At 39.8% G+C, this 121,896-nt stretch overlaps 7 protein-coding genes across 9 annotated transcripts; 2 read left to right on the forward strand and 5 right to left on the reverse strand.

The window, feature by feature from the left end:
* Positions 1–4,214: 4,214 nt before the first annotated feature.
* Positions 4,215–30,029, reverse strand: LOC139459698 (tyramine beta-hydroxylase-like). The gene is made up of 10 exons (XM_071241334.1): positions 29,835–30,029; positions 25,635–25,821; positions 23,911–24,040; positions 23,340–23,438; positions 22,639–22,827; positions 22,262–22,419; positions 21,190–21,433; positions 18,155–18,251; positions 17,179–17,461; positions 4,215–4,539 (listed from the first exon to the last, which is right to left on the reverse strand). The coding sequence occupies exons 1-10, from the start codon at positions 29,846–29,848 to the stop codon at positions 4,243–4,245; spliced, it is 1,698 nt and encodes a 565-aa protein (XP_071097435.1). The 5' UTR covers positions 29,849–30,029; the 3' UTR covers positions 4,215–4,242.
* Positions 30,030–42,016: 11,987 nt separating this feature from the next.
* LOC139459033 (beta-lactamase domain-containing protein 2-like) lies at positions 42,017–57,347 on the forward strand. The gene is made up of 8 exons (XM_071240474.1): positions 42,017–42,172; positions 47,020–47,211; positions 47,719–47,818; positions 50,611–50,719; positions 51,597–51,719; positions 54,585–54,769; positions 55,911–56,159; positions 57,127–57,347. Exons 1-8 carry the CDS (start codon positions 42,030–42,032, stop codon positions 57,301–57,303), a joined length of 1,278 nt encoding a protein of 425 aa, XP_071096575.1. The 5' UTR covers positions 42,017–42,029; the 3' UTR covers positions 57,304–57,347.
* Positions 57,348–63,615: 6,268 nt separating this feature from the next.
* Positions 63,616–64,230, forward strand: LOC139458502 (uncharacterized). The gene has a single exon (XM_071239939.1). It carries the CDS (start codon positions 63,616–63,618, stop codon positions 64,228–64,230), a length of 615 nt encoding a protein of 204 aa, XP_071096040.1.
* A 4,676-nt stretch (positions 64,231–68,906) lies between these two features.
* LOC139459034 (uncharacterized) lies at positions 68,907–73,896 on the reverse strand. The gene is made up of 8 exons (XM_071240475.1): positions 73,656–73,896; positions 73,210–73,257; positions 72,845–72,911; positions 72,386–72,444; positions 71,782–71,845; positions 70,782–70,930; positions 69,672–69,727; positions 68,907–68,965 (listed from the first exon to the last, which is right to left on the reverse strand). Exons 1-8 carry the CDS (start codon positions 73,854–73,856, stop codon positions 68,956–68,958), a joined length of 654 nt encoding a protein of 217 aa, XP_071096576.1. The 5' UTR covers positions 73,857–73,896; the 3' UTR covers positions 68,907–68,955.
* A 13,779-nt stretch (positions 73,897–87,675) lies between these two features.
* LOC139458503 (uncharacterized) lies at positions 87,676–93,325 on the reverse strand. The gene is made up of 4 exons (XM_071239940.1): positions 93,273–93,325; positions 90,897–91,043; positions 87,875–89,010; positions 87,676–87,689 (listed from the first exon to the last, which is right to left on the reverse strand). The coding sequence occupies exons 1-4, from the start codon at positions 93,323–93,325 to the stop codon at positions 87,676–87,678; spliced, it is 1,350 nt and encodes a 449-aa protein (XP_071096041.1).
* A 1,715-nt stretch (positions 93,326–95,040) lies between these two features.
* On the reverse strand, positions 95,041–105,498 carry LOC139459035 (beta-lactamase domain-containing protein 2-like). 3 transcript variants are annotated; one of them, XM_071240477.1, is made up of 8 exons: positions 105,343–105,498; positions 102,566–102,757; positions 101,938–102,037; positions 100,820–100,928; positions 99,703–99,825; positions 98,747–98,931; positions 97,397–97,642; positions 95,041–95,334 (listed from the first exon to the last, which is right to left on the reverse strand). In XM_071240477.1, exons 1-8 carry the CDS (start codon positions 105,483–105,485, stop codon positions 95,152–95,154), a joined length of 1,281 nt encoding a protein of 426 aa, XP_071096578.1. In that variant the 5' UTR covers positions 105,486–105,498; the 3' UTR covers positions 95,041–95,151. The 3 variants fall into 3 exon arrangements, with proteins under 3 accessions (XP_071096578.1, XP_071096577.1, XP_071096579.1); XM_071240476.1 differs by having other exon boundaries at positions 97,394–97,642; XM_071240478.1 differs by lacking the exon at positions 97,397–97,642.
* An 11,185-nt stretch (positions 105,499–116,683) lies between these two features.
* Positions 116,684–121,585, reverse strand: LOC139459037 (uncharacterized). Its single transcript, XM_071240479.1, has 4 exons — positions 121,306–121,585; positions 120,134–120,811; positions 118,659–118,780; positions 116,684–116,992 (listed from the first exon to the last, which is right to left on the reverse strand). The coding sequence occupies exons 1-4, from the start codon at positions 121,583–121,585 to the stop codon at positions 116,756–116,758; spliced, it is 1,317 nt and encodes a 438-aa protein (XP_071096580.1). The 3' UTR covers positions 116,684–116,755.
* Between the last annotated feature and the right edge of the window lie 311 nt (positions 121,586–121,896).

Here is a 121,896-nt window from a genome sequence, read left to right on the forward strand (position 1 = left end):
CCTTACATAACTACGGGACGGAACTCTACACAGCAAAATACGGTGAATTAAACCACTTTGCAAACCATGCCCATAGCCCACTTAAACATGTAGCGGATATATGGATGTAAAACAGAGCTCAGATCAAGGTATATTAAGTTGCTCTGCTCCACACAAGATCAAGCGTTCGCTCCTCATGCCGAATGCCCGGATTCGATTCTCAAAATGGGTAAAATGGGTAAAACCCCATTTGGGGTTGTGTAACACGCCGTTTTAGTCGATGGGCATTGTGACCTTGACCAATATTGATGGGTACCCGAGAGGATGAACTGATATTATCATGTTGGTGATGACAGGATGAAATTATTTTAACAAGAAGTTCATGAGCATCATCATTGAAATCATTATAATTATACTAACTGAAGAAAAAATATTGTTTTGGCCTTGTATTAGCTATCACACTGAAACGATCCTCATCTTTTCTACTTTTCATAAGAATCACCTTTTCTAACGTGATCGTATTCTAAACTGCGAGTACATTTTCCCATTTCATTCTTAATATCAAAGGTTCTTGACAACTGCAAAGCTAATGGAGGCTGTCGCTCGTAGTGTTCCGCGGCTATAGCGGAAGTACGTCAACATCCCTGCTTATGAGGAAGTATGGAAGCGTATATTGGAGACTTAAAACAAAATGGCGTGACAAGCCTGGAAGTGTTCAAGTTCTTCTCTGCCATGGAGTCCTGTGAGTGTGTGGACAAGCCCTATACATCCACCTGGAGGTACCATGTCAGCGGGGCGGGAAACACACAGCAGTAGTCTCCATCAGTATTCCCTTGGCGGCGTTCACAATTCTTGTACAATAATGCTGCCTGAATTAAAGAAAAGTTGTCATCGTTCAAACCACGAACTTTGTTTGTTACTGTAATGTTGCTATTAGGTAGCCTCGTGGTTGAAACGTTGGTCTCATCAAGCCGAAAACTCGGGTTCCATTCCCAACAATGGTACATATAACAATAAAATCGATGTAACTATATTCATAACTATACTCATTCAAACTGTAAGACTTAATACTATATACTTAATGACGCTGGTCTCTAATAAACGCCGGATCAACCTCAGCCATCATTATTCATAGTTCTAGGATTACTGCTTCTGTTAAATCATGACCATAGATCTTGTAGTTTGGCTGCCGTCACACCATAACAATCTTGATATTTTCAAAATACATCTTCCCTGTCAGCTGTTTAGGGAAAAATATTTAATGGTCTGCAAAGTATGTACATTTACAAAGACTGACAAATTCCAGAGGTGTAGGACAGGGGTGTATTTTGCGTCCGGATCTGTCAGTTCATTTTCTTTATGAACATGTTATTGGAAATTATAACCAATGCAATTATGGTGTATTTGTGCACCAAGGTATTGTTGATATTATGATGTGTGCTTTTCATATTGTAATGCTTTCATTTGGAGTGGTTTACAAAACAATTAAGTCTATTGATTACAGTCCTATGGTTTTAAATTGGGCTTGGTAAATTTTACTAAAACAAAAATATTTTGTCTAGAAATTGCGGTATACATGTAGTTGAAAAGATGGACCTACGGAAATGCTTCGGCCAAGGTTAAAACCTACTGTAAATATTTGGGTATCATGTTTTCTTCTAACATGTCAGTAGCTTGTAAATATCTTGCTATTCAAAGACATGCAAAGGCACGGCAATTGGTCAACCTAAAACCAATCGTTTCAAACCAAGCACATTTTCAGGTGATTTTCATATGTGATTCTATTTGTATTTTCAAGATAGTAGGCTAAGAAGCAAAGTACTGCAAACAATATGGCATAGCATTCAGAATTGTTTGCTTATATTATGTGGCTTCCTCTATAATACATATATGTATAATCCCAGAAAACACCAGACCTAGGGAGCATCATATAACCACCAATTCAGTAAGGTAATCCTAAATTGTATACGGATTCCATCCTCTTTTGTATTATGTCCTGGAGCAACTTGGGAATCCTCTCTTCCCTAGCATATGCATTCAACGGTGGATGGCAATGTCAGGGTCTGGCGAAGGAGGGGCGAACAATATGCTGATGCTTGTGTTATGGAACGAGACCCATGGGGCGGTCCAAGCATCATGTTTTGGGGTGGAATCGGACTGAACCAGAGAGTGGGACCTGTGGTCTTTCAGAATATTTGTACAGGCAGGGGTAATGGCATCACAGCTCTCTGCTACGTTGACCAAGTCCTCAACCCAATTTCGTGCCTTTTTTGCCCGTCAACAAAACTGCACCTTTCAGCAAGACAACGCCCGTTCCCACATTGCCAGAGTCACCAGGGACTTCCTCCACAACATCCAAATCATGCCTTGGCCTGCCCTAGTCCGCATTTGAATCCCATTGAACACTCGTGGGATGAGATCCAAAGCCGACTCAACGACGTACGCCCAAGGCCGACAACTGCAGCAGAACTGCGTGTAGCGTTCCTGGGCATATGGGCCCATATCCCAATGGCCTTCAACAGGCTAGTCCACTCCATGTACAGGAGATGTGTGGCTGTAGTCAACGCCCGTGGTGGCCACACCAGGTACTGATTTTGAACCCCCCAGCTGTGATGTCATCTGGTGCCTCCCCAAATTCACAATTCGCAAAAACATTCCCCAGACTGTTAATTTCATGTGGGTCAAACACTGACTTTCTCCGATGTCTTTACTTACATATATAAGCATTTGAAAATAAAGATATTTCTATGATACATCCACATGACGTTTCTTTTGCCTTTCAGTGTATATAAAAGTATAATTGAGGATCATAGTGAGGAATCACTTATCGCGCCGATACACTGCTACTGTTACGGGTACCTTTTCAAGGTGATCGAACCTGACCTTTTATTGTCACATGTCATAATACATTAATTTGATTTGTTAAAACTAAATCTGACCATGAACTCAATTGTGTCGTTATCGGAAAAATCCCATGTGCCCAAATGAACATGTCTTTATTGATTTTCTGAATCACTCTTTTTGATTTTTCATGATGAAAGTGTATTCTCTCTGCAAATCAATTTGAATGGCACACGACAGGATGCGAACTATCACACCAATAACATGTCTCTCGATTCCCTTCACTTCAGTTCTCTTTTGGTCTATCTGGAAGCTAATGCTTTTATTCAATCAATGACGCTATCACAAATATAACCATACATTAACAGGTTTAATTTGTTACAATCTTTCTCATGTTTTTGGGATGCATTTTTACCTAATAACAGATATAACCCTGTGTGTGAGCCTGAATGTCCGGGGTATATAAGGTACATCACACCATACACCCCTCGCGATTGGTGGACCAGACAATCCAGTGATTGATATCATGAGCATTGATCCACGCAATTTGGACATAATGACATCCATCAGCTGAAGACCTGTTCTAACCCGGATCTTCACGGATTAAAAACATGTGAAGTAATATATGTATTAATCATTATACCATTTGTTACAATTTGTTACAAATTGGCTTCAAATGTGCTGAACTAGTGCCTTTAATATTCGATATGATTTAAGTTTTAGATTTGCGTTTTTAAAGCAAATACACTAAATCGTATCTCAGATGTTGGTAGGGTTCCTTTGGGGGAAAATACCTTGTGAACAAATAATTAGTTTTCATAAAACTTCGTGTCAGGCAACTGATGAACTGGCTCTTTTTGCTTTTCCAGTTTTTACGCTTCCCTGGAAGAAATTTCAACTGAGGTTATCGGAGCCTCCAGTGCCAAGCTGACAAACTTTTCAGTATTTCTCTAAGAAGTGTGACATTATTTATCTAGCACCTTCACACAGTGTACTCGGCTTAAGTTTAAATGTGGTTAGGTTTTGTCTCAAAGAGTATAGCTCTCATAACCTGGGCTGCTTTAGGCCGATTTGCACATATCAAGCCCAGTTGCAATTGCGTTTACATCAAACATGTAAGGTGCCTATTAGTATTTGACCAACTCACTCCACGCTTTCCACGGATTTATATGAAGGTCAAACATTATTGAGTGAGTTGAGAGTAGAACGTGGTCCAAAAGGAAGGGACTTTGTATGTCTTACAGTTAGAGTAAGTATAGTTTATGTCGCTCTTAGCAATATCCAATCCGCATCAATGTATCCATGTTGGGAAACGAACCCGAATCTTCGGCGTGACGAGACAAACGTTTCAACTAACAGGTTCCCTACAACCCTCTAAAAAGTAACAAACAAAGTTCAGGTTTTGCATGATGACAACTTTAATTAAGGCAGCATCATTGTGAACGCAGCCAAGAGAATACTGATGGAGACTACTGCTGTGTGTCCCCCCGCCCCGCTCACAGGGTACCTCCAGGTGGATGTGTGGGGCTTGTCCACACAGTCACAGGACTCCAAGGCAGAGAAGAACTTAAACACTTCCAGACTTGACACGCCATTTTGTTTTAAGTCTCCAATATACGCTTCCATACTTCCTCTTAAGCAGGGATGTTGACGTACTTCCTCTACAGCCGCGGGGCACTCCGAGCGACAGCCTCCGTAAACATTGCAGTTGTCAAGAACCTTTGAAATTAAGAATGAGATAGGAAAATGTACATGCAGTTTAGAAAACGATCACTTAAGTAAAATTGATTTTCATTGAAAAGTGGAAAAAATGTTTTGGACACATACTCGTCATTTGATGATCGTTTCAAAGTGGTAAATATGAATACAAGGCCAAATCCATAATATTAACATCAGTTATCATAATTATAATGCTTTAATTATGATGTTGATCATTACCATCATGTGAATACAAATCCAACCTATCATCACCTTCATGATAACACAATTCCATCCTATCATCACCATCATGATAATACCATTTCATCCTGCCATCACCATCATAATAATACCATTTCATCCTATCATCACCTTCATGGTATTACAATTCCATCCTGTCATCACCATCATGATAATACCACTCCATCCTATCATCATCACCATGATAATACCATTTCATCCTATCATCACATTCATGATAATACCATTCAACCCTATCATCACCATCATGATAATACCATTTCATCATCTCTGGTACCTAGGGACAGCAGAAGAAAGGTCGCATTGTACATTTACAACGCAAAATGGGATTTCAGAACATTGTACCTATTTTGAGAATCCGGATATTCGGCATGAGGAGTAAACGCTGGAGCCACTAAGCTAACAGTTCGTGTTTGAATGAGCGGTTGAGTGAAACCAAGAGACTTAACACAGCAAACACGAAAACGTCGTTTTTTTCCGTATATGGTCATTGGACGGAAAAACGACGTTATTTGGACGTTTTCAAACCATCGTTTTTCCGTCCAAATAACGTCGTTATTTGACATCGGAATTTACTGGGAGAGAACGATAGCGTTAAGCTCCTCCCTTTCCTGATTGACATTGTCAATCAAGCAACAGCGTCTACCGGTATTTCTACTTCTCAGTTTTCATTGGTCAGTCCCCGCGTGTTAGATTACAGGCCCGCGTTTGACGCTGCACTCGAAGCGCTTAGCGGGAGTACTGAAATCTATCGTTCTGCGCATGCGGATTACTTAATGCCTTGACCAAATTTTCCGTTCTGTGCATGCGCGATTTCGCGTATTGTTTCCTAGAATTAATGTCACCACTATTTTTACAATGGTTCATAAACACAGTCACGTGAAGGTTCGGAATCGTAACGAGTAACTCCATTTAAATTGAAGAGTATCCCCAGTGATATGGGAGATTCCAAGATGAAACTATTCTATGGCTATCTAGGCTGCCACCCAAACCGATCTAAACGGGACCCGATAGCTTATTGTATGCTATATAGTCATATGGAAGTGGACAAGAACTATACATTGTATTCCGGCCGATTGTTCTTGCATTTACTTATAAGTCAGGAAAATGGACTTAAAAGGGGAGTTGTTTTATGTAATTTTTTTAATTATTAAATGTTGCCTATACACTAATCTGGACGAACTTCTCATTGTTCTGTTTATGTCATCCTATATACTATTAGTATGTTACCGTTCTAAAGTCATCCTCTCACATAACATTATATTGTTCATAGTATCAAAGTTTAATCAACAATATCAAGAGCAGCGATTTAAACCACTGAAACACCCAAACACAAGGCTGTTATCAAGCGCTAGTGCAGACGGGATGCATCGTAGAACTGTATCGTGATGTCTTCAGAAATACAATTATACTACGAGAAAGTACGGCTAACGCGTGACTCACCGGTGGAACAAAGACAATATCGCTAATACAGATATAACGTATTTGAATGTTAATACTAAAGACAAACAATCATTATTTTTGCAGTGACGATATAACACGTATACACGTTTATTGTTAACTTTCATCAGTTTTGCTCTTCATTTTAATAACTTTGTTTTCACATATATATGTAGCAATACCCGACAAGCATGTCATACATAATTATGGGGCAGTTTTCAATCTTGCACTGACTTACTCTGGTGTTAATGAGCGAAGTTTATTGCCTTGTGTGTAAAACCCCGTTTTTCTGGTAATCCTATTATTACTTAGTTTATTTCTATCTAATGACACCCTGTTCTCTGGATCATGGCTCCGTGACTATCCATAACAATTAAGATGAACATTCAGTTCAAGTAAATGAATGAGTTTGTTTTGACGCTACAGTCAGTCAAAAAACCAATGCTGTGAGGTTTGATAACACACTTCCACCAGGTCGAACATCGTGGATCCTCATTTTCTGCCTAAAGAGAATCATAGTTCATATGCTAATCCATCTGCGAATACCCTCCCACTCAAGATGACCTTACTTGTTGCTGAATCTATCATCTATCCCCCCCCCCCCCCCCCAATCTCACCCCCACGCCTCCCCCCCCCCCGCACGCACGCACGCACACACGCACACGCGCACGCACACACACACACACAAACAACTGACCTAAATAACCTGCACACGAAATACTGCTGATAGCCTCTGGTCAACTCAGCCGCGCCACCGCAGAATGTCCGTCCGACTCTGCAGGGGGCATTCTCAGTGGCTTCAAACGCGCTGAAATGTTTTCGCCTTGCATCCACGATGGTGGACAAGTGAAATCGTATGAAATTTGGCTATTTTAGGTCTTATCTCTTTTTTGAATACCCAATAAAGTCAATTCATAGTTACACGGTTGTGAAGCTTACAACTTTATAAGACTTATTCATCTCATTCCAAAAAAGCTACTCGCGCTCACATAAAGTTGTAGTTATTATGTCACTGTTTTATTTCTTTAAAAATATATTACATGTTCAACAATAACAATTAAGATGAACATTAAATTTCCGATATTAGTAAATGAATAAGACATTAGTGTGTTTTACGCCACAATCAGTCAAAGACCAACGTTGTCCGGTCTGATGACACACAATCTACCAGGTAGCACATTGTGTACACCCTATCCCCATTGAAGTCTCCACTGTGGGTATTCCTGGGGACGAAAAGGTCCCATGTACCTAGGAATTTCATCAATACATTCATGCTCGGCATTCTCTGCCTAAAGAAGATCATATAGTTAACATGCTAATCCAACTCGAACTACCATCCCGCTCAAGATGAATGTTTTATGTAACATCCAACAGGCCCACATTTACGCACGCACGCACGCACGCACGCGCACACACATATTTGGATTTACCAATCCCTGAATTGAGAAGACGTGCGTTACGAAGCTCCTCCAAGTCATCATCAATATCCGTATATGTCTGTGATATCATTACCCATCCAAAGCCGAATATACATTTATTGTGTTTTCTTGACAACAAATGTTATAATTGGGATAACACTTTCTGAGTAAAGTACAGATTCTCGTACTTTCTTTGGTTGAGTCCCGTCCGGGATTTGAACCCACACTGTGAGTGAGGCACCCAATCGCCAGAACACAGTGTTGGCGATCTAACCCAGCCACCGAACCAAAAATGTTAGTCCAGATGACGTATACTTTGTGTACTCCTCTGACAAGAGAAAAATGGCACGGCTTCTATGACCGAAAGCTTTGAACCAACAATGCCTTTAAGAAAGTGGTCAACAGTAACACACATTATATTTGGATACCACTTTCTCAGTAAACTACATATTTTTAGGGTGGAGATAATAGACGTTGATGGTTGATTATCAATGGACAAATTAAAGCCAAAACTTAACTTATGAATGATTGGTAATGGGAAATGGACAATGGGCAAACGGGAGGCGGGGTAATCAGCGCCATGCCAGTTATCTGTTGGCTTCCCTTGTTGCGTTCCCATCTTTGATATCTTTTTACTTTTGTTGTTCTTACAGGTATAAATATATGTTCTCTGCCTCATAGCATTTAATAATATGCACCTGATGAAGGAGAAAGTATATATTCCGAAACGCAGTGTTCCTCCGTTGACATCCATAAATATTTTTCCTTGTGTGTATCAGTTCTTAATGCCCTTCAAAGACTCAATCTAGCTTTGTTTTTAAATGTGGTGATATTTGCGTAGAATATAATATGGTCATGCCTATATACATTTGGGTCTTTGTCTACATAAGCATTTAGACATACAATTTAAAGCTAAGGACATTGCTAATTCTGCAGGCATGAAGTACACGCCATAGCAAGCTGTGATCTTTATTCATACTTTAGATATTCGTAATGGAGATCTGTAACTGAAGTTTACCGTAATCTTCCGCAACTCTCACCTCCTGACCAGTTGAACGTCTTAGTGCATTCAGATGCCATTGTAAAATTCCAGGCTGCCCCTCTTTCTGTGATGTTTTGACGGATGAAATCTATTGCGTTATAATAATCTCTGTTTGCTGATATATAATATGTACATGTTGTAAAATATTTACGATATTTTAAACGTGTAATTCGATGCATATGCAATGCAGTGTGAACATAAGTGCGGATGCACGAAGGCGGTTATAGTCATAGTTATACTGCGATGGATGTAGGGGAATGGTAGGGGGGTGTATGTATGTATGAAAGCACGAATACCGATACATGAGGGCGGATATAGTTATAGTTCGATGGATGTTGGGGAATGGTGGGAGGATGGATTATGTATGAAAGCATGCGCATGGATCCATGATGGCTGACGTAGACATAATGGTGGGTAAAGAAGAATGTGATATGTGTGTGTGTGTGTGTGTGTGTGTGTGTGTGTGTGTGTGTGTGTGTGTGTGTGTGTGTGTGTGTGTGTGTGTGTGTGTGTGTGTGTGTGTGCATGCGTGCATGCGTTGTGATACGAGGGTTGGCGAACATGTTGTCAGATGATTGTGTGAGTAAGTTAAGTGGTTGAGGATGTGGCGGGTATGAGTATTCGTACATGCAGACTTGGGGTTGGGGGACTGGGTGTGCATGTACTGAGGTCTTTTGTTTCACTCACTTATAGTGTTTTCTTTCACTCAAATACTGTTTTACGCATTTTAATGACTGAAACTGTAGTGACTCAAAGGTACATACTGGCCGGGCATTCAACATATCTACCCCAACTACATACGTAGCCATTTTTATGGTGTACAATTCTTCTTCTACCTCTCTCTCTCACACACACACACTCACACACACTCACACACACTCACACACACACACACACGCACACGCACACGCACACGCACACGCACACACACAAACACGCATTAATTGTTTTATTAAATGTATCTTCGAGAGTCAGTAAGAAACTAGAAATAACTGCCTTTGTTCTGTAAACCTCACCAAGTTTCAGCTTTCGCCTCTTCTTTTGTGGACTGAGGTTTCACATTTGTAAAATGATCTCTCTTATCTGTCTGTACCATCAACTTAACTGCCCTCACCCCCTGCAGTTTTCCCGTCCCATATTGCCAAGCAGGTGACCCACAAGGAGGAATACCGCCCTCCCTCAGTCCAGTGATACTGTTCCTAGCACAATATGTTGGGGATACGTAGCCTTGCTGTGGGCAAACATTTTGTAACAATTTGGCAAACTTTGATATGTAAATAGCAAATATTATTCAGTTTTATTTCAACAAAAACGGAAAAAATCGGATCCTACTTATTTTGTGGATACCATAACAATAAATCAAGCCAATAGATCGTTTGAGCTGGCATGAATATAAAAAATAATTAGCAAGTCGATAGTCATAATTCCCTCTGTTGGTCCCACGTGAAATGTTCTTCACGAATAGAATAGATGGCTGATAGACGTTCGACCGAATAATATCATTTGCTAACTTCAACTGTTCATCTAATTTCCATGAATGTATGTTACATTGTTCATATGTTCATGGGCTTCTACACTGAATGTATAATGTGGAGGACTACTTCGCTTGAGGATAAGTAACATAAATAATGATGATAATTATGATAGTATTGCCATTATTATTCCTTCAGATTATTAAAAAAAAAGTTATTATGTTTTCATAGAGAGAAAGAGGTATGGAGATTGTGAGATTATTTTTAGCATCGGAATTGTTAACATAATTCTTAAAGATATTATGTTTTGTTTGTTTGTTGTTAAATGCTGCACTCAGCAACGTAAGGATATTAAAACATTACATTTAGTTTCAGTTGTATTTTTATATTTGTATCATTTTGCAAATGTTACAGAGACCTGATAAGGGATATATAATAATGTATAGTCGCTATTCTTAAAGTAAGAATATGTTAGATTTATCAACCAGAAATATTGCACACAAGAGGATAATCATATTTCATGACACTATTCAACGTCGAAGTCAACGATATTTGTGTATGTTATTGCTACATGACACGGATACGTCATGATAAAGCAATTAGAAATTGGCATTTGATGATATAAGATAGCTACGCGATAAATCACAAAGAACAAAGAAGGAAGCGATATTTATTTCACGATAAAAATTGTTCTATCATGACGTCATTTATTGAGATTCGAACATGCACTCGCAACTTGAAAAGTAAAATTTGTAAATTTGACCTTATTTTTGAGAGGTATGAGTCTAGTGAGTTGTTCCCAATAAATGTTGCTGGAGAATCCGAAAGTGAGAGTGATATGACAATCGGTATTGGGAGAAAAGGTACAGATGATTGACGAGAAAATTGTGAGAATATGCGGGACCAAACTCAAATCCTAAAATGGATTTATCTAGCATGGCCGCTGTCGGATTCTATTCAAGGAATCATCATTATTTAAGTACGGGTAAATATTGTAAAGCGTGTATTTTTTCCTAATTTAACACCCTAAAAGAGGCTGTACGTAATGTTGATATCTCATATAGAAATAAACGAGTCTCGGTCGTTGTTTATCGTACAATAAACAACTCCCACTCGTCGTTTGTTTCTTAATTACATGACCATATACACTAACTTTATATCTTTTCATGTTTATCGGTCAACAAAAGCGACATAAGCATTTCCATTATCATGAGAAACCCTTGCCAAAAGTAGCGCCAACTGCACCATTGCGACAACATCAGGAGCATGTTTCATGATTCACCATAATAAATGATGACATTGGATGCTCGCAAAAACGCGAGCTCATTCCGATCCACTAGTGGCACCCGCCACAAACACATCCAAAGGCAAGCCAATTGTTCACCCGAAAAGGCAGAGAATTGCATCTGACATCATTTTTGTCATTGATACGTCAAACCTGGAAATGCCGTCTACACGTCCAACACAAAGCCCAAGCCAGGACCCAAATCCTTCAAACCGGGCCAAAGTTTAATTAATTACATACATTTCCCCCTAACCTTAAATAATCTCTACTAGTTCTGAAGTAAATCGTATTTACCCGTATGAATCGTCTTATGTTATTTATTGCCGATAAACAGAATATGCACACTTTCTGAAAGTACTGTGTGATAAGTCACGCACCAAACCTATACTCTCGATATACATGCTCCTCTTACTTAAAAAAGAATAACAAGGGTTAACAGGATACGTATATTAAAGTACCATGCTTTCCTGATGTGCTCTCATTCTAATTTGAAATAATGGCATAAATAGTTACCACTCATCTTTCAATATTTTTCAAGGTTGGGTTAATCACGAACATATTTGAATATGTACCACATCTATACTTACTTATCTTTATACTTAAAGGCATCAGGTTTGTCTGTCATAAGACCCCGAAACAAATATGTCCAACACAGCCCAATATTTGGCTCTTGGCTCCTTGTTCTTATATTTTATAAGTATTGTTTAAACAACTGTTTTTTTCTGTAAAATATGTTCATTTCAGAAATTAGATGTTATTCTAGCATCAGGTCTGTGGTACGTTTACTGCATCAGCATTACATTAAAACGATATTACATTATATACATTCATACAGAGGAAATGCTTAACATTTATCTTTTAGGGAAGAGTGCAGGACGACTTGCTTTATACATATAAATGTGGACATATATGTATGGACATTTGGATGATACAGATATACCTCCTTAAAGATAGTACAGTGTTCGTAGAAGACTGTAGACAATGGAATAATTATGTGAGTAATCGGGTTAATACCACGTTCAGCAATATTTAGCCATATTGCGATATTGGTTTCCAACATACAAGACGGACCATGAAATTATGACTTGAATTTGGACCTGGCTTTCTGGTGTGATGTAACACCCCAGAATCTCCGGTAGAAAAAGGGCTCAAAGCACGAATTAAGATCACGAGATGATACTGATGTATGCATCTGGATACATATTTGCGTAGTATTACTACCTTAATTCATCAGTATATATGTATTTTGCATAAAAAGGATATTATAGGATCGACGCTGACGCTGACGCGCATATAACCTATTCACCAGTGCTGTAATATTTCATTTCTTCTGACACATATCGACACGAGAAATTATATTTAAATTTAAAAGGAGCCCAAGTGGGATAGAAATTTGAGTCTGAACCTGTTGAACTAGGCTTGTTTCATTTTGGGCTATAGCATTGCCGCAAGGCCTGGGCGGAAGGGAACACCTGTTTGCACCCATCAGATACCAATCACAACTTCTCTCTCCAAACGAAAACAAAATACGAAAAATGTCGGAAGTGTATCCTTCTAATTTTCTATTTAGATACATGTTTTAACTTTAAAGTAATTATATGTATCTCATGTATTATTGGTATCTGTGATGCTGGTACCGTTTTGTTGCCATTGTGTAGCTTTTGTGGAGTTATTATGAATAACAAATACATGCTTTGAAATATGGACTTCCATGACGAAAGAATACAGAGTATACATAACTCGCAATTCTATATATTCAGCAAACAGCCCAAAACCGAAACTCCACAACATATTTGATTACACTGATTAAGGCTGTCCCAGTTCTCCATGCGATACTGACGCCTGTTCGTCTCCCAGACCATACAGAATAAATTTAAAAGGAATCCAGCTCAAGTCTAGAACGATTTGGCAAGCCTAGATTGCCTTAATTCTATCCATGAAAGTAAGCATTAATAAAAAAATATTGTTCTTGTCTGCTTCAGATTATATTTTGTAGATACTTATTTTAACTAGGAAAATTGTACTGACACCGGCGCTGTCCCTATTGAAGCTATCCATAAGAATTTCGAATTGCCGTCCATTGTTCGATGTCAATACATCGATGACAAGTGAGGATATCATAAAGTAATCGTTGATGCCGCGCTACACTTTGATAAAAATTATAATCAAGTTGACTGGTGTGTACATTACTACAGTGAACATGTACATGATCATGCCCTAATAATCAAATGCCGTAATGTCAAATACTAATTTATTATTGTGTGATGAATTTAACTGGATCAGTGGTAACATGTGATATTAATATTCCATCATTTCTTTCCTGGTTGGTCCATCCATGTCTACAAAATGAAAATAATACAATTAAAATGGAGCATAGAACAATCCTTAATTTCAGGCTAGAGCTGTGGAAATCTAGACTTTCCCAATCATTATAGACTTGAGTTGGTCTCATGTTTTACATTATTCTCTTGGGTCAACGTCACAGCTCATACCATACACTAACAAGACCAGCTTGCCCCCCGCCGGAGCTCCCGGATTTTGGTTATATCATCTAACATGGCCAACTCTGCTCTTAAGTAAACAAGAACCTAATCAGCGAGGGGTCCTTTATCATCCCTATGTGGCTGCTTATGAAAATCTGATATCTTTTCCCAAAGACCTGGTTAATAATATATTTTCTGCTGAATATTCGAAACAAATAGAGTGAGTTGGTACTACATGTACATATGTATACGGTTCTATTTTAAATGACTGCAGCGCTCCATTATGAAAACAATTTGTTTTAACGCCGCTCTCAGCAGTATTCCAGTGATATATGACGGCGGTCTGTTGTATATGAAATATATGCAAATTGAATCTTGAATCTTGAAAGTTGTAACATTTCCGCAAATAAGTATCACATGCAGTATACAGTATATCAACTGCAATATACTGTATACATCAGTTTACAGTGTGTCGCGAGCTCTGCGCTGGGCTGGAGCACACATTTCCTACACCTCTCCCTTCGGAAAACACCTCATGAGGGTTGCAACGAGGTCACAGGTCAGGCGTGCACTCGTCAGTTGTCTAATACGGTCAAGAGTAAGATCTTCCGGAAGACCACTGCACTGGAGGTATGTGGATTATTGAGGAGGTACTACGTGTTTGGAACTGGGAACACTAAGCACTTTTAGAGAAGAGCTCATAATAAAACGTTATGGACTCGCGGACGGACTTGTGTTTTCATTTCAAGACGTACATTTTTCAGGTTGAACTTCCTAACTGTAACAATAACTGAACTTTACGCCTTTTATACACATTTGTGATGGGGCGACAATGCGACAACGAGACATATTTTGACCTTGAAAATGTCGCGTTACGGCATCGTCGCCCTTTTGTAAAATAAAGAAAAGGATTATCAAAGAGCGACAATGCGAACACGCGACAATGCGACAAATGGCCAATTGTCGCGCTTTTGTTAATTTTGACAGGTTTTGCTTGTTGTTGTAAAGGCGTCAATGCGACAACGAGACAATGTCCCTTCCATAGTAATCCGTGCAAATAAAACTGAGTAATGAAATAGAAGTCTGACATGCCAGTTAAAAGATAGAGTGTTGCAGCTTCTGATTTCATAGATCTTCAAGAAGGGGTTATCAATAATGGGATGGGTGATGAGTTCAACTGCATACTCTGTGATTAACAATAATGCTCCGAGTCAATACATTTTGTCAAATGTATGACATGTATTACGTGAATGAACATATTGTTTATACTCGTCCATGTTTTTGACGGACAAAATAATTTACATGCTCGGTAAAACTGAGGACGGGCATCATTGTGTGTTTCCGTGCTTTGTTCACGTGAACAATTGACTTGTCCTTGCATGTGTTTGTGACGGGTGCCACTTGTGTGGCAGGATACGCTCACCTTTTCCCGAACACCCATTGGATGACCTGAACCACTTCGGATTTTTATCCCACAGCAGTCTGATACACCATGATATAACTGAAATACTGAAATACTGTACAGTTGAAAATGATGTTTAATGCGATTACCGTAGTGTGTTACTGCAACTGTTCATATTTTGTGCAGTGATGTTATGTAATATGTAAAAGAAAGCATATTCAATTATCCAATTGATTTGAATAGAATATACTTGCGTCAGTGTATTTTATTAACGCCCCAAATCGTAATTTAAACACATAAAATAACGGATCACGCATGGTGCCTTGACTTACTACTAGATTTAATGGGCCACCCCGGAATAAAATAGTTCCCCCCAAAGCGAGGAACATATGTTTTAGTATGTTTACAAGAAATATATTCCAAACAATATCCTCATAAGATGAGAAGATCTTTTACAGAATTACCTCAGTAAGTCAATTACAATGACAGCGTCGTAATACATTTACATCAAGTACAATACGTCAAAATGGCCGACACGATAAACGTGACGGGAGATATTTTCGAAGTTGTTAATTAACCTGTGGCTATTTCAAGCCTTTGGCATCACTGATCAATTGGCCGATCATTGAAAGGTGATTGTGAAGATGTGTCAAATAGATACTAAGGTAAATTCATAGATTTCTGTAAATTGTCACTGCGACAGTTTGGATTTTTTTTCATGTTTTTTTTCTCTCTGGGATGGGTTGTAGCGAGGGTATCCTTAAATGGGCTTGCAACCACGCTTCTGTATGAATTCGTACCAGGGAATTCCAAGGGTTTTCCCCAGGAATGTGGAAGTAGTCAGTGTTTACGGCTTTTCAAGAATACAGTCACGTGAAGAACGTCATGTGACCGACCTCGCGTCCAAGTCGTATATCTTGTAAACTTCACATTAAAAAATTAGTTATTGTTATAACCAAATGAAACACAACCCATTATCCGATAGGGGTAACTGTACATAGCCGTTACCACAATAAACTTAGTAACATTGTTTGGTTTGACTTCTTGGCGCGTGTCTGAATTCCATTAACATGTAACATATCCTAAAACTAGCTTATCAGCAAATCTCGCTGCACTGCGCGCGAGAGATACTAGAGCAAGGCATGCCAGAAATACGAAACCTAAAGCTTCCGAAAGGAAGCCTTGGACATCACGTGCGTCGGGGGACCAGCGCCATCTGATTGGCCGTTAACAGTTGTACAAGGCGGAGCAAAAAGCATCGTTTTTCCGTCCATTTTACGCTTGAAAAACTCGACCCTTTTCTGGACACTTTCTAGACGCTGACCAATTAATCAATTTTAATGAATTTTTAGTCGTTTTTCCGTCCAATGACCATATACGGAAAAAAACGACGTTTTCGTGTTTGCAGTGTAACACACATTGTTCTGAGCCCTGTCTTATCATCCGCATATCCGCGTCCTGCTTGACAGCTGATATGTGGGCAAGTGTTCTGATTCACCTTAATTATCTGTGTAGGGTTTCCTCCCTTTGACATGTTTGAAGACATACAATATTGTTTTCTCTGAAAGTAGGAACTGAAGAATTTGTTTTTCACAACATAACTTTTTCGGGACATATAGAGAACAATTTAACTAAATACGTTGAAACATGGTACTTGTTGTCACCCTGCCTGGCACTCGGCATTGAAGGTATAAAACAAGGACTGGTCGGCTTGAAGCCAATAAACTGTGTCCGAGTGGGGTATTTAATGAATGTTAAACTGCCGCATGGTATCTCAGTTGGCTAACGCTATTAAACCGGCATTACTACGTGCAATAATCTTGAGCGCGACGTTAAACTCCATTTCGCCTCACCCACCTTTGAAAATAGACGTTGGCGTTGTGGGTGAGACGGGTTGAAGAATATCATCAGATCACAGTCGTTGAGTGAAGTGCCATTGACTCTGCAGAGGTCCACGTCATCCCAGGTCACACATGAGGACATTTCTATGGCCTCAGCAGGGTAGAAGGTAAATATACCAAAACACATCTCATCGAATGACCCTTCACCATACCTGGCGGTAGTGGACCGGGAGGTAGACCTGAAGACACAGGTGGTCTCGAGGCTGTCACCTGGTCTCACTTCAACTGGGGGGTTGTATCTGGATAAGAAGAATACTATATAATCCCCCCTAGAACGAACCAGCAATCTTTACTGCTTTGGAACGTGCTTTAATGAGACCATATGGGTGCGATTATTTTGGTAACTCGGAAATGTGTAAACCTGAATGATTTCATTGGGATGGATACTTTTGTAGTCAGTATTTTTCTCTGATAATGGTCTCATCATCTTTCTTATGAGCGAATAGAAAAAAAGAGATGGAAAACCCAATGGAAAATATCGAATGTGGGAAATATCATTTTTAGACGATGGTGAAATTCTGCTCTAAGCATTAGAGCGAATTATGATTATGTTTTACGTCGCTTTTAGCAATGATGTAGCAACAACACGAAAGGGGACACTAGAAATGGACCTCACACATTGTACACATGTCGGGATTCGAACCCGGGTCTTCGTCGTGACGAGCGAACGCTTTGACCACTAGGCTACCCGACCGCCCCCACTTTATACGTCAGAGCATCTTTCATATCTAAATGAATACTTGTCAGAATGTTGAACCGTGAATGTTGAATGTTATTTGTTTGTTTGTTTTTTGCTGTTGTTGTTGTTTGTTTTGTTTTGTTTGTTTGGGGGTTTTTTTGCGGGGGTGTGTGTTTGTTTTGTGGTGGGTTTTTTGTTGTTGGTTTGGGGTTTTTTGGGGAAGGGGGTACAGATATGCTGAATTATACATTACTCGTAGACTGTTGGGTTGTCATAACTATAAACATCATCCGGAGTCAAATCTCGCAGTTTCTCGCCATTCCGGTTGAGTTCGACGTTCTGTTGGTAGCCTGAAAATAGATGTTGCCATGAGGCTGAGTATGTACCAATACGGCTTTTAATTGTTTTATTTTTTGGATGTCCTTATATAATCTTGAATGCTGCATGAATCCAAAGTCGCAAACGTAATCGTCCGCAAGTGGGGCTTCTGGATTAACAGAATCCGGACTAAGGAGGTTTCACTGTGTCATTCACACTCGAGCTGATATACTGGTAACCATAGTTTATTGTGTGCTCTGGTTTCTCATGTACGGCTGTAACCATATGCCCATACCCTCGTAAAGCTCGGTAACGAAGCTTGAGCTTATAACAAGATCCGTAATGCCCCTGACCCTCAGGGATACGGTAAGGCTACTGAGTGCTGATATGTGTACTGTCCAGACTGAATGACTGAGCATATAGCGATGGGTTTATAACATTCTATCACAAGGGACAGATAATCCAAAATTCTGAGGTTCAAATAAACTGACGTCCAAAAGAATGTACACCAAGACGTTGAGCGACGATTGAAGCAACGACAAACATACTTAGTTAGGGTTGCGTTTAAAAAAAATAATATTTCACTTCATAAAAGCAGAACCCTTACGAGTAACAATGAAACAAAGATACAAATGAGATAAAAATGAGATCAAATGAGGTCAAAATGAGATCATTCACATTGTTATGGTCAAAACACACCAGTAACAGATTTGTAAGTCACTGCAAAGGCATAAATCATCAGTTCTAAATGAGTATTTCCATCTCATGTAACAATGCAGGCCACACAAGTCGCTGCACCGATGACGTCCACCGCACATGACGTTAGAGGGAGACCGTTGCCATGTCTCGATGACACATCGCTCCCGGCCCTGACGGTTGACTGATGGTGCTGGTCGCCTTCTGACTTGCCTGTCAAGATAATCCCACAAATCTTCTATGGGGTTCATGTCAGAGAAACATGCAGGTCATGGCAAAACATTAACGTTCATGTTGGAAGTCCCGTGTCAGCGAACTTTCTGAAACACAATTCGACGCCAGGCTTTGCTTGTTTGTTTGTTGGTTGGTTGTTTAAAGCGGCACTCAGGAATATTCCAGCTATATGAGGCGGTCTGTAAATAATCGAGTCTGGACCAGACAATTCAGTGAGTGACATCATGAGCATCTACGCAATCGATTAGGTTGATATGCATCAACCAAGTCAGCAAGCCATACCATCCAATCCTGTTAGGTAGCCTCTTACAATAAGCATAGGTTGCTGAAGACCTATTCTAACCCGGAATCTTTACGGGACTTGACGGTAGCCGCCCCCTTGATGTCTGTACACACACTGCCGACCATCAGATTGAAACACGCAAAACCTACTCTCATCAGAGAACAGGAGTCGTCCCCAATCTCGAATCTGCCAATGCCGAACCCGCCTGTCCCATATCAACTGCTATGTAGGTGTTGTGGCGTCAACGTCGTTCGTCGTGACACTGTCGACTGACACGATGTCCGAGAGCCGTCGATGCCATTGCTGTCACAGGAATGAAGTGGTGTTGGAGATGAAGTCCACAGATGTAACGGCATGGCCTGTCTGTCGTAAACGTCGCATCAACCTAGTTATGCAAAAACGAGTGCAACCGAATGTTCTTGCCACGTTGACATGTGTGGCTTCCTCTTGGTCTAAACAAATGATTGCCTCTCTGTTGGGGGCACGGGTGGCCCAGTCGTCTAAGGCGCCGCGATTCGCTGTGCAGAGTTGCATCCCTTGGGCACGACAGAAACCTATGATTGTGGGTTCGAATTATGTTTCTAGGTTTATCAGCACCATACCCGTGCTCGTGGGTTTCACCGAAGTGGTAAACGTCTGAGACTTGCATCACTCCGAGCTTTCCTCCCACATTAAGCTGACACGCCGCGATATAACTGGAACACTGTTAAAAGCGGCATTAAACCCAACTCACTCACTCACTCACCCCTCTCTGTCTGGATTGCTTTTAAACGAGGCATGTGTGTGCTTTTGTTTCCTTGTTCCGGACGTGTGCTGTCAGCAGCTTTTTATTCCAGCTTTGCAGCGCATTTCGTTCACAAAATGCACGTTCTTCAATAGAATTTACACTTTCTCAGGCTACATGACATTGAATACATTTGGTTGTATTTGTGCGACATATTTGAACGCGACATGATTTCAATGTTATACTTTGATGCATGTCAACTTTAACAGTTTCTTCGTATACTTTCCCTTGGACGTCAGTTTTGTTTATTCAAGATAATACTCGTTTTCATTTGCAGAAAGAAAAATGAAGAAATATATGGCATTTCAGCCCTCTAGATAAAATTATCAAAGAGCACAATTATTGAGAACTGTCTTCGATCAATTTTGGGCCTTCGGAGGTATAAACGTAAAATCCGGTGTGTGTTAACTGTGTAAATCTGAACTTTAGGTTAAAAACTCCTAAAACACAAATACATATTAAAGTCAATTCTTATGAATACATACAGCAATTATAAGTTCACGGGTTTATTTAATTGTTATTTAATTATAAATACACACAAAACGAAACCCGTGACATCGTTCTGCGCAATAATGCAACACTAACTCCGTCCATATTATTGTCAACCAATGAGAAAAAAGTAGTTTGTTAGAGGGCATGTCCTATTTTTTCGGTTTATGGAATCAAACGCAAAAAATATTGCTTAGTTAGCCAAACAATGTCACCGAATCGCTTGCAATTTAATTATTTCGTTTTGAACACTTGAATCAACGTATGACGTCATGAATAATGGATCATGTCATATCCTTTGATTTTACTGAAACAATGTGACGTCATGTTGCTTCAACGGGCCAATCAGCATGCAGAATGGGTAAAATGCACATATGCAAATATCGGTAGGTGAGTACACTCGATTACTCTACCCTTACGAGTTGGTGAGTTAAATTGTACATCGCATCTAGCCTTGTGAGCAATGTGATATGTAAATTCCTACCCAAGTAGTGCATATGGTTCCAGCCTGTCATCAGATGGACCGGTTCCGACATTATCAGCCGGGTACATTCAGCGGTACATGAAGACTTCTTGACCACTCTGGGCATGCGGGGAGGGATGTCCAGGTGCATTTGGCCGGTCGTTAAGTAGGCGGCGTTGTAGCGTCTCAGCTGTTTTGTTACAAACAGGGTTAGGCCAGAGCTGTCCATGTAGTCAGTCCTCTTTTGTGGGTTCGTCCAATGGAACTGTAAAACAACGCCAAAATCATTGTATTATTTAACATGTCGGATTCCGGGGGGGAAGGGGGGGGGGGGGGGGGGGGGGGGGGGGGCGGGTGGCCCAGTCGTCTAAGGCGCCGCGATTCGCTGTGCAGAGTTGCGTTCCTTGGGCACGCCAGAAACCTATGATTGTGGGTTCGAATCCCGGTTCGCCCGAATTATGTTTCTAGGTTTGTCAGCACCATACCCGTGCTCGTGGGTTTCACCGAAATGGTAAACGTCTGAGATCTGCATCACTTCGGGCTTTCCTCCCACATTAAGCTGACACGCCGTGATATAACTTGAATACTGTTAAAAGCGGCGTTAAATTAAACCAAACTCACTCACTCACTCACTCGGATTCCGTATTGGAACAGGTCCTCAGCAACCTATACTTGTCGTACGAGACGACTGGTGGTCAAGCTCGGTGGCTTGGTTGAGAGCGTGTCACTGTACGATGGCGAATATTGTTGCTCAAATTACGTTCACTGGTTGTACTGAACAAGACATTACATAGTTGGAATACTGAGTGTGGCGTTAAACACTGAACAAACATTGCAGATGCATATCAGAGGTCTCGGGGAAGTGATTTCACTGTGCAGAGTTATCTCTGCATGTGTGACAGGATACGGTTGTCGTGTGATTTACCTGATTATGACCAGTATAACTGAAACGTCATATCGACAGAATTTCAGCCAAATGATGACAAATAGTTTTATATATACTATTAATTTCGTTTAATATTAAAAACATGTCATTATCATATCAATATTTGTAGTTCATAAAAAATAAAAAAATATGTCAGGCAAGGCATACCTGCATGTTGAGCCTTGTAATCCCTGCCAGCTTGCCAATTTTAAAGCCTGCCTCCCGATAGACGCACTCTCCCGGCATCCCGAGCGTCCAGGTCTGCAGGGTCTTTTGACATCCAGTCGGTGCCATATTACATACCCCAGGCTTTCTTAATGGGCTGCCTGAATAAATATATGCATCAGTATTATTTGTGAGTTGTACTGATGAAGTATCGTAACTATCTTGCAGTATTCAGACAAATATGTTCCGCACAACACACGCACAACTCGAGAAGTAGTATCACCGATCTTCCACTGAATTATCGCGGTAGTTGTGGTCAATTTGCGGAAGTTCTGCAGATATCGATTTAAGATTGTTGCGCTGTAATTTATGCCACCTACTTGTAGCGTCACACCCCGTGATTACGATGTGATGCATGACGTTGGCGTTGTCGATGAAGGGTTTGCTGCCAATGAGATGATACTCTGAATCTTCTTCAAGCATGTCAAGTTCAAACGTTAAGCACATGTAGGTCGTTTCCTCAGCGGGGATGGCAGTAAGGGGGAACCGCAGCGTTATGTTCATCACATCTGCATGTTACATATAAAAGTACAAAAATGAATCAATGTAAATTGTATATCATCGCCAACAAAGCAGAGGTTTGTATAGTGTATACAAACCGTAAAGAAGTGATTCACTCACTCACTCACTCACTCACTCACTCACTCACTCACTGGACATGTATTTGATTGAATTAATTGAATTTAAGAATATAATGTACGCTAATGGAGCAATGTTCATCCCGATGAGCACATATCTAGAGGACCCTTGAAGATCCGGGGTAGAGTAGGTCTTCAGCAACCCATGCTTGCCGTAAAAGGCGATTATGCTTGTCGAAAGAGGGACTATCGGGGATCGGTCGGTCAGGCTCGCTGACTTGGTTGATTCATGTCATCGTATCTCGATTGCGTGGATCGATGTTCATGATATCAATAACTGGATTGTCATATAGCTGGAATATTACTGAGCGCAGCGTTAAGAAACGAACAAAACTGGCATTTCATTTTGTGCTGTGTGGTCGTTAAGGCTGTCACATACGTACCTTGGTCGTTGATACCGTCACATTTGAACTCTCCCGTTTCACACGTGACGGCCTTGTTTGCTACTCGGCATTTGTCGCTGCCCCATGGGTCACAGACTCCTAAAATGTATTAAGGGTGAGTTTGTTTCAAAGACTTCAAAACATGACCTGTATCACTGTGTTTCCGACTTTCCCCAAATCAGTACTGTCCAGACGGGTTTTTTTTGTTTTATTATGAATATATTAAGATATGACTTCGATACTTTTACATTTATGGAAGTATAAACATAGCACAGGTGTGCAGACAGGTTTCTACGTGTCTAACCCTTAAACACAAACAGGAAACGGTAATGGGCGGTAGTGGGCGTGGCCTATTTTGTTTTCGTTTTATAGAAACATAAACGCAAAATTTCAAATCACTGAGTGAAAGACGAATGTTTTATTTCTCTCGGCTTTGCAAACCTCATGTCACGACCGAAATTAGAAACATGTTTACCAGTAAATAAGATTCCATTATATATTGCATTTGATCAACGAAATAACCATGTTTCAGACATCTTTAAATAGAACTTGGTAGACGAAGTAGACTCACCTGGATGGGTGATACCGGTTGATTCTTGGGGGAGATTGCCCTTTGTCCAAACGCAGTTGGGGTCGCCCAACTCTTGACCATTGGTCATCCCATCCCCGTCAGAGTCCAGTCGGCACAACTCTTCGGTCCACTGGGAATAAGGGAATGGTGAGCTACAGAGACAATACACAACGTTGACCGATGGGACAGGGGCCTTCTCTAACCCGTGATACTTTCAGAGTGAGTTGGATTCGGATACAAGAGATGGCTCTCATATTTATTTCAATCAAACACGGATCTCCAATGTCTCGTGAATGTACAGTAGATCCGGGTTCGATTCCCACATGGATACACAGTATTAAGCCATTTCTGACGTGGGGGTTCGAATCCCGGTTCGCCCCGATTATGTTTCTAGGTTTGTCAGCAGCATACCCGTGCTCGTGGGTTTCACCGGAGTGGTAAACGTCTGAGACCTGCATCCCATCGGATTTTCCGATTAAGCTGACTGATTGATATAACTGGACTTATGTTAAAAGGGCCTTAAACCCAACTCACTCACTCACTCACTCATTTCTGACGTCACTCGCCGTTATATGAAACACTTACCCACAACCAACGAAATTTTCTATCATAACCATTTTAATGAAGCATTACCTGTTGTTTATAATATACAAGGATTTCTTGAATATAGTACTGGAAATATCACAAGCGCTCTTGCCAAATGCCACATATACTGAATGCGATCGGATAAAATGCCTGATTTGCATAAAGCGGCTGTAATAGTGATATAATAACATCACAGTGTGGTAATATAATGAAATACTGCAGTATATTATATAATATAATGGTGCTATAATATAATATAACAAATTATTGTGATAAAATTGTGCGATACGACAGGATATTATATATAATATAATAGTCCTATAAATAGATAATCTCACCGGAGTACCTTTTGAGATCAAATATATCAACATTCGTTGATAAAAGTGGAAAAACACCTCGGCAAGCTACGGAGGTTTTTTTCTTGTGTTGATATATTTGATATCGAAGGGCACGAGGGTGAGATTTGATTTATCATCCAACATCATTCTTCCAACTTTTTCAGTTTGTAGACAGTAATAAGACAGTGTCTTAAGAGTTCAGTAGGAGAGACATTAGTGATGTCATTTGATTGTGACGTCATGGTGACAATGATGTCACAATGGTCTCCAAAGCATTGTGATGCAATTTTATGCAGTAATATCTACAATGTAGATATCGCTTGATCTCACCAAAGCAATAACACCTATGAGAGCCAGTTTTGGATGATAATATGACATAACAAATAATCATTTGAACACTTTGACAAATAAGCAATTTTTTTTAAAAAACTCTTGTAGTTAGTGTTTTTTCCTTTATACTATTTAATTCTTATATCGTTATATCAGCATCGATATTATGAATACGCGCTCCAGGTGGGGACTGAAACTGACCAACTGCTCGAAGATGTCCCACGCTCAGCATTCGATGTGATACTATCGCATTTTCAGCATTGTTTCAAAAAAAAAATTTAAATACACGACATATAAGTAAAGTGCACATTCCTATTAATTGTGTACCTTGATATAGTTTAAACAATATGCATATACAATGTACATTCACAATGATTTGCGTAACAGTGTGAAATACATCAGCATTTCTATTTAAATAGTAGTATATGTTACAATTAACGTGTGTGTTTACGGTGTACACATGCTGCTTACCCTATGATAACGGGCGAAGTCCTGTCCAAATGGATTTCTTGGTCCGCCTCCTAGAGGGTTGCCGTGCCCGACCCCCCACCATAAGTAGTTGGGTTTACATGGGTGGGGCACGTGATCTCCGTTTGGGATCTCATCCTGGTAGAAGCGGTAGGCGGATGTAGTCGCCACCAGCAGAAGGGTGAGAATGCTAATTTAAAGGAAAGAACATGAATCATTAAATCATTTAGCTACTGTAAGTTGTGAACAATACTAGCCAATCTTTGCAACATATGCTTGACGGTAATACTTTTCATCCCAAGCTATACACTCAGGAAGTTCGTCCTCGTCGGATTTTATCATCCAAAACTGGCTCCCACAGGAGATATCGCTTGGATGAGATTAAGCGATATCTACATTGTTGACATCGCTGCAATATTGAATTGCATCACAATGCCTTGCAGACCATTGTGACGTCATTGTTACCATGACGTCACAATCAAATGACATCACTAATGGCTCCCCTACTGAAGCTGTTATCAGTACTTTTTACACTTGAGACACATTATTATTACTGTCTACAAACTGAAAAAGTTAGAAGAATGATGTTGGATGATAAATGGAATCTCACCCTCGTGTCTTTTGATATCAAATATATCAACACTCGTTGACAAAAGAGGAAAAGCTTCTCGGTAAGCCTCGAAGCTGTTTTTTTTCACTTTTATTGATAAAGTGTTGATATATTTGATATCAAAAGACACGAGGGTGAGATTCTCTTTGTCAACAGTTGCTTTAGCTGCAGCATCGGCTTTTGAGTTAACTGTAATGCCTACATGACTTCGTAACCAGCAAAAGACGATGTCAGATTGGCCAGTAGAAAGATCATTGAAAAGTTCTATAAAATGTCAAGGATTATGGGATGATTTGATGTGACACCTTTAAGTGACTCAAGTAAAAAAAAGATGATAAAAATTTCACATTGATTTTGTTGTTTAATATAGGTCAAAGCTGTTAGAAAAGCTTTGGCCTCAGCAGTGAAAATTAAACTATTATCGGGGATTCTTGAAGAAAGAGTCATGGATCCAATGATGATTGCACTTGCATCTTGCACTTTATCATCATCCTTGGACTCGTCTGTAAAAATGGATCTGTGAGAATGATAATTTGTTCGTAATTGGTTATATGCTTGTTGATATACCAAAGGACTTTTTAAGCTGGGTAAGTGTGAGGTCTTCCTCTGGCTTCACCAACTGCCAGGGAGGAGAAGACAGAAGTCGGGAAGGTGGTAAAATATTTTAGCTGATTTGATGTGTGATTGAATTTTGATTCAAAGAGGTGGAACCAGGTTTGGCAAATTTCTAAACAGGTTTTCATACAGAGGGTTTAAAACACAAATTACACTGGGTTTGATTGATTGGAATGAAATTTAGTGATGTATTGCAGTGATAGCTGAATGTGGCATTGTTCGATGGGATGTTCATCAGCTCCCACCTGAGTGGATCGATGTTCGTAATGTCAATCACTGGATTGTCTGGACAAGACTCGATTACTTAGAGATCGCTGTCATATAGCTGGAATATTGCTAAGTGTGGCGTTAAACAACAAACAAAAAAATGCTAAAGATTTACTAGTCATGTACAAATATTGAGATGGCAAAAAATACGATAAATACAAGAGAAATATCTACAAGACCTAGATAGTCTCGCCACTGCGCGAAAATCAATGTTACTAAAACACGTTCCATGCATGGCTAATGTAGCAAATATATATGAGATAACATATATCAAATCAATACATGATAAAGGTGCGCAATTAAACCGCTAGAGAATAAATTTGACGGGTCACCAATTCACACCAGAGTACGGGCGAACGCCGGATTTTGCCAAACGATGACGACGCCGGGCAATTAAGGGAGAGGGAGGCGGTGGTAGTCACGAGACCGTGACCAGGCGGTCTCCACATCGCACACATGTTTTGTTGTCCACGTGTGTGCGATGTGGAGACCGGGGAAATTACATGGTACCTGTACACATTGTGGTATTAACTACCATGACTTACTGACTCACGTACTGTGCCACTCTGTGAGTAAGGAAACAATAAGATAGAACTGCGATGTGGAGACCGGGGAAATTACATGGTACCTGTACACATTGTGGTATTAACTACCATGACTTACTGACTCACGTACTGTGCCACTCTGTGAGTAAGGAAACAATAAGGTAGAACTGCGATGTGGAGACCGGGGAAATTACATGGTACCTGTACACATTGTGGTATTAACTACCATGACTTACTGACTCACGTACTGTGCCACTCTGTGAGTAAGAGAACAATAAGAGAGAACTTAGGGTGTGACATTGTGTGTATAGGGCACCAGCGTTGAACTCCACAGCAAATCAGACTATGATCTTGTAGCTTGTTTCTTGTCCTGTAAGCCACCTTTCGATACTGATCCAGATACCTGTCGCTCTTACTCACGAAGTGGGGGCACGGGTGGCCCAGTCGTCTAAGGCGCCGCGATTCGCTGTGCTGAGTTGCGTCCCTTGGGCACGCCAGAAACCTATGATTGTGGGTTCGAATCCCGGTTCGCCCCGATTATGTTTCTAGGTTTGTCAGTACCATACCCGTGCTCGTGGGTTTCACCGAAGTGGTAAACGTCTGAGACCTGCATCACTTCGGGCTTTCCTCCCACATTAAGCTGACACGCCGTGATATAACTGGAATACTGTTAAAAGCGGCGTTAAACCCAACTCACTCACTCACTACTCACGAAGTGTAATTCGAGGACTCTACCGTTTTCAATAAGAAAATCCGTTACCACAGTGGTAAATGGTGGTATTCTCTGACAATGTAATTATTGTCATGTAATTATCTTTAATATTATACCTTGTAACTCTCCTATGGAGGAATAAAAGTATATATATATATATATATATACCTGTTTCAACGAACAATACGGGTATCCAACCTTAGCGCGGGGAAGACTCACGTGGTTCATTCTACACAAAGGGGTATGGAGCACGCTCTGGTAAACAACATCCATTAGTGTACCCACAACAGGTTGAGTTAAAATGTGTAATGGCTTAGCTAGGTATTCGCGTTACATTCCAATGCTGGGAAATCACATGATGTTTACGTCTACTGAACGAATGACGGAATAGACATCACGTTGTCGTTATATATATTTGTTTGTAGCACATCATTTCAAAGCTGTGACTTAAAGGGTTAAGTCAGCTTACTTCTATGCACAGTCAAAGTCGCATTGTTATTGACTCATGCTCATAATATACAGAGGGTATTTATATAAACATGTTTATTTCATCAAGTGACCTGTGAAAGTTCTTTAAGAAATATACGTGTTGTATTTTTTCATCACTAAAGTGACATATAGTTATGATCCACAACAAGTCGACATTTAACTTGAATCGTAATAGAATTATACGTTTTCTTAATCCCTACAGTGAATTGGGTTTAACTTAACGCCGCTTTTAACAGTATTCCGTTAATATCACGGCTTAATGTAGGAGGAAAGCCCGACGTCATGCAGGTCTCAGACGTTTACCACTCCGGTGAAACCCACGAGTATGGGTATGGTGCTGACAAACCTAGAAACATAATCGGGGCGAGCCGGGATTCGAACCCACAATCACAGGTTACTGGCGTGCCCAAGGACGCAACTCCTCATAGCGAATCGCGGCGCCTTAGACGACTGGGCCAACCGTCCCACTAATCGCTTAAGGGTGGGAGGAATGCATACAAGTGAACAGTGAGAAAGCTAAGTGTGTCAACACAGCTTTTAGCAGTATTGCCAGTCAGATTAATGTCGACGGAAAGTAATTTTGAGAAAACACACGAACACAGGTAAATGTGTGATGCTGACAAATAACACAACAGGGCAAATCTTGGAATCGGACCCACGATCCGCGGATTCTGATGGACGTGGGGGTGGGGGGTGGGGGGGGGAGGGGGGGGCACATAGGGTTAGGACAGCATTGAGCATCCATGTCCCTGTTAGGCACATGAGAAAATCACCGAAGGGGACTTAATACGAAACGATTACACTGGCAATAAAACAAACGGCAAATATCTTCAACTGGAAAACAATATTTCTTTAAGAGTTCAACTGAACTTGTTCATTCGCACACTAAGTAAAGGGCCATTTGTTCGAAGTACACCCTTTCGCTTATCACATGATCAGACATGCACAATCGTTAACGTACTTACCCTAAGTTAAACATAGCGTTGAGATTTACTTGAACTTGACGAGAATGTGCTCGCCGCACCCTCTTGTCGCGATTTTTGACAAAGCTCAATGGTTACTGATCATGTACGTTTGTAAGTGAACCCGTGTTCAAACAGGGAGGGCAGAGAGTTGGTGACAGCCTTTCATCACAAGCCACTGATCACACAGATATTATGGCCGTCTCTTTATATTTATGCGTGACCCTGAGGTCAAACTCCAAAACGAGGCTATGCCCGCAAGCTGTCGAAATGGCATGGTAACATCGCTGTGTCTTCGAATGACCCGAGGACGGTAGGGCGCTTTTTGTGTTTTTCGTTTTTTATGGCCTGGAGCCCACCTAATGAGCCTGAAAGGATTAGGGTTTTTGGGTGTCGGCAAACATTCGGCGCATCCCCTCTTATCATAAGTCCCCTTCCGGGCATGACCATTAATCTCCAGCGCTATCTATACATGTCAATTAACACCTCCTTACATACTTACTTTCTTAAATTAGGAATTTATGCAAATGCGTATTTCGCGCACCGGCCCTCCAAGCCATTTGGTGTTTGGTCGAAAAGGGTATGTCAGAAAAGGTGAGGCAACCTAGGTGGGGCGCTTTAGGGCTGCTTACTTAATTTGGAGAACAATTTTGGAATTTTTAAATATGCCATAAAAGGTGGAGGGGGGGGGGGGGGGGAGGAATGGAGTTTGTGTGTTTTTATAGGTTTAGAATTTTAGGGTTTATTGGCAAATTGTTTGTTGGACTTTTATTTTTAAATGCGGCCAAGCAAGTAGGCCTGTTTTGATTAGATATATGCCCAGTTCTCTAAAGGGTTGTAAGTCATTTATTTGCTAGTATCATGTGATTGTTGCAATTTAGTGTTGATTGGAGTGTTGTTCTGTGTTGCTGATAATGTGTGCAATATAGTTTTACGTGTTCAGGAGTTTCTTTTAAGTTGCAGTGGGGGCATTTGCCGGTTTGGTGTGTTTTTTTTAATTTGGTGAAGTTTGGAGTTTAACTTAGTGTGGCCTGTTTGTAGTTTGGTTATTACTCTGTCAATTTGGGGTTTTGAGTGGCTGTTGTAGCAGGTGTTTAGTTTGCAGTCAGATTTCTGATAGTTATTTTGCCACTTTTGGAAGATTTTTTCCATTGTGATACTTTTAATTTCGTTTTTTGATATTGGTAGGTTGATGCTTACTTCTTCTAATTTTAATGCTGATTTAGCTGCTTTGTCTGCGTGTTCGTTGCCAAACACTCCAAAACAACTCCTTTTTCTATGTCATTACCTAATTTACTTAGATTGTTGGCGCTTTTAATTATCTATTGTATTAGTTTAGGGCGCTTTTTGTGTTTTTGTTTTTTTATGGCCTGGAGCTCACCTAATGAGCCTGAAAGGATTAGGGTTTTTGGGTGTCGGCAAACATTCGGCGCATCCCCTCTTATCATAAGCCCCCTTCCGGGCATGACCATTAATCTCCAGCGCTATCTATACATGTCAATTAACACCTCCTTACATACTTACTTTCTTAAATTAGGAATTTATGCAAATGCGTATTTTGCGCACCGGCCCCCCAAGCCATTTGGTGTTTGGTCGAAAAGGGTATGTCAGAAAAGGTGAGGCAAACTAGGTGGGGATCTTTAGGGCTGCTTACTTAATTTGGAGAACAATTTTGGAATTTTTAAATATGCCATAAAAAGTGGAGGGGGGGGGGGGGAGGAATGGAGTTTGTGTGTTTTTATAGGTTATGAATTTTAGGGTTTATTGGCAAATTGTTTGTTGGACTTTTATTTTTAAATGCGGCCAAGCAAGTAGGCCTGTTTTGATTAGATATATGCCTAGTTCTCTAAAGGGTTGTAAGTCATTTATTTGCTAGTGTCCTGTGATTGTTGCAATTTGTGGAATTGGAGTGTTGTTCTGTGTTGCTTGTAATGTGTGCAATATAGTTTTACGTGTTCAGGAGTTTCTTTTAAGTTGCAGTGGGGGCATTTGCCGGTTTGGTGTGTTTTTTTAATTTGGTGAAGTTTGGAGTTTAACTTAGTGTGGCCTGTTTGTAGTTTGGTTATTACTCTGTCAATTTGGGTTTTTGAGTGGCTGCTGTAGCAGGTGTTTTAGTTTGCAGTCAGATTTCTGATAGTTATTTTGCCACTTTTGGAAGATTTTTTTCCATTGTGATACTTTTAATTTCGTTTTTTGATATTGGTAGGTTGATGCTTACTTCTTCTAATTTTAATGCTGATTTAGCTGCTTTGTCTGCGTGTTCGTTGCCAAACACTCCAAAACAACTCCTTTTTCTATGTCATTACCTAATTTACTTAGATTGTTGGCCTTTTTAATTATCTATTGTATTAGTTTAGGGCGCTTTTTGTGTTTTCGGTTTTTTTTATGGCCTGGAGCCCACCTAATGAGCCTGAAAGGATTAGGGTTTTTGGGTGTCGGCAAACATTCGGCGCATCCCCTCTTATCATAAGCCCCCTTCCGGGCATGACCATTAATCTCCAGCGCTATCTATACATGTCAATTAACACCTCCTTACATACTTACTTTCTTAAATTAGGAATTTATGCAAATGCGTATTTCGCGCACCGGCCCCCCAAGCCATTTGGTGTTTGGTCGAAAAAGGTATGTCAGAAAAGGTGAGGCAACCTAGGTGGGGCGCTTTAGGGCTGCTTAATTAATTTGGAGAACAATTTTGGAATTTTTAAATATGCCATAAAAGGTGGAGGGGGGGGGGGGGGGGGTGGAGTTTGTGTGTTTTTATAGGTTTAGAATTTGAGGGTTTATTGGCGACTTGTTTGTTGTACTTTTATTTTTTAATGCGGCCAAGTAGGCCTATTTTGATTAGATATATGCCTAGTGCTTTAAAGGTTTTTAAGTCATTTAGTTGCTAGTGTCATTTGATTTAGTGTTGATTGGAGTGTTGTTCTGTGTTGCTGGTAATGTGTGCAATATAGTATTACATGTTCGGGTGTTTCTTTTAAGTTGCAGTGGGGGCATTTGCCGGTTTGGCGGTTTTTTTTTACTTTGGTGTTTGTGGGAGCTTAACTTAGTGTGGCCTGTTTGTACTTGAGTTCTTACTCTGTTAATTTGTATGGTTTTATGATGTATTTTTGTGGTTTTTTGAGTGGCTGTTGTAGCAGGTGTTTTAGTTTGCAGTCAGATTTGTGATAGTTATTTTGCCACTTTTGGAAGATCTTTTTCCTTTTAGTCTATATGTCATACTTTTAGTTTCGTTTTTTGATATTGGTAGGTGGATGCCTACTTCTCCTAATTTCAGTGCTGATTTAGCTGATTTGTCTGCGTGTTCGTTGTCAAACACTCCAATGTGGGCAGGGATCATGACTATTTCTATGTCTTTACCTAATTTACTTAGATTGTTGGCGCTTTTAATTATCTATTGTATTAGTTTAGGGCGCTTTTGTGTTTTTGTTTTTTTATGGCCACTTAATGAGTCTGAAAGGATTAGAGTTTTGGGGTGTCGGCAAACATTCGGCGTATCCCCTCTTACCAAAAGCCACTTTCCGGGCATGACCATTAATCTCGCATTGAATTAGGAATTAAACGTGCGCTTTCCGACATATGCGTGTTTCGGGCAAGGGTTTAGTCTGCCGGAGACATGGTAATAAATGAGGGTTTAATAAGGGATACTTTCTGCAAAAGATTAAGTCTTAGAACTCTATAACAGTCACACGTAACCAAAAAGTGAACTTCATCTTCAACGGTTTGGACGTTACATACGCGTTCAGAAACAGGGATTTTCGTGCGTGTATAACGACCTTTTTCTAATTCTAAGGGTAAAGTTCCACAGCGAAGTTTAGCTAAAGTGCTTTGCGTGATCTATCCAGAATATGACGTACATAAAATGAAACATTCAGTGTATTTGTAAACAATCTAAACGTTCTAAGCTTATTACCTGTAGTATGGCCAGTGTCATTCCAAAGTCCACGAAACCAGTTTTCTCCATCAAGTTCTATCAATTTTGATTTCAAAATTTGGAAATCTATATTACCAATATTATACAGATCCAAAAATGGTAGATCCAAAGAACCAAGCATTCTTACAACTCTGCTGTCCCAGTACTTTTGGTATGACAGAGACCAATTTCTGATACGAGCTATAATTCTTTGCGGGGGGAGCTACTAATAATCGATGACCGACCCATCTCCCCTCTTACGGCCAAATTAGGAGTAGTTTTTCCTACACCCAAGAAAAAGCTGCACGCTCTATTTTGGACGGCATTTATGCAACTAAATTCTCTGGTTCCCCAAATTGCTGCACCATACGTTAAGATAGGTTGTACAAGATTATCATACAAAGTACTGAAAACATCATATGTCATTCCTCCAACGTATTTAAATTTACTTATAATTACACTGAGGGTTCTTCCATCAGATTTAGCAATTTGTTTAGCTGTGAAATTTAAATCAAGGTGATCCTGGAGCCAAAGTCCCAAATATTTATATGCATTACAAATTTCAATATTCTATATATAACGACTTCACTGCAGACAAATATTTTCCGTTGACACCAAGTTTAAGTAATTTGTACCAAAGAAAGTCCCTGTTTACTCTGTCAAACGCCTTCATTGCGTCAATATAGCATACAGATGTAGAACGTTTTTTGAAATTTCCTTTTATTGATAACAGAATATAAGGAGTATATATTTTCTACAGTGTCCCGCTTTCTACGGAATCCATTCTGCTCCTCGGCCAAAATAGTATTACGTTCAGGCCACTTTGTAAACCGTGTGTTTAAAATATCAGAATAGACTTTACAGGGTACATGTACCCCTGGATTATCAGCATGTAGACTTCTTGACCACTCTGGGCATGCCGGGAGGGATGACAGGGTGTGTCTCTCCGGTCGTTAAGTAGGCGGCGTAAAAGCGTCTCAGTTGTTTTGTTACAAACAGGGTTAGGTAAGAGCTGTCGATGTAGTCCGTCCTCTTTTGAGGGTTCGTCCAGTGGAACTGTAAAACAACGCCAAGAAATTTGTAGTATTTAACCTGTCGGATTCCGGGCTAGAACAGGTCCCCAGCAACCTTTGCTTGTCGTACGAGACGACTGGTGGTCATGCTCGGTGGCTTGGTTGAGAGCGTGTCATTATACGCCGATGGCGAAAATAGTTGCTCATAATATCAATCATTGGTTGGACTCGTTGGTTTGTAGCTGGAATATTGCTGAGAGTGGCGTTAAACACAAAACAAACACTGTAGTTGCATATCGGGGGTCTCGGGGAAGTGATTTCCTTGTGCAGAGTTACCTCCGAAGATGTGACAGGATCCGGTTGTCGTGAGATTTACCTGACGCCATATCGACAGAATTTCAGCCATATGATGACAAATAATTTTATACATACTATTAATTAGTTTATATATTACAACATGTCATTATCATACCAATATTTGAAATTCATAACAATAGTGAGTGAGTGAGTGAGTATGGTTTTACGCCGCTTCTAGCAATATTCCAGCAATATCACGGCGGGGGACACAAGAAATGGGCTTCACACATTGTACCCATGTCGGGAATCGAACCCGGGTCTTCGGCGTGACGAGCGAACGCTTTAACCACTAGGCTACCCCACCGCCCCTCATAACAATAAAATACTTATGTCAGGCAAGGCATTCCTGCATGTTGATCCTAGTAATCCCTGCCAGTTTGCCAATTTTGAAGCCTGCCTCCCGATATACGCACTCTCCCGGCATCCCGAGCGTCCAGACCTGCAGGGTCTTTTGACATCCGGTCCCTGCCACATTACACAGCTCAGGTTTGCATTAGGTTTGGATGTCAAAAGACCCTGCAGGCCTGGACGCTCGGGATAAATATATGCATCAGTATTATTTGTTGTATCTATACATACTTGAGGGTTGTGCTGAAGAAGTATCGTAACTATCTAACAGCATCCAGACAAATATGTTCCGCACAACACACGCACAACTCGAGAAGTAGTACCACCGATCTTCCACTGAATTATCGCGGTAGTTGTGGTCAATTTGCGGAAGTTCTGCAGATATCGATTTAAGATTGTTGCGCTGCAATTTATGCCACCTACTTGTAGCGTCACACCCCGTAAAACGATGTGATGCATGACGTTGGCGTTGTCAATGAAGGGCTTGCTGCCAATCAGATGATACTCTGAATCTTCTTCAAGCATGTTGCTTCATCTTACCCAAGCGATATCTCCTGTGGGAGCCAGTTTTGGATGATATATGCTATAACAATAAGCAATTTAAAACGAAAAACTCTTGCACTGGCCGTGTTTTCTCCTTTATATTATTAAATTCTGATATCGTTATATAAGCTTCGATATTATGGATATGTGCTCCAGGTTGGGAACGAAACTGACCAACTGCTCAAGTATGTCCCACGCACAGCATTCGATGTGATACCATCGCATTTTCAGCATTGTTTCAAGTTTTAAAAAAACCCACATGTACCACTATATACAGCTACATTGTATACTGACACCCTGTGTGTACATGTACCACTATATACAGCTACATTGTATACTGACACCCTGTGATACAACATGTATCACTATATACATGTTATATACTGACACCCTGTGTGTACATGTATCACTATATACACCTACGTTGTAAACTGACACCCTGTGTATACAAGTACAACCATATACAGCTACATTGTATACTGACACCCTATATGTACATGTACCACTATATACAGCTACGTCGTATACTGACACCCTGTGTATACAAGTACCACTATATACAGCTACGTTGTATACTGACACCCTGTATGTACAAGTACCACTATATACAGCTACATTGTATACTGACACCCTGTATGTACATGTACCACTATATACAGCTACGTTGTAAACAGACACCATGTGTGTACAAGTACCACTATATACAGCTACGTTGTATACTGACACCCTGTATGTACATGTACCACTTTATACAGCTACGTTGTATACTGACACCCTGTGTGTACAAGTACCACTATATACAGCTACGTTGTATACTGACACCCTGTATGTACATGTACCTCTATATACAGCTACGTTGTATACTGACACCCTGTGATACAACATGTATCACTATAAACATGTTATATACTGACACCCTGTGCATACATGTACCACTATATATAGCTACGTTGTATACTGACACCCTGTATGTACAAGTACCACTATATACAGCTACTTTGTATACTGACACCCTGTATGTACATGTACCACTATATACAGCTACGTTGTATACTGACACCCTGTGTGTACAAGTACCACTATATACAGCTACTTTGTATACTGACACCCTGTATGTACATGTACCACTATATACAGCTACATTGTATACTGACACCCTGTATGTACATGTACCACTATATACAGCTACGTTGTAAACTGACACCCTGTGTGTACATGTATCACTATATACAGCTACGTTGTAAACTGACACCCTGTGTGAACATATACCACTATATACAGCTACGTTGTAAACTGACACCCTGTGTGTACATGTATCACTATATACAGCTACGTTGTAAACTGACACCCTGTGTATACAAGTACAACCATATACAGCTACATTGTATACTGACACCCTGTGATACAACATGTATCACTATAAACATGTTATATACTGACACCCTGTGCATACATGTACCACTATATATAGCTACGTTGTATACTGACACCCTGTATGTACAAGTACCACTATATACAGCTACTTTGTATACTGACACCCTGTATGTACATGTACCACTATATACAGCTACGTTGTATACTGACACCCTGTGTGTACAAGTACCACTATATACAGCTACTTTGTATACTGACACCCTGTATGTACATGTACCACTATATACAGCTACGTTGTAAACTGACACCCTGTATGTACATGTACCACTATATACAGCTACGTTGTAAACTGACACCCTGTGTATACAAGTACCACTATATACAGCTACATTGTATACTGAAACCATGTGTGAACATATACCACTATACATAGCTACGTCGTATACTGACACCCTGTATATACAACTACCACTATATACAGCTACATTGTATACTGACACCCTGTATGTACATGTACCACTATATACAGCTACGTTGTAAACAGACACCCTGTGTGTACAAGTACCACTATATACAGCTACGTTGTATACTGACACCCTGTATGTACATGTACCACTTTATACAGCTACGTTGTATACTGACACCCTGTGTGTACAAGTACCACTATATACAGCTACGTTGTATACTGACACCCTGTATGTACATGTACCTCTATATACAGCTACGTTGTATACTGACACCCTGTGATACAACATGTATCACTATAAACATGTTATATACTGACACCCTGTGCATACATGTACCACTATATATAGCTACGTTGTATACTGACACCCTGTATGTACAAGTACCACTATATACAGCTACTTTGTATACTGACACCCTGTATGTACATGTACCACTATATACAGCTACGTTGTATACTGACACCCTGTGTGTACAAGTACCACTATATACAGCTACTTTGTATACTGACACCCTGTATGTACATGTACCACTATATACAGCTACATTGTATACTGACACCCTGTATGTACATGTACCACTATATACAGCTACGTTGTAAACTGACACCCTGTGTGTACATGTATCACTATATACAGCTACGTTGTAAACTGACACCCTGTGTATACAAGTACAACCATATACAGCTACATTGTATACTGACACCCTGTGATACAACATGTATCACTATATACATGTTATATACTGACACCCTGTGTGTACAAGTACCACTATATACAGCTACGTTGTAAACTGACACCCTGTATGTACATGTACCACTATATATAGCTACTTTGTAAACTGACACCCTGTGTATACAAGTACCACTATATACAGCTACGTTGTATACTGAAGCCCTGTGTGAACATATACCACTATATACAGCTACGTTGTATACTGACACCCTGTGTGTACATGTACCACTATATACAGCTACGTTGTAAACTGACACCCTGTGTATACAAGTACCACTATATACAGCTACATTGTATACTGAAACCATGTGTGAACATATACCACTATACATAGCTACGTCGTATACTGACACCCTGTATATACAACTACCACTATATACAGCAACATTGTATACTGACACCATGCGTGTACATGTACCACTATATACATGTTGTATTCTGACACCCAGTGTGTACATGTACTATATAGCTATGTCATGCGTTGACACATGACTCGGAACTCATGTACACATGTATGTGTTCATGTACATATGAATATAGCTATATGTTTTGATGTCAACCTGTGTGTGTAAATGTACCACTGCATATAGCCATGTTGTATAACGTTGTATACACTGACATCCTGTTTGTTCATTTCCCAATGTATTCAGCTATATTGTTTGCAGAGTAGGTGCGTGCGGACATGTGCCGTGGTATATGGCTACGTTGCATACTAACACAATACGTGTATTTGTACCAATATATCCAGGCTTGGTGACGTGTTATAGGATACAGATGTCATATTATATCAATTATGAGTTATGTACCCGTCTGAGACTTGTTGACGACTCTAACATGAATTTCCGCCTCTTCGGGAAGAACATGATTTATTATCTAACGAAGCATGCGTGTAAGCAACAAAAGTAGGACAGACGTTTTCATTACACGTTTTAACCCATACCCGGTGCATCAGGTCTAAAAATGAAAATTAATTGAGATTTATGGCAGAATTCTGCATAGGTTCGATACACAGATGAGGATGGTATAACCGATGATAGTATCACATCATTGAGGAGGGGTTCAACAGAAGCATACATTATATGGATGAAGCAATGCCAATGTTTACATGCTTAAAACCAATGTGCTCGCTCCTTTCTTCCAAATAGTCCAGAAAGTCAATGTGCTTTGGACCCAAAAGCATTATATAGAGAAGATATTGATAATAACATTGACAATAATTCAACGTGCCGATGGTACCAGATTTGTGACGTCAGAGTTCCAACACAATTTGAGAAATTATCTGGAAGTACAATCTGGTTCTGTCCGCAAAAAGACCGAGTAAAGGAAGGTATAAGATTCCATTGCCTTATTCAGAAAAATTGCGAAACATCTACGGGTTCTTTTCGACTGTTATTTCATATTGGACCTTTTTTCTGTCATTGCTGGGGCGATGGGGTGGCCTAGTGGTTAAAGCGTTCGCTAGTCACGCCGAAGACCCGTGTTCCATTCCCAACATGGGTACAATGTGTGAAGCTCATTTCTGATGTCCCTTGCATGTTATTGCTGGAATATTTTGCTAAAAGCGGCGTAAAACAATACTCACTCACTGCTGTGATCTCAAAGTGCGTGATCTAGACTAACTGTTGTGGGATTTTAATTTATCGCTGACTTTGTGTGCTGGTGATTAGGTGCCCCACCCTGGCAGGTGTGGGTTCGAATCCCGGACGGGACGAGATTCTGTACTTTACAAAGAATGTGTACTCCCAAATATAACATTTGTTACGTGTTTTTCATTGCACAAGCAGTGCACGCCAACATTCGTTTCTCAAATCCTACAATTTGCCCAATCAAGTCACTAACAACATAGGGGCGGTCGGGTAGCCTAGTTATTAAAGTGTTCGCTCGTCACGCCGAAGACCCGGGTTCGATTCTCGACATGGGTACAAGGTGTGAAGCCCATTTCTGGTGTCCCCCGTCGTGATATTGCGGGCATTTTGCTAAAAGCTGTGTAAAACCATACTCACTCACTCACTCACTCACTCACTCACTCACTCACTCACTCACTAACCACATATCTGACTTTACGATCAGTCCAACCAGGACAGTTCGTCATCCATTCAAATGGTGAACCTGCCACCAGATGTGAGTTTCTGCCTTACGGCAAAAAGTCTTGACGTTCCTTAACTGTCACGCACACTCACACACACATACACACACGACCCGTGAAGATTCGGGGTAGAATAGGTCTTCAGTAACCCATGCTTGCAGTATAAGGCGACTATGCTTGTCGTAAGAGGCGACAAACGGGATCGGGTGGTCAGGCTCACTGACTGGGTTGTCATCGTATCTCAAATGCGTGGATGTCATGATGTCAGTCACTAGATTGTCCTGTCCAGACTCGAATATTTACAGACCGCCGTCATAAAGCTGGTATATTGCTGAGTGCGGCGTTAAACAACAAACAAACAAAACACACACACACACACACACACACACACACACACACACACACACACACACACACACACACACACACACACACACATAATACACATTGGTAAACCCCACAAGCACGGATGTGGTGCTGACAATCCTAGAAATATAATCTGGGCGAACCGGGATTCGAACCCACAATCACAGGTTTCTGGCGTGCCCAAGGGACGCAACTCTGCACCGAGAATTGAGGCGTCTGGGACATCAGGCCACCCGTGCCCCCACGTATAATGAGCCAACCATCTTTTCATACATAATATCAATCTTCGTGTTTATCTATTATGCACATCAACCCATTTTCCTTGCCGGCCGCTTCAACCGTTATCATTCTTCATTTAATTCATTCACGTAAATTGCTGAATAACTGTAAACTCACAGATAGAAATATATATCACACGTTCGCTGGTTCGATGCCCGATGCGTTATTCAAAAACACCCGTTAAAAAGATGGTACTTGTTATTTCCCTACCTGGCGCTCGGCATTAAGTTGTCACGGACTGGTCGGCACGTAGTCAGTATACTGTGTCTAAATAATGTATTAATGTTAAACTGCGGCATGGTGTCTCAGTGGGCTAGCTTATAAAGTTGCACAAGCAGACCCACACAGGTTCATTTATGCACGTCGCTATAAAAGAGCAGTAATCTTAAATCCCCATTTCACATCGCCTCACATTAGACAATACATGCTATTTTTATGTTCAAAAGGGGCAACTTTTACCTATATTGGTACCACGAGTATAAACACACGAATTCACACTCAATGCGAGAGATGCTATTATATTTCGTACATCTGCACTGGCTGTGATCTGAATGTATTGTGTCTAATTTAGAACAGCAATGCGCGCGCATGTACATTAAAAAACTCGTGACTGGGTGCAGTCAAACGTATCGCTCCACCCACCATGTCATTGTGACCTATACCGGCAAGGTCAAGGTGAACTATTGTAAACACCGCCTACGCCACAAGCCAAGCTAAACCATGGATTTCCTTGAAACTTGCGTTGCTCTGCTTATAGCATATATTGTTCTGAAGTATTTAGGGACACTTGTAACTCCGAAGTTAGATCTGGTGATCGGAGGTTACTGTCATCCTAAGTTTAAGAAGGTTGAGGAGCTAATAAGGTAGGTTGCGATTACACGTGTTTGTATAGCATGCACGTTTACATTGGTGTCAGTAAGTGAATGAGGCTTAGCGTCGCTTTGAACAGTAGTCCAGATGTATCTCAGCATAATGTGGGAGGAAAGCCCGAAGTGATGCGGGTCTCAGACGGTTATCACTTTGGTGAAACTCACAAGGACTTGTATGGTGCTGACAATCCTAGAACCATAATCGAACCGTGATTCGAACCCACGATAATAGGTTTCCAGTGTACTCATATGACGCAGCCCTGCACAGTGAATTGCAGCGCCTTAGGTGACTAGGCCACCCGTAACCACACACACACACACACACACACCCTCCCCACACCCCATCCCCCATATCTATATAGGGTGTTATACCTATAGGATATGTTTTAACTGCAATCATTTGCTTTTGTACCCGTGAAGATAAGGATTCGAACTGATCTTCAGCATCCATGTTAAGGGCGAATTTGATTGTCGTAAGAGGCGAATAACGGCATCAGGTGATCAGGCTCGTTGACTTGGTTAATGCATGTCATCGTATCTAAATTATGTAGATCGATGCTAATGATGTCAATCGCTGGACTGTCTGGTGCAGATTCGACTATTTACAGATCGCCTACATATAGCAGGAATATTGCGGAGTGCGGCGTTAAACAACAAACACAATCTGCTTTTGGGATTGATCTCAACACATTGGTTCGTCCCCAACATAACTCTATCGATATGCAAGTGACCTACATGCGATAGTTCAGTACAATAGTCTTAACAAATAGTGCTGGTAAAGATATGGCTTCGGAATAGAATGGCGAGTAATATCGTTTGTTTGTATTTATAACTTGCACAGACCGGTGACAGGGATAGACATTAACCAAGAAAGTCTACGAACCTAAATAGTGATAACATTCAGCAATACCCCACAAAAATGTTTTGAAATTCTACTGGCCCTTGGGATGAGTGAAACTGGTCCGGGTTAGCGGTCTCGTGTCGATTTCTATCGCTGCAGGGGTCAGGTCGCTAGGGAAACTTGAATTTAAAGGATTATGGGTCAGTTCTCTAATTGAACACACAATAACCGTTACGATAGTCCGATAATTTTGTCTCAAACACATCTGAGATGCTTCGGAATCGTACAATGGAATTTTAGTTGAGATTTTTTTCTGGTCTTAACGTTTTATGTTATGATTATCAATGTTTTTCTGTCGCCTGTTATTTCTTACTCTACCAATGTAGGTAGTTAGATAACAAGAAAACAATAAAGAGAAACATGATACCATAATATCATGAAACTATGATATGAAATTGAAGGAAGGAATGTTGCACGATAAGGTGACTTATCTGGCATTGTCCCATAAGTGAATACTGTTTAAGACAAGGATGCATCTTAAGCCCGTTTCTCTTTACTTTTTTCATAAATGAACTGGCTGGACAAATAAATACCAACTGTAATTATGGTGTTCAGTTCCATCCAGATATTACACAGATATTTTTACTTTTATTTGCAGATAATATTGCTCTCTTTTCATCAACAATCAAAGGACTGCATTGTCAAATTAATGAACTTGAAAGTTACTGCAATAAATGGAAGCTAACAGTTAACATGAGTAAAACAAAAGTTTTGGTATTTAAGAATGGAGGTCATTTAGCAAGTAAAGAATATTGGTCCTTTAAAGGACAAAAAATAGGAACTACAGGATTTTATAAATATCTGTTTACTTCAGTAGAAACTTGTCATGGCATAAACATTTGTATCAAGCTGCTTTACAAGCAAGAAAGGTCTTTGTAAGTATCCATAAGAGTTTGAAAGTTTTAGAAACCATTTCTCATCAAACCTTTTTTTTTTATATTTGATATAAAGATACTCCCCATTTTGTTGTATGGGGCAGAAGTCTGGGGTTTACAGCACTTTGATGCCATAGAAAAGATTCATTTATATGTTTGCAAAAAGTATTTAGATGTTAAAATAAACACTTCCAGCTTGGTGGTGTATGGAGAATGTGGAAGATTCCCTCTCTATGTATATTCAAATATAAAAGTTTTTAATACTGGCTGAGACTTATTGACATGCCCTCATATAGATTGCCACAAAAGTGTTATAATATGATGATAGTTTATGATAATAATGGGAAAAGAAACTGGGTTACAGGTGTTAGAGAATTACTTTTCAGTTGTGGCTTTGGTGATATTTGGCAAAACCAAAATGTGTATGTCAAATCAATGTTTATACTTTCATTAATCCAGAGACTAAAGGATATGTATTTACAATCTTGGACTGCATCATTGACTCTAACAAACAAATGCTTTTATTACAAAATGTTTAAATCAGAAAAAAATATGGAAGATTATTTATCAAAAGTTAATGTTAAAAAATTTCGAACGGCTCTTTCACGTTTTAGATGTTCTTCTCACGACCTTTTAATAGAAACAGGGCGCTATGTAAACATTCCTCGTGAAGAAAGAATCTGTAATCTATGTAGTTTAAACTCAGTAGAAGATGAATTTCATTTCTTACTTGTATGTCCAGTGTATTTGCACCTTAGAGAAAAATACCTGCAAACTTATTATTACAGGTACCCTAATATTTTTAAATTTGTTACACTGCTGTCAAACACAAAAAGAAGTATCTTACAAAATGTTTCCATGTACATATATTATGCCTCTTTATACCGACAGAACCTTATGAAAGAATAATCTTAGCTGCTTGGTATTAAGAAGCTATTGTGTATATACATTTAGTACATATTTATAGATATTTGCCATCTGAATAAACTACAAACAAAAGAGTTAGAAATGGTATTAAACTACTAGGCTGTCATATGATATTGTGGGACGTGATATTACAAATGGTTTAGTATAGTTATATGTATAAGAAATGATATGATGTGATATGATATGATATATGTTGTGGTGTGATATGATACATGAGGGGATATGATGCAATATGTTATGTGTATTATAGGAATTTTGTAATTTTGTACATATAATTATATGGCTTGCGGTTTTCCAGTGTTGAATAAATATTGATTGATTGATATGAAATAAATTGGCATGGAATGACATGGCAATATATGGTATGATATGATAAGATATGATGGGTCAAGCTATGAAACTGCTAATGTGTTGTGTGATATGATATGTTGAAATGTGATATAATATATGTGTGATATATGGTACGATGGTATGTATGGTATGTTATGATATGGTAATGGTATATGAAATAATACTATATAGTATGATCTTATAATAATGATACAATATGATATGATGTTATAGAATATGTTGTATGATATAACAAGTTGTGATATGGTAATATAGAAATTATGAAATTGCAGGGCATGGTATTGTACTGTATGTGTGAAATTATGTGACTGCGTTGAAATGCGAGGTGGAATGATGTGAGGTGATCTGGTGAGATATGTACATAAATTGTATAAAACTGTATATTCTTCAAATTGTACCATAGGCCTGTGGCCTCTTCAGTATGTGAAATGAAGATTAGAATACTGTTTAATTAAGAAATAAACGACGAGTGGGAGTTGTTTGTTGTGCAAACAGCCCCGTGTGGTTTTTTCACCCTGCTGTGTTTTATTGCACAACAAACAACAAACAAGAGTCGTTTATTTCATATATGAAATATCAGTATTATGTACAGCCTCTTAAGGATGAAAATAAAATGTTCAAGCTTCAAAAATATTTACCCGTGTCTAAATAATGATGGCTCCCTAATTAGAACAGGACCTCGGAAATGTCGGACAATTCCATATTGTGAACAGGGGTGATAATTTGGTCTTTCCCGCATATTCTTATAATTTGCACGTCGATTATCTGCACCTTTTCTCCCAATACCGATTGCCATATCTTTCTCCCTTTGGGATGCGACTGTTCGGCCATTGCGTTTATCTACGTTGCCCAGCTACATCTACGGGGAACAACTCACGAGACACCTCCCTCTCAATGATAACGTCGTCTACTTTACTACGTCATCAAGTTGCGAGCGCATGTTCGAATATCCACAAATGTCGTCATTATATAATGGAATTTGTGAGGCGTGTTCAAAAGGCAGACGGATAGCCATTTTTTCTTTATTGCGCTAACAAATGTCTTTACTTCTGATATGGTAAAATACACAAATATGGCTCCATTAAAGAGAAAAAGGCAGGTATTTAGAACTTTGAATGAAAATCTAAGTATGAGAAAGTCCCTGACCAAAGATGTTTATATGTTTGTAATTATAATATTTTAATGTTAATCTCCTATGTTGATCTCATATGTGTCAAAAACTTTCCCATGTTCAAATACTGGAAAAGAAACGCTTTATGAAAACCTCTAAAATGAGCAGTTTGACACATGGTATGCTTACCTGTGCATTATCACAAGTCTCAAAGATGCAGTTATTGAAATGAACAAAGTTTAGTTCTCATTCACATGAACATGTCTTATAATTTTCCTCATTTCGAAACATTAAAGTTCATTCTTAGATTATGCAGATCACGTGAGACAAAAAGGGCCAATATCTTACCGTGTCCGATGCATGACAATTTAAGTTTCCATTGCTAGCAGCAGGGAATTGAACATTTGAAGGTTTACACTTTGATGCCACAGACTTAGTATCCAACATTTGCTCTCACGTATATCGCACACATTTAATATGTTTGGAGGGAACGTTGCTCTCACGATCATCGACTGGTCGATTGTCTTAACGGTTGGCCTGCCATATGAAGAATTGCAGGAAACATACGCTTAACTTTGGAATCTACGTAAAGATAATTTTGTTTTAAATTCATTTACAACATGGCTGTAAAACTGCAAAGAAAAGTGTTTGAATTTAGATTCTCTTTGCCTTGCAGGAAGAATGTGATAAGCGGAAAGGAAAAGGGTGGGGCGTTTGCTGTCTATCATCGAGGTGAGGTGTTGATTGACATGTGGTCGGGGTATGCTGATGAGGAAGCCAAGAGGCCATGGACACGAGACACAATGACAGTCACGTTTTCCACTACAAAAAGTATCGCAGCTATAACTATTGCTAAAATGGTTGAAAGGTAAGGAACAGTCATACCCATGGAGGCATAACCCGAGCAAATGAATGTTCTGTTCAAATCGTATAGTTACTCAACCAAGAACTGATACTGGTATATAAGAAATTATTCATGTGCTGTGTCTAATTCTTTGCACTTTTGCGGAGAATATTGATATAGTTCTTCTAAAGTAAAGTTTAATGTAACTTTGCATAAGATCATCAAAGCTGCACGAATGTGTTACATGTGGTGTGTTGAAAATAAGAAATTCATCATTACTTTTGTAACCACCATTCTGTTGATCCCATGTATTATTATTTTAATACTGTATTAATGTGAACAGTATTGCTGATTCTTTTATTGTACCAACTACTAATATACCAGCATTCTTGGGGGGAAAACCTATTGAAATGTATTATGGGCCTGTGACCTTAAATTTCTGAAATAGGTCTGTGTCTATGTCTATGGAAAGACATAATAAAATGGGGTTTTTCAAGAGTATGTGTATTTTAAAGCTATCGTAAATTTCAGTGGTTGGTTGGACTACAGCCACCTTGTATCCGACTATTGGCCAGAGTTCGGCTGTAACGGAAAAGAGAACATTACAGTTGAAATGCTGCTCAGCCATCAGGTAGGTAGATGAAGAAAAGGATGTGCAAATATCAGGACCACCAGAAACTCAGTTACTGCATCAGGTAGGTAGATGAAGAAAAGGATGTGCAAATATCAGGACCACCAGAAACTCAGTTACTGCATCAGGTAGGTAGATGAAGAACAGGATGTGCAAATATGAGGACCACCAGAAACTCAGTTACTGCATCAGGTAGGTAGATGACGAAAAGGATGTGCAAATATCAGTACCACAAGGAACACAGTTACTGCATCAGGTAGGTAGATGAAGAAAAGGATGTGCAAATATCAGTACCACAAGGAACACAGTTACTGCATCAGGTAGGTAGATGAAGAAAAGGATGTGCAAATATCAGGACCACCAGAAACACAGTTACTGCATCAGGTAGGTAGATGAAGAAAAGGATGTGCAAATATCAGGACCACCAGAAACTCAGTTACTGCATCAGGTAGGTAGATGAAGAACAGGATGTGCAAATATCAGGACCACCAGAAACTCAGTTACTGCATCAGGTAGGTAGATGACGAAAAGGATGTGCAAATATCAGTACCACAAGGAACACAGTTACTGCATCAGGTAGGTAGATGAAGAAAAGGATGTGCAAATATCAGTACCACAAGGAACACAGTTACTGCATCAGGTAGGTAGATGAAGAAAAGGATGTGCAAATATCAGGACCACCAGAAACACAGTTACTGCATCAGGTAGGAAGGTGTAGAGAATGATGGACATATACCAGGGCCAAACAGAGAAACCAGATACACATTTACTGCATCGGATTGGGGTGGGGAACGCCGTACATATATCAGGACCTCGCCGAGACGATCGACACCAAGTTACTTCATCAGGTCTATAGATGTAGAAGATGACTTGCATGCACTTGGGCCACACGAGGAGAATAGAAACACATCAAATAGGTCATCTATCCATCCATCCATCCATCCATCCTTCCATCCATCCTTCCATCCATCCATCCATCCATCCATTCATCTCTCAAAATATACCCCTCAAAGACAACGGACACACATTCACTGCACCAGGAAGGTAAGTGTTGAGAATGACGTGTAAACACCATGGCCACACTGGGAACACACACCTACGCCATCGGGTTGGTAGGTGTGCAGACTGATTCCGTGCATTGGGAAGGCCGTTTGCCCAATGCGTGCAATGGGCAATACGGCTTGTCCAATTCATGCAAAGGAGTTTTAAAATCTTATTCACAGAAGTCAAAAGGACAAAGTTATTTTATAAGGATCTATTCACCGAATTATTTTACAAAGATCTGTTCACTGAATTGTTTTCACACACGGATACATTAACATTAAATCATAAATTAGTATTTATATGGTTTCTTAATTTCTGTAAAACACAAATAAAATACAGCTCGAAAAAAACAAATGTAGACTTTAATGTATCAACCATTATTATTTTTGTTAACATTACTGAACGATGAACTTCGCGAAGCTATGTCTAATCACAAAATTTTATTTCCTGCTTAAAAGCATGGGTTGGGTTATATATAATGGACATACAGTATATTGTTTTTAAATCAATTTACCTGAATGAATATTTTAAAAGGTATTCATTGTATTACAATATAGTTACACTTTGTGCAAACTGTGACTGAACTGAGTGGTGATGTGATTCAGAGACTCTTTATATGCAGATAATACTTGTTGATATGTGTTTTTATTTAGAAAAGATCACATATTTGTTTGGGTGTTATCTGTTACAGTTTATTCACTTAATAATAGAGTTTACTTTATTCAAAACAAAACATTTAAAACAATACCAATTTCAATTGCGTGTTGAAGGCAGAACAATTACCTGTCCATTGCCTGAAAGGAGCAAGCTGGTTCCCATATTGTGAAATATTTCTAGAATTATTTTTTCATTCACAACTATTACCCATTGCATGCAGTGAGCAGATAATTGTTTGCCCACTGCATTAGGCAAAGGGTATATCTTATGCACGCAATAGGCAGTTGCACAGATTGGATATAATACATATATAAATAAAGGTGATAAATTCCTCTTCATTGTCATAAAAAGAGTCAATTGTACAACATATAAACATGGGGTGAATAACACATAGTTACTGCATCAGGTAGGTAAATATAGGGGATGATGTACATACATGTATATGTCATGTCCACATAGGGAGATAAGACCAACAGTTACCGTCCGAAATTAGAGGCGTGGAAAGCCGGTTTGGAATTATTTACTAGCATAGCATTTGTCCCGTGTCTATTACTTAGTTAGTGAGTGAGTGAGTGATGGTTGTTTAACGCGGCGTCACTCATCTTGCTGCTATCCGCGGGCAATTACATTGTTAGGTACAAAGGTAAAGAAATTGAATCCCGTGATTGTATTGTTATGACAAGCTATATTTTTGAATGAATTCACATGGCCTGTAGTTGAATACAGCGTCCCAGATGCTAGATGTTTGGATCTTATGACAGGAAGAAGCAGGCATCAATAAAGTATATAAGATAACGAAAACATTCCTTGCCCAATGTTAGACATCCAAATCGTCCTGTGCATTTTGTCTTCATGTTGCATGACCTCTAAATGTAAGTTTCCGTGTGTTGACGTTTTTGTTGACGTTGCAATGTCGTTCTGGCTCAACATTTCACTTGCAATATATATCAGGCTGGTCGTGTAATCCATTCAAATCAGATGGCTTACTTTCTTCAACATGTCACGAGCTCCCATATCTTACATCACCAACTACTGTAATAACCAATAAATCACCAACTTGGATATGTTGATGTTTCTCTCGTAAATTTAAGGCTGGTTTGATGTGGCTTAATGGCGAGAAGACAACATTACGAGACATTCGGGACTGCCCTGCTGAGTTTGAGAAGCTGTTAGAACGCGCAACTCCCGAATGGCAGCCAGGTGAGTGAGTGAGTGAGTGAGTCCACTTACGTCATGGCGTTCTGTACAGAGACATTTCATTAATGCTGTCTGTTTGTTGTTTAACGCCGCACTCGGAAATATTCCAGCTATTTGACGGTGGTCTGCAAATAATCGAGTCTTGACCAGACAATCCATTGATTGACATTATGACCATTGATCCATGCAACTGAGATACGATGACATGCATCAACTAAGTCAGTGAACCTGCCCACCCGATCCCTCTTACGACAAGCACTGTCGCCTTTTACGGCAGGCATGGGTTCCCGAAAACCTATTCTACCCTGGATCTTCACGGGTCTTCCATTTCATAAAAAACGATTCAGTACGAATATGTGATTAGAAACCACAATAAATGAATCATTACTCAATTCTGACTCGAATTACGTGAAATAAGCAACTTGATACACACATAATTGTTATAACCACTGTTTTATCCGTCAACAATGAAGAAATCTTGTGGCGGAGCAGAATGAGGTTCCTTAGAGACAACCGCGTCGTGAAGGTATATTGTGACGTCAGTGTCCATAATGACGTCACCACGTCTCACGTCAATATCTATATATTTATGTGTTAGGTCAAGAATGTTGTTATCGTCACGTCAATAATGCCATAGCTCCCTGGTAATCACTATTACACACATTCTTATAACAGAGTTTAATCAACTTGGTTGTTTCCAACCAAATTGATAATGATCTCAAGTACCGTTAATTCTGGATAGCTCAGTATATATCCAATGCACCAACATATTGTGATAAAAAAAGCGGCCAACTCAAAATAGCCCCCGTCCTAATGTTCTCACATACGATGGCTAATTCCCTGCATGTGGACATGTATCTTCTCTCCTTCTCATGCCCAGGTACCAAGCGGGGATACCACACTGTAACATACGGCTACTTTGTTGATACACTAGCAAGGAAGGCCGACCCGAAGCACAGAAATATATCAACAATATTCAAGGAGGAATTTCAAGATCCATATGGTAAAAAAGTAACAGTAATTATCGGAATATGTACGCCTGTGTTTGTGGACGAACTGTATAAACTGTCAATGAGGATAAAACAATGTATTAAAAATTAACATATTTAATCCCCTTTTATATTATTTTGAGCTACGATTGTAGGATCATTAACTTATGCATGTTGTGACGAGGTTTATACCATAATTTGAATGCCTATTATTATTATTATATATTATTATTATTATTATTATTATTATTATTATTATTATTATTATTATTATTATTATCATTATTATTATTATTACATCATCATCATCATTATTATTATTTTTATTAGAGGTGGAATAAACGATTTTTCGGTTACATCCCATAAGTAAGACATCCCATTAGTGAGACACCCATTGTAAGACAGTGGAGTAGGTGGGATTAATTAAACGAACACAGCCAGTCTACCCACTTAAACGGGGCGGTCGGGTAGCCTAGTAGTTAAAGCGTTCGCTCGTCACGCCGAAGACCCGGGTTCGATTCCTGACATGGGTACAATGTGTGAAGCCCATTTCTGGTGTCCCCCGCCGTGATATTGCTGGAATATTGCTAAAAGCGGCGTAAAACCAAACTCACTCACTCACTACCCACTTAACAATGGTCACAGCCCATGATTAGCGGATTAATTAATAAGAGTAGGCCAGTAATTCTGTTTGAATATTCTCAGGAAATAACTTAGTTATGAGCTAGTAGGAGCTTACTCAAAAAGTTGAGATGCATGTTTTGATAAAACTTACTTATTACACATATAAATTCCCCCTAGTCTGTGAACATTTCATGCACAATCATGGCAGGTTTGCAGCAGGTTGAGTTCATTACCAGTCAAAGAGGTACTCTCCAGGTCCTCTTTCAGGGATATCTCCACCACAAGAACAAAGTAAGACAAACTGGTGCTCATTGGCGATGTACCGTTAAGACATGCATTGGCAAATGTACAACAGTTGGAAATTTTGTTAGAAATTTCACTGTACACAACCACCCACCAGAAGACACCAGCAGAATCAAGTTCCTTGGCAGCTTAAGAAAGAGAGCAAGAGAAGAACCAACCACTCCTATGCCAGCCCTCTACAACGACGAGGTCTTGAGACATGATCCGGAGGCTGCAGCTATATTTCCCTCCTTCAGCTCAGTCGGCAGCGCCATGTACAGAGACCGCAGTCACGCCATCCCGAAACTCCCTAAAACCAGAGCTGAAGTCGACATTGCAGCACCCTGGAGAAAGACCCATGATGGTGAGCGGTTTCTGCTTTTTGCCGACGGTGAAGAAGACAAGATGCTGGTATTTGCAACTGATGATCAGCTTAGAGTCCTCCAGTCAGCTTCCATTGTCTACATGGATGGTACTTTCTCTGCCTGCCCAGATCTTTGGAATCAGCTTTACATACTGCATGCACGGAAAGGAAGCATTACCTATCCCCTAGTCTACGCATTGATGCCTGATCGTCGGACTACAACTTACCAACGCCTCTTTGCTCAGTTGAAGGTCCACATCCAACAACTACTGAACCAACCATTCAACCCAGAGACATTCCAGGTGGACTTTGAAGTTGCTGCCATTAGAGCCCTCCGGACAGAGTTTCAAGGTTCAGACATCAAGGGGTGTTTCTTCCACTTTACCCAGGCGATTTGGCGGAAAACACAGGAGTTTGGTCTTGCTGTTGGATACAGAGATAACCCCCTTGTGGAACAGTGGATCCGACGAGCTGCTGCCTTGCCTCTGCTGCCTCTTCAACAGGTTCAGGATGCATGGATTGACTCCATGAACCAGTCTCCCGATGTACCCAATGCTGAAGAATTCAACGACTACATAGTCACAAACTGGGTGGATTATGAAGCCAGATTCCCTCTTTCGCTGTGGAACCATCACCAGACATTCGGCCCAAGGACCAACAACAACCTGGAGGGTTTCCACAGTCGCCTCAATGCATCACTGAATCATCGTCATCCTAATCGCTACAGGTTCATCGAGATCATCAAGAAGATTGAGAAATCTGAGAAGACCAAGCTATCTCAGTTAGACCTAGGTGCTGCTCCACCAGCAAGAAAGCGTGTGTACAAGTAGATTGACAATCGACTTTCCAGACTGAAGGATCAGCTATCCCAGGGTGTCAAGACACCACTCCAGTTCTTGAATGCTGTTGGCAAACTTCTGAAGATGGACTAAGGTTGTGTCGTGTGACAACCTCGATGTGAACTGTGATGTGAACTGTGATATTAATTTTAACTGGATTTTAATGGATTTTAAGGGATGGCTGAATTAAAATGTTGAATTAAATAAAGTAAAAGAGGGTATCAAACATCTTGAGTCATTTCTTTTGTCTATAATAAGACAAGTCCATTTTCATGATAGGGGTTAATTACCTGATTAACATGTGCAACCAGGTATGACATTGTTGTTTTAAGGTGTCTCACAACTGGGCTGTCTTACTAATGGGAGGAGACCGATTATCCTACTCGATTGTAAATCCATGATGCGTGACAGAAATAATCCTTGTTACTAATAACTGTTATGTATTTTTGATTGAAAGAATCTACGGAAAATGTAAGCATTTCGATCACGAATAGACGTTGCAACAAAAGCGCAAACATCTTGTACACGATGTTAAACTCCATTTCACCTCAAATCACCTTGATCACAAATGGAGACACCAGCTCAGTCAATGTCTTGTTGAGAAGTCACCAAATTAAATCAATAGTTGATGTCATCTTCAATTATTTGCGACAATTAAAAACATGAAACAATAGACGTGAGCTAACCAATCAGCGTGAAGCAAACAATAATATTTGTTATTATGATATGCGTTGCGCTTGGACTTCACTGAAAATATACTGCTTTTACAGATATCGATTTTTATATCGGTCTCCCAAAGGAACTGAGCTACAGGATGGCGAGAGGGCACTTCTTCACTATTGCAGAGCTCTTGATAAGCAGTCTTGCCGTCCCTAGAAAGTTTATACTTTTTGCCAAGATGATGTTTTCGCCTTCCTCCATGTTTGGAAAATCAATCAAAACTATGGATTTTTCAGTAAGTTTGTGTGTATGCTATTTTGATGAGCATTCGTTTAGCTTTGTTCAAATCGAACACTAAGGGACATTTAAATTCATTTAAAGTGAAACCTTGTTATTCCGATTCCATCTAGATGTAATGAATGGACATGGTTATCTATTGCACCAATGGTGCGCTAATATGGACGATGCCACTAGGAACAGCATCGTCTTGATTAAGTTCGATATTACGGTATAATTAGATTTTGCTAAGCCAGGAATGGTTAACGTCACACAAAAACGTAATTGTAAATAGCTTGATTTAGTAAAGGTCATTGGGTTTATCTGAAATGAGTGAGTGGTGTTTTACGCCGTTAAAGCAATATCTAGGTCGGAGATATGATAAATTGGGTTTAATAGTGGCAAATCGAGCAACGGCCTGCGACAAGCAAACCCTCTAACCTCTGTGCCAGCCCACAACCCTATTGGCGTACAGAATAGACAACAAGATGGAATATTTTCGAGAAGTTGGTATTCTGGAATGAATTTAATTACCTTGGTCTGATATGGTAATAACAGAAGAACATTTATATATTTATCTATGACGTTGCTGGGACTTTTACATGCCAATGAGGAGAATCCTGGTAACCATTGTATTTGTTCAATATTTCTTCCTCGAGTCTAAAGGGGTAGCATATGGCCACAAGATATAACATTCGCAGATATGTGCATGTTACAGTCAGTGTGTAAATGGACTGAAATTGTCACTTAGGCAACTTACAAAATGCTCAAAATTCTACTATTTTTTTTGTCAGATTGACTACAAGTTATTTTCAGTTCAAAATGGCTTAAACACATCACAGCACACGAATTATGATCGGATTAGACTAAAATGAAATATTGCAAAAGATACTTTGACATTCGTTTTCTTTTAATCCCATCACTTTCTGTCACTGGGTGATGAAATAGAGCATTAACACGTTTAGAATTCGTTAAATAAATAGGAAAAAATGTTAAATTAAATGTTACACATTGCCTGATTTTACCCATTTTGGGTGACATATATGGATTACGGATAACTGGACAAAATTTTAAAAAATACATTTTTTTATTGTATATTATTCCCAGTATGCGTTGTTGAGACCTACATTACTAATATGATTGTATCGTCACTGTTATAGAGTACTGAACTCAATAACCCTGAAACACGAAGCATTGGGTTGTCATCGTTTATCGGTTGCGGGTCTGCTCGATCGTTAGGAAAACTCTACAGCTATATTGCAAATGGCGGCACATACAAAGGGAAGCAACTCTTTCCACCCAATCTTAATGAGCGCCTAACGAAACCAGTCACTTCAGGATATGACGAATGCATCGCCAAAGAAAATACGTATGGACTTGGCTTTATGTTCCGGGATAATCCACAGGTAGTAAGTCACTTCAGTCTAATTTAATGCTCGGCGAATACCAATAAGATAAACCATACTATACCCGTTTTATCATTTCTAGATTTAGTCTGATAGAATTTAACAAGAGTTTTAATTAAATATTATTGTGTTGATTATATTTTGATACAATTGGGATGCTTGATATCACCCGCACACCTTCCACGTAACGTTGACCAGGGAGACGTGCACATGTATATCATAATGATACGTCTTCATGTATGTCACAATTTTGCAATTTGGATTTTACACCTAGATTAATAAAGAACCGCATACTATATATTTCTATAGACTTTTTTAAAATCGTATTGCCTTAAATTTTATGACAAAACACATATCTTTTATTTTCACTATTACCAACTAAAATTGAGATACAGAACCATAAATCGATGACATGTTTTGTAAATAATCTACGGCAATAGATACCATTTCAATTACTTCCACCCATTTTTTGTATCATATGATATGAGTACTTACTACATGGAGGACCAAATAGTAGTCTTGTACGACGTGCCCAAGGTCTATCGTGGTATCTTGAAAAAAAAATGAAATAAATGTCATTTGGAGATATTTTTAAAATATATATGGAATTTAAATGACATTTGAAGCTAGAGAAGGCTTGGTGCTTAACATTTTTCCAAGTGTATAACTGTATTAACCGGTTCGTATCATGCCAAATGGCTTCTGGTGTCTCTTACAAACTAGTTAGCGAAAGGTGTTATGATCGAGATATCTTCCCCACTGATGATTACACATTTGACATGTACATATATGCTGTCACAGCACTGGGAAAACCTGAAACAATCATCAATGTTTGCACTAGTTCAAGGAAGCGCATCCAAAATATATTTTTAATTCACATAAACAGGATGAATGTGTATCTTCATTACAGCCAGTTTAAATTTACAAAACATGTGATGGTATTGTATATAATGCGTCTTTAACTTTACAGGGAAACCTGGTCTTTGGACACCCGGGTCTGGGAGGTCAAGTGGTATACGCAGACCCAACCAATCAGATTTCACTTGCATACGTTACAAACTACAACTCCATATTTGGATTCTGGGATGACCCAAGGTTTTTGGATTTGGAGAAGACGTTCTATGAATGTTTCCGCGAATATCAATAAATAATAAATCAATAACAAAAATAATGACACATTTTGCCATGTGCTTACAGACTCTACAATGTCACAGTCGTTACAATAAAAGACTTCGAAGTCGTAAAATTACCGAACGGAACATGTCATGTCCACATTTTTCAAAGCAACCTATACTTTGGTTTCAATGCAAGTGTTCCATCATGTGTGTATTCCCCTGCTTTGTTTAGTCACACTTGTGTAGTTGTTTTAATTGCGTTTATAACGAACACGCTTATAACGAACTGACGGATATAACGAAATGATCCCGTCCATTTCCTGTATAGTTGCTGTATATATGCTGTATGTATGCTTATAACGAACTACGGTTATAACGAACTAAAATTAGTGGTTCCCTTTTAAGATCGTTATAACCGTAGTTTCCTGTACTTACATTATGATTTGAGGTTAAAAGGGATTTTGATGTCGCGTTCAAGATTATTTCATTTTTAACTAAGACAAAATTGTTATGGATGAGCAACTTCTTAATGACAATTGGGCGACGTTTCGGTGTAGATTCTAACACCGTTATCAAGCAAATGATGTGATATCTTGTCTTAGTTACCATTCCAACTTCTAAATGCCACTCAAAGAAGTTATTTCATTTTACAGCAATGTGTGCGTGTTTGGCTGCTTGTGTGTGAGGCTGGATGTTCTAGTTCAGACTTCTGCCGGTTTCAAAGTTCTAGCCCTCTGAGATATCATGCCGCAGTTTAAACATGGAAGTTTGACTGAGACGCTCTGACTCAGAGCCGGACAGTCCTTGTTTACACCCCAATGAAGCTGAACGCCAGGCAGGGTAACAACACATCTTTTGGTATGACTCGGACAGTGGATCGAACCCCGACCTTTCACTCTCCGGGCAGACGCTCTGTCCACTACGCTACGGTGTGTTAAAACGTGTTGAAGACGGGTGTACACGACATGGCGTTTGAGTTAGATATTTGAAAGCTGTCACAAACACAATTTAATACACATTCTTTACTTTTTAATCATTATTTAACATCAGTTATTGAGAAAAAGCTTTGAGCGATAATATTTCGGAGAAGGTTTAAGGGTATGTTATATTAAGTTGTGTGTCACTCAAACAGTAACGTGAATATTTCATCAAAGTTGGTGACGGGTGTTCAGTTTTGTTTGTTGTTAAGCGCCCCACTCAGCAATATTTCAGCTGTATGACGGTGGCCTGTATATAATCCATTCTGGACTAGACAATCCAGGGATACGCAGTTGGGATACGATGACATACATCAACCAAGTCAGAGAGCCTAACCATCCGATATCGCCAATCGCCTCTAACGACAAACACGGGTGGCCGGAGATCAATTCTAACCGGATCTTCAAGGGTGATGGATGTTTGAGCAGTTGGCAGAGATGTTGGTACCTCGACACAAACGAATCAAGTCATATTCCCACTCTAATTCCCACTCGGCTAAACAGTTGCAGTCGCTTGGGGTTTTTTTATAAAATAACCAGCCAGTGGCTAAATATTCGACACACCACGCATGGTTTAGTAACGTGAGTAAATTAGCCTCGCCAAACAACAGCGATAAGCATCGCATGTGGGATTAAATTGATTCATACCATCGTAGAATGTCAATGTTTCTAATTATGAATGCTATACACTCAATATAAATATACAAGTGCGGTAAAAAGGAACCAGTTCGGCAGGATCTCGACGAAGTCATTGTATCGCATCCCAGGTTGACTTATCCCCTTGCTATTTCAAAAACCATACTTTTCCTAGTGTCATCTGGCCATGTTGTCAACAGCTGTGACTAAACAATAGCTGACGGGATCCCGGAGAAAGATTTAATTATCTGATACCAGGACTTGGGCGACATCAACTGCCTCTGAAGATGGGATGAAGCTAAACAGATAGGTGTCTCTTTGGTATTGGTATCAGTTATTTAATGCTGTGGAAGCGAGGGTGCAGGATGTATACTTTGTTCATTTCCTGTCTTATTTCATGCATTTTATGGATATCAGTCCTGCAAATGAAGATCAACACCGATTTTCTGCCTTCCATGTTCAGGGATGCGTCACCACGGTGGGTACTTTTCACTGTAAATTGAAGTCACACGAATAGATAAGCGAAATGGACTTTGTAGAAGTGTAGAATTTGTTTGACGTGGGATCCTTTTCTTCTCAGGAGGGCGGGGGTTGTTTGACGTTGCATGCTTCACGGGTAGGTTTACTGGATCCAGTATGTCCTTCAAAGGTGGACGGTTGTTTTTAGGTTCCAACCACTATGTGCTTCAATATTGTCGGGGGAATCCTGGACGTGGCATCCTGTATGTGCTGCACTGGCTCGCGGACGTTGTGTAGCGTGGAATTCAGCAATTGTTCTTTTGACGTAGCAGCATATCTTTATATGTATGTGCTTCACAGATGGTCGGGGATTGTTTGACGTGGCATTCTGCACGTGCATCACAGAATGGTGGGAGTTGTTTCACGTGGCATTCTGTACGTGCTTCACAGAATGGTTGGTTGTTTGACGTGGCACCCCGTACGTGGTTCACAGATTGGTGGGTTGTTTGACGTGGCATTCTGTACGTGCTACACGGGTTGACGGGGATTGTTTGACGTGGTATTCTGTACGTGTTTCAAAGAATATCGGGTTGTTTGACGTGGCATTCTGTACGTGCTTCACAGAATGGCGGGTTGTTTGACGTGGCATTCCGTACGTGCTTCACAGAAGGGCAGGGGTTGTTTCACGTTGCATTTTGTACGTGTTTCACAGATTGGTGGGAGTTGTTTGACGTGGCATTCTGTACGTGCTTCACAGAATGGCGGACTGTTTGACGTGGCATTCTGTACGTGCTTCACAGAATGGCGGGTTGTTTGACGTGGCATTCCGTACGAGCTTCACAGAAAGGCAGGGGTTGTTTCACGTTGCATTTTGTACGTGTTTCACAGATTGGTGGGAGTTGTTTGACGTGGCACCCTGTACGTGCTTCACAGATTGGTGGTTGTTGTTTCAAGTGGCATTCTGTACGTGTTTCACAGATTGGTGGGAGTTGTTTGACGTGGTTCACAGAAGGGCAGGGATTGTATGACGTGGCATTCTGTACGTGCGCCACAGAAGGGCAGGGATTGTTTGACGTGGCATTCTGTACGTGCTTCACGGATTGACGGGGATTGTTTGACGTGGTATTCTGAACGTGTTTCACAGAATGTCGGGTTGTTTGAAGTTGCATTCTGTACGTGCTTCACAGAATATCGGGTTGTTTGACGTGGCATTCTGTACGTGCTTCACAGAATATCGGGTTGATTGACGTGGCATTCTGTACGTGCTTCACAGAACGTCGGGTTGTTTGACGTGGCACCCCCTACGTGCTTCACATATAAACGGAGGCTGTGATGCCATATTATACAGCACCAGAACATAGTTCACACTCTTTCAATTACTCTTAGGGTCTTTCTCCAGAAAGCATTTAATTTTCATATCCGCAGACATTTATTTGTCTATGTTGCTATATCATCCCTTTGATGAGCTTGATCAGGTCATTTATGACATGAAGCAATTATCAACGGACCATTGGCGCTACTCACGGTTTTACAACCGCTGGTACTGCTGCTGTAGTCGTGTCCTGGTTGACACTGATATGACGAAAAACGGCCTTTGCGATTCTGTACAATATTCATAGTGTATTTGAAACTGACGCTTATATTAATAACACTGTGACACAACACACCTGTGCTAATTATTTTCCATGTACCTTACAGCACAACCCTTGAAGATCCGGGGTAGAATAGATCCTCAGCAACCCATGCTTGCCGTAAAAGGCGACTATGCTTTTATTAAGAGGCGACTAACGGGACCGGGTGGTCAGGCTCGCTGACGTGGTTGATACATGTCATCGTATCCCAATTGCGTGGATCGATGCTCATGATATTAATCACTGGATTGTCTGGTCTAGACTCGACAGACCGCCGTCCCATAGCTGGAATATTGCTAAGTACGGCGTTAAACAATAAACAAACAAAACAAATCTTACAGTACACATCACTAATACTTAAGTATGCTTATTTTTCATATAAGGACTGAGATGTACAACAGTCTCCAACATGATCGGTGGATTGTCATTACCACGGTGGCGCCCCCTACACCGGATGTGCAGTACCTTGCAAAAATACCCGGATGGAAAGTGGTGGTGGTAGGGGATAGGCAAACCCCTAACAACTGGTCGTAAGATTTATAGATAGACATACAGTAACTGTATTCAGGCCATTTGGTTATAGACAAGTTTAACATACTTCTATAAGATAGGTCACGCATGAGCGTAGACGTCATATGATATACGTTTCTTTAAATATTCCTGTAAGGGCCCGACCATATGATATACTGGTATTAGGGGTTCCGGGGTGTGGGGAGGGTGAGGGGGGATTTTATCGAAGAAAATAGGTTGTGCCTGTACTAAATGCTTGAAAAAATATTTTTACTTCACACTTTTGAAAAACAAGAAAATGTCTGAGACAAAAATTACATTGTTGCAAGGTGTATTCTAATAATAAAAGATATATTAAATTATTAGATGTCTGTTTTTTCCTCAGTAGCTATAACCACTTTTAGTCCCCAGACAAAATCCCAGCATCCCCTCCAAAACAAATTCCCTAAGCTGGATCAAGGTCACTAAAGCCATGACAGAGAAACAGGGAAAGTGTTTTCGCTATAAACGCCGTTTTTTGTGTTTCTTTAACTCCGATTAAGTCGTTGCCCATCAATGTTTTGCGGCGTAGTTATGACATAAGGGAATAATGGAAATAAGTGTTGGGAATAATGGAAATAAGTGTTGGGAATAATGGAGATAAGTGTTGGGAATAATGGAGATAAGTGTTGGGAATAATGGAAATAAGTGTTGGAAATAATGGAAATAAGTGTTGGGAATAATGGAAATAAGTGTTGGGAATAATGGAAATAAGTGTTGGGAATAATAGTTTACTTGTTCTTTCGTTGCTGGCTATTTTCAGAGACACATTTTAATTATATTTGATTACAAAATGAAATGACAATTTAATCTCCCTCTCTTATTCGCTAAACGATTGCACGTAAAGCAACAACATGGTCCTGTATTTTCTCATGTTGTGTCCATTAATTCTGGAAAGGGGAAGAGAGAAAAATATTGTTATCTATGACAGAGGTTTTCAAAGAATTTAGTAAGTCATGGGGTTGTGGTGAACGGGTCCAGCACAGCAGTGGTCGTCTCAACAGACACCCAGTTCGTAGGCAGAGGCTGAATGTATATGAAAAGTGTGTCATAAAGTCTAACAGTTTAAAACCTAAGAAACCAAAGCTATCACAAACATGTACAAATATGTCCTGTATGACCCACAATTGTTCTCCTTGAAATCGTATGGTGTTGTGACAGTGAGAACTGCTCACTTGTCCCTTTAAGGTCGATTTAACTAAAGGCCTTCCAGTTGTTATAATAGTAATGTTGATATAATAGTAATACTTGATAGTTTTGTTTTTCTGAAGCGTAAATTATGGGGTCTATACATGCTGTAACATGTATGTACGTCTACCGGACGGGTATTATGTTGCAAAAGAAAAACAGAAAATATCTTTTGAAGATTGGAAATTATAATGAGCGTCTAGAAGGCCCATAAAGTAAGTTGTCAAATATCAATAACAATACCATGCTAAAATCAAGCGTGAGGTGTGTGTATTTGATGTATTTTGAGGAGACAATGCGCTGAAATCATTCACTGATATACATTTCAGTGTAAATCATGCGGTCAATACATGCTATAAAATGTTGTTTGTGTCGCCCCGGCCATATGTTGAGCATGTACATGAATTTAGAAAAGTTGTTTAGAAGATTAGTAATGGTTAGGATTGTCACTGAGTCATGTAGGCACACCAAGTTTTGTAACAACAACAACAAACAGAAGCTAATATCAAAATTAATGTACAGTAAACTACGTCTATAACGAACACATTTATAACGAACTGACCGATATCACGAACTTATTTTTTAGTCCCGGTCATGTGTTGTATATAGGCTATATATATGCGTAGAACGAACTACGGTTATAACGAACTAAAAGTAGTGGTCCCTTTGAGTTCGTTATAACCGTAGTTTGCTGTATGTACATGTGTGTGTGTGTGTGTGTGTGTGTGTGTGTGTGTGTGTGTGTGTGTGTGTGTGTGTGTGTGTGTGTGACCATGCGCTGAATTCCTACACTTATTTACATTTCAGGTATACCAACTGCGTGTTCCTCAGTTATGAACGGCAACAAAACCTTGGATATGATGCTACCAAGATGTTACCGACGGATAGTTACTCGTGGAAAAACATGGGTTATCTATTTGCTATTGAGCATGGCGCGAAAGTCATTTACGAGACCGACGACGACAACCGGCCCCTGGATCAACTGGCAGATTTTATATATGGCCCTGTAACCTCTGGTTTGATGTATAATGGAACTCAGTTATTCAATCCCTACAGACACTTTGGTCAGCCAACATTCTGGCCACGGGGGTATCCTCTCGAGCACGTCACCGAAAACTCAGCACCCGACTATAACCTGCATGTCTGGAAATCGCCTCTTATACAACAGGGGCTCGTAAATGGTGACCCGGATATGGATGCATTATTCAGGTTGACCCGTAAGAAGAGAAATAGTGTCTTGAATGTGACATTTGACAGAATGGCACCAAACGTTATTGTTCCAAAGGGAACTTTTTCCCCTTTCAACTCCCAAAATACGTTATTTTTCTATGATGCATTCTGGGCCTTGATGCTCCCGGTGACGGTGACGTTTCGTGTGTGCGACATATGGAGAGGTTACTGGGCACAGAGATTACTCTGGGAGATTGGCGGAACTCTAGGCTTCATTGCCCCTAATGCTTTCCAGAAACGAAATCCACATTCTGATATAAACGATGCCTGTAAGGATGCCTGTTTATGATCTGTGATAATTTTGCCACGTGAGACTACGACAATTTAAGGTTTGAATTGGTCGGATTGACGTAGAGATGATTTAACAGATGATTGAGTTAGTATGGTTTTAGGTCGCTTTATGCGATGTTCCAGCGATATTACACACATTGTACCCATGTCGGGAATCGAACCCGGGTCTTCGGCGTGACGAGCTAACGCTTAAACCACTAGGCTACCCGAACGCCCTTTTTTAACAGTAGTGGACAATCACCACCTAGCACGTTTATTGCAATTGGAAACATATTTGAAGAAATGCATAATGTATCTTTATCTGGAGTGGTATATGATGAATATTAATTTTGTTGACCTAACACAAAACCTCAAAAGAAACTGTGTTGAACATATATACTGAACCAACAAAGAAACGTCGGGCTTTATTTCCACCAAATTTATATTTCATTGTCATGATGATGAAAACTATGATATAATATTCCATAACATGCACTGCCCTGTGAGTAGATATCAACAGAAATCAGTAACTGAAACATCCGTAGAACGATGTGGCTGAAGTTACTGTGGAAGTGGTATCACAACTGAAAGTCACTTTATCAAAACCGTTTTGGGCCACCCTATGCATCAGTCAGAGCACTTCATCGGCGTCTCATTGACGTCACTAATGCCTGGATTTATTGTTGTGGATTGCAATTCCATTCTGCAAACAAAGCAGTTTCAGGTTCCCGGATGTTCTGAGGCTGATTCTGACGTCATCTTACACGTCTGTCCAAAGAGTCCCACAAATGTTCAATTGGATTCATATCAACGTGGTTAGCCTACAGTAGGTCCCGTGTGATGCGTGAGGCGTGACTTGTGGCACTGTCATGCTGAAAGGTCATGTTGGCGTTGGCGTTGATGTAAGGAACAACATGCTGTGCAAGTATCTTGTAGCGCATCGCATTTAGATTTCTACGAATAGGAGCAAGAGCTGTGCGATGACCGTGTGCAATTCCAGCCCAAACCATTACAGATTCACCTCCTCCACAAGGATCTCTCTCAGGAACACGGGCGTCAGCATAACGTTCATTCTTCCGTCTGTACACCCGATGTCGACCGTCACCACTGGAGAGTGAAAAGCAGGATTAATCACTAAAGAGCACTCCCTGCCACCCACGTCGAGTCCAACGCAGATGTGCATGAGCCCGCTCTCGACGTTGGGTAAAAAATTGCCCAACGTATGGCCTCCTGGCTCTCAGACCATGCTGTCTCAACCGAATGCGAACGGTTTGAGCACTGATTCTGTATTTATGAGTTCCTTGAGATGTTTGTGCAGTAGTAACAATTGTTGGGAGAAAACTATTGCGTAAATATGACGTCACAGCGGTCTTGAGCTGGTATTGTTACATGTGGACGTCCACTTCTCAGACGATCACTGGTTACTCCAATGCATTGTAACTTTCCCTCAGACGCTGTATCGCAATATGGCCGCAATATTGCCGATGCGATGTAAAATTTTAACTCACTCACTCAGACGTTGTACTGACCTCACGGACATGTAATGCAACTTCTGCTGAACGCATGGCTGTGTGCAACATTCGGATGGCTCTGTCACGAACATTGATGGGGATTCTTGGCATTGGTTTTAACGGTAATCATAGGGAACAGAATGAGTTTTCGGTGTTTACTCGTGTGTTCTAACAATTGCCGTAATTGATATACAGTCACCCTTTCAAGCATACGACATGTTACTCGTATGAAGATCGTGCGTTTTGCATGTTTTTTTAGGATTGTGGTTGTAACGTTTGATAATGCTCAATTAACTGTGCGGGTTTGATACCCGAACGCGCTTGTCTTATCTATCAACGAAGTTACTGCAGACAGAAAAAAAAAATAATATAGTTCATTTTATAAATCGGACGATTCAGCTCATATTTACTGTGTTCCTTGATAGAAAAGAAAAACAATGAAAAAGCAGCCAAGTTTCTGTTTGCTTTGTCGACATTAAAAGGGCATTCCATACCATCAACCACAATTGCCTATGGTTTTAAATTGATAGTCATGAGGAAGAACATTGGATGATATATTTTTCTGAGATGTACATAGTTCTCTGAATTTCAAGCAGTGTTATACAAACTCGTTTCCTGTCACCCTAAGTGTCAAATTGTCATCGAACTTACTCTCCATATGTCTGAATGACTGTGATGGGAGCGGTGAGGTATTCTAGTGGTTAAAGCTTTCGCTCGTCATGCCGAAGACTCGATTCCCCACATGATTTCAATGCGTGAGGCCCATTTCTGGTGTTCCGCGCAGTGATATTGCTGGAGTATTGCTTAAAGCTGCGTAAAACCATACTCACTCACAAGTACATATACTTGTAGATTTGCACCAGACAGAAGACACAATACAAGTTGATCATAAATCAAATGTCAAAAAGAATATTTACGGACAAAAGTGTAATGGCATTCACACTGTAACAGGGCGGTCGGGTAGCCTAGTGGTTGAAGCGTTCGCTCGTCACGCCGAAGACCCGGGTTCGATTCCCGACATGGGTACAATGTGTGAAGCCCATTTTTGATGTGATATTGCTGGAATATTGCTAAAAGCGGCGTAAAACCATACTCACTCACTCACTTACTCACACTGTAACATCATATACTACTCACAACAAGTTGAAGAGCACCCACAATTATAAGATTGTATTTTGCAATACAGTCAGTCATGACTGATTAACCATAGCCATATGAAGGAATCGAGTGTTCTTTAACTTCTATTGAAAAGTATATATTTTTATAACCTGATTTATTTAGAGCGTATTGCAATGACCCGCCACGCGCTGACGGCGTGTATCGTCACACAAAATTCCTAAATAGGGCCTCGTGTTATTGCTTTCTCATCTCGCGGCCGTATGTCCCCTCTCAGCCACCGTACGTCACAGAGCCTTGCCACCCGGTCCAATTTAGTCCCCTTTTCGGACCAGCAACGCGTGCGCTTGGGTCATAGGTTCTCGGAGGCTCTTATAGAAGAAGAAGACGAAGAAGTAGAAGTATGATATTTTATAAAAGTTTCACATATTGTACATAAGCAGATACATTACATTTTATTCACATTAAAAAACATACAACATCCGACCAAAGGGGCCAACGAGACACTCGTGTCACTAAAATAACAATAAAAATGCACAAAGTGCATGTAGTTAAATAATTGATAAACTATTTAATATCTTATAACCTCTTATTAAATATTAATTTACGACGCTTCTTCCATATTCCATCTTTCATCTTCAACCATTTTACTTCTACAGTATGAACAGATACGGTTTTGTAAAGGGACTTTTGAAAATCTACTGGTTTCTTTTTCTAACGGCAGAGTGCCACAACGTAGTTTTATTAAGATGCTTCAATGTATTCTTTCTTTTGTAGCAGAAACATAATTCTCTACATTAAAAGAACTTTTAAATAAACGATAAGTGCGAAGCTTATCTCCATTTATTTGACCCTTATAATTCCAAATTTGGTTAAGCCAATTTTGCAAATCTTAATTTTCCAACCATAATTGACAGTTAACAAAATCGGAAGTTGATTTTTATTTTGTTTCACAGCGTGTTAAAGACCAACCCATTTCCCCCCTTACAGCCAAATTAGGGGTTTTGCTACCTACTGACAAAAACTATCTACAGGCTTTATTTTGTACAGCATTAATGCAACTAAATTCTTTAAAACCCAAATAGCGGAACCATACGTCAAAATAGGTTGCACTAAATTTGAATAAAGCGTGTTATGCAAACCCCCTACAGCTTTAGACTTACATAGTATAACACAGCAGATTTAGCAATCTCGCTTACTGTAAACATTAAATCTAAATTCTCATGAAACCATAATCCTAGGTATTTATAGGATATTGAATATTCAACAGTGTCACTTCACATCATAAACACAGAATCTGAAATTTGTTTACAACAAGGTCTGAAATGTACAACTTTAGTTGTTTTAATATCTACTTGTAGGCGCTATTTCTTACACCAATCTGACACACAGTTCAACATAGCTTAAAGACAACATTCATCCGGCGCAATAAGAGCAATATCATCGGCATAGAATAAACAGTTCAACTTATTTCCATTCATTAGAATACCACAATTATGATCATTTAACTCTTTCACAAGGTCATTTATATAAATGGAAAACAAAGTGGGCGACATGACACAACCTTGACGGACACCCGTTTTCACCTTGAAGACATCAGTATAGTGGTCGTTGATCTGCACACGTGACCAATTATTGTTGTACATAGATTGAATTGTTAAAAGAAATTTGCCTTGTATTCCCAACGAATGAAGCTTATACTATAAACAATGTCGGTTAACCTTATCAAAAGCTTTCATAATGTCAATAAAACATAGAAAGGTATATTGCTTAGACAAATTTCTATTATTAACCACAGAATAAAGACTATAATAGGGGTAAACTGTATTGCGTTTTGATCGAAAACCATTTTGCTCTTCAGCTAATAAAACATTGTATTCAAGCCAGGCTCTAAGACGCATATTTAAGTTGAACTATCAATAAAATATTAACACAATTTAAAAAGAATGTAAATACACTTGTCGTTTTTCAATGCCTCGGGTGGGATGCTGTCAGGACCCGAGGCTTTACCACGTTTCGCACGTGCAACTGCACTTTCAACCTCAGCTCGAGTGATGGGTGAATCTAGGTCAGCAGTGTCAAGGTCAATGTCACAGGTCACACTAATCTTGACTCGGTCAGCTTGAACTTTGAAGAGATGTTCATCGTTAAAATATCAGTCACAAACATCATCAAGTATGTATCAAATATCAAATGGGCGGACCTTACAATTCCTTATACCTGTAAATATTTCATAGAGGTAACACACTACTGCATGGGGTGGGGTGGGGGGGGGGGGGGGGGGGGGGGGGGCTGTGCAGAGTTGCGTCCCTCGGGCACGCCAGAAACCTATGATTGTTCGAATCCCGGTTCTCCCCAATTATGTTTCTAGGTTTGTCAGCACCATACCCATACTCATGGGTTTCACCGAAGTGGTAAACGTCTAGGACCTGCATCACTTCGGGCTTTCCTCCGACATTAAGCTGACACGCCGTGATATAACTGGAATACTGTTAAAAGCAGCGTCAAACCCAATTCACTCACTTGCTACTGCATTGCATACCATCCTAGGTAGCGTTCATATATGTACAGTAAACATAACATGTCATGTCTATGTTACTTATTATTTCTAAGGTAATGTCGATACAGGTTTACAGGAAAAAGACACTTATATTTTCTCAGGAAGCATATACATGTATTGCGTATATTGTACAAATCGGTTGCAAACTGAAAATTAATATAACTCAATACTAGCTACCATAGCTTTATTGATTAGAGCTCAACAATATGTGATTCCTCTATAATATGTCGCCAGAACAAACTAATTAATTAACGAGTCTTTTGTTCCACGTACCTTGAATAGTTAATATAATGTCGATACTGCTTCCTCACTCCAGCATTGTGCACTGCCTGAAATATTTTAAGGGATTATTCTCACATTCACATTGACACGTTCAAAATATGACATGTTTTTATTAAAAAGAAATTGTAAAATGACCACGAGCTAAAGAAAACGATAATGATTTAACGAAAATGAGTGTTATTAGAGCTCCACGCTCGAATGACTGAAAATCATTTTGGTATTGTCGAGATGTAACTATTCTGACGGATTTTAAGGCAGAAATAAATCAATAGTCAGTGGTAAGTGTTTACCATATCGTACTGTGTATATTTAAAACAGACTGAATAATAAGTAAAGGACCCTTGAAGATCCGGGGTAGAATAGGTCTTCAGCATGCTTGTCGTAAGAGTCGACTAACGGGATCGGATGGTCAGGCTCGCTGACTTGGTTGATGCATGTCATCGATCCCAGTTGCGTGGATCATTGTTCATGATATTAATCACTGGATTGTCTGGTCCAGACTCGTTTATTTACAGACCGCCGTCATATAGCTGGAATATTGCTGAGTGCGGCGTTTAACAAAATAAATAAAGCATCCTAACCCATTGGGCCACGTGCTGAAGGTAGTTGGCACTGACTGGCTGATTACTTACAAACTTTTCATCCTTCATCGAGGTTTGAGTGAATGAGTAAGGTTTTTTACGCTGCATATAGCAATATTTTTACGTTATCACCAGAAATGGGCTGCACACATTGTATGAATGTGGGTCCCCGAGACGAATATGGCGCTGGATGCAAGAACGTGTGTGACTGAAGATATTGTCTAGACATTTTACTGTCTTGCTGTACAGAGCATCAAAACCAAACGCGCAACTTTTAAATATATATCTCGTCCTATTTAATCAAATATATTAAACGTCCTAATGTGCACACATATTTTACAAGGTGACCTGGAGCCGTTATACCCTGTTTCAAGTCTACTGAACTATGTTTCTGAAGCCGGATTCGAGGAGGCATAATCGGAGCAGATGTACCAATATCTCTGTTAAATAGTGTTCAGTAGCAGTTTGGTCTGACTACTGGAGATTGTGAGCAATGAGTGAACTGTCTTGTGAAACCAACCTGCTTCTTCAGTTTCGTCAACTTGTATTTGAGTTTTTTCACTTCTTTAAATTGTGCGGTCAAAGATCCTTCCATATCCAAAACGTCACTTGTAATTGTATGACAGAGGAATTCATTGTTGAATCTCGTCTTTGTGGGCTGCGTTTGCTCTGTGAGTAAAATATGATAACAACTAAAAGTCATCCAAAATCGATTATACGTGTTCTAATGTCACAGTCAAAAGTTTTTACAAACGGGACAGCCTCCGTGGTCTAGGAGAGAGGAAGGTCCGGGGTTCGATCCCCGGCCACGTCATGCCAAAAGACGTTAAAAGATGGTACTTGTTGTTACCCTGTCTGGCGCTGTCTGACTGGTAGGCTCGGAGTCAGTATACTGTGTCTGAGTGGGGTATTGCGGCATGGTATATCAGCGAGTTAGCACTATAAATCGGCATCAGTCCGGACTAGTACAAGCAGCCACACACACACACACACACACACACACACACGTGCATGCACGTTGCTATATAAGCAATAATAACGTTAAACCCAATTTCACCTGGGATCATTTAGCAGCCCCAGTGGCACACGAAGCTCAATGGTAAATGCGTGGTATTAGCCATTACACGTGATTACTTCATATAGGTCTTCAGCAACCCATGCTTTTCGTAAAAGGCGACCACGCTTGTCGTAAGAGACGGCTAACGGGATCGGATGGTGAGGCTCGCTGGCTTGGTTCATGCATGTCATCGATCCCAATTGCGTGGATCGATGCTCATGATGTCAATCACTGGATTGCCTGGTCCAGACTTGATTATTTACAGACCGCCGTCATATAGCAGGAATATTGCTGGGTGCGGCGTTAAACAACAAACAAACAAACAACAAAGGTGTCAATGTACTTGAACTACGTTTAAACGCATTTAAGTATGTCACCAAACATACTTACATTAAGAAATCATCAAACTTTCACAGTAAAGTACATCTGAAGACAATTCTGCTCTGTCCTTCTGATACACTACCTTTCGACCTCTTTTGAGATGCCCCATCAGAACATCGTCTTTGTTTTGTAAACGGATTATCTTTCTGCAACATTCAAATCATAACATTCACTACCAAACATCAACATTCAACGTCACATAGTTTCCCTACGTATGTGTTGGTCGTGGTAGACAGCTTAACGGAAAATATAAATGCTGTTTGCAAAATATGGCATCGTACGCGTGGACGATGGTGGACCTACTTTACATTTATGAAAAGTAAAGTAATACAGACAAGTATGTAGCATACTGAGATTTTCTACACTTGAACTATTCAAATACATACATTTAGCATATCCAACATAGTCAGGGGTCACAGGTATGCGCAGAGTTGTGTCCCTTTGGCGTGAACGAAAACTATAATCGTTGATTCGATCTTAGTAATGTTTCTAAATATTTGTTGTCAGCACCAAACTCGTGTTCGCAGGTGTCACCAAAGTGGTAAACGTCACAATGCCAACGTCGTTCGGGCTTTTCTCCCATATATGTAAAGTTAATAAGCCGTCTTATAACTCAACTACTGTTCAAAGCGGCGTTAAACCAACTCACCCATTCACCTTCTCAAAAAAAGGTAAACTGTACTCACACTGACAGGTGGGAAAGGTGCTTTCATCACCTGGTGCGGATGTATTCCATGATTTGGTCCTGGAACACAACAATTTCCTTAGGAGACAACGTATATTTCCTACACAGGAGGGACAGACAATAAGTTACATTCATGCATATATTCTATTCTATTCTTTTATGTCAGAAGAATCCTAACTCATCAAGCAAATTAAATCTTTATCGGAAGTGAAATGACAGATATCGTTCTTAATTTTTACCATACATTATAATGTGTTGCTTAAACATAATTTACATAATTTTTAATAACAGTGAAATAAACGACGAATATCTTACTCTGTAGGTGATAAAGAGATAGTGGTAACCTTATGCATGAGAATACAAAAATAAACTGACACTTAAGCAATGGTGTATGTCATAAAACCTGGTCCAATGATGGATCGGTAATCGTCTTCTGTGGAAAATCTAAACATATGCGTACCATCAAGTTCATGTTCAGAGCCGTTTGATGATGATGTCCCGGATCCTGAGATGACGATACCATCATTCTGAAAAGTAATGATACGCTACTTATTTCTATTCGAATCATAATGGCCACAACCTGTATAAGCAAACTATACTATCGAGAAGATTAATGTAACTTATATAAGCAATGGTTAAACAATCTTAAATTTATATTTGTGTAAGCTCAGAATTTTAATATGTGTTTTAAAGCCATGAGCAGACACAACAAAATATGAATGAAATTACTTTTACATTTAATACAAATCGTTCCTTTCAATATATCGTCAAACCTGCATTTCAGCATGTCTCCGACTTTCATGATACCATATATATAGTACTTACTTGATCAGCCTTTCTGACGTTCAATCGCCGTTTGTGAGTGTACATCACCTGCTCAAAAACAGGCATGAACATGTTTTTAGTGTAAACATGTTACAATTGTCTTGATAAATGTTTCGTGTCAGTCAAAGGGTAATCACCTTGATCAATAGTTTAAAAGAAAGCTATTCAACATCATTTGTTATTGGACCTTATCTATCTCACATGACCCAGCTTGTGTTGCAGATGCAGTCGATACAAAATCTGAATAACATAATCTGCCTACAGTGAAGGCTATACAGTGAGTGAGGTTAATTCGCAGGTTCTAAAACTCGTTAATACAAAATATAAATAATGTTTCTAGGTATAATGTACCGTAAGTGCGTGGGTTTGGGGAAAATATAAGCCTGTGTCACTTGACATGTAAGAATCTAAAAATATCGGGTCTACCAACCGCCGTTTATACTTGCCTGATGTATTTGAATTGGTGAATCGATTTCTGATGACAAATCAGACATTCTGGCTACATCTCCTTCGCCACCTTCAGTGTATGTTGAGGTTGAACACTGACCGATGGTGCTAGTCACATCGCAAGTGCATTCTAAATGCAGATGGCGTTTCCTTTGAAGTTTATTGTAGAGTCTATGATTGTAACTTTGTAGCGCTTTCATCAAAACTGAAGGTATTTTCCGAGTTGCGTGTATCAAATGGTTCCATTTATCTCTGTGAGGGATGTCAATTGAGATTAAATCTAAATGAAGAGACTCGGTTATGCCACCCATCTGATATAGGCTTCTTGCAAACCTTCGAATGTTTATTTGTTCCTTTGCCTTGCAACTGAGACACTGTTTGAGTGAGACCATTGAGAAAGGCGGGTGCGCTAACCCTTTTGCAAGTTCTGCCGCCAAATAATTATGTTCCAGTTTTAGTTCAGGAAGAAAAACAGTCTTAAATGTCTCTGCGTTGAATGACTGGCTTACGTAACGAATGAAAGCTGCATTTCTTTGCTGGTTTGTTTTACGAGATAAAATGCTTTGCCGACCAGCTTCTGACAACACATCTTTCTCTATTAATCTGTCTAAGAGGACAGTTCCCTCTAATCTTAAATCTTGCTGTAGAATATCCGAATGCATGCGCAATGCATGCACGTGGGCATCATCATGTAGGGACGTGTCTGAAAACAATCACGTAAATGCTTTACACGGAATGTAAATTTTAATTAAAGAATCAAAATCAATCAAGGATTTCTCAACATAATGAGTTTGTATAGTGACACGCGCTGCCCACAACAGTATGATTGATGTCGCTTCTATTGTATTGCTTTTTCAAAATGATGGTTCTATTTTACTTTCTAGAAAACCAAACCACCTCGAACGGTGGTAAATTCATTGTATTAATTGACCAGTATGCCCAACTGTACTTAATTGTCAAATTGCCAGTGCTTGTATATCAAGTTTCTTATGGTGAAATCAAGAAAACAATTAATAACTCTCGTTAACGCTTATGTTACAATGACATGAATACCTTTTTTATAACTCTTCCCTGTGTGATGTATTTGTATTGCATAAAAGTATACGGTAATTTAGGTTCGTGCCAACTTAAATCTGCTGTTTAATTGTCCTGTCTTGCAATTGTCAACCTGCCCACTTTTGCCCAACTCTTATGTTGAAATAGTTTTAGTTAATAAGGCCCCTCCTCAATATTATGTGCTGAATCCGTGACAGATTACTCAGTGAATGGGTGTGGATTTAAGCCGCTTGAAGCAACATTCAGGCGTTATCACTGAAATGTGAACCATTGTTAACCACTTAGCTCCCCCACCCCGTGACATATGAACCGTAGTCATATGAATTATGTTTTTTAACTTTTTTAAAATTGTAAATATGTTGTTTATAAAATGATCTGGAACAGTGATGCCGATGTTGTCCTTCATTCTCCTCGATAGCTAAAAGTCCCCCGCTGTGATATTGCTGGAATATTGCTAAAAGCGGCGTAAAACCATACTCACTCACTCACTCACTCACTCAATAGCTAATTCCTGCGAGGCAACACGGTGTCACCTGAGAACTGATCTTAGTCGTGGTGATTACACGTACATAAAAGCGAAAATCATACATGCCGTCCACACAAGAAATAATTCGAGATATTTATATCGATCCGATTTAACTTTTTCATGTCATTTCACCATCTTGCATTTAAATCACGAATCAATCAATAATAATGTCTATTTGATGATCTCATAAACTACTTAGATAATATACGACAAGTATGGCCGATGATCATGGCAATTTGATATCAGATGCGACCCGTGAAGATTCCGAGGTAGAATAGGTCTTCAGCAACCCCTGCTTGCCGTAAAAGGCGACTATATGCTTGCCGTAAAAGGCGACTAACGGGATCGGGGGTCAGGCTGGCTGACTTGGTTGATGCATGTCATCGGTCCCAATTGCGTGGATCGATGCTCATGATATCAATCACTGGATTTTCTGGTCCAGACTCGATTATTTACAGACCGCCGTCATATAGCTGGAATATTGCTGAGTGCGGCGTTAAACAACAAACCAACCAACCAACCAACCAAGATATCAGATGCACATCATGACCATACATTGTACCGAGTATTCAGTGGGACAAGGCACCGGATGCAGTTACAGGCTGCCAGAGCATCAATTGTTAACGAAATGTGTGGTTGGGGTTGAGGGGCGCAGGAGACCTGGCAGCTTCCTCGCCTGCAGTCAAATTGATAACATTCTATAACTTGTCATTAGGCGGATTAGGGTTTTCGATATTTGACACAAATAATGAGAAAGGTTGAGAATTATCGATTCAGAATTATCATTCTTTCATACTACATACGTATTATATAATAAAAATATTTTCATTTAATGTTTTCAAAAATCTTTACATCAAGTAAATATCAAAATGCAAATATCTTTGGATCAAATCTGCAGATCAAGCATATGGGATATTTAAGTTTTACTGAGTTTAAATCTTTAACATACGCAAGGCAATAAATTTGATAAAATCTTAATACTGAAATGTTCATTTACATATATATATACTGAACCGCAAAAGACACGTCACCATGGATAGATATATGAGAAACCTTATTTGCCTAAACACTGTAAACATACTTTGAGACATATCAAAAAGATGAAACTTGGCAAAACTGATCATCAAGGTTAAAATTAAGGTTCAAAGGTTCATAAAGTGAAACACAACACTAGTCTCTGAGAAAATGGCATCTGAAGTCAGTATCTCGTGTGTCCGCAATGTGCATTAATGACTGCCGTGCAACGTCGATACATGGAATGGATGAGGCGATTCATAAAGGCCATAGGCACTTGAGCCCAAGCTCTGAGGAACGCCTGAAGCAGTTCAGATGCAGTTGTCAGCCTTGGTCGGACGTCATTCAGCCGTCTTTGAATCTCGTCCCACAGGTGCTCAATGGGATTTAAATCGGAACTGAGGGCAGGCCACTTCATGGTTCTGATGCCATTCTGCTTAAGGAAGTCTCTTGTTGCTCTCGCAGTGTGGGCACGGACGTTATCATGCTGAAACTCGTGGTTGCCAAATGAGGTATGGTACGGAGTTTGCTTGTGCCAGTATAAACATTATTTTTCCAAATAATTGCAAGCTTTTCAGATAGTTTTCCATATTGTATTTTGCTGTGGAAGACCACAGGGCCGACACCCCACGAGTCTCTCTCAACAACACAAGCATCCGAATAATGTTCCCCACGACGTCGCCAGACTCTCTCTGGTCCCGGCGATGACGTGGTGTCAAAATGGGTCCTCGGTGTGGCCTGTGACAGTGGAGGTGTCTGTTCGTCAATCGTCGACGCACGGTGTCCGGACTAATGTGTCGCTGGTGTGTCCCCATGGTCTGTCGAGTAGTTTCCACAGCAGTAACAAAGTGATCTTGATGATGCTGTCGCACAATCTGACGATCATTACGTCGGGTGACCCTTGGTTTTCCACTACGTTGTCGGTCATGTGTATTGTTGGTGGTCTGGTGCCGTTGCTGGAGCCTGTATATTGTCCTTACGTGGACTTGAAATGCATTGGCAGTTTGTCCAGCTTGGTGTCGCTGATTTCTTGTCCATCTTGGCATGTGGTAGCAATTCAATAACGAATGAATGTTATCCGATCTGGGTGGAATTTTATAAGGCAAGAAATGGAGGAACGCATGTGCATTTCAATTTGCACGGAACTCACATGCATTGGGTTACCATGGCCGTTGCCGTGATGCGTTTGGGCGATCGGTTTTATTGTCATCTGCTTTGTTTTTTCATCATCAAATTTCATTTTTCTGGACAAGGTAATGTTAAATTTTAGAAACTTTGACAAAAATTACCCAGATATTTAAGTGACAACTTTTCATGCAATGTTACTTGAGGTGACGTTTCTTTTGCGTTTCTTTTGTCAGTATATCTTTAATTAAAGGTAGTTACAAATAGGAAATGCGTTTCCCACGCTTATTTGATTTCTGATTGTTTAGTATACGCATGTATTTGTACTTGAGCGAGTGTTCATCCTTTAACATTACTAAATATTATAGCTAATACATTTCACTGGTAGCCAATGTGTACAACGTTTTAATGCTAATTTAACTGCATGTATTTAGGAATCCAATATCAACCCGTGCTTTGTCACTTTGGCACAGAAGAATGCCACCAATGAAACAAGTCAATAGGTTCCTACCTTTTTCAAACAGCTCCAAATGTCTTTGTCGGAAACACTGTGTCAAAAAATCCTCCATATGAGAATTACAACGTTTCATTTCTTCATCGGTTCTGTCCGCTGCAAGTTGCTCTTCAATAAATGTCCGATATCGCTTTTCTGCTTGTTCTAAATTGTCATAGATCATTTGCCTGATCGCCTCCTGTCTGGCACTGCTGACAGGTTGATTCGAGACTATTGTTTGCGTTATCCAATTGGACAGATTGTATCTTCCCTCAACATCAGGGGACCTGTCCATGTTGCCGGCCATTTACTCGCCAACTAAAACCTAAAAAATGAAAATGCAAACGGTTTTATAAACTAAAATTCTTTTTTGGAAATCACAAGCTCTGCAAAGTGATAAGATTACCCGATGAAAAGGCAAAAAGCCCTGAAATGTCATTACAAATAATAAGGTTAACAAGCCACACGTTTCTTGTTTTCATGCTCTTCCAACTTTTTAAATCTTGATTTCACAAGGTACAAAAATGGAAGCAATTGCCTACTGATTATCGACTACATCGGCTGTCTTAGCGGTACTGCCTGCAAATTGAATATCCATACTTAGGCTGTCAACTATTTCTAATTATTACTTTATTTATTTCTGAGTTGATGATCATTTTAATTATCTAAAGCTTTCAAATTCATCATTCCTTTAACATTTCACTTACTTATCCATATTAAATATCGTTTAATGTTTGTGAGGATAGTCCCTTTGTACTTACAAGTTAAAGGATTCGGCCGTAACAATTGGTTTGTTTGGTAATGTGAAGCGTGTAAAGTATTTGCTTTCCTTTATAATTATTCATTCACTGTGTAACAAGTCACAGACAGACAGACAGATATTTTATTTTCGTCTCGCCGCTGTACATCATAAAAAAACATGCATTAAATAGACGTTTATACATACAAATAATAATACAGCGCCACTCATATAAAGCTATGAGAGACGATACACATAACTCGATGATATATACTGAAAAAAACGGTTTACCCATATAGCAATAGCTTTCTGCGTTGAAATTTTAAAAAAACAGGTTTTGGCAGTGGCATTTACCCCATGTTTAAAAGGACAAACAATTTCTCATTGTTTGATAGGTTTAAAAAGCTGGACATTTTAGCCATTATACCCGTAAATAATGTGGAACGTAGATCATCGTATAGTGGACATTCGAATAAAACATGTTTTTCATCTTCCAGATGGTCATTACAATTAAAGCACACTCTGTCCTCAACCTTTAATATTAATATATCTGCCTGCTTCGATCCTTAAAGGTGCAATACCACATCTAAATTTTGTAAAGGCAGATCTGTAACTCCGGGGCAGAAAGCTCTTGACATAGTTTTCACAGCAATAACAATCCTATACGTACGGAGTTTGCTTGTGCGAGTATAAACATTATTTTTCCAAATAAGTGCAAGCTTTTCAGATAGTTTTCCATATTGTATTTTGCTTGAAATATCTTCCGTATTTAGGTGAGTGAGTTGGGTTTAACGCCGCTTTTAACAGTATTCCAGTTATATCACGACGTGTCAGCTTAATCAATGTGGGAGGAAAGCCCGAAGTGATGCAGGTCTCAGACGTTTACTACTTCGGTGAAACCCACGAGCACGGGTATGGTGCTGACAAACCTAGAAACATAATTGAGGCGAACCGGGATTCGAACCCACAATCTTAGGTTTCTGGCGTGCCCAAGGGACGCAACTCTGCACAGCGTATCTGGGCGACTGGGCCACCCGTGCCCGCCTTCCGTATTTGAACCAGTGGTGATGTTGAATATATGCTGTATGTTTAGGTCGGCCTATTTTGCCGAAAAACGTGAGTTCGAGTTCTTGTGATTGGCTGAAAACCTTTCCGCCCATAAAAAAACATGTGTATTTAATCGATCAGGCATATTTATAAAACGACACCACTGTCAAGCTATACATATCCACTGACAATCGGAGGTATCCACCCACAGCTATAATAAAGTAGTACATTGTTTGTATATACTACTCAATACATCATAGGGGCATTCTGAGGTTTCAGGTGGGGGGTAAATCTGACTGGATGTGTGGAGATCTTGTCGTTCTAATAGGGTGCAATTTGACCATGAAACTATCGCACGTTAAGCTTCATTTCAAGCAATAAAATACAAACATAGTTATATACATTTATCATCCAAAACTGGCTCCCACAGGAGATATCGTCTGGGTGAGATCAAGCGACATCTACACTGTAGATATCGCTGCAATGAAATTGCATCACAATGCTATGCAGATCATTGTGACGTCATTGGTTACCCTGACATCACAATCAAATGTCATCACTAATGCTCTGCTACTGAAGCTTTTAGCAGTACTTTTTACACTTAAGACACTGCTTACTACTGTCTACTAACTGAAAGAGTTGGAAGAATGATGTTTGATGATGAATAAGATCTCACCTTCGTGTCTTTTGATATCAAATTTATCAACACTCGTTGATAACAGTGGAAAAGCTCGTGTTGATATATTTGATTTCAAAAGACACGAGGATGAGATTCTCTATATGTACGTTGTTGTCTTCCGACTTTCGTAAGCGTCTGAGCTATTATTAGTGTTAACTGCAGCTGAATGAAATGTTGCAGACAGCAAATTGCCTGTGTTTAATGCTTTTGGTCGTTGTATAGGTACACAAAATATATGAAAGAAAGAATGGATGTGCATTCTTAAAACAATGCATACAACCCAATATGATATCCATACACGTTAGTGTACCAGACATCAGTGTTGTACTCACTATATATTATAAGCATAGCAGACTAAACAAGTTTAAATAGAAATGTGACAGGTATGCATGCGTGAACAGTATTCATGTGTTTGCGTGTTGAAAACAATTTCACAACATCCATGATTTGATTACTTTTATTTTAAAACCCTTGTCCCAACTATGTAAACAATGTATTTGTTCTTTGTTTGGGTGTTTTTCGAGCCCGTATTGAAGCTTTTTGAACTGTTTATCTTTATGGGTAACAAGAAGATGTATACTTCAAGTCATTGTCATCCAAATTTCAGTTGACGGGTACTTTTTCTATTATTTTGGGCATATCTGATATATATTTGCATTGGTTTGTCTGTTGACTTCGCCCTGAATACAAACATAAAAATAGAACAGGGTTTTTTTTCCAGTTGTAGCTATATGTAGAAGGGACTTCTCGTTATTCAGTCGTGATTCAAACTGTCTGATTTTTACGGATACTTTCTGAAGGTATTACATGAATGTATGTGGACATCATGCATCGACTAACTGTCTATCCCTGACCGTAACTATGTATATGTACATAAACATGTGACATGTATACTTGTATGGATAGTTTGTATATCTAACTCATTTTCTAAACATCCACGATTTCACATTGTCAGGTTTTTTTTAAATATCTCATAAACATATTCTAAACTGTCCAAACAATGTATTTGTTATATTTTAGGGTTATTTTTGAGTATATATCGTATATATCGGAGCTTTTTTAGCCATTTTGGTATGTATGGGTATGGACCCGGTGTATTATGTATTTTGTCTTGCATATTCATTACATAACAAACAATTTTTTATTTGTTTTGACACATCTCATAGTTTTGTTGGATTATCTGTTGACTACGCGCTGAATAAAAGAAAACATATAAATAGAACCGGTTTGCCCCCACTGTAGCCATATTTAGAAGGGACTTTCCCACACTCTCGGGTCTCTAGTATTCAAACTACTGGTGTCTGATTTTATCACATCTCACGTTACTTTCTAAAGGCATTAAAATAGAAAATGAATGCATGTGGACATCATGCATCGACTAACTGCCTTTCTGTAACTGTAATCTGTACATGATTTCTTTTGTACACGCAGCATGTCAGTCTAAGTTTAGAGTACGAACACTAATAACCTCGCACACACTCGCATATTACAAGTCATAGCGCCTTTTTAAAAACGCACTAATGGAAATAAATGCGACAAAATCCTTTCCATAATCGTAAAAACTCTCTGCTGAAAGCCAAAACTCACCTGTGTATTCTGGATACCGACCAAGGGGACAAACTCGTCTAATATAAGGCCCGATTGTACGGTCACAGCTCTATAACGGCAGTCGCGTGACATTAACAGCCAATCAGCGCGGTCGCGAACCTTCAAGCTGAAGCTGTTATCGACAAGAAGAGACTTCTGTCGCGCCTGTCTTTTTGTTTGGGCTTACGGCCGGTCTGTGCTTTTTAAGTATGCAGAGCAGTTCAGTGGTTCACTAATGACCAATACTTTAGAAATAAACGACTCCTGACCGCTGCTAATCGTACAATAAAACACTGCAGGGAGAATAAGCTATGAGAGGCGCAGCCCCGAATGATTTATTCTCCGTGCAGTGTTTTATTGTACGTTAAATAACGGCCACGAGTCGTTTATTTCTTATATGAGATAGCAATATTATGTACAGCCTCTTTAAAAATGTTAATAAAATGTACAAGCCTTAAAAATATTAATCCGTGTTTAAATAATGATGACTCCCTTTATAGAGTCCGACCTCGGTAGTTTCGGACAAGTCCATATTATGAACAGAGGGGATAAATTTGGTCTTACCCACATAGCCTTATAATTTGCACGTCGATTATCTGCACCTTTTCTCCCAATACCGATTGTCATATCTCTACCACTTTTGGATGCGATTGTTCGGCCACTGCGTTTATCCACGTTGCCCAGCTATGCGGGTAAAAAAACTGACTGGACACCATTCTCTCAAAAATATCGTCGTTCAATTTGTTGCGAGCGCATGGTCAAATCTCTGGAAATGACGACATGATAAAACAATGTTTTTATCGTTCTTCACTGTTCTTTGTGATTTATCGCGTAGTTATAGTATTCATAAGAAAGCTCTGTCGAAAGCAGTCGATTGCACAATTTAGTTTGTTCCTTTGTTGTTTAACGCTGCACTCAGCAATATTCAAGCTATATGAAGAATCGAGTCTGGGCCAGACAATCCAGGGATTGATATTATGAGCATCGATCTACGCAGTTGCGATACGGTTACATGCATCAACCAAGTCCGCGTACCTGACCACCCGATCCCGTTAGCTTCCTCTTCTGAAAAGCACAGTCGCCTCTTATGGCAATCAGGGGTTGCTGAAGACCTCTTCTAACCCGATTTTCACTTACAACTTACATTAAAATACATGTTTTGATGAAGAAATTCATTGATGTAAGATCCAGAGTAGTCTCATAGTTTCAGTTATAGGTGTTAAAATGTATTAGTATAATCTTACACAAATCAAAGTCATAACACAAAGGTCTACACCAGCTGCTTATTTTTTTGGGTCCAGATATAGTGTGTTTTTTCATCTAAATTTGTTTTCTTTCATTCTAACAAACATTGTACAATAATGTATTTGTCAACTGTGGCAAAAACACATGATTATGATACAAGGGAGTTTGTCAGCCATTCAGTCATACAACCTATTGAATTTGGTAATGTTTTGTTATTTTTAGGCATTTTATGATTTTTCAAATCTTAAAAATATCCTTTAAAATTGCAATAAATGAATCAAGGCATTGACATTTGCTTCTTATGCTATGAATAAAACCTAGATTTCTTATTCCACAGACATTAAAGAGTGAGTGAGTTGTGTTTAACGCCGCTTTTAACAGTATTCCAGTTATATCACGGCGTGTCAGCTTAATATGGGAGGAAAGCCCCAAGTGATGCAGGTCTTAGACGTTTACCACTTCGGTGAAACCCACGAGCTCGGTTATGGTGCTGACAAACCTAGAAACATAATCGGGGCGAACCGGGATTCGAACCACAATCATAGGTTTCTGGCGTGCCCAAGGGACTCAACTCTGCACAGCGAATCGCGGCGCCTTAGACGACTGGGCCACCCGTGCCTCCAGACATTAAAGAAAGTGTGAAGTTCAGCCCAGAACACATGTACATGTAGACAATCATTAAATGTATGACAGTTTCAGGTTCTGAGTTACGGGAACTACAATTCATCCTGTAACAGCTGAAGTGATGTTTGATTCTCGATTGATGAGCGTGGATGGTAAAGGGGGGTAACTGTTCACGCCTTTTTCTACGCCTGTAATGTTGTGTGCTATATTTAGTCCGTGATGAATACAAGCTGGGATTCATGTACCATAGTCTGCCTAGCAGGGTTAGATTATATACAAGGAAGTACTGGGACATCCTACAAGGTATTATCAAATTTCAAACCTCGAATTGATAATATTCATGAAGCAAAATGTGAATTATCGATATGTATTGCAATTTAAAAGAGGGTTGTTTATTTACAATTCATCCATTTGCCAAATATATAATTATTGAATTGTATTTACATGTACGTGAAAAGATGTTCAAATAGTTTTCTAGTATTCATCACAATGAACACGATATATTTACAAACTTAACTTTCGAAAACAGGAAATGTTCCTTCTCACTGATTTCCTGACAGTGTATTAGTTGAAGCAATAGTTGGTGAAGGTGTTTGCATTTTTGTATCAGAAATATTATATTTGTGTTTGTTTGTCTGTCTGTCTGTTTGGAGCATAATAGGTTGAAGTAGATACGTTGTATATCTAAAATATCTAGTCATGGCTCGGGGATAACACTCTCTGAAACCGACATTCGATATATCGCGATAAAGGGTTGGTGGACAACTTGATATACCTTAGAGTGTAGTCGGTGGACTAGAGAGTGATCTTCCTAGGCTTGAAAAACAGAATGGCATCTGTTCGTACAGATAATACATTTATATTGCAGCGGTGATGTGGAACAGTGGTTAAAACGTCCGCTTGTTACCTCTGTACGGAGACCAGAGACCGATTCGCCACATATTAATGGCGATATAAGTTGACTCTTGAAAAAGCGGTGAAAAATTACTTTCACTCTGTCACAGATCTGTGCTCCAATGATCAGGGGTGTCATAAGAATAATAAGAATAATGTGATAACGAAACATGGTAATAGGTTTATTGAATAACTGTTAATTGTACTAATGACAAAAAGATGAGATAAACTTCAATCTGCGCAAATTACTGAGAGAGAGAGAGGAAGAAGTAGTTTATTTCAGTGTCACGCCTTACAATGTAACAAATTATTTATATACAATACATAAATAAAATATTTAACGCCCAGCAATAAGGCTCATGAGACACGATGGAAACATACAAAACATATAACTCATAAAAAGTATGAAGCTATAACAAGTTCAGCACTTTGTTAAAGACAATTCATATAAAAGATAATAATCGTTTAAACATTACTAAAAGGGTCTTAGATACACAATACTGTAAGTCGTCCGAGTTCAATATAAAACATAACTTAAGCATAAAGAGTATAGAAATTCTGGGATACATTTGAAGCTTCACAAAATTATTTATATCTTAAATTTTCATAAAAAGGACAACATATCAGAAAGTGATTTTCATCTTCAACAGCGCGGATAATTAAAGTATTAAAATAGTATTTACAAATTCTATCACACAGTAGGGTTGGTGGTTTAGACTAGCGTCCAGTTTATAGCAAGGGGTAAACTTCCACATCAGAACAAAGCTAAAACACGGCGTCGGTCCTTAAATCTAAGCTTAAAAACATACTTTTAAAAAGTCAAGTCTGATTTAAAAAGCTTGTATGTTCTTAAATTATTACCATTAATGGTATTTCTATCATCCCAATTGCCATTTCTCCATTTCTGTCTGTTCCCCGTATGGAAATATCATTGTATTTTAGTATTTCTACCTTTTTAGGGACAGAAGATAAGAGAAGTTTGTCTTCATTGAGCTTACAGGCATTTTTTTTCAATTTTGCTTCTCCATATGACATGCCACCAGCAGCCTCAAACTTAGAAGATAAAAAGGACAGTGCTCTACTGGTAGATTTATACAGTTCTCTGTCAGCTTTCTTCCTATCAAGATGTTTCTTCAACCAGACACCGAGGTATCATTAACACTAAACATACTCAATGGTATTACTATTACATGTGTAAACAAAATTAGATTTCGTCACTGAAGGACATCTAAAATGTACAATATTTGTTTTACTTGCATGTACAGTTAATTTCCAATGTTTGCACCACACATCTAAAACATTCAATATTCTCCGCAAACACGTTTCGTCAGGCTCTACAAATTGAACGGCTACGAGTGTAGAGACCAGAACTGGGGTAAACAGTCCACGATTTCGTAAAACCCCATTTACTGAGGTTATGCTTTCGGTTAGCTCTAAAACGCATGGCGATAGAAATACGGAATATGATTTAGTTTATATTATTTTGGGGAACCATACTGAATAAGATCTTTTGTATATTTCCATTTTCCATTTAAAATAAATAACCCACATGAAATTCGTCACTATAAATTGGAAACATCTTGAGTTATTATTATTGGGTTATTTTTTATTTGTCAAATATTCACACGCCCTTCTTAGCGGCAATTCCCATTCATGCACAAATGTCACTGTGTCTGTCCCCCTCATCAACTAGAATCACCCTATTAACTAGAATCCACACGCGGTAACAACACATCACACACGATCACCTTGTTAAAGGCTTCACGGTTCCTCCACTGTCATCATTTCTCACCATTGTTTTTTTCTGTTAAGCTACGTAAACAATCCAGTTGCTTATCACTTGCGTGATTAAGTACTAAAATCCTCAGCGCAATGTCGCATTATAAATGATGAAGTTGAAATTCATTCATTCCATGTGGAAGTCATTTCCAAATTCGACGAATTCCGTAAACAAAATGACGTTTAATGCAATTCCGTGTTTGTTTAACTTGACACTTGACTTGTCTTTGCATGTGTTTGTCACGGGTATTAACGGTGGGACAGAATCCGCCCACCACTTTGCCAACACCTAGTATCACCCCTATTTGATTGTAAAAAATGTACATGCAATGAAGTCGGAATCGCACAATGGATTCTGCTTTCAGCAAATATCTCCTATGGTTATTTGCAACGCTTTTTTTGCCTATTCAGACAATGGAATCTGTGTCGGAGGTTCATAATGTTCACATAATGATTATATTTTCATTAATATGTAACATCTTTTCAATAAATAATAGGGGTGGTCCGATAGCCTTGTGGTTAAAGCGTTCGCTCGTCACTGATTCCCGACATGGGTACAATGTGTGAAGCCCAAATCTTACAATAATATCAGAGGGAAGACGGTCTCACAATAAAATTGTCTTTGCTTGAGGTCATTTGTTATGTTTGCCAGTTTAACTGGGTGAAGAAACAACTCACTCGAGTTAAAAAATATAGTGGCATTGCTCCGGTCGCTGCCCCACACGTAGGTACCAAGAGGGCTAAATATATTCTCTTCTTTTTCAATCCCGTAAAATGCAGCTGGGTAAGCTAGTTCGTGAAACAACCAATTCTTTGCGAAGATGTTCGTAATAAGTAGAAATTCTTTCACATACGATGTGGGCACAAACACGATATCAGACCATGCCTGAAAGAAACCGTCAGACCAACCCGTATTGGATTTTATAAATGTCTTGTATCTGGTGTAGATACTGTCATAACTTTGAAGTTCAGATAAAGATTTTTGAAGTGCAGGAACACCATATATACTTTGCAATAAGCAGCAACGCTTCGGTGTGTTGTGGAGTCGAAGGTTAATGTGAGGTTTATAAATCCAAAGCTTGTCCTTAGGAAATGATGTCTTGATCACCGACCATGAATTCAGTAACGTATCGTCCCCTATGATCAAATACCCAGCAACACGATACTCCATGTACATAGCTGCAATGGCACACTTATACGAGAGAGATCCCTCAAGCACCTTCACCTGAACGAAAGAAAGAGTATTCTCAAGACGCCCTGTTTGGTACCGAAATTCTTCCAAATTTGTACCACAGTAAAGTCTTTGGGGGAAATGTAAAGAATACAAAGTTTCCAACATTTCCACATTTTGATAGTATGGAAAGTTAAATACTATAACGAGAAGGATGTTGTCAAGTTGTGCATAATTACCCGTGTGAGCAAATTCAGGGATTTTGAAGTTTGTTTCTGGACACATCTTGCTCATTTTGGCAATAACATTCCAAGCGGAAAGTATTCTACTCTTTGTGATGTTATTGTTATCTGGTTGTTCCCCTAACGCAGAATACTGGACCATTAACGGTTGTTCCGATGTATTGAAAGTAGAAAGATGAAACAAATCAGGATCCATTCCATATTTGGCAACGCTTGCCTCTGAGGATGGTTTTCTCTTGGGTTCTTGGTACCCAGCCTTCGTCAAATCAGACAGCCAAGATTTGGTCAACTCTACATCTTCAGAACCCCAGAAGCCTTTCTCAGCCATATTTTCTGACAATAATAAGGCGCAGTCGAAGAGACTGTAGGATACTGGACATGACCATTGGAGCAAATATAGCGTAAGCTTTTCCGCCTTGAAGTAGAGATCCGTTTCCTTATAGGCATCGTTTATATCAGAATGTGGATTTCGTTTCTGGAAAGCATTAGGGGCAATGAAGCCTAGTGTGCCGCCAATCTCCCAGAGTAATCTCTGTGCCCAGTAACCTCTCCATATGTCGCACACACGAAACGTCACCGTCACTGGGAGCATCAAGGCCCAGAATGCATCATAGAAAAATAACGTATTTTGGGAATTGAAAGGGGAAAAAGTTCCCTTTGGAACAATAACGTTTGGTGCCATTATGTCAAACGTCACATTCAAGACACTATTTCTCTTCTTACGGGTCAACCTGAATAATGCATCCATATCCGGGTCACCATTTACAAGCCCCTGTTGTATAAGAGGCGGTTTCCAGACATGCAGGTTATAGTCGGGTGCTGAGTTTTCGGTGACGTGCTCGAGAGGATACCCCCGTGGCCAGAATGTTGGCTGACCAAAGTGTCTGTAGGGATTGAATAAATGAGTTCCATTATACATCAAACCAGAGGTTACAGGGCCATATATAAAATCTGCCAGTTGATCCAGGGGCCGGTTGTCGTCGTCGGTCTCGTAAATGGCTTTCGCGCCATGCTCAATAGCAAATAGATAACCCATGTTTTTCCGTGAGTAACTATCCGTTGGTAACATCTTTGTTGTATCATATCCAAGGCTTTGCTGCCGTTCATAGCTGAGGAACACACAGTTGGTATACCTGAAATGTAAATAAGTGTAGGATTTCAGCGCATGGTCACACACACACACACACACACACACACACACACACACACACACACACACACACACACACACACACACACACACACACACACACCAAATGTCCATACAGTAAACTACGGTTATAACGAGCTCAAAGGGACCACTACTTTTAGCTCGTTATAACCGTAGTTCGTTCTACGCATATATTTAGCCTATATACAACACATGGCCAAGACTAAAACATAAGTTCGTGATATCGGTCAGTTCGTTATAGACGTAGTTTACTGTACATTAAGCTTGATATTAGCTTAATTTTGTTGTTGTTGTTACAAAACGTGGTGTGCCTACATGACTCAGTGACAATCCAACCGTTACTAATCTTCTAAACAACGTTTCTAAATTCGTGCACATGCTCAACATATTGCCGGACCGACACGAACAGCATTTTATAGTATGTATTGACCGCATGATTTACACTGAAATGTATATATCAGTAAATGATTTCAGCGCTAGTCTTCTCAAGAATACATCAAATACACACACACCACGCTTGATGGTATGGTTATTGATATTAGACAACTTACTTTAGGGGCCAGCTAGACGCTCATTATAATTACCAATGTTCAAAAGATATTTTCTGGATTTCTTTTGCATTACAACACCCGCCCGGTAGACGTACATACATGTTACAGCATGTATAGATCCCATAATTTACGCTTCAGAAAAACAAAACTATCAAGTATTACTATTATGTCAACATTTCTATTATAACAACTGGATGGCCTTTAGTTAAATCGACCTTAAAGGGACAAGTGAGCAGTTCTCACTGTCACCACACCATACGATTTCAACGATTGTGGGTCATACAGGACATATTTGTACATGTTTGTGATAGCTTGGGTTTCTCAGGTTTTAAACTGTTAGACTTTATGACACACTTTTCATATATATTCAGCCTCTGCCTACGAACTGGGTGTCTGTTGAGACGACCACTGCTGTGCTGGGCCCGTTTACCACAACCCCATGACTTACTAAGTTCTTTGAAAACCTCTGTCATAAATAACGATTGTTTTCACTCTTCCCCTTTCCAGAATTAATGGACACAACATGAGAAAATACAGGACCATGTTGTTGCTTTACGTGCAATCGTTTAGCAAATAAGAGAGGGAGATCAAATTGTCATTTCATTTTGTAATCAAATATAATTAAAATGTGTCTCTGAAAATAGCCGGTACAAGTAAACTATTATTTATTATTCCATTATTCCCTTATGTCATAACTACGCCGCAAAACATTGATGGGACAACTACTTATATTTTTAATTTAAGTTAAAGACACACAAAAACGGCGTTTATAGCGAAAACACTTTCCCTGTTTCTCTGTCATGGCTTTAGTGACGTTGATCCAGCTTAGGGAGTTTGTTTTGGAGGGGATGCTGTGATTTTGTCTGGGGACTAAAAGTGGTTATAGCTACTGAAGGAAAAACAGACATCTAATAATTTAATATATCTTTTATTATTAGAATAGACCTTGCAACAATGTAATGTTTGTCTCAAACATTTTCTTGTTTTTCAAAAGTGTGAAGCATAAATATTTTTTCAAGCATTTAGTACAGGGACAACTTATTTTCTTCGATAAAATACACACACACACACACACACACACACACACACACACACACACACACACACACACACTCCCCCTCCACACACCCCGGAACCCCTAATACCAGTATATCAAATGGTCGGGCCCTTATTTAAGGAAACGTTATATCACATGACGTCCACGCTCATGCGTGACCTATCTCACAGAAGTATGTTAAACATGTCTATAACCAAATGGCCTGAATGCAGTTACTGTATGTCTATCTATAAAACTTACGACCAGTTGTTAGGGGTTTGCCTATCCCCTACCACCACCACTTTCCATCCGGGTATTTGTGCAAGGTACTGCACATCCGGTGTAGGGGGCGCCACCGTGGTAATGACAATCCACCGATCATGTTGGAGACTGTTGTACATCTCAGTCCTTATATGAAAAATAAGCATACTTAAGTATAAGGTATGTGTACTGTAAGATTTGTTCTGTTTGTTTATTGTTTAACGCCGTACTCAGCAATATTCCAGCTATGGGACGGCGGTCGGTAAATAACAGAGTCTGGACCAGACAATCCAGTGACTGACATCATGAGCATCGATCTACGCAATTGGGATACGATGACATGCATCAACCACGTCAGCGAGCCTGGGTTGCTGAGGATCTATTCTGCCCCGGATATTCAGGGGTTGTGCTGTAAGGTACATGGACAATAATTAGCACAGGTGTGTTGTGTCACAGTGTTATTAATATAAGCGTCAGTTTCAAATACCCTATGAATATTGGACAGAATCGCAAAGGCCGTTTTTCGTCATATCAGTGTCAACCAGGACACGACTACAGCAGCAGTACCAGCGGTTGTAAAACCGTGAGTAGCGCCAATGGTCCGTTGATAATTGCTTCATGTCATAAATGACCTGATCAAGATCATCTAAGGGATGATAAAGCAACATAGACAAATAAACGTCTGCGGATATGACAATTAAATGCTTTCTGGAGAGAGACCCTAAGAGTAATTAAAAAAGTGTGAACTATGTTCTGGAGATATATAATATGGCATCACAGCCTCCGTTAATATGTGAAGCACGTAGGGGTGCCACGTCAAACAACCCGACATTCTGTGAAACACGTAACGGATGCCATGTGAAACAACCCGATATTCTGTGAAGCACATACAGAATGCCACGTCAAACAACCCAGTATTCTGTGAAGCACGTACACAATGCCACGTCAAACAACCCAGTATTCTGTGAAGCACGTACAGAATACCACGTCAAACAACCCAGTATTCTGTGAAGCACGTACAGAATGCCACGTCAAACAACCCAGTATTCTGTGAAGCACGTACAGAATACCACGTCAAACAACCCAGTATTCTGTGAAGCACGTACAGAATGCCACGTCAAACAACCCAGTATTCTGTGAAGCACGTACAGAATGCCACGTCAAACAACCCAGCATTCTGGGAAGCACGTACACAATGCCACTTAAAACAACCCGACAGTCTGTGAAGCACGTACAGAATGCCACGTCAAACAACCCGATATTCTGTGAAGCACGTACAAAATACCACGTCAAACAACCCACTTTTCTGTGAAGCACGTACAGAGTACCACGTCAAACAACCAACCAATCTGTGAAGCACGTACAGAATGCCACGTCAAACAACCCGACATTCATTGAAACACGTACAGAATGCCACGTCAAACAACCAACCAATCTGTGAAGCACGTACAGAATACCACGTCAAACAACCCAACATTCTGTGAAGCACGTACAGAATGCCACGTCAAACAACCAACCAATCTGTGAAGCACGTACAGAATACCACGTCAAACAACCCGACATTCTGTGAAGCACGTACAGAATACCACGTCAAACAACCCAACATTCTGTGAAGCAAGTACAGAATGCCACGTCAAACAACCAACCAATCTGTGAAGCACGTACAGAATACCACGTCAAACAACCCGACATTCTGTGAAGCACGTACACAATGCCACGTCAAACAACCCAGCATTCTGTGAAGCACGTACACAATGCCACGTCAAACAACCCAACATTCTGTGAAGCACGTACAGAATGCCACGTCAAACAACCAACCAATCTGTGAAGCACGTACAGAATACCACGTCAAACAACCCAACATTCTGTGAAGCACGTACGGGGTGCCACGTAAAACAACCAACTGTTTTTGTGAGCCATGTACGGAAAGCCACTTGAAACAACTCCCACCAATCTGTGAAGCACGTACGGGTGCCACGTCAAACAACTCACCATTCTGTGAAGCACGTGCAGAATGCCACGTCAATCAATCCCCGACCATCTGTGAAGCACGTACATATAAAGATATGCTGCTACGTCAAAACAACAATTGCTTAATGCCACACCACACAACTTCCGCGCGCCAGTGCAGCACAAACAGGATCCCCCCGAAACGTTTAAAGCGCAAAGTGGATGGAACCTAAAACAAACCCGCGGCCGTCCACCTGTGAAGGACATACTGGATAACGGTAAACCTCCCCGTGAAGCATGCAACGTCAAGCAACCCTCGCCCTCCTGAGAAGAAAATGATCCCACGTCAAACAAATTCTACACTTCTACAAAGTCCATTTCGCTTGTATATTCGTGTGACTTCATTTTACAGTGAAAAGTACCTACCTTGGTGACGCATCCCTGAATATGGAAGGCAGAAAATCGGTGTTGATCTTCATTTGTAGGACTTTTATCCATAAGATGCATGAAATAAGACAGGAAATGAACAAAGTATACATCCTGCACCCTCGCTTCCACAGCATTAAATAACAGATACCAATGACAGTGAGACACCTATCTGTTCAGCTTCATCCCATCTTCAGAGGCAGCTGATGTCGCCCAGGTCCTGGTATCAGATAATTAAATCTTTCTCCGGGACCCCGTCAGCTCTTGTTTAGTCACAGCTGTTGACAACATTGCCAGACACTAAGAAAAGTATGGTTTTTGAAATAGCAAGGGGAAAGGTTAACCTGGGATGCGATACAATGACTTCGTCGAGATCCCGCCGAACTGGTTCCATTTTACCGCACTTGTATATTTATATTGAGAGTATAGCATTCATAATTAGAAACATTGACAATCTACGTTGGTATGAATCAATTTAATCCCACATGCGATGCTTATCGCTGTTGTTTGGCGAGGCTAATTTACTCACGTTACAAACTCATGCGTGGTGTGTCGAATATTAAACCACTGGCTGGTTATTTTATGGAAAAAAACAAGCGACTGCAACTGTTTAGCCGTGTGGGAATTATAGTGGGAATATGACTTGATTCGTTTGTGTCGAGGTACCAACATCTCTGCCAACTGCTCAAACATCCATCACCCTTGAAGATTCGGTTAGAATTGATCTCCGTGTTTGTCGTTAGAGGCGATTGGCGATATCGGATGGTTAGGCTCTCTGACTTGGTTGATGTATGTCATCGTATCCCAACTGCGTATCCCTGGATTGTCTAGTCCAGAATGGATTATATACAGGCCACCGTATAATAGCTGAATTATTGCTGAGTGGGGCGCTTAACAACAAACAAAACTGAACACCCGTCACCAACTTTGATGGAATATTCACGTTACTGTTTGAGTGACACACAACTTAATATCACATACCCTTAAATCTTCTCCGAAATATTATCGCTCAAAGCTTTTTCTCAATAACTGATGTTAAATAATGTTTAAAATGTAAAGAATGTGTATTAAATTGTGTTCGTGACATCTTTCAAATATCTAACTCAAACGCCATGTCGTGTACACCCGTCTTCAACACGTTTTAACACTCCGTAGCGTAGTGGATATAGCGTCTGCCCGGAGAGTGAAAGGTCGGGGTTCGATCCACTGTCCGAGTCATACCAAAAGATGTGTTGTTACCCTGCCTGGCGTTCAGCTTCATTGGGGTGTAAACAAGGACTTCCGGCTCTGAGTCAGAGCGTCTCAGTCAAACTTCCATGTTTAAACTGCGGCATGATATCTCAGAGGGCTAGAACTTTGAAACCGGCAGAAGTCTGAACTAGAACATCCAGCCTCACATACAAGCAGCCAAACACGTACACATTGCTGTAAAATGAAATAATCTTGAACGCGACATCAAAATACTTTTTCACCTCACATCATAATGTAAGTACAGTAAATTACGGTTATAACGATTTTAAAGGGACCACTAATTTTAGTTTATTATAACCGTAGTTCGTTATAAGCATCCATACAGCAACTATACAGCAAATGGACGGGATCATTTCGTTATATCCGTCAGTTTGTTATAAGCGTGTTCGTTATAAACGCAATTAAAACAACTACACAAGTGTGACTAAACAAAGCAGGGGAATACACACGTGGTGGAACAGTTGCATTGAAACCAAAGTATAGGTTGCTTTGCAAAATGTGGACAAAACATGTTCCGTTCGGTAATTTTACGACTTCGAAGTCTTTTATTATAACGACTGTGACATTGTAAAGTCTGTTAGCACATGGCAAAATGTGTCATTGTTTATGTTGTGATACAAATGTTGCTTTACGAAGTTTGATATTCGCGGAAACATTCATAGAACGTCTTCTCCAAATCCAAGAACCTTGCGTCATCCCAGAATCCAAATATGGAGTTGTAGTTTGTAACGTATGCAAGTGAAATCTGATTGGTTGGGTCTGCGTATACCACTTGACCTCCCAGACCCGGGTGTCCAAAGACCAGGTTTCCCTGTAAAGTTAGAGACGCATTATATACAATATCATCACATTTATAAACTGGCTGTAATGAAGGTACACATTCATCCTGTTTATGTGAATTAAAAATATATTTTGGACGCGCTTTCTTGAACTAATGCAAACATTGATTATTGTTTCAGTTTTCTTTCAGTGCTGTTACAGCATATATGTACATGTCAAATGTGTAATCATCAGTTTGGAAGATATTTCTACCATAACACCCTTCGCTAACTAGTTTGTAAGCGACACAAGACGCCAAATGCATGATAAGAACCGGTTAATACATCTGGGCAATTGTTAAGCGCTAACCCATCTCCAGTTTCATATGTCATTTAAATTCCAAATAATTTTTTTAAATATCTCCATATGACATTTATTTCATTTTTTTTCAAGATACCACGATAGACCTTGGGCACGTCGTACAAGACTACTATTTGGTCCTCCATGTAGTAAGTACTCACATCATATGATACAAAAGTGGGTGGAAGTAATTGAAATGGTATCTATTGCCGTAGATTATTTACAAAACATGTCATCGATTTATGGTTCTATATCGCAATTTTAGTTGGTAATATTTAAAATAAAACATATATGTTTTTTCATATAATTGAAGGCAATACGATTTTTAAAAAATCTATAGAAATATTTTGAACCGCAAAAGAAACATCACTCTAAGTAACATTTCATACAAAGTTGTCATTTAAATATCACGGTAATTTTTGTCAAAGTTTCTAAAATTAACATTACCTTCTCCGGAAAAATGAAATTTGTTGATAAAAATACAAAACAGATGACAATAAAACCGATCGCCCAAACGCACCAGGGCAACGGCCATGGTAACCCGATGCACATGAGTTCCGTGCAAATTGAAATGCACATGCGTTCCCCCATTTCTTACCGTATAAAAATCCACCCAAATCGGATAACATTCATTCGCTATTGAATTGATACCACATGCCAAGGTTGACAAGAAATCAGCGACACCAAGCCCTTGGACGATCTCAAGCTGGACAAAACGCCCGGCAAGTAGCCAGTGCATTTCAAGTCCACATAAGAAACATATACAGGCTCCAGCAACGGTACCAGACCACCAACAATACACATGACCGACCACGTAGTGGAAGACCAAGGGTCACCACCTGACGTCATGATCGTCAGATTGTGCGACAGCATCTTCAAGATCGCTTTGTTACTGCTGTGGAAACTGCTCGACAGACCATGGGGACACACCAGCGACACATTAGTGCGGACACCGTTCGACGACGATTGACGAGCGGACACCTCCACTGTCACAGGCCACACCGAGGACCCATTCTGTCACCACGTCATCGCCGGGACCGTCATCAGTGGGCAACACAACACCAGCACTGGCGACACCAGCAGTGAATAAGAGTCCTCTTCTCAGACGAGAGCCGACCAAGGCCGACAACTGCAGCTGAACTGCGTCAGGCGTTCCTCAGATTGTAGGCTCAAGTACCTATGGCCTTCATCAACCACCTCATCCATTCCATGTATCGACGTTGCACGGCAGTCATCCTTGCACATGGCGGACACACGATATACTGACTTGTGATGTCATTTTCTAAGAGACTAGTGTTGTGTTTCACTTTAAGAACATTTGACACTTTAATTTCAACTATGACGATCAGTTTTGCCAAGTTTCATCTTTTTGCTATGTCTCAAAGTATGTTTACAGTGTTTGGACAAATAAGGTTTCTCATATATCTATCCATTGTGACGTTTCTTTTGCGGTATATATAGTATGCGGTTCTTTATTAATCTAGGTGTAAAATCCAAATTGCAAAATTGTGACATACATGAAGACGTATTATTATGATATACATGTGCACGTCTCCCTGGTCAACGTTACGTGGAAGGTGTGCGGGTGATATCAAGCACCACAATTGAATCAAAACATAATCAACACAATAATATTTAATTTAAACTCTTGTTAAATTCTATGGGACTGAATCTAACATTGATAAAACGTGTAAAGTTTGGTATATGTTAGTGGTATTCGCCGAGCAAAAAATTGGACTGAAGTGACTTACTACCTGTGGATTATCCCGGAACATAAAGCCAAGTCCATAGGTATTTTCCGTGGCGATGCATTCGTCATATCCTGAAGTGACTGGTTTCGTTAGGCGCTCATTAAGATTGGGTGGAAAGAGTTGCTTCCCTTTGCATGTGCCGCCATTTGCAATATAGCTGTAGAGTTTTCCTAACGATCGAGCAGACCCGCAACCAATAAACGATGACAACCCAATGCTTCGTGTTTCAGGGTCATTGAGTTCAGTATTCTATAACAGTGACGATACAATCATATTAGTAATGTAAATCAATAGAGGTCTCAACAACGCATACTGGAAATAATATACAATAAAAAAAATATTTTTTTGAATTTTGTCCAGTTATTCTAATTCCATATATGTCACACACAATGGGTAAAATCAGGCAATGTGGAACATTTAATTTAACATTCCAAACTTGTTAATGCTCTATTTCATCACCCAGTGACAAAAAGTGATGGGATTAAAAGAAAACGAATGTCAAAGTATCTTTTGCAATATTTCGTTTTAGTCTAATCCGATCATAATTCGTGTGCTGTGATGTGTTTAAGCCATTTTGAACTGAAAATAAAAATAATAAGTACAATTTTGAGCATTTTGTAAGTTGCCTAAGTGACAATTTCAGTCTATTTACACATTGACTGTAATATGCACATATCTGCGAATGTTATCTCTTGTGGTCAAATGTTACCCCTTTAAACTGAAGGAAGCAATATTGAACAAATCCAATAGTTACCAGGCCAAGGAGTCTCCTCGTTGGCATGTAAAAGCCCTAGCAACGTCATAGATAAATATATAAATGTTCTTCTGTTATTACCATATCAGACCAAGGTAATTAAATTCATTCCAGAATACCAACTTCTCGAAAATATTCCATTTTGTTGTCTATTCTGTACACCAATAGGGTTGTGGGCTAATACAGAGGTTAAACCGTTCGCTTGTCGCAGGCCGTTGCTCGATTTGCCACTATTAAACCCAATTTATCACATCTCCTACCTAGATATTGCTTAAAACGGCTTGAAAGGCGTAAATCACCACTCACTCATTTCAAATAAACCCAATGACCTTTGCTACACCAAGCTATCTACAACTACGTTTTTGTCTGACTTAAACCATTCCTGGCCTAGCAAAGTCTAATTATACCGTAATATCGACTACTAGTGGCATCGTCCAGATTAGCGCATCATTGGTGCAACATAACCATGTCCATCCACTACATCTAGATGGAATCGGAATAACAGGGTTTCATTTTACATGAATTTAAAGGTCAACCGCAATGTAGATTCGAACAAAGCGAAAGAAATGCTCATCAATATAGCATACACACAAACTTACTGAAAAATCCATAGTTTTGATTGATTTTCCAAGCATGGAGGAAGGCGAAAACATCATCTTGGCAAAAAGTATAAACTTTCTAGGGACGGCAAGACTGCTTATCAAGAGCTCTGCAATAGTGAAGAAGTGCCCCCTAGCCATCCTGTAGCTCAGTTCCTTTGGGAGACCGATATAAAAATCGATATCTGTAAAAGCAGTATATTTTCAGTGAAGTCCAAGCGCAACGCATATCATAATAACAAATATTATTGTTTGCTTCACGCTGATTGGTTAGCTCACGTCTATTGTTTCATGTTTTTAATTGTCGCAAATAATTGAAGATGACATCAACTATTGATTTGATTTGGTGACTTCTCAACAAGACATTGAGTGAGCTGGTGTCTCTATTTGTGATCAAGGTGATGTGAGGTGAAATGGGGTTTAACATCGTGATCAATTGCAAGATGTTTGCGCTTTTGTTGCAACGACTATTCGTGATCGAAATGCTCACATTTTCCTTATACTCTTTCAATCATCAATATTTAACAGTTATTAGTAACAGGGATTATCTGTCTGTCGCGCATCATGGATTTACAATCGAGTACTAGGATAATCCTTTATTCCACCTCTAATAATAATAATAATAAAAACAATAATATAATATGATAATGATGGTAATGATGATGAATGATGGATGAATGATGATGATGATGATGATGACGACGATGACGATGACGATAAATGATGATGATGATGATGATGATGATGATGATAATAATAATAGGCATTCAAATTATAGTATAAACCTCGTCACAACATGCATAAGTTAATGATCCTACAATCGTAGCTCAAAATAATATAGAAGGGGATGAAATATGTTAATTTTTAATACATTGTTTTATCCTCATTGACAGTTTATACAGTTCGTCCACAAACATAGGCGTACATATTCCGGTATATTACTGTTACTTTTTTACCATATGGATCTTGAATTTCCTCCTTGAATATTGTTGATATATTTCTGTGCTTCGGGTCGGCCTTCCTTGCTAATGTATCAACAAAGTAGCCGTATGTTACAGTGTGGTATCCCCGCTTGGTACCTGGACATGAGAAGGAGAGAAGATACATGTCCACATGCAGGGAATTAGCCATCGTATGTGAGAACATTAGGACGGGGGCTATTTTGAGTTGGCCGCTTTTTGATCACAATATGTTGGTGCATTGGATATATACTCAGCTATCCAGAATTAACGGTACTCGAGATAATTATCAATTTGGTTGGAAACAATCAAGTTCATTAAACTCTGTCATAAGAACGTGTGTAACAGTGATTACCAGGGACCTATAGCATTATTGAGGTGATGATAACAACATTGGTGACGTGAGACGTAGTGACGTCATTATGGACACTGACGTCACAATCTACCTTCTCGACGCGGTTGTCTCAAAAGATCCCCCTTCTGCTCCGCCACAAGATTTCTTCATTTTTCACGGATAAAACAGTGGTTATGACAATTATGTGTGTATAAAGTTGCTTATTTCACGAAATTCGAGTCAGAATGTTCTAAATTCCGACTCGCTTTGTCTAATATTCATTTCGTTCAATCATGTAACCTTTTCCAAGCATCTTCAGATACCAATTCGTTACTGCACTCACATGAATCAACATATAGTACTTTACATCATACAAAATAACTCAAAGGCCCCTCATGTTGAGTCATGATTCATTTATTGTGTTTTCTTATAATTATTTGTACTGAATCGTTTTTATGAAACGGTAGACCCGTGAAGATCCGGGGTAGAATAGGTCTTCGGCAACCCATGCCTGCGTAAAAGGCGACTGTGCTCGTCGTAAGAGGGATCGGGTGGTCAGGTTCACTGACTTGGTTGATGCATGTCATCGTATCTCAATTGCGTGGATCAATGCTCATGATGTCAATCACTGGATTGTCTGGTCAAGACTCGATTATTTGCTGACCGTCGTCAAATAGCTGGCATATAGCTGAGTGCGGCGTTAAACAACAAACAGACAGCATTAATAAAATGTCTCTGTACAAAACGCCATGACGTAAGTGGACTTACTCACTCACTCACCTGGCTGCCATTCGGGAGTTGCGCGTTCTAACAGCTTCTCAAACTCAGCAGGATAGTCCCGGATGTCTCGTAATGTTGTCTTCTCGCCATTAAGCCACACCAAACCAGCCTTAAATTTACGAGAGAAAAATCATTTTGGTGATTTATATGGTTTTTACAGTAGTTGGTGATGTAAGATATGGGAGCTCGTTACATGTTGAAAAAAGCAAACCATCTGATTTGATTGGATTACACGGCCAGCCTGATATATATTGCAAGTGAAATGTTGAGCCAGAACGACATTTCAACGTCAACACTGACATCAACACGTGGAAACTGATACTTGCACATCCTTTTCTTCATCTACCTACCTGATACAGTAACTGTGTTTCTGGTGGTCCTGATATTTGCACATCCTTTTCTTCATCTACCTACCTTATGCAGTAACTGTGTTTCTGGTGGTCCTGATATTTGCACATCCTTTTCTTCATCTACCTATCTGATGGAGTAACTGTGTTTATGGTGGTCCTGTTATTTGCACATCCTTTTTTTCGTCTACCTACCTGATGCAGTAACTGTGTTTCTTGTGGTCCTGATATTTGCACATCCTTTTCTTCATCTACCTACCTGATGCAGTAACTGTGTTTCTGGTGGTCTTGATATTTGCACAACCTTTTCTTCATCTACCTACGTGATGCAGTAACTGTGTTTCTGGTGGTCCTGATATTTGCACATCCTTTTCTTCATCTACCTACCTAATGCAGTAACTGTGTTTCTGGTGGTCTTGATATTTGCACATCCTTTTCTTCATCTACCTACCTGATACAGTAACTGTGTTTATGGTGGTCCTGATATTTGCACATCCTTTTCTTCATCTACCTACCTGATGCAGGAGATGTGTTTCTGGTGGTCTTGATATTTGCACATCCTTTTCGACATCTACCTACCTGATGCAGTAACTGTGTTTCTGGTGGTCCTGATATTTGCACATCCTTTTCTTCATCTACCTACCTGATGCAGTAACTGTGTTTCTGGTGGTCCTGATATTTGCACATCCTGTTCTTCATCTACCTACCTGATGCAGTAACTGAGTTTCTGGTGGTTCTGATATTTGCACATCCTTTTCTTCATCTACCTACCTGATGGCTGAGCAGCATTTCAACTGTAATGTTTTCTTTTCCGTTACAGCCGAACTCTGGCCAATAGTCGGATACAAGGTTGCTGTAGTCCAACCAACCGCTGAAAATTAAGATAGCTTTAAAATACACATACTCTTGAAAAACCATTTTATTATGTCATTTCATAGACATAAACATAGATATATTTCAGAAATGTAAGGCCGCAGGCCCATATTACATTTCAATAGGTTTTCCCCCAAGAATGCTGGTATATAAGCAGTTGGTACAATTAAAAAAAAATCAGCAATACTGTTCACATTAATACAGTATTAAAATAATAATACATGGGATCAGCAGATTGGAGGTTGCAAAAGTAATGATGAATTTCTTATTTTCAACATACCACATGTAACACATTCGTGCAGCTTTGATGAGATTATGCAAAGTTACATCAGTGAGAGACTACGAGACTCGTAAACTTTACTTTAGGAGAACTATATCAATATTCTCCGCAAAAGTGCAAAGAATTAGACACAGCACATGAATAATTTCTTATATACCAGTATCAGTTCTTGGTTGACTAACTACACGACTTGAACAGAAATTCATTTTCTCGGGTTATGCCTCCATGGGTATGACTGTTCCTTACCTTTCTACCATTTTAGCAATAGTTATTGCTGCGATACTTTTTGTTGTGGAAAACGTGACTGTCATTGTGTCTCGTGTCCATGGTCTCTTGGCTTCCTCATCAGCATACCCCGCCCACATGTCAATCAACACCTCACCTCGATGATAGACAGCAAACGCCCCACCCTTTTCCTTTCCGCTTATTACTTTCTTCCTGCAAGGCAAAGAGAATCTGAATTTAAACTTCTTTCTTTGCAGTTTTACAGCAATGTTGTAAATGAATTTAAAACAAAATTATCTTTACGTAGATTCCAAAGTTAAGCGTATGTTTCCTGCGATTCTTCATATCGCAGGCCAACCGTTAAGACAATCGACCAGTCGATGATCGTGAGAGCAGCGTTCCTTCCAAACATATTAAATGTGTGCGATATACGTGAGAGCAAATGTTGGATACTTAATCTGCGGCATCAAAGTGTAAACCTTCAAATGTTCAATTCCCTGCTGCTAGCAATGGAAACCTAAATTGTGATGCACCGGACAAGGTAGGATATTGGCCCTTTTTGTCTCACGTGATCTGCATAATTTAAGAATGAACTTTAAATGTTTCGAAATGACGAAAATTATAAGACATGTTCATGTGAATGAGAACTAAACATTGTTCATTTCAATAATTGCATCTTTGAGACGTGTAAGCATACCATGTGTCAAAATAGTCATTTTAGAGATTCTCATAGCGTTTCTTTTCCAAAATTTGAACATGGGAAGTTTTTGACCCATAGGAGATCAACATAGGAGATTAACGTCAAAATATTACAAAGATATATACATCTTTGGTCACGGACTTTCTCAACCTTAGATTTTCATTCAAAGTTCTAAATACCTGCCTTTTTCACTAATTGTAGCCATATTTGTGTATTTTACCATATCAGAAGTAAATACATTTGTTAGTGCAATAACGAAAAATGGCTATCCGTCTGCCTTTTGAACACGCCTCACAATTTTCATTATATAATGACGACATTTGTGGGTATTCGAACATGCGCTCGCAACTTGATGACGTAGTAAATTGGACGACGTTATTTTGGAGGGGGGTGGGGGGGGGGGTGGGGGGGGGGTGTCTAGTGAGTTGTTCCCCGTAGATGCAGCTGGGCAACGTAGATAAACGCAAAGGCCGAACAATCGCATCCCAAAGGGAGAGAGATATAACAATCGGTATTGGGAGAAAAGGTGCAGATAATCGACGTGCAAATTATAAGAATATGCGGGAAAGACCAAAGCTTGTAAAGCAGCTTGATACAAACGTTTATGCCATGACAAGTTTCTACTGAAGTAAACACCAAGATATTTATAAAATCCTGTAGTTTCTATTTTTAGTCCTTTAAAGGACCAATATTCTTTACTTGCTAAATGACCCCCATTCTTAAATACCAAAACTTTTGTTTTACTCATGTTAACTGTTAGCTTCCATTTATTGCAGTAACTTTCAAGTTCATTAATTTGAAAGTAAAAATATCTATGTAATATCTGGATGGAACTGAAAAAACACCATAATTACAGTTTGTATTTATTTGTACAGCCAGTTCATTTATGAAAAAGGTAAAGAGAAATGGGCTTAAGATGCATCCTTGTCTTAAACAGTATTCACTTATGGGACAACGCCAGATAAGTCACCTTATCGTGCAACATTCCTTCCTTCAATTTCATATCTTGGTTTCATGATATCATGGTATCATGTTTCTCTTTATTGTTTCCCTGTTATCTAACTACCTACATTGGTAGAGTAAGAAATAACAGGCGACAGAAAAACATTGATAATCATAACATAAAACGTTAAGGCCTGAAAAAAATCTCAACTAAAATTCCATTGTACGATTCCGAAGCATCTCAGATGTGGTTGAGACAAAATTATCGGACTATCGTAACGGTTATTATGTGTTCAAGTAGAGAACTGACCCATAATCCTTCAAATTCAAGTTTCCCTAGCGACCTGACCCCTGCAGCGATAGAAAGACACGAGACCGCTAACCCGGACCAGTTTCACTCATCCCAAGGGCTAGTAGAATTTTAAAACATTTTTGTGGTGTATTGCTGAATGTTATCACTATTCAGGCAAATAGACTTTTTTGGTTAATGTCTATCCCTGTCACCGGTCTGCGCAAGTTATAAATACAAGCAAGCGATATTACTCTCCATACTATTCCGAAGTCCTTTCTTTATCAGCACTATTTGTTTAGACTTTTGTACCGAACTGTGGCATGTAGGTCACCTGCATATCGATAGAGTTATGTTGGGGACGAACCTATGTGTTGAGAGCAATAACAAAAGCAGATTGTGGTTGTTGTTAATTGCCGCACTCCGCAATATTCCAGCTATATGTAGGCGATCTGTTAATAATCGAATCTGCACCAGACAGCATCGATCTACTAAATTTAGATACGGTGACATGCATCAACCAAGTCAACGAGCCTGATCACCTGATGCCGTTATTCGCCTCTTACGACAAGCAAAATCGCCTTTAACAGCAGGCATGGGTTCCAGAACATCAATTCTAACCCTTAACTTCACGGGTTCAAAAGAAATGACTCAGTTAAAACATATCCTATAGGTATAGAATCTTATATAATATATGGGGGGGGGGGGGGGGTACGGGTGTCTGAGACCCGCATCACTTCGGGCTTTCCTCCCACATTAAGCTGAGACGCCGAGATACATCTGGACTACTGTTCAAAGCAGCGTTGAGCCCCACTCACTCACTGACACCAATATGCAGCTATACAAACACGTGTAATCGCAACCTACCTTATTAGCTCCTCAACCTTCTTAAACTTAGGATGACAGTAACCTCCGATCACCAGATCTAACTTCGGAGTTACAAGTGTCCCTAAATACTTCAGAACAATATATGCCATAAGCAGAACAACGCAAGTTTCAAGGAAATCCATGGTTTAGCTTGGCTTGTGGTGTAGACGGTGTTTACAATAGTTCACCTTGACCTTGCCGGTATAGGTCACAATGGCATGGTGGGAGGAGCGATAGATTTGACTGCGCCCATATATTATATAAATGTAATAGCATCTCTCGCATTGAGTGTGAATTCGTGTGTTTATACTCATGGTACCAGTAGAGGTAAAAGTTGCCCCTTTGAACATAAACATAGCATGTATTATTTAATGTGAGGCGATGTGAAATGGGGTTTAACGTCGCGTTTAAGATTATTGCGCTTATATAGCGACGTGCATAAACGAACCTGTGTGTGTCTGCTTGTGCAACTTTAAAAGCTAGCCCACTGAGATATCATGCCGCAGTTTAACATTAATACATTAATTAGACACAGTATACTGACTACGAGCCGACCAGTCCGAGAAAACCTAATGCCGAGCGCCAGGTAGGGAAATAACAAGTACCATCTTTTTAACGGGTGTTTTTGTATAACGCATCGGGCATCGAACCAGCGAACGTGTGATTTATATTTCCATCTGTGAGTTTACAGTTATTCAGCAATTTACGTGGAGGAATCAAATAAAGAATGATAACTGTTGAAGCGGCCGGCAAGGAGTGAGTAGTAAGTTTGGTTTAACGCCGCTTTTAACAGTATTCCAGTTATATCGCGGCGTGTCAGCTTAGTGTGGGAGGAAAGCCCAAAGTGGTGCAGGCCTCAGACGTTTACCACTTCGGTGAAACCCACGAGCACGGGTATGGTGCTGACAAACCTAGAAACATAATTGGGGCGAACCGGGATTCGAACCCACAATCATAGGTTTCTGGCGTGCCTAAGGGACTCAACTCTGCACAGCGAATCGCGGCGCCTTAGACGACTGGGCCACCCGTCCCCCCCGGCCGGCAAGGAAAATGGATTGATGTGCATAATAAATAAACATGAAGATTGATATTATGTATGAAATGATGGTTGGCCTGATGTCCCAGACGCCTCAATTCTCGGTGCAGAGTTGCGTCTCTTGGGCACGCCAGAAATCTATCATTTTGGGTTCGAATCCCGGTTCGACCAGATTATGTTTCTAGGATTGTCAGCACCACATCCGGGCTTGTGGGGTTTACCAATGTGGTAGGCGTCTGATGATTGCATCCCTTCGGGCTTTTCTCCCTCATTAACCACTATCCACCATATATAACTTTTTTTTTCAAAGCGGCGTTTAACTCAACTCACTCACTCATTACTGTGTATCAGAAAACGATAGTGGTGAAACCTTAGACTAGATAGTGTACCACATGCTTGGCATGTGGACTTGTAAGCTTATCCAGATAACGTGAAGGAATGCAATACACAGCAACCAGTCACCGTCCAACTGTATGTCGCACGCCAGTAAATATTCGTGACTGACTCTGGCTTAGTGGTTGACAGAAACAGGAACGACCCATACTGATGTTAGGAATCGGCGATGTCACGCATGATAACAACTTGAGCATCGTATTTGTTGGTTCTTGCAGCCAGTGTGTGTACTATGTGCGTATTATGTGTGTGTATGTGTGTGTAATGTGTGTGTGTGCATGTATCATGTATGTGCATCATGTGTGGGTATAACGTGTGTGTATTATGTGTGTGTATGTGTTTGTGTTATGTGTGTGTGTGTAATGTGTGTGTGCATGTTTCATGTATGTGTATCACGTGTGGGTATAACGTGTGTGTGTAATATGTGTGTGAGTATGTGTGTGTGTTATGTGTGTGTATTATGTGTGTGTGCATGTATCATGTATGTGTATCATGTGTGGGTATAACGTGTGTGTGTGTGTACGTGTGTGTATTATGTGTGTGTATTATATGTGTGTGTTATGTGTGTGTATTATGTGCGTGTGCATGTATTATGTGTGTGTATTATGTGTGTGTGCATGTATTATGTGTGTGTGTTATGTGTGTGTATTATGTGTGTGTGCGTGTATTATGTGTGTGTGTTATGTGTGTGTATTATGTGGGTGCATGTGTGTGTATTATGTGTGTGCATGTATTATGTGTGTGTGTTATATGTGTGTATTATGTGTGTGTGCGTGTATTATGTGTGTGTGTTATGTGAGTGTATTATGTGTGTATGTATATGTATTATGTGTGTGTAATGTGTGTGTATTATGTGGGTGTGCATGTATCATGTGTGGGTATAACGTGTGTGTGTATTATGTGTGTGTGTTATGTGTGTGTATTATGTGTTTGTGTATTATGTGTGTGTGCATGTATCATGTGTGTGTATCACGTGTGGGTATAACGTGTGTGTGTGTATTATGTGTGTATGTACGTGTGTGTTTTATGTATGTGTGTACGTGTGTGTATTATTTGTGTGTACGTGTGTGTATTATGTGTGTATGTGTTTTGTTTGTTTGTTGTTTAACGCCGCACTCAGCAATATACCAGCTATATGACGGCGGTCTGTAAATAATCGAGTCTCGACAAGACAATCCAGTGACTGACATCATGAGCATTGAACCACGCATTTGAGATACGATGACAACCCAGTCAGTGAGCCTGACCACCTGATCCCGTTAGTCGCCATGTTCATGTGAATGCGAACTAAACTTTGTTCATTTCAATAACTGCATCTTTGAGACGTGTGATAATGCCCAGGTAAGCATTATATCATGTGTCAAAATGGTCGTTTTAGAGGTTCTCATAAAGCGTTTATTTTCCAAAATTTGAACATGGGAAGTTTTTGACCCATAGGAGATCAACATAGGAGATTAACGTCAAAATATTACAAAGATATATACATCTTTGGTCACGGACTTTCTCAACCTTAGATTTTCATTCAAAGTTCTAAATACCTGCCTTTTTCACTAATTGTAGCCATATTTGTGTATTTTACCATATCAGAAGTAAAGACAGTTGTTAGTGCAATAAAGAAAAATGGCTATCCGTCTGCCTTTTGAACACGCCTCACAAACAATTTTTCATTATATAATGACGACATTTGTGGATATTCGAACATGCGCTCGCAACTTGATGACGTAGTAAATTGGACGACGTTATTATTGAGAGGGGTGGGGGGTGGGGGGTGCCTAGTGAGTTGTTCCCCGTAGATGCAGCTGGGCAACGTAGATAAACGCAATGGCCGAACAATCGCATCCCAAAGGGAGAGAGATATGACAATCGGTATTGTGAGAAAAAGGTGCAGATAATCGACGTGCAAATTATAAGAATATGCGCGAAAGACCAAATTCCTCCCCCCCCCCCCCCCCCCCCCCACCCCCCTGTTCATAATAAGGAATTGTCCGACATTTCAGAGGTCCAATTCTAATCAGGGAGTCATCATTATTTAAATACGATAAATATTTTTGAAGCTTGAAAATATTATTTACGTCCTTAAAGAGGCTGTACATGTTATTTATATCTCATATATGAAATAAACGACCACGAGTACAATAAAACACTGCCGGGTGAAAAAACCGCACGGGGCTGTTTGTATAACAAACAACTCCCACTCGCCGTTTATTTCTTTATTAAACAGTATTCACTTATGGGACAATGCCAGATAAGTCACCTTATCGTGCAACATTCCTTCCTCATTCATGGTTTCATGATATCATGGTATCATGTTTCTCTTTATTGTTTCCCTGTTACCTAACTACCTACAATGGTAGAGTAAGGAATCAAAGGCGACAAAAAAACATTGATAATTATAACATAAAACGTTAAGGCCTGAAAAAAATCTCAACTAAAATTCCATTGTACGATTCCGAAGCATCTCAGATGTGGTTGAGACAAAATTATCAGACTATCGTAACGGTTATTGTGTGTTCAAGTAGAGAACTGACCCATAATCCTTTAAATTCTAGTTTCCCTAGCGACCTGACCCCTGCAGCGATATAAATCGACACCAACCCGGACCAGTTTCACTCATCCCAAGGGCTAGTAGAATTTTAAAACATTTTTGTGGTGTATTGCTGAATGTTATCACTATTCAGGCAAATAGACTTTCTTGGTTAATGTCTATCCCTGTCACCGGTCTGCGCAAGTTATAAATACAAGCAAGCGATATTACTCTCCATACTATTCCGAAGTCCTTTCTTTATCAGCACTATTTGTTTAGACTTTGTACCGAACTGTGGCATGTAGGTCACCTGCATATCGATAGAGTTATGTTGGGGACGAACCTATGTGTTGAGAGCAATAACAAAAGCAGATTGTGCTTGTTGTTAATTGCCGCACTCCGCAATATTCCAGCTATATGTAGGCGATCTGTTAATAATCGAATCTGCACCAGACAGCATCAATCTTCTAAATTTAGATACGGTGACATGCATCAACCACGTCAACGAGCCTGATCACCTGATGCCGTTATTCGCCTCTTACGACAAGCAAAATCGCCTTTAACAGCAGGCTTGGTTTCCTGAAGATCAATTCTAACCCTTAACTTCACGGGTTCAAAATAAATGACTCAGTTAAAACATATCCTACAGGTATAGCATCCTATATAAATATGGGGGTGGGGGGGTACGGGTGTCTGAGACCCGCATCACTTCGGGCTTTCCTCCCACATTATGCTGAGATACATCTGGACTACTGTTCAAAGCGACGCTAAGCCTCATTCACTGACTGACACCAATGTAAATGTGCATGCTATACAAACACGTGTAATCGCAACCTACCTTATTAGCTCCTCAACCTTCTTAAACTTAGGATGACAGTAACCTCCGATCACCAGATCTAACTTCGGAGTTACAAGTGCCCCTAAATACTTCAGAACAATATATGCTATAAGCAGAGCAACGCAAGTTTCAAGGAAATCCATGGTTTAGCTTGGCTTGTGGTGTAGGCGGTGTTCACATAGTTCACCTTGACCTTGCCGGTATAGGTCACAATGGCATGGTGGGAGGAGCGATAGATTTGACTGCGCCCATATATTATATAAATGTAATAGCACCTCTCACATTGAGTGTGAATTCGTGTGTTTATACTCGTGGTACCAGTATAGGTAAAAGTTGCCCCTTTGAAAATAAACATAGCATGTATTATTTAATGTGAGGCGATGTGAAATGGGGTTTAACGTCGCGTTTAAGATTATTGCGCTTATATAGCGACGTGCATATACGAACCTGTGTGTGTCTGCTTGTGCAACTTTAAAAGCTAGCCCACTGAGATATCATGCCGCAGTTTAACATTAATACATGTACATTAATTAGACACAGTATACTGACTACGAGCCGACCATTCTGGGACAACTTAATGCCGAGCGCCAGGTAGGGAAATAACAAGTACCATCTTTTTAACGGGTGTTTTTGTATAACGCATCGGGCATCGAACCAGCGAACGTGTGATTTATATTTCCATCTGTGAGTTTACAGTTATTCAGCAATTTACGTGGAGGAATCAAATAAAGAATGATAACTGTTGAAGCGGCCGGCAAGGAGTGAGTGCGTGAGTTTGGTTTAACGCCGCTTTTAACAGTATTCCAGTTATATCACGGCGTGTCAGCATGATGTGGGAGGAAAGCCCAAAGTGGTGCAGGCCTCAGACGTTTACCACTTCGGTGAAACCCACGAGCACGGGTATGGTGCTGACAAATCTAGAAACATAATTGGGGCGAACCGGGATTCGAACCCACAATCATAGGTTTCTGGCGTCCCTAAGGGACGCGACTCTGCACAGCGAATCGCGGCGCCTTAGACGACTGGGCCACCCGTCCCCCCCGGCCGGCAAGGAAAATGGATTGATGTGCATAATAAATAAACGGGTATAACGTGTGTGTGTATTATGTGTGTGTGTGTGCACGTGTGTGTATTATGTGTGTGTTATGTGTGTGTATTATGTGTTTGTGTATTATGTGTGTGTGCATGTATCATGTGTGTGTATCACGTGTTGGTATAACGTGTGTGTGTACGTGTGTGTATTATGTATGTGTGTACGTGTGTGTATTATGTGTGTGTACGTGTGTGTATTATGTGTGTATGTGTTTTGTTTGTTTGTTGTTTAACGCCGCACTCAGCAATATACCAGCTATATGACGGCGGTCTGTAAATAATCGAGTCTCGACAAGACAATCCAGTGACTGACATCATGAGCATTGAACCACGCATTTGGGATACGATGACAACCCAGTCAGTGAGCCTGACCACCCGATCCCGTTTGTCGCCTCTTACGACAAGCATAGTCGCCTTATACTGCAAGCATGGGTTACTGAAGACCTATTCTACCCCGAATCTTCACGGGTCGTGTGTGTATGTCTGAGTGAGTGTGCGTGACAGTTGATGAACGTTAAGGCTTTGTGCCGTAAGGCAGACAACTCACATCTGATGGCAGGTACACCATTTAAATTGATGACGAACTGTCCTGGTTGGACTGATCGAAAAGTCAGATGTGTGGTTAGTGAGTGAGTGAGTATGGTTTTACACAGCTTTTAGCAAAATGCCCGCAATATCACGGCAGGGGAAACCAGAAATGGGCTTCACACATTGTAACCATGTCGGGATTCGAACCCGGGTCTTCGGCGTGACCACTAGGCTACCCGGCCGCCCCTCACCTTGGAGGAAGAAGGCCATAGGCGATGCAGGTCTTGGACATTTCGAGCTTTGTAGTGAATGATCTTTGAACAGTATTTCAGTTCTATCACAGCCTGTCACCTATACATGGTCAAAATCATGTAGGCTATGTGTTATCACTAGGCTACCCGACCGCCCTTATGTGGTTAGTGACTTTATTGGGCAAATTGTAGGATTTAATTTAGCTTAGATTAACAGAGTTGTGCCTTTGTCATGTTTTCTCATTCCTTGAGAAACGAATGTTGGCGTGCACTGCTTGTGTGTGCAATGATACACACGTAACAAATGTTATATTTGGGATAACACTTTCTTAGTAAAGTACAGGTTCTTGTCCCTTCATTCGAACCCACACCTGCCAGGGTGAGGCACCTAATCACCAGCACACAAAGTCAGCGATCCAACCCACTCACCCACGAGGCTTCCACACTAAATGAAAGTCCGACAACTGGTAGTCTAGCACTTTGAGTACCCCCCCCCCCCCCCCCCCCCCTTCTGTTGCCCTCCTCTTCATTTAGGGCGCCATCACCGCCATAACATAAATCCTCCGAGAAAGATGCAGTAACTCTAGTGCCTTCAATGAAAGGAATTAAGGCCCAAGGGATTATTATATTGCCCCCACCTCCTCAAACATTAATGTTTATATATCTGATAATCATTTCACTTCACAAATATGCCTACTCAAAGTTTACAAACTTACAACATACATTAATATACATATTTTGATGAAGAAAATCATTAATGTCAGATCCAGAGCATACTAATAGTTTCTGTTATAGGTGTTCGGGTTTAAATGTATCAGGGTATAATATTAAACACTTAATCAAATCCATTTGGTGACATGCTTAAAAAAAATAACACGAAGGTCTACACCAGCTGATTATTTATTTGGTTCCAGATATAGTGTGTTTTCTATCTGAATTTGTTTTCTGTCATTCCAACAAACATTGTACTAAAATGTATTTGTCAAGTGTGGCAAAGATACATGGTTTATTATACAAAGGAGCAGGATGGGTGATGTCAGCCATTCAGTCATACAACCTATTGAATTTGGAAATATTTTGTTATTTTTAGGCATTTTATGTGCAATAATTTTTTTAATCTTTATAATATCCTTTGAAATTATAATAAATGAATCAAGGCATTGACATTTGCTTTTTATGCTTTGAATAAAAAAATGTCTCTTTAAAGACAAAAACCACGGAAGTAAACATTGTACGTATAGCCTCAATCCCAACACAATGACAGGAAAAGAGAAACGTTGGTTATGTATTCCACAGATATTAAAGAATGTGTGAAATTCAGAACATGTTGTTTGTTTGTTTGTTGTTTAACGCCGCACTAGCAATATTCCAGCTATATGACGGCGGTCTGTAAATAATCGAGTCCGGACCAGACAATCCAGTGATTGACATCATGAGAATTGATCCATGTAATTGGGATACGATTGACCACCCGATCTCGTTAGTCGCCTATTACGACAAGCATAGTTGCCTTTTTCGACAAGCACGGTTGCGTGAAGACTTATTCTACCCCGGATCTTCACGGGTCTTCAGAACATGTACATGTAGACAATCATTAAATGTATGACAGTTTCAGGTTCTGAGTTACGGGAACTACAATTCATCCTGTAACAGCTGAAGTGAGTTTGATTCTTGATTGATGAGCGTGTATGGTAAAGGGGGGTAACTGTTCACGCCTTTTTCTACGTCTGTAGTGTTGTGAGCTATATTTAGTCCGTGATGAATACAAGCTGGGATTCACGTAACATAGTCTGCCTAGCAGGGTTAGATTATATACAAGGACATCCTACAAGGTATTATCAAATTTCAAACCTCGAATTGATAATATTCTTGAAACAAAATGTGAATTATCGATTTGTATTGCAATTTAAAAGAGTCTTGTTTATTTACGATTCATCCATTTGCCAAATAAATAATTATTGAATTGTATTAACATGTGCGTTTCATCACAATGAACACGATATACTTATAAATTAAACTATTTAAAACAGGAAATGTTGAATGTTCCTTCTCACTGATTTCCTGACAGTCTATTAGTTGAAGCAATGGTTGGTGAAGTTGTTTGCACTTTTGTATCAGAAATATTATATTTGTGTTTGTTTGTCTGTTTGTTGCATGATAGGTTGAAGTACAAAATTGGTTTCTAAATTTATAGGTCATAGCTCGGGGATAAATAAACCGACAGTTCGATATATCTCGATGAACGGTGTGTAGACAACTTGATACACATTAGAGTGTAGTCGGTGGACAGAAGAGTGATCTTCCCAGGCCTGAAAAACAGAGTGGCATCTGTTCGTGCAGATAATACACTTATACTGCAGCGGTGATGTGGTACAGAGGGTAAAACGTCCGCTTGTTACCTCTGTACGGAGACCAGAGACCGATTCGCCACATATTAATGGCGATATAAGTTGACTCGTGAAAAAGCGGTGAAAAATTAGAGAGAGAGAGAGAGAGAGAGAGAGAGAGAGAGAGAGAGAGAGAGAGAGAGAGTTTATTTGCATGTCACGCGTGACAATGTTGCAGATTAATTATATACAAACTCAATTCATAAATAAAATATGTAACGCCCAGCCACAGGGCTTATGAGTCACGATGAAAATATATAAAAACTATAACTCATTAAATGTTTGCAGCCATAACAATTTCAGCACTATATAAGTATTGTTAAATACAATTCATACAAAAGATAATAATCGTTTATACATTACCAAAAGGGTCTTAGATACACAATACTGTAAGTCGTCCGAGTTCAATATAAAACATAACTTATGTATATCATCAAGGGTATAAAAACTCTGGGATACATTTGAAGCTTCATAAAATAATTTAAATCCAAAATCTTCAAAAAAGGACAACATATCAGAGGAGGGTAAAGATATAAAATCTAGAAAGACTTTAAATATACTACGTGCGGACATCGGGTGAGAATTCCTCTCCTGGATCGCCGGGGAATACATCTGATTGGGGTGCCTGCCTAACGTGTGTATCTAAACACTGGGAAAAAAAGAACAGCAAACTAACTACTATATCTACAGTGAAGACGTTAGTGCCAAAATAAGCTATCCAATAATTCACAACAACCTATGTACAATTATTGATGAGTCAAAAATGACCATAATTACATGAGAAATATTTTAATGTAGATATGAATTCCCCCAAATCAAAATTACGGCAACAAAAAACATGTTCACAATGCAAGAATATGCTAGCGAACATATAAGAGATCACATACATCTAGTCAATACATGGTTTGTGAGTATCATAAGATCACAAGAGAATGAAATAGTCGGGCCATTACGATTTAACACGCAATTATCTCACACTGTAGGATCGCGACCGCCGAACGGTACCGGAAATAAAGCCAGTAAACAGAGCGGCACTAGACCGTGAATGAGTAAACACAAACCACAGTGACACTTACTCATGATACTGTCATCGCGACTGATTTACGACATCCATTGTCTGAAGAACATTTGATTGCAAAGGCTCATTACCCTGGAGCCATGACATCTATATGCCTTGAAACACTTAATTGCTGTTATTTATTAGATGCTAATCCTATTTGTTAATCCCCATTTTTGTGTACATCGACCGTCTGCCATCCTGAACAGGATGTGCAAGTATGTCACTGATGATTTACTGTTTACATTTATATTTATTACTTACTAAATGTCAGGTGACCTTGCCTATATAAGCCTTGGTCCAGAAAGGAGGAGAAAAGAAAGGTCTTACCCTTAGCCTAGCTAGGGTTAGGCTAGGTGCTCCGGGGCACCAAGACAACAACCACAACCACTATGTGCTGACCTGGCACATAGTGTCTTTTGTATGTATATGTCTACATGTATAAAGTAAAACTGTATATACCGCAAGCCATCGTCTCCAAGTTGTCACTTCCTACTGAGAACCATACGTCGGTCCCTTGCATATACGAGTATGCAAATTGTTCATTAATCAACGTCAGGCCGACACGCGTTGTTAATACCCTTTGCAAACTGCAAACATTTGCTTGCACCGTAATTTGAATCTGACAAGGAGGTTGTCTGCAAAGACAGCGTGGCTTTACTTCTGGGCAGCTGAATATTGAGCTAGAAGATGTCACTTTCTAATGTAACCTTACCACAGGGGAGGGTAGTCACACTTCATAGCAGGACATCGTAATATTCTTGGGACAAAACGAAGAAATAACCTGTCGGATGAACAGTGCCAGATATTTCCAATATCAGAGTACATACAATATTCAGGTAAAGTAATTATTTAGTAGGAATCGTACAATGGACTGCTTCTAGTATAGATTTCATATGATTCACGAAATGTTTATTGTCATTTGGTGTCATCACTGATTTTCAGTGATCCGTTGATAAGTGTACCGCTTTTTTGGCTTTTTACGCCTAATTGAGACTGGCTTTATGTTCTGTGTTGATGGGGCCGCAAACGAAAAAAAATAGATGATCATCAAAACTACTTTGCTCAAATATTTCTGCGATTATTATGATTTTTGACCATGTGCACCATACAATGGGTTACTGTACAGATTCGGGGTCAGAATAGCTGCTGGTGGCAGACGATACAATATGAAAATAGGAATAATGTCATTGTTTAACCTCTTTGATTGACAGTGTGATAATTTGTGTCACAAATTCACAGGTCACGTGTCGAAGCTTGTTTGGTTGGTCATTGCAGGTGGAAAAGGTGTGGCCGATACACCGTCTTTAAAACCAGTGTAGTATCCTCGTGGATCGTGGGTATTCTTTTCTGACACGCCACACCACACAACTTGGAAGAGGCTCCCGCTTACGAGGCCCTGTCGTGCCGTGTTGAAGAAGACTCATCTGTCTATAGATCACATGACGGCTTCGTTTGTTCACACGAGCCATATCACTACGGCGGAATTTATCCTTAAAGAACGATCGGAAACTTTTAGGTCCATGCAGGAGAACAAGTAGGGTCTGGAATGAAGAATGACGTAACACGTAAACCTGTAGCATTTGCAGAATATATTCATATAGTGTGACACACTCCAGTAACCATCGCTGACTGACACTTTATTTACTATCGACACAAAATAAGGGAACTAATGATCTGAATGTAGCTATCGTTGAGGTGTAGATTCACAATACCGTGGCGATGCTTCTGAACACAAAATCTAATCACAATGAATTTTTACATCATGTATAAACAATATAAGTTGCATGTACATACAGAAGACAAAGTGTGTTCGCCTAAAGCGGAACTCCCAATTACTAATGCAAGTGAGCTAAGCATAAGCTTTAAAATGCCCCCGAGACAGTTTCTCAATGAACAGACAAAATAGCGAATTGTTGGTGTGATAGAGGGGCACGTCACTATCCCCAGGTGCCCGACCATTTGGCATATTATCGGCAATTTTGAACTTCAGGGTGACTGTGCCAGACCGTGTCGTGCCAAGGTCGTCACCGATTATCCCCGACGAGAAGGCATGCAGACATTGGACTGGCACGCCAAGTCCTCTGAAAGGTTCCAAATAGAGCATCTGTGGGATTAGGTGAGTGTGTACCAGGGACCCAGCACCGTCAATGTGGACTAGCTTGGGTAAGTCTTTCAGGCGGAATGGCGGGCAAGATCAAAGTTAATCAAGTTAATCAACAGTACACCATCAAGGTGTCGTACATGTATCGCCCAACATGGTGGACACACCAGATATTGATCTACACGCCCTTAATTCATTCATAATACTTTTATCGTCATTACTCCTTCACGATCACTTCATCGGTTCCCTTGCTTTTTGTCGGTAGTATACACATACATATAAGATCTTATATTTATTCGTTTATCGAGGATATTTGTTGTAGTGCCGAAATCGTTTGATTAAGTCATAGTGAGCTTAAGTGAATAAATATCTCACAGTGCAATAAGAAGATAAATTTAAACATTATGTGCTTTCGGTTTTGCGTGTGTTACTGAGTATTAAGAATATCAATTTATGTTAAAATTTCCAGTCATCTAATACTCAATAATTCCTGAAAATCTGAAAACATAAACTGTATTTAATGACCGGATATTTCATTTGAAACCGACGGCGTCATCAAAACTTGCAAATCTGAAAAGTTGATAACGCTTTTCAATAATTATCAATTTTCCCTGGCACTCACTCATTCATCCATTATTTTAACAAGATGACACAATCAAACATGGCCCAAGAAACACTAGAACTTTAAATAAATAAATTCACGGATAAACAAATATATAAATGAATAAATGAGTTAATTAAAATAAATGACACGTGAAATCTGTCTTTTTCCAATTTTATCTACTCCAACTCCGTATCCAACTTCACCTGGAAACAGGGGAAATAGGGATGAAAGGGTAGATGAGTAGTAATTAGCTGGTATTAAACCATGAAATTTGTGTATTGGAAAGGTAGTCAAAATGAAAAGTAATCATGCTAGTAAGACACCATCTTCAAACGTTTATCGACATTGTATTATACAAAATACAAAAAGGATCAGTCATTCCCCATAGCACTCACTCATTCACCCATTCTATTTGCAATGTGAGGGTAATACCAGTCAAACATGTTAACCACGATGCACACACAATGACATTTCAGGACGCACACAGACAAAAACTACTCACTTTCGATTTTGACAAACAGTCGCCCTCTTTCAGGTCACAGCATACCTTTTCATCTTCAGGTTTCATATCACGACAGTGACCACATTTACACCAAGAAGGTGCAGCTTCAGGATTTGGTGAGCCTGTTTACGAAATTAGAAACCTTTAAAATCAAATAACCTTCCAAGTATACTGAACCGCAAACGAAACGTCAACCCCAGGTAACATTGCATGAAAAGTTGTCATTTAAATATCTGGGTATTTTTTGTTAAAGTTTCTAAAATTTAACACTATCCTTTCCGGAAAAATGAAATTAGATGATAAAACACAAAGCAGATGACAATAAAACAGATCGCCCAAACGCATCACGGCAACGGCCATGGTAACCCCGATGCACGTGAGTTCCATGCAAATTGAAATGCACATGCGTTCCTCCATTTCTTGCCTTATAAATCCACCCAGATCGGATAACATTCATTCGTTATTGAATTGCTACCACATGCCAAGATTGACAAGAAATCAGCGATACCAAGCCCTTTGACGATTGCAAGCTGGACAAACCGCCCAGCAAGTAGCCAATGCATTTCAAGTCAACGTAAGGACCATATACGTCATGATCGTCAGATTGTGCGACAGCATCTTCAAAATCGCTTTGTTACTGCTGTGGAAACTGCTCGACAGACCATGGGGACACACCAGCGACACATTAATGCGGACACTGTGCGTCGACGATTGATGACACCTCCACTGTCACAGGCCACAACGAGGACCCATTCTGACAGCACGTCATCGCCGGGACCGTCTTCAGTTGGCAACACAGCACCAGCATTGGCGCCGCCAGCAGTAAAGAAGAGGCCTCTTCTCAGACGAGAGCCGTTACTGTATCTCAAAAGTAGATGGCAGAGAGGGAATATGGCGACGACGTGGGAAACGTTATTCGGATGCTTGTGTTGAGAGACTCGTGGGGTGGTCCGAGCATCATGGTGTGGGGTGGAATTGGTCTTGCACAGAGGGTCGTCCCTGTGGTTTCCGGAACATCGGTCCAGGGAGAGGCAATGGTGTTATAGCAGCTCGGTACATTGATCAAATATTGAGACCACACGCCATACCTCAACCACACGCAACCACGAGTTTCAGCATGAAAACGCCCGTGCCCATCCGAAAGCAACAAGAGACTTCCTCCAGCAGAAAGGCATCAGAACCATGCAGTGGCCTGCCCTCAGTCCCGATTTAAATCCCATTGAGCACATGTGGGACGAGACGTGCATGTGAAACGTAGATGACTTTGGCTAAGAAATATGCCTCTGTCTGTCAACACTAAACCAAAGTTGTAAACAGCTACCACATGCGTCACCGTGGAGCTTTCTCTCATATTAGGCTAGTCGATCTACCACTAAGCATGTAGAATCGGCAATAAAAAAAAAGGTTTAAAAGATTTGAACAGTTTTTCAGAACTGGTTAGCTCTATCAAAGGTAAGTCACGCATCTGTTCTCACCTCCTATGTTACCATGGGCGTTGCTGTCCACAGGCCTATCCAGTGAATGTGCATCATCACTGGAGGTTGTTGACATGTCCTGGTCCTCATGTCGCTCCCCGTCTGTACTGCTTTTGACATAGGTATTACTTGCCACTCTCAGTATGTCATGCAGGTGCTTATATTTGTCTTGCAAAGCGTCCATAAAACATTGATCGTCCACGTTTTTGAGGAGCGTGCGTTTTTCGCTTTCACTCACGTTTTTGGAGGTCAAATCTTTAAATATTACTTCAGTTATTCCTTTTGTCTCATACAACGATTGTGCCAGTCGTTGTGGATGTATTAGCTCTACAATGGTCGACTTTGATAATGTTGGTCCCTTGAGCTGGTGATCGGACCCCGGCCTTTCAAAACGTAACTGAAAAGACAACCCTGTTTCTTCTTCCGTTTCTTTTAGTATCGGAATGAATTTGTCCCAATAATCCGACATGGATAGTCCTATCAGATAATGGGCAAATGCTAGTGATTTCTCTATATCTGATGACTTTTCTCTGAGGCTTTTCTCACTGTCCTCGGATATCAGATGTTCTTCGTACATACGATTAATCAGATGGGTGTTTTTCAGAGGGATGTCTCTAATCAGTGGCCATTTATCTCTGATCTCCTCAATGTGTGTTGTATTGGGGAACCTTGCAGTTTCTAAAATGTGAATGAAGTGAAATAGTCCTTCCTCAAAATATAAAGCAGTGCATGAACGTTATTCATGTCGTTTATCACATAAACCATAATATCTATGTTGCTGACTACCCAGTAATTACCACACAATACTATACAATGATATCGCAACAAACTGTAATGGTCTGGTTGTGGAGACGAGATTCTGTTTATATCCCTCAGTCCTTACATGTATAGTGTCTAGATACCAGCATATAAACACAATGCTATATAATCACACAAGATAACGAGATTCTAACTTCAAGTGTCACAATCTAAATAATTGATAACTATACAGTTTCCTTCACGCAAACCTTACTGTGGATTTGAGACGGGCCCAGTATATTATGTATCTTCTGATAACATACACATTCAAGACATTCGTAAAATAATATTTTTCAGAGAACTGTTTGTCCCTTGCACTTACTCACAGAGTTGATGTGAAGTGATAATGGAATTAGATACAGTTATACATTTACCTTTGGTATTTAGTATCCGTTGTAAGCATGCAGTTTCATTTTCTTTCAGTTTATGGAAACTTTGTTTTATATCGGCTACATTCTCTTTAGTCTTCACATGAGCTTTAAGATATTCCTGTACAGTTTCAATCCTTGCTTGTAAAACGTCCACAACCTGGAGTACAAGATCTTCATCTGGTCCCTTGCCTTTATCTGTCAGCCCTGCGACGTCCTTGAGAAGGTTCTCAGCCATTCTCTGACAGGGACCGTGCAGGTACGATAGAGGTTCTTCTGCTGCCATCCCGTTCTGAAGAGTATCAGCAGTTAACAACAGTAACACCTCATTGAACTCCGTAAATTATGTACCATATTCGCGCATTATCTTGTGAATATAAACTAAGTTAGTCAAAACATTGGTTGGTATCAATGATCCACCCTTTCGAAATACGATAATATGCATTAAACCACTTCACTTATATATTAAAACCAGATCCTCAGTTTAATCAGCTCGTAATGCTGAGGATCTATTCTGACCAAAACAAACGCGGGAGAAAAAGTACCACAGTAAGAGATCAATTCTTGCTTCAAAGCTGTATTTGTGATCAGATTGGG

This window comes from Haliotis cracherodii, unplaced genomic scaffold, assembly GCF_022045235.1.
Source record: "Haliotis cracherodii isolate W230 unplaced genomic scaffold, xgHalCrac1.p SCAF_13, whole genome shotgun sequence".
In the NCBI taxonomy this organism is placed as follows: Eukaryota; Metazoa; Mollusca; class Gastropoda; order Lepetellida; family Haliotidae; genus Haliotis; species Haliotis cracherodii.

What these genes read in the sequence shown, in the direction of transcription:
- LOC139459698 (XM_071241334.1), bottom strand. An exon ending in ACTTCGCCCGTTATCATAGG is followed by an intron (nt 24,041 to 25,634) that starts GTAAGCAGCATG and finishes CCTTATTCCCAG; the next exon opens with TGGACCGAAGAGTTGTGCCG. An exon ending in GCCAACGTCTATTTTCAAAG is followed by an intron (nt 4,540 to 17,178) that starts GTGGGTGAGGCG and finishes TTAATTTCAAAG; the next exon opens with GTTCTTGACAACTGCAATGT.
- LOC139459033 (XM_071240474.1), top strand. Translation starts at nt 42,030, where the DNA reads ATGGATTTCCTTGAAACTTGCGTTGCTCTGCTTATAGCATATATTGTT. An exon ending in ATTGCTAAAATGGTTGAAAG is followed by an intron (nt 47,212 to 47,718) that starts GTAAGGAACAGT and finishes CGTAAATTTCAG; the next exon opens with TGGTTGGTTGGACTACAGCC. An exon ending in TCAAAACTATGGATTTTTCA is followed by an intron (nt 54,770 to 55,910) that starts GTAAGTTTGTGT and finishes TCACTGTTATAG; the next exon opens with AGTACTGAACTCAATAACCC.
- LOC139458502 (XM_071239939.1), top strand. Translation starts at nt 63,616, where the DNA reads ATGGGTTATCTATTTGCTATTGAGCATGGCGCGAAAGTCATTTACGAG.
- LOC139459034 (XM_071240475.1), bottom strand. Translation starts at nt 73,856, where the DNA reads ATGAAAGCGCTACAAAGTTACAATCATAGACTCTACAATAAACTTCAA. An exon ending in ACGTCAGAAAGGCTGATCAA is followed by an intron (nt 72,912 to 73,209) that starts GTAAGTACTATA and finishes ATTACTTTTCAG; the next exon opens with AATGATGGTATCGTCATCTC. An exon ending in CTCTGAACATGAACTTGATG is followed by an intron (nt 72,445 to 72,844) that starts GTACGCATATGT and finishes GTTGTGTTCCAG; the next exon opens with GACCAAATCATGGAATACAT.
- LOC139458503 (XM_071239940.1), bottom strand. Translation starts at nt 93,325, where the DNA reads ATGAAGATCAACACCGATTTTCTGCCTTCCATATTCAGGGATGCGTCA. An exon ending in TTCAGGGATGCGTCACCAAG is followed by an intron (nt 91,044 to 93,272) that starts GTAGGTACTTTT and finishes TTTTCATATAAG; the next exon opens with GACTGAGATGTACAACAGTC. An exon ending in CAAACCCCTAACAACTGGTC is followed by an intron (nt 89,011 to 90,896) that starts GTAAGTTTTATA and finishes TTTACATTTCAG; the next exon opens with GTATACCAACTGTGTGTTCC.
- LOC139459035 (XM_071240476.1), bottom strand. Translation starts at nt 105,485, where the DNA reads ATGGATTTCCTTGAAACTTGCGTTGTTCTGCTTATGGCATATATTGTT. An exon ending in TCAAAACTATGGATTTTTCA is followed by an intron (nt 97,643 to 98,746) that starts GTAAGTTTGTGT and finishes TCACTGTTATAG; the next exon opens with AATACTGAACTCAATGACCC. An exon ending in TCCGGGATAATCCACAGGTA is followed by an intron (nt 95,335 to 97,393) that starts GTAAGTCACTTC and finishes CTAACTTTACAG; the next exon opens with GGAAACCTGGTCTTTGGACA.
- LOC139459037 (XM_071240479.1), bottom strand. Translation starts at nt 121,585, where the DNA reads ATGGCAGCAGAAGAACCTCTATCGTACCTGCACGGTCCCTGTCAGAGA. An exon ending in CGCCCATGGTAACATAGGAG is followed by an intron (nt 118,781 to 120,133) that starts GTGAGAACAGAT and finishes TTTCGTAAACAG; the next exon opens with GCTCACCAAATCCTGAAGCT. An exon ending in ACTGTTTGTCAAAATCGAAA is followed by an intron (nt 116,993 to 118,658) that starts GTGAGTAGTTTT and finishes TCTTCATTCCAG; the next exon opens with ACCCTACTTGTTCTCCTGCA.